Source organism: Pseudophryne corroboree, chromosome 10 (assembly GCF_028390025.1).
Source record: "Pseudophryne corroboree isolate aPseCor3 chromosome 10, aPseCor3.hap2, whole genome shotgun sequence".
NCBI lineage: Eukaryota > Metazoa > Chordata > Amphibia > Anura > Myobatrachidae > Pseudophryne > Pseudophryne corroboree.
Genome location: NC_086453.1, coordinates 9207142 through 9347537, shown reverse-complemented (window position 1 = coordinate 9347537; position 140396 = coordinate 9207142). Strand labels below are relative to the sequence as shown.

The window sequence follows — 140396 nt, the reverse complement described above, 5'->3', positions numbered from 1 at the left end:
CCCCCTGACTCACTCTCTCCTCTCTCTCTCTCCCTCTCCCTCTCTCCCTCCCTCCCCCTGACTCTCTCTCTCTCTCTCTCCCTCCCCTGACTCACTCTCTCTCTCTCACTCTCTCTCCTCCCTCCCCCTGACTCACTCTCTCTCTCTCCCTCCCCTCCTGACACTCTCTCTCTCTCTCCCTCCCCCTGACACTCTCTCTCTCCCTCCCCTGACACTCTCTCTCCCTCACCTCCCCTGACTCACTCTCTCTCTCTCTCCTCCCCTGACACTCTCTCTCTCTCCCTCCCCCTGACACTCTCTCTCTCTCCCTCCCCCTGACACTCTCTCTCCTCCCTCCCCTGACTTCTCACTCTCTCTCTCTCTCTCCCTCCCCCTGACTCACTCTCTCTCTCTCCCTCCCCCTGACTCACTCTCTCTCTCTCTCTCTCCCCCTGACTCACTCTCTCCCTCCCCCTGACTATCTCTCTCTCCCTCCCCCTGACTCACTCTCTCTCTCTCCCTCCCCCTGACTCACTCTCTCTCTCTCTCGCTCTCTCCCCCTGACTCACTCTCTCTCTCTCCCTCCCCCTGACACTCTCTCTCTCTCCCTCCCCCTGACTCTCTCTCTCTCTCCCTCCCCCTGACTCACTCTCTCTCTCTCCCTCCCCCTGACTCTCTCTCTCTCTCTCTCTCTCTCTCTCTCTCTCCCTCCCCCTGACTCTCTCTCTCTCCCTCCCCCTGACTCTCTCTCTCTCTCTCTCCCTCCCCCTGACTCTCTCTCTCTCTCTCCCTCCCCCCTGACTCTCTCTCTCTCTCTCCCTCCCCCTGACTCTCTCTCTCTCTCTCTCTCTCTCTCCCTCCCCCTGACTCTCTCTCTCTCTCTCTCTCTCTCTCTCTCCCTCCCCCTGACTCTCTCTCTCCCTCCCCCTGACTCTCTCTCTCTCTCTCTCTCTCCCTCCCCCTGACTCTCTCTCTCTCTCTCTCTCTCCCTCCCCCTGACTCTCTCTCTCTCTCTCTCTCTCCCTCCCCCTGACTCTCTCTCTCTCTCCCTCCCCCTGACTCTCTCTCTCTCTCTCCCTCCCCCTGACTCTCTCTCTCTCTCCCTCCCCCTGACTCTCTCTCTCTCTCTCCCTCCCCCTGACTCTCTCTCTCTCTCTCTCTCCCTCCCCCTGACTCTCTCTCTCTCTCCCTCCCCCTGACTCTCTCTCTCTCTCTCTCCCTCCCCCTGACTCTCTCTCTCTCTCTCTCCCTCCCCCTGACTCTCTCTCTCTCTCTCTCTCTCTCTCCCTCCCCCTGACTCTCTCTCTCTCTCTCTCCCTCCCCCTGACTCTCTCTCTCTCTCCCTCCCCCTGACTCTCTCTCTCTCTCCCTCCCCCTGACTCTCTCTCTCTCTCTCCCTCCCCCTGACTCTCTCTCTCTCCCTCCCCCTGACTCCCCTCTCTCTCTCTCTCTCTCTCTCTCCCTCCCTCCCCCTGACTGACTCTCTCTCCCTCCCCCTGACTGACTCTCTCTCCCTCCCCCTGACTCTCTCTCTCCCTCCCCCTGACTATCTCTTTCTCCCTCCCTCCCTGACTGACTCTCTCTCTCTGACACTCTCTCTCCCCCCTCTGACTGTGTGCCTCTCTCTCCCTCTTTCCCTCCCTGACTGACTCTCTCCCCGACTGACTGACTGACTGACTCTCCCTCCTTGACTGACTCTCTCTCTCCCTGACTGACTGATACCCCTTTTCCACTAGAGTAGCACGGGTCGCAGCCGTGTCGCCTGACACGGCTGCGACCCGTGCTACAGCCCCCTGCAGACAGCGCTCACCAACCCGGCAATTGCCGGGTTGGTGACGTGCTAGTGACGCTGCAGGGGCGGCGCTGGGAGATCACATGATCTCCCAGCGCCGCCCTCCCTGAGCACTGTGAATGGGAGCCGTGTCGCCTCGACACGGCTCCCGTTCACACTAGACAGCTAGCCGGGTTGAACACGTGTTCAACCAGGCTAGCTACCAGGGTAGGATTCCCGGATCACTTGATCTGGGAATTTGCCGGGGGACCCGTTTCCACTAGGGAAAAACACGGGTAAATGCGCGCCCCCGCGCATTTACCCGTGTTTTAAGGAGCTAGTGGAAAAGGGGTATGACTCACTCTCTCTTCCTCCCTTACTGACTCTCCCTCATCCATAATGACTGTCTCTCCCTCCCTCCCTGCCTGCCCACCGTCTCTCCCTGCCAGCCTGCCGACTATCTTTATACATCTTTCTGTCTTTCCCATCCGTGCTGACTGTCTCTATGCACTCTGTCACTGTCTCTCCTGCCTACTGACTGTCTCTTTCTGTGCACCTCTAGGACTGTGTACATCTAGCTGTGTGTATAGGCTGTGTGCAGGAGACAGATCACCGCCAGGACTGTGTGTACATCTAGCTGTGTGTCTATAGGCTGTGTGCAGGAGACAGATCACCGCAAGGACTGTGTATACATCTAGCTGTGTGCAGGAGACAGATCACCACCAGGACTGTGTATACATCTAGCTGTGTGTCTATACTGTGGGTTGTGTGCAGGAGACAGATCACCGCCAGGACTGTGTGTACATCTAGCTGTGTGTATAGGTTGTGTGCAGGAGACAGATCACCGCCAGGACTGTGTGTACATCTAGCTGTGTGTGTGTATAGGCTGTGTGCAGGAGACAGATCACCGCCAGGACTGTGTATACATCTAGCTGTGTGCAGGGGACAGATTACCGCCAGGACTGTGTATACATCTAGCTGTGTGCAGGAGACAGATCACCGCAAGGACTGTGTATACATCTAGCTGTGTGCAGGAGACAGATCACCACCAGGACTGTGTATACATCTAGCTGTGTGTCTATACTGTGGGTTGTGTGCAGGAGACAGATCACCGCCAGGACTGTGTGTACATCTAGCTGTGTGTGTATAGGCTGTGTGCAGGAGACAGATCACCGCCAGGACTGTGTGTACATCTAGCTGTGTGTCTATAGGCTGTGTGCAGGAGACAGATCACCGCCAGGACTGTGTGTACATCTAGCTGTGTGTGTATAGGCTGTGTGCAGGAGACAGATCACCGCCAGGACTGTGTGTACATCTAGCTGTGTGTATAGGTTGTGTGCAGGAGACAGATCACCGCCAGGACTGTGTATACATCTAGCTGTGTGCAGGAGACAGATCACCGCCAGGACTGTGTATACATCTAGCTGTGTGCAGGGGACAGATTACCGCCAGGACTGTGTATACATCTAGCTGTGTGTATAGGCTGTGTGCAGGAGACATATCACCGCCAGGACTGTGTATACATCTAGCTGTGTGCAGGAGACATATCACCGCCAGGACTGTGTGTACATCTAGCTGTGTGTGTATAGGTTGTGTGCAGGAGACAGATCACCGCCAGGACTGTGTATACATCTAGCTGTGTGCAGGAGACATATCACCGCCAGGACTGTGTATACATCTAGCTGTGTGCAGGAGACATATCACCGCCAGGACTGTGTATACATCTAGCTGTGTGCAGGAGACATATCACCGCCAGGACTGTGTATACATCTAGCTGTGTGCAGGAGACATATCACCGCCAGGACTGTGTATACATCTAGCTGTGTGCAGGAGACATATCACCACCAGGACTGTGTGTACATCTAGCTGTGTGTGTATAGGTTGTGTACAGGAGACAGATCACCGCCAGGACTGTGTATACATCTAGCTGTGTGCAGGAGACATATCACCGCCAGGACTGTGTGTACATCTAGCTGTGTGTATAGGCTGTGTGCAGGAGACAGATCACCGCCAGGACTGTGTATACATCTAGCTGTGTGCAGGAGACAGATCACCGCCAGGACTGTATATACATCTAGCTGTGTGCAGGAGACAGATCACCGCCAGGACTGTGTATACATCTAGCTGTGTGTGTATATGCTGTGTGCAGGAGACAGATCACCGCCAGGACTGTGTATACATCTAGCTGTGTGCAGGAGACAGATCACCGCCAGGACTGTGTATACATCTAGCTGTGTGCAGGAGACAGATCACCGCCAGGACTGTATATACATCTAGCTGTGTGCAGGAGACAGATCACCGCCAGGACTGTGTATACATCTAGCTGTGTGTGTATATGCTGTGTGCAGGAGACAGATCACCGCCAGGACTGTGTATACATCTAGCTGTGTGCAGGAGACAGATCACCGCCAGGACTGTATATACATCTAGCTGTGTACAGGAGACAGATCACCGCCAGGACTGTATATACATCTAGCTGTGTGCAGGAGACAGATCACCACCAGGACTGTGTATACATCTAGCTGTGTGCAGGAGACATATCACCGCCAGGACTGTATATACATCTAGCTGTGTGCAGGAGACAGATCACCGCCAGGACTGTGTGTACATCTAGCTGTGTGTCTATAGGTTGTGTGCAGGAGACAGATCACCGCCAGGACTGTGTGTACATCTAGCTGCGTGTGTATAGGCTGTGTACAGGAGACAGATCACCGCCAGGACTGTATATACATCTAGCTGTGTGCAGGAGACAGATCACCGCCAGGACTGTATATACATCTAGCTGTGTGTCTATAGGTTGTGTGCAGGAGACAGATCACCGCCAGGACTGTGTGTACATCTAGCTGCGTGTGTATAGGCTGTGTACAGGAGACAGATCACCGCCAGGACTGTGTGTACATCTAGCTGCGTGTGTATAGGCTGTGTACAGGAGACAGATCACCGCCAGGACTGTGTGTACATCTAGCTGCGTGTGTATAGGCTGTGTACAGGAGACAGATCACCGCCAGGACTGTGTATACATCTAGCTGTGTGCAGGAGACAGATCACCACCAGGACTGTATATACATCTAGCTGTGTGCAGGAGACAGATCACCGCCAGGACTGTATATACATCTAGCTGTGTGCAGGAGACAGATCACCGCCAGGACTGTGTATACATCTAGCTGTGTGTGTATATGCTGTGTGCAGGAGACAGATCACCGCCAGGACTGTGTATACATCTAGCTGTGTGCAGGAGACAGATCACCACCAGGACTGTATATACATCTAGCTGTGTGCAGGAGACAGATCACCGCCAGGACTGTGTATACATCTAGCTGTGTGCAGGAGACAGATCACCGCCAGGACTGTATATACATCTAGCTGTGTGCAGGAGACAGATCACCGCCAGGACTGTGTATACATCTAGCTGTGTGCAGGAGACAGATCACCGCCAGGACTGTATATACATCTAGCTGTGTACAGGAGACAGATCACCGCCAGGACTGTATATACATCTAGCTGTGTGCAGGAGACAGATCACCACCAGGACTGTGTATACATCTAGCTGTGTGCAGGAGACAGATCACCGCCAGGACTGTATATACATCTAGCTGTGTGCAGGAGACAGATCACCGCCAGGACTGTATATACATCTAGCTGTGTGTCTATAGGTTGTGTGCAGGAGACAGATCACCGCCAGGACTGTGTGTACATCTAGCTGCGTGTGTATAGGCTGTGTACAGGAGACAGATCACCGCCAGGACTGTGTGTACATCTAGCTGCGTGTGTATAGGCTGTGTACAGGAGACAGATCACCGCCAGGACTGTGTATACATCTAGCTGTGTGCAGGAGACAGATCACCACCAGGACTGTGTATACATCTAGCTGTGTGCAGGAGACAGATCACCACCAGGACTGTATATACATCTAGCTGTGTGCAGGAGACAGATCACCACCAGGACTGTATATACATCTAGCTGTGTGCAGGAGACAGATCACCGCCAGGACTGTGTATACATCTAGCTGCGTGTGTATACACAGTAAATACTTGGATAGAACTTGATTTTGTGCAGTTGGTGATGCAGTTAGATTTATGTGTAAAGCTGTTATATGTGATTTATCCTCTGGCAGTGGCGGTGTAACCAGTACATAATGTGTAAATGAAATAATGCATGACAGTGGGGTAGTTGGCACGTGTTATTGTAAAGTGTCAGCTTCTTGGGCCAGGGTCAGTAATTGGGGATCGGGAAAGCTGGAAGGGGCCTGTAGTTTGAGTCTTAGCACTTTGCCTCATCCCCCAATGCTGCAAACACTCTGCGCTTACTAAATGCTGCATTATTTTGCATGGATCGCTAAAGGTGTCCATCGTCATAACATAATATACAAGTGTCTGTTACGTAGATGTAATAAACGCTGGGGTGATAGCATTAAAGTAACATTCTGTCATCAGACAGTGATACATACTAATTGGTGTCAGCTAATTCCTGGCCCTATGACTTTAGTGGTCTCCAATGGCAGCCATGTTTCCAGCTACTCCCAGCTGACGTGTTTCTGTGCAGTGTTATCCTTATAATGCCTCTTGTTTTTTATTAACTTTTTATTTCTCTAACGTCCTAAGTGGATGCTGGGGACTCCGTCAGGACCATGGGGAATAGCGGCTCCGCAGGAGACAGGGCACAAAAAAGTAAGCTTTTAGGATCACATGGTGTGTACTGGCTCCTCCCCCTATGACCCTCCTCCAAGCCTCAGTTAGGTTTTTGTGCCCGTCCGAGCAGGGTGCAATCTGGGTGGCTCTCCTAAAGAGCTGCTTAGAAAAAGTTTTTTAGGTTTTTTATTTTCAGTGAGTCCTGCTGGCAACAGGCTCACTGCATCGAGGGACTTAGGGGAGAGAATTTCAACTCACCTGCGTGCAGGATGGATTGGATTCTTAGGCTACTGGACACCATTAGCTCCAGAGGGAGTCGGAACACAGGTCTCACCCTGGGGTTCGTCCCGGAGCCGCGCCGCCGACCCCCCTTACAGATGCTGAAGATTGAAGGTCCGGAAACAGGCGGCAGAAGGCTCTTCAGTCTTCATGAAGGTAGCGCACAGCACTGCAGCTGTGCGCCATTGTTGTCACACACTTCACACCAGACGGTCACGGAGGGTGCAGGGCGCTGCTGGGGGCGCCCTGGGCAGCAATATATAATACCTTTTATGGCAAAAGAATACATCACATATAGCCATTAAGGCTATATGTATGTATTTAACCCATGCCAAATGTCTAAAACTCCGGGAGAAAAGCCCGCCGGAATAGGGGGCGGGGCTTATTCTCCTCAGCACACAGCGCCATTTTCCTGCTCAGCTCCGCTGTGAGGAAGGCTCCCAGGACTCTCCCCTGCACTGCACTACAGAAACAGGGTAAAACAGAGAGGGGGGGCATATTTTGGCGATATTTTTATATATTTAAGCGGCTATAAGGAACAACACTTATATAGGGTTGTTCCCATATATATTATAGCGCTTGGGTGTGTGCTGGCAAACTCTCCCTCTGTCTCCCCAAAGGGCTAGTGGGGTCCTGTCTTCGATAAGAGCATTCCCTGTGTGTCTGCTGTGTGTCGGTACGTGTGTGTCGACATGTATGAGGACGATGTTGGCGTGGAGGCAGAGCAATTGCCGATAATGGTGATGTCACCCCCCAGGGAGTCGACACCGGAATGGATGGCTTTGTTTATGGAATTACGTGATAATGTCAGCACATTACAAAAATCAGTTGACGACATGAGACGGCCGGCAAACCAGTTAGTACCTGCCCAGGCGTCTCAGACACCGTCAGGGGCTGTAAAGCGCCCTTTACCTCAGTCGGTCGACACAGACACAGACACTGAATCTAGTGTCGACGGTGATGAAACAAACGTATTTTCAAGTAGGGCCACACGTTATATGATCACGGCAATGAAGGAGGCTTTGCATATCTCTGATACTACAAGTACCACAAAAAGGGGTATTATGTGGGGGGTGAAAAAACTACCTGTAGTTTTTTCCTGAATCAGAGGAATTAAATGATGTATGTGATGAAGCGTGGGTTAACCCAGATAGAAAAATGCTAATTTCAAAAAAGTTATTAGCATTATACCCTTTCCCGCCAGAGGTTAGGGCGCGCTGGGAAACACCCCCTAGGGTGGATAAGGCGCTCACACGCTTATCGAAACAAGTGGCGTTACCGTCTCCTGATACGGCCGCCCTCAAGGATCCAGCTGATAGGAGGCTGGAAACTACCCTGAAAAGTATATACACTCATACTGGTGTTATACTGCGACCAGCCATCGCCTCAGCCTGGATGTGCAGTGCTGGGGTCGTCTGGTTGGATTCCCTGACTGAAAATATTGATACCCTGGATAGGGACAGTATTTTATTGACTATAGAGCAATTAAAGGATGCTTTCCTTTATATGCGAGATGCGCAGAGAGATATTTGCACTCTGGCATCGAGAGTAAATGCGATGTCCATATCTGCCAGAAGGAGTTTATGGACGCGACAGTGGTCAGGTGATGCGGATTCCAAACGACATATGGAAGTATTGCCGTATAAAGGGGAGGAATTATTTGGCGTCGGTCTATCGGATCTGGTGGCTACGGCAACTGCCGGAAAATCCACTTTTTTACCTCAGACCCCCTCCCAACAGAAAAAGACACCGTCTTTTCAGCCGCAGTCCTTTCGTTCCTATAAGAACAAGCGGACAAAAGGACAGTCATATCTGCCTCGGGCAGAGGAAGGGGTAAGAGAGGGCAGCAAGCAGCCCCTGCCCAGGAACAGAAGCCCTCCCAGGGTTCTGCAAAGCCCTCAGCATGACGCTGGGGCCTTACAAGCGGACTCAGGAACGGTGGGGGGTCGACTCAAGAATTTCAGCGCACAGTGGGCTTGCTCACAGGTGGACCCCTGGATTCTACAGGTAGTATCTCAGGGTTACAGGTTGGAATTCGAGAAGTCTCCCCCTCGCCGGTTCCTAAAGTCTGCTTTGCCAACGTCTCCCTCGGACAGGGCGACGGTATTGGAAGCCATTCACAAGCTGTTTGCTCAGCAGGTGATAGTCAAGGTACCCCTCCTACAACAGGGAAAGGGGTATTACTCCACGCTATTTGTGGTACCGAAGCCGGACGGCTCGGTAAGACCTATTCTAAATCTCAAATCTTTGAACCTGTACATACAAAAATTCAAGTTCAAGATGGAGTCACTCAGAGCAGTGATAGCGAATCTGGAAGAAGGGGACTTTATGGTGTCCCTGGACATAAAGGACGCTTACCTGCATGTCCCAATTTGCCCTTCACATCAAGGGTACCTCAGGTTCGTGGTGCAAAACTGTCATTATCAGTTTCAGACGCTGCCGTTTGGATTGTCCACGGCACCTCGGGTCTTTACCAAGGTAATGGCCGAAATGATGATCCTTCTACGAAGAAGAGGCGTATTAATTATCCCTTACTTGGACGATCTCCTGATAAGGGCAAGATCCAGAGAACAGCTGGAAGACGGAGTAGCACTAACCCAACTAGTGCTGCAACAACACGGGTGGATTCTGAATTTTCCAAAATCTCAGTTGACCCCGACGACACGTCTGCTGTTCCTGGGAATGATTCTGGACACGGTTCAGAAAAAGGTGTTTCTTCCGGAGGAGAAAGCCAGGGAGTTATCCGAACTTGTCAGGAACCTCCTAAAACCAGGGACAGTGTCTGTGCATCAATGCACAAGAGTCCTGGGAAAGATGGTGGCTTCTTACGAAGCGATTCCATTCGGCAGATTCCACGCACGAACTTTTCAGTGGGATCTGCTGGACAAATGGTCCGGATCGCATCTGCAGATGCATCAGCGGATAACCTTATCGCCACGGACAAGGGTGTCTCTTCTGTGGTGGTTGCAGAGTGCTCATCTGTTAGAGGGCCGCAGATTCGGCATACAGGACTGGGTCCTGGTGACCACGGATGCCAGTCTGAGAGGCTGGGGAGCGGTCACACAAGGAAGAAACTTCCAGGGAGTATGGTCAAGCCTGGAGATGTCTCTTCACATAAATATACTGGAGCTAAGAGCGATTTACAATGCTCTAAGTCTGGCAAAACCCCTGCTTCAGGGTCAGCCGGTGTTGATCCAGTCGGACAACATCACGGCAGTCGCCCACGTAAACAGACAGGGCGGCACAAGAAGCAGGACAGCAATGGCAGAAGCTGCAAGGATTCTTCGCTGGGCGGAAGATCATGTGATAGCACTGTCAGCAGTATTCATTCCGGGAGTGGACAACTGGGAAGCAGACTTCCTCAGCAGACACGATCTACACCCGGGAGAGTGGGGACTTCATCCAGAAGTCTTCCACATGATTGTGAACCGTTGGGAAAAACCAATGGTGGATATGATGGCGTCCCGCCTCAACAAAAAACTGGACAGGTATTGCGCCAGGTCAAGAGATCCTCAGGCAATAGCTGTGGACGCTCTGGTAACACCGTGGGTGTTCCAGTCAGTGTATGTGTTCCCTCCTCTGCCTCTCATACCAAAAGTACTGAGAATTATACGGCAAAAGGGAGTAAGAACGATACTAGTGGCTCCGGATTGGCCAAGAAGTACTTGGTACCCGGAACTTCAAGAGATGCTCACGGAGGATCCGTGGCCTCTACCTCTAAGACGGGACCTGCTTCAGCAGGGACTGTGTTTATTCCAAGACTTACCGCGGCTGCGTTTGACGGCATGGCGGTTGAACGCCGAATTCTAAAGGAAAAAGGCTTTCCGGAAGAGGTCATTCCTACACTGGTAAAGGCCAGGAAGGAGGTGACTGCACAACATTATCACTGCATTTGGAGGAAATATGTTGCGTGGTGTGAGGCCAGGAAGGCCCCCACGGAGGAATTTCAACTGGGTCGATTCCTACATTTCCTGCAAACAGGATTGTCTATGGGCCTCAAATTGGGGTCCATTAAGGTTCAAATTTCGGCCCTGTCGATTTTCTTCCAGAAAGAATTGGCTTCAGTTCCTGAAGTCCAGACTTTTGTAAAAGGAGTACTACATATACAGCCCCCGGTTGTGCCCCCAGTGGCACCGTGGGATCTTAATGTAGTCTTGGATTTTCTAAAATCCCATTGGTTTGAGCCGCTCAAATCGGTGGAGATGAAGTATCTTACATGGAAAGTAACCATGCTACTGGCCCTGGCTTCAGCCAGGAGAGTATCAGAATTGGCGGCTTTATCATATAAGAGCCCATATCTGATTTTCCATACGGACAGGGCAGAACTGCGGACGCGTCCTCATTTTCTGCCTAAGGTGGTGTCAGCGTTTCACCTGAACCAGCCTATTGTGGTGCCTGCGGCTACTAGCGATTTGGAGGATTCCAAGTTGCTGGACGTTGTCAGGGCATTGAAAATATATATTTCAAGAACGGCTGGAGTCAGAAAGTCTGACTCACTGTTTATATTGTATGCACCCAACAAGATGGGTGCTCCTGCTTCTAAGCAGACTATTGCTCGTTGGATTTGTAGCACAATTCAACTTGCACATTCTGTGGCAGGCTTGACACAACCTAAATCTGTCAAGGCCCATTCCACAAGGAAAGTGGGCTCATCCTGGGCGGCTGCCCGGGGAGTCTCGGCATTACAACTCTGCCGAGCTGCTACTTGGTCAGGGGCAAACACGTTTGCAAAATTCTACAAATTTGATACCCTGGCTGAGGAGGACCTGGAGTTCTCTCATTCGGTGCTGCAGAGTCATCCGCACTCTCCCGCCCGTTTGGGAGCTTTGGTATAATCCCCATGGTCCTGACGGAGTCCCCAGCATCCACTTAGGACGTTAGAGAAAATAAGAATTTACTTACCGATAATTCTATTTCTCATAGTCCGTAGTGGATGCTGGGATTGTGCGGATTGTCTGCAATACTTGTACATAGTTATTGTTACAAAAATCGGGTTATTATTGTTGTGAGCCATCTATCCAGAGGCTCCTCTGTTATCATGCTGTTAACTGGGTTCAGATCACAAGTTGTACAGTGTGATTGGTGTGGCTGGTATGAGTCTTACCCGGGATTCAAAATCCTTCCTTATTGTGTACGCTCGTCCGGGCACAGTATCCTAACTGAGGCTTGGAGGAGGGTCATAGGGGGAGGAGCCAGTGCACACCAGATAGTCCTAAAGCTTTTACTTTTGTGCCCTGTCTCCTGCGGAGCCGCTAATCCCCATGGTCCTGACGGAGTCCCCAGCATCCACTACGGACTACGAGAAATAGAATTATCGGTAAGTAAATTCTTATTTTTATTTTATTTTAACATGTTAGTGCATTGCAGACCATTTGTAATCATCCTCATCCATCCCTTCCCCAGTGTAGCCTGGGGGTCATTTCTCTAAGGCACCCAGCAGGGGAGACCCTTACAGTCACACTCCGCAGTGCCCTGGCTGGGATAGCACCCATGTGCCATTGTTACGGAGGCTGCAGTATGCGGGTGTACAGGCTGTGCGGGCAGTAAGAGAATCACCTTGATGAGCGACATGTATACAGCAGTATCCAGTCCTGAGGAATCGCTGCCATATCCGGTATCACAGGAGGTGCTCCGTCTACCTCTGCGTGAGCTAATACAGAGGTATCTCGGTAATAACCTGCTCTGATGGGGACCTTGGGGAACTCCGGAGCAGTTTGATAATAGGCCTGGGACCTCTCCTGCAGCGTGTCTGTCTCCTCCCCGCTGGCTCTTTATGGGGGCAGAGTGAGCAGGTATTTTAGAGCTCTGAATAGAAAGATGGTGCCGGCAGCTCTGATTAAAAGAATGTAAATGTCATAAATAACATTACTTTCTAGGATATGGTCAGCTAGATGACGTATAAGAGGGACTTATCTCTATGAATGTTCTCTCAAGGATAAAGATCCTGTATTACAGTGTAGCTTGGTGCTGTGGTTGGGCCACGTCTCTTCTGTAGCTAAGAATCATGGGATACGTTCCCAGCAGTCACTGCTGTGTAGCATGGGGCTGCCACATACTGTAGCGGATGCTGCTGAGGGTTTTCTGGCAGGAATATCTGTCTCTGTTTAACCCATTCATCCCAGCTCAGCCTCTATAAGGTTACTAGTGGTGTATTTATTATAAAGCATTCCCAGATTCCGTACATTCGGGCGGCAAATATGCGCTGGCTTACTTGCAGAACATCATTGGAGACAAATGAGCAACAGCTCCTGTTCACAGGAGCTAACACTCTAATTGGTGTATCCACTATGAGAGAGAATAAGACATGCAGGATAACCGTATCATAAGGGTGCGTGACGCTGGTATAGCTGCTGACCTTTTATTCTGATATGTGCTTGTTATAGTGAGTGTCAGCCTCATGGGCCAGGACACTCCACAGTCTGTATAAACGTCTGTGGTAAATTAATTGTGACCAGCCTGTACCACGCCTCCGTCTCCTGTGCCCGTTCTGCCATTTCCCATGGAGGAAGGTTGGCGTGCCCAGGCAGATAGGAAATCTGTGCGTGCCAGGGCTCTAGGGCAGGATTAATGGTTGTGTGAGTGACAGGACAGTAACCTGTAATAATCTATATTGTATTAAGAGGCGGGGATTTTGTGAGTACCAGTAATGCAGTAAATCCAGAAGCACTTTCTCAGGCTGTCAGCATTTTGGGATCCCAGCGGGTGAGTCAGGATTGCTGGTGCCCGGAAAGACCCTCTGCTTGTTGTGCTCTTCCTGGCTGCTGGTCTCCCGTGCATCCTCTGGCAGCCATTAGGATGGGCCCCTGGAATTGTGCCCGTACAGATGTTACGCTACGTTCCGGGCACTAACACTACAGCCACCCTTCAGTGACGTAGTGTTCATTCTAGCACCCTGCACATTTCAAAACCCCTGCAATTCCTCTTTCCTGCCTGGGGTTTACCGCTCTCTGCTTTGGTGCTTCTAACACAGTCTCAGCCACTGAGATGTAGATAAGACTGTGCTAGAAGCACCACAGCAGAGAGCAACACCTCAGGCAGAAGAGAGGAACTGCACAGGTTTTGAAAGGTGCACTAGTGACATCCTAACCATGGCCTCCTAATAGAGCGAGAGCGGCTGGGGACGCAGTAGGAGCCATGCCCCAGAGGTGGCCTGTGTGATGCTGGGTGTGGGGCACGTGATGCTGTGTGGTGGTCTCTATGGCGTATTACAGGGGGCAGCACAGTGCAATGCTTCTTTTCCGGGGTGATACAGACTGGTAAAATATGTGTGTGTTTTGAAGCGATACAGCTTGGTGTATGTTGGGCACAGGGTGGCATGTAAGTGTGTTGGTTAAAGGGAAGCTAGACACTTGTGTCTGTGTAATGGGCATCTAGTTATACATGTGATGGTGTGCGGCTGCAGAGGACGGAATTGCTGTGTTCTAGTCACACAGTGTAGAGGGCACCCTGTGATGGGAGAGCCCTAGGGTAACAGGAAGTGGGGTACTTGGTTTATGGTAGATTGGTGCTCTACTATCTTGTAATACCCCTTTTCCTCCAAATTGCTGGTCCCAGCCCGTGTCAGAGGTGAGTCAGACCCGATTTACAGTGCAGGCTTTACCCCTTCCAGATTGCACCCCTGTGCAGTCTGTCTGTCCTGCTGTCGCTGGAAGATGACATCATCTCCAAGCACCCGGTCATCCAGCTCTCTCTAAACTTTAAGCGTGACCCGGTTCACGCCGCTTACACAGTAGGCTACCGGGATCTCACCCTGGTAGCCACCCGCGTCGGTTTCCCGGGTAACTTGACCTGAGTTATTTTTCAAGGACCCATTTCCACCAAGCAGCAGCCTGGGTTGTCCAAGGCAGTGACCCAGGTTATTGCGGCAGTGGAAAAGCGGTTTAAGATGGAACCATGTAGGAATGTTTTGTGGGATAATCACTTGCCTGTGACCTGTGACCTGGAGTGTGTGTCAGTAGACTATAGAGTGTAAGCTCCACAGGTGCAAGGACTGATGTGACTGCCCATATATTCTCTGTGCAGCGCTGCGGCACATGTGTGTGCTATACATTAACATGCGTGTTTCTCTCCCCTCAGCACGTGTGTGGAATGCCATGGCCTGCTCCTCCGAGAGTGAAGATGACGCATTTATGGCCGTAGACGGAGAGGACGCCACAGACGGAACAATGGAACAGGATGATGAACCGCGCACTCAGACAGCGCCTGAACCGACCAAACATAAGCGCTCCATGTTCGAGCTGCCGGAGGAGGTCCTGGAATACATCCTGTCCTTCCTGTCGCCGTATCAGGAACACAAGAGCGCGGCGGTTGTATGTAAGCAGTGGTACCGGCTCATCAAGGGTAAGTGTCGTGGAATTAGCCGCAGGTTGAGTTGCCCGGACTGTTCCCGCCGCTGAGGTGCCCAGAGCTACTCAGTTACAGACCTATGAGGCAGCAGTCCACGCTTCGTTCTACTTGCATCCTCCAAGAAGATACTGCGCAATACCACCCACGGCTTACTGAATATGCCCCTTTGACTTGTTACTGACTGTGGCTGACGGAAGGCAAAGGATAATTCCACCCACCGCTGAAACTGCTGTAAAATCCAGTCCCCACGATGGTGTTGCGTTTAGGTGTTCTATCATGACCCCCGACGGCTTACACCTCCTCTTGCCATGCACCCAGCTCCTCCAGCTGATACGTCACGGTTGTGATTGGCTGGATCGATAGAAACAAGTTTACTTGTAAAATTTTCCTTTGTTCCCAGTAGATTCTCACTGTCCCCACGAATCCCATCCCACACATGTAACATAATATTCCCGGTCTGTGGTCAGTACAAGTATTATATGGTGGATAGTTACTAAGCTTGGTGATGCTGACCCTCCGTACTCTAGAATCAGGCTCCGTCCTTGTGTAATTGTATACTCACACGTCGCTGTAATCGCTCAGTCTCTTTCCCTCAATCTGAGCATATAAACAGTTCTGGCCCATGCGCCGGCTCTTTGGCTGTTATGGTATAGTAATCCTTACATGGCGGATAGAACCGTTCCCAGTGGTCAGACAGAAATGCCGCCCTCCCTTCTATCCTGGCCCCTGGGACTGTACAGAGGTTTTATATACATTGTAATTGAATGCTGGTCTTTTAGTAAAACAATACAAGTGACTAACAAAGGAAAAAGGCAGGAAGCCGTATACAGGCATGCCGAAACAGTGTGAGAGTAATAGGGTACAGACCGTATGAAGGGTAGAGTATTCCCCGCACCGTGTGAGCCATGCCGACATTATAATGTGTGGGACTAATATAGCAGGGGCTGGGAACCTTTGGCCATCCCACTGTTGTTGAACTACACATCCCAGCATGCCCTGCAACAGTTTTAGCATGGCCGGCTGCAGGGAAGTAAAAGATAAGCCGTTAAATCCCCAGTGCTAGTTGTTGTACAAGGATCGTCGCATAAGTGCCCAGTAGCTGTGCCATGGCGGTGGCACAAAACTGGGCCGACATATGGTCAGTCGGGTGCAACTGTCTCATTAGGAGTCTCTACATTACAGATGTGTGGCGGACTCAAAAATCAGGTGCCCTTTTACCCTGTTGGGGGGGGGGGGGAGTTGTAATATGTTGTAATTGCCACTACCAGGCAGAGACCTGGACGTATGAGTGGAAGCTAGCTGGATTGGGGAAGTGCGATGTAAGTGCGTTATTGGGCAGGGTCTTGTATAGTTTCTTATCAGAGTTGTGCTGTACATTGTAAGTAGATCTGCCCACAGCTGTGATGGGAAGGGCTGTATGTATGCAGTAAGTCCATGTTAGCTGGTTGGGTCCAGATAAGTAATATCCTACATTGGAGTCTATTGAGGTTCTCAAAAGTTTCCCATAAGTTAATAAGCAGTTCTTGCAGAGCGCCCTCTGCTGGCATACGGGTGTACAGCTCTGCTGATCATCGCTTTCCATACTGACTGGTGGCGGCTCAGACCACTAAATGTCATCCTCGCATATTAGTGGGTGATGGATGCGCTTTAAAATGAATTTTCTCTAACGTCCTAGTGGATGCTGGGAACTCCGTAAGGACCATGGAGAATAGCGGGCTCCGAAGGAGGCTGGGCACTCTAGAAAGATTTATGACTACCTGGTGTGCACTGGCTCCTCCCACTATGACCCTCCTCCAAGCCTCAGTTAGATTTCGTGCCCGGCCGAGGTTGGATGCACACTAGGGGCTCTCCTGAGCCCTTAGAAAGAAAGTATAGTTTTAGGTTTTTTATTTTCAGTGAGACCTGCTGGCAACAGGCTCACTGCAGCGAGGGACTAAGGGGAGAAGAAGCGAACTCGCCTGCTTGCAGCCGGATTGGGCTTCTTAGGCTACTGGACACCATTAGCTCCAGAGGGATCGACCGCAGGCCCAGTCCTTGGTGTTCGGTACCGGAGCCGCGCCGCCGTCCCCCTTACAGAGCCAGAAGCAAGAAGAGGTCCGGAAAAACGGCGGCAGAAGACATCAGTCTTCACCAAGGTAGCGCACAGCACTGCAGCTGTGCGCCATTGCTCCTCATGCACACTTCACACTCCGGTCACTGAGGGTGCAGGGCGCTGGGGGGGGGGCGCCCTGAGCTGCAATAAAAACACCTTGGCTGGCAAAAATACCACAATATATAGCCCCAGAGGCTATATATGTGGAAAATACCCCTGCCAGAATCCAGAAAAAAGCGGGAGAATAGGCCGCGGAAAAGGGGCGGAGCTATCTCCCTCAGACACACTGGCGCCATTTCTCCTTCACAGATCCGCTGGAAGGAAGCTCCCTGGCTCTCCCCTGCAGTCTACACTACAGAACAGGGTAAAAACAGAGAGGGGGGGCACTAAATTTGGGCGCAATATATATAATATAAAAAGCAGCTATAGGGGACATAACTCAGTTAGTCCCTGCATTATATAGCGCTCTGGTGTGTGCTGGCATACTCTCACTCTGTCCCCCCAAAGGGCTTTTGTGGGTCCTGTCCTCATTCGGAGCATTCCTTGTGTGTGTGCGGTGTGTCGGTACGGCTATGTCGACATGTTTGATGAGGATAATGATGTGGAGGCGGAGCAGATGCCTTTAGAAGGGATGTCACCCCCTGCGGGGCAGACACCTGAGTGGATGGGCTTATGGAAAGTAATGAGTGCACGTATAGACTCCTTATATAAAAAAATCGACGACATGCCAAATGTGGGACAGCCGACTTCTCAGCTCGTGCCTGCCCAGGCGTCGCATGGGTCGTCAGGGGCTCTAAAACGCCCGCTACCTCTAGCAGACCCAGATGTCGGCACTGATACTGACACCAGTGTCGACGACGATGAGTCAAACCTGATGCCCACTAAGGCCATTCACTGCATGATTGAGGCAATGAAAGAGGTGTTAAACATTTCCGATATAACTACAGGTACCACTAAAAAGGGTATTATGTTTGGAGAGAAAAAACTACCCGTAGTTTTTCCCCCATCAGATGAATTAAATGAAGTGTGTGAAGAAGCGTGGGCTTTCCCTGATAAAAAATTGGTAATTCCTAAGAAGGTACTAATGGCGTTCCCTTTCCCGCCAGAGGATAGGTCACGTTGGGAAACACCCCCTAGGGTGGATAAAGCGCTCACACGTTTGTCTAAAAAGGTGGCACTACCGTCTCCGGATACGGCCGCCCTCAAGGAACCTGCTGATAGAAAGCAGGAGGCGATCCTGAAGTCTGTATATACACACACAGGCATTATACTTAGGCCAGTTATTGCGTCAGCTTGGATGTGCAGTGCTGCCGCTGCGTGGTCAGATAAACTGTCAGAAAATATTGACACATTAGACAGAGACACGATCCTGTTAACCATAGACCATATAAAAGACTCAGTCTTATATATGAGAGATGCACAGAGGGAAATCTGCCGGCTGGCATCTAAAGTAAGTGCATTGTCCATTTCTGCTAGGAGAGGCTTATGGACTCGCCAGTGGACAGGAGATGCGGATTCAAAAAAGCACATGGAAGTGTTACCATATAAGGGTGAGGAATTATTTGGGGATGGTCTCTCGGACCTAGTTTCCACAGCAACGTCTGGGAAATCAGCATTTTTACCCCATGTCCCCTCACAGCCTAAGAAGGCGCCGTTTTATCAGGTTCAGTCCTTTCGGACCCAGAAAAACAGGCGTGGAAAAGGCGGGTCTTTTCTGTCCAGAGGCAGAGGTAGGGGAAAAAGGCTGCAACAAACTGCAGGTTCCCAGGAGCAAAAGTCCTCCCCCGCTTCTTCTTCCAAGTCCGCCGCATGACGGTGGGGCTCCACAGGCGGAGCCAGGTACGGTGGGGGGTCGCCTCAAAAATTTCAGCGATCAGTGGGTTCGCTCACAGGTGGATCCCTGGATCCTGCAAATAGTATCTCAGGGGTACAAGCTGGAATTCGAGGCGTCCCCACCCCACCGGTTCCTAAAATCTGCCTTGCCGACTGCTCCCTCAGACAGGGAGGCGGTGCTAGCGGCAATTCACAAGCTGTATTCCCAGCAGGTGATAATCAAGGTACCCCTACTTCAACAAGGCCGGGGTTATTATTCAACACTATTTGTGGTACCGAAACCGGACGGTTCGGTGAGACCCATTCTAAATTTGAAATCCTTGAACACATACATAAAGAAATTCAAGTTCAAGATGGAATCGCTCAGGGCGGTTATTGCAAGCCTGGACGAGGGGGATTACATGGTATCCCTGGACATCAAGGATGCTTACTTGCATGTCCCCATTTACCATCCTCACCAGGAGTACCTCAGATTTGTGGTACAGGATTGCCATTACCAATTTCAGACGCTGCCGTTTGGACTGTCCACGGCACCGAGGGTATTTACCAAGGTTATGGCGGAAATGATGATACTCCTTCGAAGAAAGGGAGTTTTAATTATCCCGTACTTGGACGATCTCCTAATAAAAGCGAGGTCCAAGGAACAGTTGTTGGTGGGAGTAGCACTATCTCAGGAAGTGCTGCACCAGCACGGCTGGATTCTGAATATCCCAAAGTCACAGCTGGTTCCGACGACACGGATACTGTTCCTGGGTATGATTCTGGATACAGTCCAGAGAAAAGTGTTTCTCCCGGAGGTGAAAGCCAGGGAGTTGTCATCTCTAGTCAGAGACCTCCTGAAACCAAAACGGGTATCAGTGCATCACTGCACGCGGGTCCTGGGAAAGATGGTGGCTTCTTACGAAGCAATTCCCTTCGGCAGGTTCCATGCCAGAATCTTTCAGTGGGACCTGTTGGACCAGTGGTCCGGATCGCATCTTCAGATGCATCGCTTAATAACCCTGTCTCCAAGAACCAGGGTGTCTCTACTGTGGTGGCTGCAGAGTGCCCATCTTCTAGAGGGCCGCAGGTTCGGCATACAGGACTGGGTCCTGGTGACCACGGATGCCAGCCTTCGAGGCTGGGGGGCAGTCACACAGGGAAGAAACTTCCAAGGACTATGGTCGAGTCAGGAGACTTCCCTTCACATAAATATTCTGGAACTAAGGGCCATCTACAATGCCCTAAGTCAAGCAAAATCCCTGCTCCTACACCAGCCGGTGCTGATCCAGTCAGACAACATCACGGCAGTCGCCCATGTAAATCGACAGGGCGGCACAAGAAGCAGGATGGCGATGGCAGAAGCCACAAGAATTCTCCGATGGGCGGAGAATCATGTACTAGCACTGTCAGCAGTGTTCATTCCGGGAGTGGACAACTGGGAAGCAGACTTCCTCAGCAGACACGACCTCCACCCGGGAGAGTGGGGACTTCACCCAGAAGTCTTCCAGATGCTGTTAAACCGTTGGGAGAAACCACAGGTGGACATGATGGCGTCCCGTCTCAACAAAAAGTTAAAAAGATATTGCGCCAGGACAAGGGACCCTCAGGCGATAGCTGTGGACGCTCTAGTGACACCGTGGGTGTACCAGTCGGTTTATGTGTTCCCTCCTCTGCCTCTCATTCCAAAGGTATTGAGAATAATAAGAAAGCGAGGAGTAAACACGATTCTCGTGGTTCCGGATTGGCCAAGACGAGCGTGGTACCCGGAACTTCAAGAGATGCTCTCAGAGGACCCGTGGCCTCTACCGCTCAGACAGGACCTGATACAGCAGGGGCCCTGTCTGTTCCAAGACTTACCGCGGCTGCGTTTGACGGCATGGCGGCAACACCGGATCCTAAAGGAAAAGGGTATTCCGGAAGAAGTCATTCCTACGCTTATTAAGGCCAGGAAAGATGTTACGGCAACGCATTATCACCGCATATGGCGGAAATATGTTGCATGGTGCGAGGCCAATAAGGCCCCAACAGAGGAATTTCAACTAGGTCGATTTCTGCATTTCCTGCAAGCAGGAGTGGATATGGGCCTGAAACTAGGCTCCATTAAAGTACAGATCTCGGCTCTGTCAATTTTCTTTCAAAAAGAACTAGCTTCAGTACCTGAAGTTCAGACTTTTGTAAAAGGAGTGCTGCATATTCAGCCCCCGTTTGTGCCTCCAGTGGCACCTTGGGATCTCAACGTGATGTTGAGTTTCTTATGGTTTGAGCCACTTAAAACCGTGGATCTGAAATATCTCACGTGGAAAGTGGTCATGTTATTAGCCTTGGCGTCAGCTAGGCGAGTGTCAGAATTGGCGGCTTTATCATGTAAAAGCCCTTATCTGATTTTCCATATGGATAGGGCAGAATTGAGGACTCGTCCCCAATTTCTCCCTAAGGTGGTGTCAGCGTTTCACCTGAACCAGCCTATTGTGGTGCCGGCGGCTACTAGTGAATTGGAGGACTCCAAGTTGCTAGACGTTGTCAGGGCCCTGAAAATATATGTTTCCAGGACGGCTGGAGTCAGAGAATCTGACTCGCTATTTATCCTGTATGCACCCAACAAACTGGGTGCTCCTGCTTCTAAGCAGTCTATTGCTCGCTGGATTTGTAGTACAATTCAGCTTGCACATTCTGTGGCAGGCATACCACAGCCAAAATCTGTAAAGGCCCATTCCACAAGGAAGGTGGGCTCATCTTGGGCGGCTGCCCGAGGGGTCTCGGCTTTACAACTTTGCCGAGCAGCTACTTGGTCAGGGGCAAATACGTTTGCAAAATTCTACAAAATTGATACCCTGGCTGAGGAGGACCTGGAGTTCTCTCATTCGGTGCTACAGAGTCATCCGCACTCTCCCGCCCGTTTGGGAGCTTTGGTATAATCCCCATGGTCCTTACGGAGTTCCCTGCATCCACTAGGACGTTAGAGAAAATAAGAATTTACTCACCGGTAATTCTATTTCTCGTAGTCCGTAGTGGATGCTGGGCGCCCGTCCCAAGTGCGTATTGTCTGCAATACTTGTATATAGTTATTGTTAACTAAAGGGTTATTGTTGAGCTATCTGTTGAGAGGCTCAGTTGTTTTCATACTGTCAAACTGGATATAGTATCACGAGTTGTACGGTGTGATTGGTGTGGCTGGTAAGAGTCTTACCCGGGATTCTAGATCCTTCCTTATTATGTCTGCTCGTCCGGGCACGGTGTCCTAACTGAGGCTTGGAGGAGGGTCATAGTGGGAGGAGCCAGTGCACACCAGGTAGTCATAAATCTTTCTAGAGTGCCCAGCCTCCTTCGGAGCCCGCTATTCTCCATGGTCCTTACGGAGTTCCCAGCATCCACTACGGACTACGAGAAATAGAATTACCGGTGAGTAAATTCTTATTATAACTTCACAGTGATTTTATTATTATCTCAGTAATGTGTTCTTATCTTCTGCCACCAGGTGTCGCTCATCAGTGTTATCACGGATTCATTAAAGCGGTTCACGATGGCAACATCCAGTGGGAGAGCCGAACATACCCCTATCCCGGGACCCCAATTACTCAGCGCTTCTCACACAGTGAGTGTTCCTGCCCCTCGTACATGTGATAGACGGAACTCCGATCCCCCGGCCTTCGCTTTCCTCCTACCATCATGATGGCGCACGTTATCTGATTGTGTGTGTGACATGTCTGTGTTACAGGCTGTATATCCAGGCAGGGGGTGTGGTATTGAAAGTCGACAGCAACTAGGTCGACAATGTCTAGGTCGACCACTATTGGTCGACAGTAACTAGGTCGACAGGGTGTCTAGGTCGACAGGGTGTCTAGGTCGACAGGGTCTTTAGGTCGACATGTTCTAGGTCGACAGGTCAAAAGGTCGACATGAGTTTTTAATGTTATTTTGGTGTCGTTTTCTTCATAGAGTGACCGGGAACCCCAATTAGTGCACTGCGTCCCCTCGCTTCGCTCGCCATGCTTCGGGCATGGTGCCTTCGCTCCGCTACCGCTTCGCTCGGCACACTTTACCGTTCCAATCGTAGTCCACGTGGATCGTTAAGTATGAAAAGGTTAAAAAAAGAAAAAAATTGTGAAAAACTCATGTTGACCTGTCGACCTAGAACATGTCGACCTAAAGGCCCTGTCGACCTAGACACCCTGTCGACCTAGTTACTGTCGACCAATAGTGGTCGACCTAGACATTGTCGACCTAGTTACTGTCGACTTTCAGTCCGGATCCCCCAGGCAGGAGCCGCAGTGTATCTGAAATACACTTTCCAATGACTGCCCCTGGAATGAGAATTGATGAGGGATTATTATTAATGAGGGGGGTCATACCGTGCAGTGCTAGAGACCTGACTGTCCTGTGCCATCTGGGTAACGTGTAGCAGAGGAGGGGGTGATGGTGTCTGCTGCGTGTCAGGTCACAGGGCACTGAGCGTGGCAATCTACCATTGTGGTGTCAGTGCAGGGCTAGAGGCAGGGTCACAGGAGATGTGACTGTAGCTAAATAGCCAGGGCATGCAGCCTTGTATACGCATGGTGTGCCATCCTCTCCGTGTACCATATCTCTTATCTCTCCTTACCCAGGTGCGTGCTACTACGACTCTAACCAGTCCATGTACGTGTTTGGCGGGTGCACGCAGAGCAGCTGTAACGCTGCGTTTAATGACCTGTGGCGGCTGGATCTCAACAGCAAGGAGTGGATCCGACCTTTGGCCTCCGGTGAGTGGATATTAAGCACATGTTTCCTGTGCGGTTGGATTGCTGCAGATATTTTGCATTTGGATGGTTTTCAGTCTGTTATCATTATGTAATACATAGCATAGCTGCCAAGTGCATGTGTGACGTCGCTGGAGATGGTGACGTCGTCGCTGGGAAGGGGCGCTGCAGATGGTGATGAGATTGAGATCATCCATAAATGACAGTGCAGGGAAGTCGGTCCCGCAGTGCGGTGTGAGTGGCCGGTCCCGCAGTGCGGTGCTCTCATTATATAGGGTAGGCACCAGACTGCAGCACAGGCAGTGATGTATCTCTCCCTGCCCCATACATCACATGTCAGGATTGGCGGCGGGCTGGGGATGTCATCCGCATATGTATGATCTCTGCTCCTCTACAGCCACCGCTAATCAGGATGTCCTACTGTGATTACAGCTGCAGTGAAGGTGTAATTAGTGCGGCTTCCTTCTTATAGCTCATACATGAGTGGGAGGAGTCTTGTCAGCAGTAATAAGAGGTCAATGCAACAGCGCCCCCACTGGTAGACCCATAGGGGCTGATCCAGTTTGGCCGTGAGCTCTGATTGGAGACTCCCAGATATTATAGATAGATGGTAAATCATTGCTTAGAATTGCTCGCTCCTCTATGGAAGCGGCAAACGAGTAAACTCGGGTACACACTAAGCGATATGTGTCGGAGTGATATGTCGTTGCATCGTATAGTGTGCTGTACATCAGATGGGACGCTGCAGTGAGCGACGGCGTGCAGTTACATGCGTACGTACGTTGTACACCGGATCGTGCAGTGGGTGCGGCGGCGCAATATATTGTTACATTGTCGCAACGTTGCTAGGACACACATTGTTCTATTGTGTACCCCGCTCTTATAGTTCTACAACCATTAGATCCGGTACCTTGCAGATAGTTTAATCAGCCCCATTGCGTGAGAGATGCTCCCTGTTCAAAAACTCAAGAAGGTCCAGCATAATGTAGTCTACAGGTCGGCAGCTGTGGGGTAATGGCATCCTGGAACTTGTAGTTCTACGACAACGGAAGTGCCATAAGTTGCTTAAGCCTAGTGCAGTTTAATATAAACATCAACAGGACTGTGACAATTGTGAATACTGTAGTAGTGTATGGTGACATTCCCCCACAATGAGTGGAACACGTGGGGTGCACCAGGGGCCCACACCCCCTCCTGACGTCACTCCACGTGCCACGGTGATGTGCTGCAGAGATCGCTCCTGTCTCCTACAGCTCGTGGCAGAGTACACTGTCCTGAGAATGCAGAGCTGCGAGGTATCCCACGGGAGGGGCCACACCACAATCCCACCTCTCTCTCCAGGACACGGCTCGGCTGCAGGCAGGTTTGCAGCAGTGAGCTCATTCTGTCTGGAAAGCTGCCCGACGGGTGTGTGTTCTGACTTGTGCTCAGGTGACGGGTGCAACCAAACCCTGACACATCAGCTACGGGATACGTGCTGGAGTCTGGCCGGCCGGTGCTCTGAGTCCCTTTGATGGTCCGGCCCCAGACGGACAGACAGTTGGTCCCTTTGGACAGCCTATTGATTGCTTGTGTTTTTCATCATGGGGTGACCATGTTAATAGAAATCCAAGTTCAGTAGACTGCATCTGTCTGCCACTCGCGGTGCAGGTATCTCTGGCACTGTAACTGGCTTTCTGAGAGCGCTGCCAGAGAAGGAAGCTGCAGTGACAGCGCCCACTCCGAGCCTCAGGATAAGGCATTTCCCACAGGCTACATGTATGGAATAACTGGGAAATGAGAGAATAATGGCCCACCCCCATGCACCCCGTGCTGTCCTGCCGTCCCATCTTCCTTCTGCTTTGTATCCGGCCTCAGGGATCCCCGCCACGGTGTGGATGAGATATATTATGTATATTTCTAGAGCAGTAACCTCTGCATCTCAGTCCGGCTTGGGCAGCCTGTGACTCTCTCCTGGTGGGACTACAAGTCCCAGTGACAGAAACACGGGTCTGGAAATGATCTTGTTTTCCAGTTGTTTTAAATGAAAATCTGTTATTTCCCCTGGGATGACCTGTACAAGGTGCCGGGGTCTGGCCGTGTCCTGTGAGGTGTGAATGGAGTCACATGCTATATACGGCAGACGTCGCTGTGCCTGGGAGTCCCTGTCCGGAACATTTCCCACTTGTTACTGGCGTCAGTTCCTGTCTGATTTCCCCGGAGTCCCTGCCGCTATCAGAGGAATGTCTGAGGACTGATCGCTGCTCTGGGAAAACTCTCATTTCTCATCCAGAACAGGCTACGGCTATGTTTTCAGAACTCCCTGTAGGTGGAGCTGTTGCTCACATTGGAGCAGAGTCGTATATAGCCCTATGCAGTGCCATAGTCTCCTAATTGTGCCCCCTACTGGAAGTGCTGTAATTATTGCATGAGCTGTAGGTGTATTATATTATAATCATTCTGTGCATGTTTGCTGGTGTAATAGATGGAACTGTGCGACTGCTGACTGCGTCCTGTTCTGCGTTCTCTGCAGGTTCCTATCCCTCCCCCAAGGCGGGGGCCACGCTGGTGGTGTACAGAGAACTGCTGGTGCTGTTCGGAGGGTGGACTCGCCCCAGCCCGTACCCGCTACATCAACCCGAGCGCTTCTTTGATGAGATCCACACGTACTCGCCTTCTAAAAACTGGTAAGATGGGATTCCGTGTATGTGTTCTTGTTCAAGTGACCAAACACGTGTGTGAGCCATCCGTGTCCTCCATGGGGGTGGGTACGTGGGACCGACAGTCACTGTGTCGATCCTGCAATGCGGGCGCCGGTGTGTAGACAGGCTAACGTTCTTCATGGGGGGGGGGGTTCAAAGCGGCGTGGCGATGCCGGCTGCGCAGATCTTAGGCACTTGCGGTAGTTCTGACATCGAGACTCTCTTCCTCGAACCTCTATGCAGTTCCGGAATGGCACATCGCAAAGGATTGAGTTCCCGTCCTTAGAGCATGATCAGGATTATACTGTGTCTGTAAACTTGCTCGAAGTTTTACTGGCGATTAAGATGCTGTACGTAACACGGTCGCCTTGTCTACATGCCGGTGCCTGAGGATCCTGTAACTACTTACCCCTCCGGGTGCTCTGTGGTGGTCATAGCGCAGAGCGTGCAGGACGGTGGGGTAACCCCGCTAGTATCACACAGCCTGCCGCACACACATCTAGTCGGCTTGTCCGGTAACAATAGACGGTGCGCCCATCTCGTACAGCCAGAACTAGCACGCAGCCAGAATGTCACCTGTGCGTCTTGTATTGCTGTACTGTGTCTCTAACATATACACACGTGACCTCTTCTGTCATGTGATATCCAGGTGGAACTGCATAGTGACCACACACGGCCCTCCACCCATGGCTGGACATTCCTCATGTGTCATTGGGGACAAGATGATCGTCTTCGGAGGCTCACTCGGTTCCCGGCAAATGTGAGTCACCTGATGTATCTAAGACTGCACACCTTAATTCCAAACGTAATGAGAGGTGCTACCATGCTGAGACTTGTAGTTCCACACAGAAAGCCGAAAAGATTGCAGGTGCACACCCTAGGCACTGAGCACTGCTAATAACGATGATAGTAGTAAACAGAGGAATGTAACAGAGTAGACATGAGGTGCTTGGCACAATCTTTGGCCAAAAATATTTGCTAAGATGAGCTTCGCTACTGCTCTGTGTAGGGGATGGGGCAGAGAGGACACTGGGGTGTGTGTGACTGGGATGTGGGGGAGACCGGCAGTTACCCCAGGACGGGGCAGTAATACCGCTCTGTGTAGGGGATGGGGCAGATAGGACACTGGGGTGTGTGTGACTGGGTGGGGTAGACCGGCAGTAACCCCAGGACCGGGCAGTAATACCGCTCTGTGTAGGGGATGGGGCAGATAGGACACTGGGGTGTGTGTGACTGGGTGGGGGAGACCGGCAGTTACCCCAGAACGGGGCAGTAATACCGCTCTGTGTAGGGGATGGGGCAGAGAGGACACTGGGGTGTGTGTGACTAGGTGGGTGGGGGAGACCGGCAGTAACCCCAGGACGGGGCAGTAATACCGCTCTGTGTAGCGGATGGGGCAGCGGTACAGAGAGGACACTGGGGTGTGGGGGAGACCGGCAGTTACCCCAGGACGGGGCAGAAATGCCGCTTTGCCACTTACTGTGTAATAACTCTTCAATCATCTTGCAGGAGCAATGACGTCTGGGTGCTCGACTTGGAGCAGTGGTCGTGGTCCAAGCCAAATATCTGCGGGCCCAGCCCCCACCCCAGAGGAGGACAGTCCCAGGTACACCCCAGAAACTGCCCCAACCTGTCCAGCTGTAACGTGCTTTATTAAGGGCCGGTTGTAGCCAGCTATCGCCCATGTGACCCGGCGTATCAGTGCTACAGCTCTGAGCGGGCGACTGTACAGCAAGTCATCATTGTGTTTGTGCTGCACCTTAGTGACATCCAGATCACATGTCCTGACCGTAGTTCTCCTGTCTTCCTGCCTATAGATCATCATCGACAACGAGACCATTCTCATCCTGGGCGGCTGCGGAGGACCCAATGCTGTGAGTGGACTCTCTGACAATATATAGCTGCTTGTGAGGCGTGGACTTTATATAGGGGGTCGGATCACTAGAGGTGGAAAGTCCATGACCTGTTGTAATCTCAGCGTGGTCCTATAATCCCCCCCCTTCCTGCTCCATAACAGAGAGTGGGCGTCCTCCACGTCTGAGCCCCAGGCTTGTTATCTGTCCGGCATAGCCAGTGTATCTGAGCAGTGTGCCGTATCCATCCATGAACATACCGGCACCTGTATACTGCAAGCCACCGCGATAGTAATATCCTTCTGTCTGTGCTTTGCAGCTCTTTAAAGATGCCTGGTTGCTGCACATGAATACCAACCCTTGGACCTGGCAGCAGCTGAAGGTGGAGAACGAGGAGCACGGGGCGCCCGAGCTCTGGTGCCACCCAGCGTGTAGGGTAAGTCTCCTGTGCGTTATGTACCTACTTGCGCCCATCACTGTATGTGCCATTCAGTCTCGGCCCTAGATGTCACTACACGGCTGTTTGGGGGCGGGATCATTTCAGCTTTGATCACCTGACCACCCGGACCATGTAGTAAGCATTTCTGTTACCTAGGAGACTTGCTAGCCTATCGCGCAAGCTCTGGCTCTGCGATCACCACCCTCCTGAGCAATGATCCCGAGTGGTAGAAAGGCAGCGTTGTGTTCCCAGTTATATTCTTTATGTATAAGTGACCCTTTAGTGCTGTCTGTAACGTGTAGCACCAGCCCTGTATTGCGCTGTCCCGCGTCCATGTTGGTAACGCAGTGTCCTCTTCTCTCCTGCAGGTAGGCCAGTGTGTGGTAGTGTTCAGCCAGGCACCCAGTGGCCTTGCTCCTCTCAGTCCAAGCCTGAACTCCCGTCCTTCTCCAATCAGCGCCACGCCACCCTCCCTGGCTCCGGAGACTCGGGAGTACCGCTCGCAGTCCCCTGTCAGAGCGCCGGATGAAGCTCCCTGTGTGAACGGCCGCTGGGGGACACTCAGGCCTCGGGCTCCTAGGCACGCTGGCGGGGGGTCCCGTGAAGGCAGCTGGTCGCCAGCAAGAGGCGACGGCCTCTCTCCCGTCCATAATGGAGGCAGTATCTCGCCTGCTGCAGCTCTAGACAGCCCCCTGCAGGTCATGTCGCCCCCTGCAGCTGAGGGCTGTGATCACCAGGCTCCGCCCCCGCTGCCTGCACGCAGGGGATCCCTTCCAGAGCAGAAGGATTTATGTCTAGGCGCTGAAGAGTGCGCATGGAAAAGGGGCGACCTGGAGCTGGACTCTGCGAGTAGAAACCCACCAGAGCAAACCAATGGCGTGCACAGCCCACCTCACATCACTTACTCCGGAACAGTGTCTCCTGGCGCGCTCCGTCGGAGCCTAGAAGCTGTCCGAGCCCTGGCGACTTCCTCAGTGTCATCATCGTCCTCTTCTTCATCGTCACATGGGGGTGCTAAGCCAGTAAGCCCTCCCACCCTCTCCTCCCCAAGCTCACCCAACAGTGGAACTGAAGCAGCATCTGCTCGTCCAGCCTCGGCCCAAAGTGATGGCCACTCCCTGCCCCCTATCGCCCGTCGCCTAGGTCACCACCCACCCCAGTCACTCAATGTGGGGAAGCCCTTATATCAGAGCATGAACTGCAAGCCTATGCAGATGTACGCATTGGACATTCAAGGGACCCGGGAACGGGGCCGTGTAAAATGGAAGGTGTTCAGCGGCAGTTCCGTGGTGGGGCCCCCCGAGACCAGCTTACACACTGTCGTGCAGGGCCGGGGGGAGCTGATCATTTTCGGTGGGCTCATGGACAAGAAACAGAACGTCAAATATTACCCTAAAACCAACGCCTTGTATTTCGTACGAGCCAAGAGATAATGTGACCATGGACCTCAGACCTCTATTTGGAAACGGCTCCATTTTTACCTATTTTACACTACTTGGCCCTTTGTGGTTTTGTCCTTGGTTTTCAGATGAGCCGGTAAATAAAGTAGCAGCTTTGATGCTCAGGTGACGTGTTACCGTGATTTACCCCCGTCTCCGCTGTGTATCCTGCACCCTTCTCACAGCTAGGCGGCCATTTTGTGAATAGGCCAATATTCATGACGCTGCCGCCTATGTGTGTACTAGGAACCGGCGACAGCAGCGATGCATGACATTGGCGCAGGTCACAAGATCTGTAGGCAAGTTTCACACTATAAAGGGGATGAAAGGTTTATTTTATCATAGTCCTCCATTGTAATGTGGTGCTCCAGCAGCCGGGTTACCACGTAGAAGTCTCCCGACTCCACAGTCTGCAGGTGCCCTCACAGTGATGCAGAGTAATGGGGGGTACAGGCAATGTACTATCTGCCGAGAGCGTCAATCATTTCACTTTGGTTTTTATTGTAACAATATTTCTGCCGTTTTACATGGAAATTGGACACTTGGGTAAGCGGTCAGCAACCTGCGACTCTCCAACTCCCAGCATTCCCCGGGGGACATCGGATGTTACCCAGCATTCCCTGCGCTGACGGGGGCCCGCCAGATGGCCCCCTGCGCTGACGGGGGCCCGCCAGATGGCCCCCTGCGCTGACGGGGGCCCGCCAGATGGCCCCCTGCGCTGACGGGACACACAGGATAAAGAACGGGTAACAGCTTTAGGATCCTGGGCTGAGGTATGGAGATACTGTAGAACTACACACAAGGGACAGCCCTACATAAAGCAATATTTATAGTACTGCAAATCGGCTTCTCCACCATTGTAACATTATTCCCAGACGGGACGTACAGGAGAGGTCGGGCCTCTAACCTCTGCAATAACTGCTGTAAGGGGAACACTGGGGGAGCCGGGCCTCTAACCTCGGCAATAACTGCTGTAAGGGGAACACTGGGGGAGCCAGGCCTCTAACCTCTGCAATAACTGCTGTAAGGGGAACACTGGGGGAGCCGGGCCTCTAACCTCTGCAATAACTGCTGTAAGGGGAACACTGGGGGAGACGGGCCTCTAACCTCTGCAATAACTGCTGTAAGGGGAACACTGGGGGAGCCGGGCCTCTAACCTCTGCAATAACTGCTGTAAGGGGAACACTGGGGGAGCCAGGCCTCTAAACTCTGCAATAACTGCTGTAAGGGGAACACTGGGGGAGCCGGGCCTCTAACCTCTGCAATAACTGCTGTAAGGGGAACACTGGGGGAGCGGGGCCTCTAACCTCTGCAATAACTGCTGTAAGGGGAACACTGGGGGAGCGGGGCCTCTAACCTCTGCAATAACTGCTGTAAGGGGAACACTGGGGGAGCCGGGCCTCTAACCTCTGCAATAACTGCTGTAAGGGGAACACTGGGGGAGCCAGGCCTCTAAACTCTGCAATAACTGCTGTAAGGGGAACACTGGGGGAGCGGGGCCTCTAACCTCTGCAATAACTGCTGTAAGGGGAACACTGGGGGAGCCGGGCCTCTAACCTCTGCAATAACTGCTGTAAGGGGAACACTGGGGGAGCCGGGCCTCTAACCTCTGCAATAACTGCTGTAAGGGGAACACTGGGGGAGCGGGGCCTCTAACCTCTGCAATAACTGCTGTAAGGGGAACACTGGGGGAGCGGGGCCTCTAACCTCTGCAATAACTGCTGTAAGGGGAACACTGGGGGAGCGGGGCCTCTAACCTCTGCAATAACTGCTGTAAGGGGAACACTGGGGGAGCGGGGCCTCTAACCTCTGCAATAACTGCTGTAAGGGGAACACTGGCGCCCCAGAATATCAGAATTCTTTTCACGGAACCCCGAGGCCAAAAGTCTCTTGTTGAGAAATTCATTAAAAAAAATATGAAATGAAGTAAATAGTTTATATGTCATCATTGGGGTCCGTTATGTGGTGGGGACAGGAGTCACTTGTGTTTGTCACATATGTTATGATATACAGCCGCCATCGCCGGTTCTGCCTATTACATTGACCAAAAGTAATCAGAATTGGTTCTGGACCACCAAACCCGAGGCACAGGGAGCCACGACACAAAGTGTGAGAACCACTGGGCTACAGGAGCAATCCCCCCCGCGGTGCTGAGGGTTGGGGGGGGGGCTGTGTACTAAGTACTGGCACGGTTTCTCCTTGTGTATGAACATGGTGATTATTCGGATCTCTCACCCCAATGCTGACGTATAGGCGCCTCCTCTCGCGGCATCAACCTATAACGCTGTCATGGTGACGGGGAGACGCAGAACATCTCACTCCTAACATGCACTGCAGCAGCCTGGCCGGAGACCACAGGGGGGGATTCAGTGTAAGAGATGGGGAGCCCCCAAATGCCACACACAGAGGCTAAACCTAGGACAATGACCCCCCACAGGCCGCACCTTGTGCCTCCCACAGCCAGATCCGCTCCTCAGAGCGCCATCTTCCTATGGATCCCTATGTTACGGAGGGATTCGAGCAGAGCCTCTGCCATCTCCACTGTGAGTGACCTGCAGCTGTGCACATGTGTGTACTCAGGTCACGCGTGTGCACAGGGCTGGATGGGCACGGTAAGTGTCGCTGGTACTAATGGTGTCCCGCCATGTAACAATACTGAATGGCTCTGGTATATTTCCATGGCCCCCACTGCTGAATGGCCCCCTGAGAGAGGGTGGTCTGAGATTCCATGCGGCCTGTATTCCACAACTGCTGGAGCCAAACAGAACCTGCGGGCGTGGTGCCAGGTAGGACAGTGCCCCATGAGAGGGCGGCCATTACTGGTGTAGAGAGCACAGACCTGACCGGTGCAGTGTGACGGGGCGGAAATGTAACACGGAACCAGTCCCTTACCACACAGTTTTCTCTAACGTCCTAAGTGGATGCTGGGGACTCCGTAAGGACCATGGGGAATAGCGGCTCCGCAGGAGACTGGGCACATCTAAAGAAAGCTTTAGGACTATCTGGTGTGCACTGGCTCCTCCCCCCATGACCCTCCTCCAAGCCTCAGTTAGATCTCTGTGCCCGAACGAGAAGGGTGCACACTAGGGGCTCTCCTGAGCTTCTTAGTGAAAGTTTTCGTTTAGGTTTTTTATTTTCAGTGAGACCTGCTGGCAACAGGCTCACTGCATCGAGGGACTAAGGGGAGAAGAAGCGAACTCACCTGCGTGCAGAGTGGATTGGGCTTCTTAGGCTACTGGACATTAGCTCCAGAGGGACGATCACAGGCCCAGCTTGGATGGGTCCCAGAGCCGCGCCGCCGGCCCCCTTACAGAGCCAGAAGGCAGAAGAGGTCCAGAAAATCGGCGGCAGAAGACGTCCTGTCTTCAACAAGGTAGCGCACAGCACTGCAGCTGTGCGCCATTGCTCTCAGCACACTTCACACTCCGGTCACTGAGGGTGCAGGGCGCTGGGGGGGGCGCCCTGAGACGCAATAATAATAAACACCTTGGATGGCAAAAAATGCATCACATATAGCTCCTGGGCTATATGGATGCATTTAACCCCTGCCAAAATACATAAAAAAAACGGGTGATAAGGCTGCCGATAAGGGGGCGGAGCCTATCTCCTCAGCACACTGGCGCCATTTTCCCTCACAGCTCAGTTGGAGGGAAGCTCCCCTGGCTCTCACCTGCAGTCACTACACTACAGAAAGGGTTAAAAAAGAGAGGGGGGCACAAATTAGGCGCAGTATTAAAGCTATAAGGGGAAAAACACTTATATAAGGTTATCCCTGTATATATATATAGCGCTCTGGTGTGTGCTGGCAAACTCTCCCTCTGTCTCCCCAAAGGGCTAGTGGGGTCCTGTCCTCTATCAGAGCATTCCCTGTGTGTGTGCTGTATGTCGGTACTTTTGTGTCGACATGTATGAGGAGAAAAATGATGTGGAGACGGAGCAGATTGCCTGTAATAGTGATGTCACCCCCTAGGGGGTCGACACCTGAGTGGATGAACTGTTGGAAGAAATTACGTGACAGTGTCAGCTCTGTATAAAAGACAGTGGTTGACATGAGACAGCCGGCTACTCAGCTTGTGCCTGTCCAGACGTCTCATAGGCCGTCAGGGGCTCTAAAGCGCCCGTTACCTCAGATGGCAGATATAGACGCCGACACGGATACTGACTCCAGTGTCGACGGTGAAGAGACAAATGTGACTTCCAGTAGGGCCACACGTTACATGATTGAGGCAATGAAAAATGTTTTACACATTTCTGATAATACGAGTACCACCAAAAAGGGGTATTATGTTCGGTGAGGAAAAACTACCTGTAGTTTTCCTGAATCTGAGAAATTAAATGAGGTGTGTGATGATGCGTGGGTTTCCCCCGATAACAACTGATAATTTCTAAAATGTTATTGGCATTATATCCTTTCCCGCCAGAGGTTAGGGTGCGTTGGGAAACACCCCCTAGGGTGGATAAAGCGCTCACACGCTTGTAAGGGTTCTATCCTCTCCTGAGATGGCCGCCCTTAAGGATCCTGCTGATAGAAAGCAGGAGGGTATCCTAAAATGTATTTAAACACATACTGGTGTTATACTGCGACCAGCAATCGCCTCAGCCTGGATGTGCAGTGCTGGGTTGGCGTGGTCGGATTCCCTGACTGAAAATATTGATACCCTAGATAGGGACAATATATTTTTGCCTATAGAGCATTTGAAAGATGCATTTCTATATATGCGTGATGCACAGCGGAATATTTGCCGACTGGCATCAAGTCTAAGTGCGTTGTCCATTTCTACCAGTAGAGGGTTATGGACAAGTCAGTGGTCAGGTGATGCGTATTCCAAACGGCATTTGGAAGTATTGCCTTATTAAGGGGAGGAGTTATTTGGGGTCGGTCTTTCAGACCTGGTGGCCACGGCAACAGCTGGGAAATCCACGTTTGTACCCCAGGTCGCCTCTCAACATGAGAAGACACCGTATTATCAGGCGCAGTCTTTTCGTGGATAAGCGGGCAAAAGGTTCCTCATTTCTGCCCCGTGACAGAGGGAGAGGAAAAAGGCTGCAGAAATCGGCCAGTTCCCAGGAACAGAAACCCTCTCCCGCCTCTGCCAAGCCCTCAGTATACGCTGGGGCTTTACAAGCAGAATCAGACACGGTGGGGGGCCCGTCTCAATGAATTTCAGCGCGCAGTGGGCTCACTCGCAAGTAGACCCCTGGATCCTTCAGGTGATATCTCAGGGGTACAAATTAGAATTCGAGACGTCTCCCCCTCGCCGTTTCCTAAAGTCGGCTTTACCGATGTCTCCTTCTGACAGGGAGACAGTTTTGGAAGCCATTCACAAGCTGTATTCCCAGCAGGTGATAATCAAGATACCCCTCCTGCAACAGGGAACGGGGTATTATTCCACACTGTTGTGGTACCGAAGCCGAACGGCTCGGTGAGACCGATTCTAAATCTAAAATCTTTGAACACTTACATACAGAGGTTCAAATTCAAGATTGAGTCACTCAGAGCAGTGATTGCGAACCTGGAAGAAGGGGACTACATGATGTCTCGGGACATCAAGGATGCTTACCTTCATGTCAAAATTTACCCTTCTCACCAAGGGTACCTCAGGTTTATGGTACAGAACTGTCACTATCAGTTCAGACGCTGCCGTATGGATGGTCCACGGCACCCCGGGTCTTTACCAAGGTAATGGCCGAAATTATGATATTCCTTCAAAGGAAGGGAATTTTAGTTATCCCTTACTTGGACGATTCCCTGATAAGGGTAAGATCCAGGGAACAGTTGGAGGTCGGTGTAGCACTATCTCAGGTAGTGTTGCTGCAGCACGGCTGGATTCTCAATATTCCAAAATCGCAGCTGGTTCCGACGACTTGTCTTCTGTTCCTAGGGATGATCCTAGACACAGTCCAGAAAAAGGTGTTTCTCCCGGAGGAAAAAGCCAGGGAGTTATCCGAGCTAGTCAGGAACCTCCTAAAACCGAGCCAAGTCTCAGTGCATCAATGCACAAGGGTTCTGGGTAAAAATGGTGGCTTCCTAAAACGAAGCAATCCCATTCGGCAGATTCCACGCAAGACTTTCCAGTGGAACCTACTGGACAAATGGTCCGGGTCGCATCTTCAGATGCATCAGCGGATAACCCTGTCACCAGGGACAAGGGTATCCCTCCTGTGGTGGTTGCAGAGTGCTCATCTTCTAGAGGGCCGCAGATTCGGCATTCAGGACTGGATCCTGGTGACCACGGATGCCAGCCTGCGAGGCTGGGGAGCAGTCACACAGGGAAGGAATATCCAGGGCTTATGGTCAAGCCTGGAGACATCACTTCACATAAATATCCTGAAGCTAAGGGCCATTTACAATGCTCTAAGCTTAGCAAGACCTCTGCTTCAAGGTCAGCCGGTGTTGTTCCAGTCGGACAACATTACGGCAGTCACCCACGTAAACAGACAGGGTGCCACAAGAAGCAGGAGGGCAATGGCAGAAGCTGCAAGGATTCTTCGCTGGGCGAAAAACCATGTGATAGCACTGTCAGCAGTTTTCATTCCGGGAGTGGACAACTGGGAAGCAGATTTCCTCAGCACGACCTCCACCCGGGAGAGTAGGGACTTCACCCAGAAGTCTTCCACATGATTATAAACCGTTGGGAAAAACTCGACAGGTATTGCGCCAGGTCAAGGGACCCTCAGGCAATAGCTGTAGATGCTCTGGTAACACCGTGGGTGTACCAATCAGTGTATGGGTTCCCTCCTCTGCCTCTCATACCCAAGGTACTGAGATTGATAAGATGGAGAGGAGTAAGCACTATATTAGTGGCTCCGGATTGGCCAAGAAGGACTTGGTAACCGGAACTTCAAGAGATGCTCACGGAGGATCCGTGGCCTCTACCTCTAAGAAGGGACCTGCTTCAGCGGGGACCTTGTCTGTTCCAAGACTTGCCGCGGCTGCGTTGACGGCATGGCGGTTGAACGCCGGATCCTGAAGAAAAAAGGCATTCCGGATGAAGTCATCCCTATCCTGATCAAGGCCGGGAAGGATGTAACCGAAAAACATTATCACCGCATTTGGCGAAAATATGTTGCGTGGTGCGAGGCCAGTAAGGCTCGACGGAGGAAATTCAACTGGGTCGATTCCTACATTTCCTGCAAACAGGAGTATCTATGGGCCTGAAATTGGGGTCCATTAAGGTTCAAATTTCGGCTCTGTCGATTTTCTTCCAAAAAAGAACTAGCTTCAGTCCCTGAAGTTCAGACGTTTGTTAAAGGGGTACTGCATATACAGACTCCTTTTGTGCCTTCAGTGGCACTTTGGGATCTCAAGGTGGTTTTTGGGTTCCAAAAGTCACATTGGTTTGACCCACTTAAATCTGTGGAGTTAAAATATCTCACAGAAAAAGTGGTCATGCTGTTGGCTATGGCCTGGGCCAGGCGCGTGTCAGAATTGGTGGCTTTATCCTGTAAAAGCCCTTATCTGAGTTTCCATTCGGACAGGGCGGAATTGAGGACTCGTCCTCAGTTTCTCCCTAAGGTAGTTTCAGCGTTCACCTGAACCAAACCTATTGTGGTGCCTGCGGCTACTAGGGACTTGGGGGACTCCAAGTTGCTAGACGTTGTCAGGACCCGGAAAATATGTTTCCAGGACGGCTGGAGTCAGGAAATCTGACTTGCTGTTTATCCTGTATGCACCCAACTAGCTGGGTGCTCCTGCTTCTAAGTAGACTATTGCTCGTTGGATTTGTAGTACAATTCAGCTTGCACATTCTGTGGCAGGCCTGCCACAGCCAAAAATCTGTAAATGCCCACTCCACAAGGAAGGTGGGCTCATCTTGGGCAGCTGCCAAGGGGTCTCGGCTTTACAACTTTGCCGAGCAGTTACTTGGTCAGGAGCAAATACGTTTGTAAAATTCTACAAATTTGATACCCTGGCTGAGGAGGACCGGGAGTTCTCTCATTGGGTGCTGCAGAGTCATCCGCACTCTCCCGCCCGTTTTGGGAGCTTTGGTATAATCCCCATGGTCCTTACGGAGTTCCCAGCATCCACTAGGACGTCAGAGAAAATAAGAATTTACTTACCGATAATTCTATTTCTCGTAGTCCGTAGTGGATGCTGGGCGCCCATCCCAAATGCGGATTGTCTGCAATACTGGTACATAATTATTGTTACCAAAAAATTTGGGTTATTGCTGTAGTGAGCCATCTTTTCTAGAGGCTCCTCTATTATCATGCTGTTAACTGGGTTCAGATCACAAGTTGTACAGTGTGATTGGTGTGGCTGGTATGAGTCTTACCCGGGATTCAAAATCCTTCCTTATTGTGTACGCTCGTCCGGGCACAGTATCCTAACTGAGGCTTGGAGGAGGGTCATAGGGGGAGGAGCCAGTGCACACCAGGTGATCCTAAAGCTTTCTTTAGATGTGCCCAGACTCCTGCGGAGCCGCTATTCCCCATGGTCCTTACGGAGTTCCCAGCATCCACTACGGACTACGAGAAATAGAATTATCGGTAAGTAAATTCTTATTTTAAACCTTATATGGCTAAAGAAATACATCACATATAGCTCCTGGGCTATATGGATGCATTTCACCCCTGCCAGTTTTCCTAAAAAAAGCGGGAGAAAAGGCCGCTGTGAAGGGGGCGGAGCCTATCTCCTCAGCACACAAGCGCCATTTTCCCTCACAGTTCCGCTGGAAGGAAGGCTCCCAGACTCTCCCCTGCAGTCCTGCTACAGAATCAGGGTAAAACAAGAGAGGGGGGGGCACTATTGGCAGCTAATATAAAACAGCAGCTATAAAGGGAGTAACACTTACATAAGGTTATCCCTGTGTATATATATATAGCGCTCTGGTGTGTGCTGGCAAACTCTCCCTCCCCAAAGGGCTCGTGGGGTCCTGTCCTCTTTCAGAGCATTCCCTGTGTGTGTGCTGGGTGTCGGTACGATTGTGTCGACATGTATGAGGAGGAAAATGATGTGGAAGCAGAGCAATTGCCTGTGTTAGTGATGTCACCCCCTAGGGAGTCGACACCTGACTGGATGGTCGTATTTAAAGAATTACGTGACAGTGTCAGCACTTTGCAAAAAACTGTTGACGACATGAGACAGCCGGCAAATCAATTAGTGCCTGTTCAGGCGTCTCAGACACCGTCGGGGGCGCTAAAACGCCCGTTACCTCAGATGGTCGACACAGACCCAGACACGGATACTGAATCCAGTGTCGACGGTGAGGAGACAAACGTAATGTCCAGTAGGGCCACACGTTACATGATCACGGCAATGAAGGAGGCATTGAATATTTCTGACAATACAAGTACCACAAAAAAGGGTATTATGTGGGGTGTGAAAAAACTACCAGTAGTTTTTCCTGAATCAGATGAATAAAATGAGGTGTGTGATAAAGCGTGGCTTTCCCCCGATAAAAAACTGCTGATTTCTAATAAATTATTGGCACTATACCCTTTCCCGCCAGAGGTTAGGGCGCGTTGGGAAACACCCCCTAGGGTAGATAAGACGCTCACACGCTTATCAAAACAAGTGGCGTTACCGTCTCCCGATACGGCCGCCCTTAAGGAACCAGCTGATAGGAGGCTGGAAAATATCCTAAAAGGTATATACACACATACTGGTGTTATACTGCGACCAGCAATCGCCTCAGCCTGGATGTGCAGTGCTGGAGTGGCTTGGTCGGATTCCCTGACTGAAAATATTAATACCCTGGATAGGGACAGTATATTATTAACTATAGAGCATTTAAAGGATGCATTACTATATATGCGAGATGCACAGAGGGATATTTGCACCCTGGCATCTAGAGTGAGTGCGATGTCCATTTCTGCCAGAAGAGCGTTATGGACGCTACAGTGGTCAGGTGATGCGGATTCCAAACGACATATGGAAGTATTGCCGTATAAAGGGGAGGAGTTATTTGGGGTCGGTCTATCGGACCTGGTGGCCACAGCAACGGCTGGAAAATCCACCTTTTTACCCCAAGTCACCTCTCGGCAGAAAAAGACACGGTCTTTTCAAACTCAGTCCTTTCGTTCCCATAAGGGCAAGCGGGCAAAAGGCCACTCATTTCTGCCCCGGGGCAGAGGAAGGGGAAAAAGACTGCACCAGGCAGCCTCTTCACAGGAGCAGAAGCCCTCCCCCGCTTCTGCCAAGTCTTCAGCATGACGCTGGGGCCTTACAAGCGGACTCAGGCATGGTGGGGGGCCGTCTCAAGAATTTCAGCGCGCAGTGGACTCACTCGCAAGTGGACCCCTGGATCCTGCAGGTAGTATCACAGGGGTACAAATTGGAATTCGAGACGTCTCCCCCTCGCCGGTTCCTGAAGTCTGCTCTACCAACGTCTCCCTCCGACAGGGAGGCGGTAGTGGAAGCTATTCACAAGCTGTATTCACAGCAGGTGATAATCAAGGTACCCCTCCTACAACAGGGAAAGGGGTATTATTCTACGCTGTTTGTGGTACCGAAGCCGGACGGCTCGGTGAGACCAATTTTAAATCTAAAATCCTTGAACACTTACATAAAAAGGTTCAAATTCAAGATGGAGTCACTCAGAGCAGTGATAGCGAACCTGGAAGAAGGGGACTATATGGTGTCTCTGGACATCAAAGATGCTTATCTCCATGTCCCAATCTACCCTTCTCACCAAGGGTACCTCAGGTTTGTGGTACAAAACTGTCATTATCAGTTTCAGACGCTGCCGTTTGGATTGTCCACGGCACCACGGGTCTTTACCAAGGTAATGGCCGAAATGATGATTCTTCTTCGAAGAAAAGGCGTCTTAATTATCCCTTACTTGGACGATCTCCTGATAAGGGCAAGGTCCAGGGAACAGTTAGAGGTCGGAGTAGCACTATCTCAGGTAGTGCTACGTCAGCACGGGTGGATCCTAAATATCCCAAAATCACAGCTGATTCCAACAACACGTCTACTGTTCCTGGGGATGATTCTGGACACAGTCCAGAAAAAGGTGTTTCTCCCGGAGGAGAAGGCCAGGGAGTTATCCGAGCTAGTCAGGAAACTCCTAAAACCAGGCCAAGTGTCAGTGCATCAATGCACGAGAGTCCTGGGAAAAATGGTGGCTTCTTACGAAGCGATTCCATTCGGAAGATTCCATGCAAGAACTTTTCAATGGGATCTGCTGGACAAATAGTCCGGATCGCATCTTCAGATGCATCAGCGGATAACCCTATCTCCAAGGACAAGGGTGTCTCTCCTGTGGTGGTTACAGAGTGCTCATCTTCTAGAGGGCCGCAGATTCGGCATTCAGGATTGGATGCTGGTGACCACCGATGCCAGCCTGAGAGGCTGGGGAGCAGTCACACAGGGAAGAAATTTCCAGGGCTTGTGGTCAAGCATGGAAACGTCTCTTCACATAATTATCCTGGAACTAAGGGCCATTTACAATGCCCTAAGTCAAGCAAGGCCTCTGCTTCAGGGTCAGTCGGTATTGATCCAATCGGACAACATCACGGCAGTCGCCCACGTCAACAGACAGGGCGGCACAAGAAGCAGGAGGGCAATGGCAGAAGCTGCAAGGATTCTTCGCTGGGCGGAAAATCATGTGGTGGCACTGTCAGCAGTGTTCATTCTGGGAGTGGACAACTGGGAAGCAGACTTCCTCAGCAGACACGACCTCCACCCGGGGGAGTGGGGACTTCACCCAGAAGTCTTTCAAGTGATTGTAAACCGTTGGGAAAAACCAAAGGTGGACATGATGGCGTCCCGTCTCAACAAAAAACTGGACAGATATTGCGCCAGGTCAAGGGACCCTCAGGCAATAGCGGTGGACGCTCTGGTAACACCGTGGGTGTACCAGTCGGTGTATGTGTTCCCTCCTCTGCCTCTCATTCCAAAAGTACTGAGAATCATAAGAAGGAGAGGAGTGAAGACTATACTCGTGGCTCCGGATTGGCCAAGAAGAACTTGGTACCCGGAACTGCAAGAGATGCTCACGGAGGACCCGTGGCCTCTACCTCTAAGAAAGGACCTGCTCCAGCAGGGACCTTGTCTGTTCCAAGACTTACCGCGGCTGCGTTTGACGGCATGGCGGTTGAACGCCGGATCCTGATGGAAAAAGGCATTCCAGATGAAGTCATCCCTACCCTGATCAAAGCCAGGAAGGATGTAACTGCGAAACATTATCACCGCATTTGGCGAAAATATGTTTCCTGGTGTGAGGCTAAGAAGGCCCCCACAGAGGAATTTCAACTGGGTCGTTTCCTGCATTTCCTGCAAGCAGGACTGTCTATGGGCCTAAAATTAGGATCCATTAAGGTTCAAATTTCGGCCCTGTCGATCTTCTTCCAAAAAGAACTGGCTTCATTGCCTGAAGTTCAGACGTTTGTCAAGGGGGTACTGCATATACAACCTCCTTTTGTGCCACCAGTGGCACCTTGGGATCTCAATGTAGTTTTAGGGTTCCTAAAATCACATTGGTTTGAACCACTCACCACTGTGGAATTAAAATATCTCACATGGAAGGTGGTCATGCTGTTAGCTCTGGCGTCAGCCAGGCGTGTCTCAGAAATGGCGGCTTTGTCATATAAAAGCCCTTACCTAATTTTTCATTCAAACAGGGCAGAATTGAGGACTCGTCCTCAATTTCTCCCTAAGGTGGTTTCAGCGTTTCACATGATCCAACCTATTGTGGTGCCTGCGGCTACTAGGGACTTGGAGGACTCCAAGTTGTTGGACGTAGTCAGGGCCCTGAAAATATATGTTTCCAGGACGGCTGGAGTCAGAAAATCTGACTCGCTGTTTATCCTGTATGCACCCAACAAGCTGGGTGCTCCTGCTTCTAAGCAGACGATTGCTCGTTGGATTTGTAGTACAATTCAGCTTGCACATTCTGTGGCAGGACTGCCACAGCCAAAATCTGTTAAAGCCCATTCCACAAGAAAAGTGGGCTCATCTTGGGCGGCTGCCCGAGGGGTCTCGGCTTTACAACTTTGCCGAGCAGCTACTTGGTCAGGGGCAAACACGTTTGCAAAATTTTACAAATTCGATACCCTGGCTGAGGAGGACCTGGAGTTCTCTCATTCGGTGCTGCAGAGTCATCCGCACTCTCCCGCCCGTTTGGGAGCTTTGGTATAATCCCCATGGTCCTTACGGAAGTCCCAGCATCCACTAGGACGTCAGAGAAAATAAGAATTTACTTACCGATAATTCTATTTCTCATAGTCCGTAGTGGATGCTGGGCGCCCATCCCAAGTGCGGATTGTCTGCAATACTTGTATATAGTTATTGTTACAAAAAAATCGGGTTGTTTATTGTTGTGAGCCATCTTTTCAGAGGCTCCTACGTTTATCATACTGTTAACTGGGTTCAGATCACAGGTTGTACAGTGTGATTGGTGTGGCTGGTATGAGTCTTACCCGGGATTCAAAATCCTTCCTTATTATGTACGCTCGTCCGGGCACAGTATCCTAACTGAGGCTTGGAGGAGGGTCATAGGGGGAGGAGCCAGTGCACACCAGCTAGTCTAAAGCTTTTACTTTTTGTGCCCAGTCTCCTGCGGAGCCGCTATTCCCCATGGTCCTTACGGAAGTCCCAGCATCCACTACGGACTATGAGAAATAGAATTATCGGTAAGTAAATTCTTATTTTTCAGTCAGGGAATCCGACCAAGCCACTCCAGCGCTGCACATCCAGGCTGAGGCGATAGCTGGTCGCAGTATAACACCAGTATGTGTGTATATACCTTTTAGGATATTTTCCAGCCTCCTATCAGCTGGTTCCTTGAGGGCGGCCGTATCGGGAGACGGTAACGCCACTTGTTTTGATAAGCGTGTGAGCGCCTTATCTACCCTAGGAGGTGTTTCCCAACGTGCCCTAACCTCTGGCGGGAAAGGGTATAGTGCCAATAATTTATTAGAAATCAGCAGTTTTTTATCGGGGGAAAGCCACGCTTTATCACACACCTCATTTAATTCATCTGATTCAGGAAAAACTACTGGTAGTTTTTTCACACCCCACATAATACCCTTTTTTGTGGTACTTGTAGTGTCAGAAATATTCAATGCCTCCTTCATTGCCGTGATCATGTAACGTGTGGCCCTACTGGACATTACGTTTGTCTCCTCACCGTCGACACTGGATTCAGTATCCGTGTCTGGGTCTGTGTCGACCATCTGAGGTAACGGGCGTTTTAGCGCCCCTGACGGTGTCTGAGACGCCTGAACAGGCACTAATTGATTTGCCGGCTGTCTCATGTCGTCAACAGTTTTTTGCAAAGTGCTGACATTGTCACGTAATTCTTTAAATACGACCATCCAGTCAGGTGTCGACTCCCTAGGGGGTGACATCACTAACAGGCAATTGCTCTGCTTCCACATAATTTTCCTCCTCATACATGTCGACACAATCGTACCGACACCCAGCACACACACAGGGAATGCTCTGAAAGAGGACAGGACCCCACGAGCCCTTTGGGGAGACAGAGGGAGAGTTTGCCAGCACACACCAGAGCGCTATATATATACAGGGATAACCTTATGTAAGTGTTTCTCCCTTTATAGCTGCTGTTTTATATTAGCTGCCAATAGTGCCCCCCCTCTCTTGTTTTACCCTGATTCTTGTAGCAGGACTGCAGGGGAGAGTCAGGGAGCCGTCCTTCCAGCGGAGCTGTGAAAGAAAATGGCGCTTGTGTGCTGAGGAGAAAGGCTCCGCCCCCTTCACGGCGGCCTTTTCTCCCGCTTTTTTTAGGAAAACTGGCAGGGGTTAAATGCATCCATATAGCCCAGGAGCTATATGTGATGCATTTCTTTAGCCATATAAGGTTTTTATAGTGTTTTATTGCGTCTCGGGGCGCTCCCCCCCAGCGCCCTGCACCCTCAGTGACCGGAGTGTGAAGTGTGCTGAGAGCAATGGCGCACAGCTGCAGTGCTGTGCGCTACCTTATCTGAAGACAGGAACGCCTTCTGCCGCCGATTTCTCCGGACCTCTTCGCTCTTCTGGCTCTGTAAGGGGGCCGGCGGCGCGGCTCCGGGACCCATCCAGGCTGAACCTGTGATCGTCCCTCTGGAGCTAATGTCCAGTAGCCAAGAAGCCCAATCCACTCTGCATGCAGGTGAGTTCGCTTCTTCTCCCCTTAGTCCCACGATGCAGTGAGCCTGTTGCCAGCAGGACTCACTGAAAATAAAAAACCTATTTAAACTTTTACTCTAAGCAGCTCAGGAGAGCTACCTAGCATGCACCCTTCTCGGCCGGGCACAAAAATCTAACTGGGGCTTGGAGGAGGGTCATGGGGGGAGGAGCCAGTGCACACCAGCTAGTCTAAAGCTTTTACTTTTGTGCCCAGTCTCCTGCGGAGCCGCTATTCCCCATGGTCCTTACGGAAGTCCCAGCATCCACTAGGACGTCAGAGAAATATATGTTTCCAGGAGGGCTGGAGTCAGGAAATCTGACTCGCTGTTTATCCTGTATGCACCCAACAAGCTGGGTGCTCCTGTTTCTAAGCAGACTATTGCTCGTTGGATTTGTAGTACAATTCAGCTTGCACATTCTGTGGCAGGCCTGCCACAGCCAAAAAATCTGTAAATGCCCACTCCACAAGGAAGGTGGGCTCATCTTGGGCGGCTGCCCGAGGGGTCTCGGCTTTACAACTTTGCCGAGCAGCTACTTGGTCAGGGGCAAACACGTTTGCTAAATTCTACAAATTTGATACCCTGGCTGAGGAGGACCTGGAGTTCTCTCATTCGGTGCTGCAGAGTCATCCGCACTCTCCCGCCCGTTTGGGAGCTTTGGTATAATCCCCATGGTCCTTACGGAGTCCCCAGCATCCACTTAGGACGTTAGAGAAAATAAGAATTTACTTACCGATAATTCTATTTCTCATAGTCCATAGTGGATGCTGGGCGCCCATCCCAAGTGCGGATTGTCTGCAATACTTGTACATAGTTATTGTTACAAAAATCGGGTTATTATTGTTGTGAGCCATCTTTCAGAGGCTCCTCTGTTATCATGCTGTTAACTGGGTTCAGATCACAGGTTGTACGGTGTGATTGGTGTGGCTGGTATGAGTCTTACCCGGGATTCAAAATCCTTCCTTATTGTGTACGCTCGTCTGGGCACAGTATCCTAACTGAGGCTTGGAGGAGGGTCATAGGGGGAGGGGCCAGTGCACACCAGGTAGTCCTAAAGCTTTACTTTTGTGCCCAGTCTCCTGCGGAGCCGCTATTCCCCATGGTCCTTACGGAGTCCCCAGCATCCACTACGGACTATGAGAAATAGAATTATCGGTAAGTAAATTCTTATTATTACTTACATAGGAATACTGCATGTACTGGGCCTAATTCAGACCTGATCGCAGCAGCAAATTTGTTAGCAGTTGGGCAAAACCTTGTGCACTGCAGGGGGGGGGGGGGGGGCAGATGTAACGTGCAGAGAGACTTTGGGGGGCAGATGTAACGTGCAGAGAGAGATTTTGGGGGGGGGGGGGTGTTCAAACTGAAATCTAAATTGCAGTGTAAAAATACAGCAGTCCTAGAGGATGCTGGGGTTCCATTTAGTACCTTGGGGTATAGACGGGTCCTTTGGGAGCCACTGGCACTTTAAGAGTTTGAGAGCGTGGGCTGGCTCCTCCCTCTATGCTCCACCTACTAGACTCAGTTTAGAAAATGTGCCCGGAGGAGCCGGTCACAGCTAGGGGAGCTCCTAGGAGTTTTTCTAGTTTTATTGGTTTTCTAAGAGTTAGGTACAGGCGGCTGCTGGCAACATCCTCCCTGCTTTGTGGGACTAGGGGATGGGGGGGGGGGAGTAGGAACCAACTCTAGAAGTTGATGGTTCTCTGTCTCTGCTGACAGGACACTGAGCTCCTGAGGGTGCTGATCGCAAGCCCACGAGGCGACCGCTCACTCCCGCAGTACGGCCGCCACCCCCTAACAGAGCCAGAAGATAGAAGACTGGTGAGTATGACGCCAGCGGCCCGGGAAGCGGGTTGCCGACAGGAATGGCGGCACAAGGGTGGGAGTGCAGCTCTGACAGGCTGCGCTCCGGAAGGCTCAGCAACATGGTTTTAGCGATTGAGGGGCGTCCTGGGCCAGCGCACATGCCCTACACTGGTCACCGCTGCTAACAGGGGCTTGTCCCAATGTTAGCAAATAAATCCTCAGGCCTGTATAATCACACAGTGCAGGAAGCTGTGCCATTACAGGGGCCGGGGCTTCTCCTCAGAGCGGTTCCAGCTCTCACCAGCGCCATTTTCTCCCTGCAGATCTGCTGAACAGGGAGCGCTGACCCTCCACATAACTCCAGCATACCTCTGCGATACCAGGGTGTTACAGACGGGGTGGGGGGGGGCGGTGAGTTGGTACTGTTAAGTTAACCTCTTATGGTTAGATAACCGGCGCTGGGCTTTTATCATAATCACTGCCTGCAGTAGCGCTGTGTGGCTGGCTCCTTATACTCTGACTCTCTGAAGGTACTCTGGGCGAAACTGTGTCTGACATTTCCCTGTATGTGTGTAAGTGTATATATCCACATTACCATGTCTAAGGACTCTGTGTCCTGTGCTGCAGAGTGTGTATCTTCTCCTGAGGACTCTATTCCATGTACTCAGGACGGCAATGTGCTTTCCCAGCCTGCTGAATCCGAACCCCCATGGGTGGATTCTTTAAGGGGAATGATATCACAAATTTCAACAAGGATGTCACATACTGAGAAAGAGACGCAGTTTTTGAGAAAATCTGTGGAGGGTTTGACATACTCAGCCCCCACTGCTGCGTCTAAGACCTACGTACCCACAAAAACGTACACTTGCTCAGATAATGCAAGCTGACACTGATACCGACTCTGATACAGGGGACGGTGATGAAGACATGCAGGATGGGGGGGAGATGCATCACTCGCTAAGGGGTTGCAACTACTGATTGAAACCATTAGAGATATTTTACATATTACTGAGATAGTAAGAAATCCTCCCTTACTTTCCCAGCTTCTAAGGAATTAAATTCTTTATTTGAAAAATCCTGGGAAAACCCAGAGAAAAAATTCCAGATCCTTAAAAGGGTTCTCATTGCTTTCCCTTTTCCTGAGGAGGACAGGACAAAGTGGGAAAACCCACCTATAGTAGACGCTTCTGTATTCGGGTTGTCAAAGAAGGTGGTTTTACCTGTGCCTGGTTCAACCGCTTTAAAAGAGCCGGCTGACCGCAAGATTGAGACTATGCTTAAATCAATATACACCGCTACTGGCGTAGCTTTACGACCCACCATTGCTTGTGCGTGGATTTCTAAAGCCATAGTAAAGTGGTCAGGCACATTACTTGATGATGTAGATACCATGGATAGGTGTGACAATGACTTGTTTCTGCATCACATACAGGATTCTGCAGGTTTCATGGTGGAGGCCATTAAGGATATTGGCCTGCTGAATGCAAGGGCTACTTCCGTGGCAGCCTCGGCACGCAGAGGACTCTGGTTACGCCAATGGACTGCGGATGCAGGATGGAAGAAAAATGTGGAGAACCTACCTTTCACAGGTCAGACTCTGGGGATGCATTGGATGCGTGGATTTCCGCGGCTACTGCGGGTAAGTCAACCTTTCTTCCCTCAGCAGCACCACAGGCTAGGAAACCTTATCCTACGTCTATGCTGCAGTCCTTTCGGACCGCAAAGTCTAAGAAGTCCACACCCCCTTCCACTTTCTTTAGGGGAGGTCGGGGGAAATCCAGAAATCTGCACCAACAGGAACTCAGGAATAGAAACCGGGTTCTGCTTCCTCAAAATCTTCTGTATGACGGTGGACCTCCCAGCCTGGAGATCGGGCAGGTGGGAGCGAGACTAAAAGATTTCAGTCACATCTGGGCGTCATCATGCCTGGACCCCTGGGTAAGAGATATTGTTGTCCAGGGGTACAGACTGGAGTTTCAAGAACTCCCACCTCACAGATTCTTCAAATCAGGCTTACCAGCTTCACTGACAGAAAGTGCTGTCCTACAGGAAGCCATTCAAAAATTGGTTCAAACAAATGTCATTGTTCCAGTTCCACCTCAGCTACACCACAAAGGTTATTACTCAAACCTGTTTGTGGTACCGAAACCGGACTGTTCGGTAAGGCCAATATTAAACCTAAAGTCGTTGAACCCTTATTTGAGGGTCTTCAAATTCAAGATGGAGTCTCTGAGAGCGGTGATCTCAGATCTGGAGGAGAGGGATTTCCTAGTATCCCTAGATATCAAGAATGCATACCTTCACATTCCGATCTGGCTGCCTCACCAGGCTTATCTCAGATTTGTGCTGCTGGACTGTCACTATCAGTTCCAGGCACTGCCATTTGGCCTCTCCACAGCACCGAGGGTGTTCACCAAGGTCATGGCAGAGATGATGCTGCTCCTCCGCAGACAGGGAGTGAACATAATTCCATATCTGGACGATCTGCTAATAGAAGCATCTTCCAGGGAGAAGTTGTTGCAGAGTATTGCTCTATCAACTTGACTACTCCAGGATCATGGGTGGATCCTGAACCTACCAAAGTCACATTTGGAACCGACAAGGAGACTGCCCTTCCTGGGGAATGATACTCGACACAGACGTGCAGAGGGTGTTTCTACCACTGGATAAAGCGTTGGTGATCAAATCAATGGTCCAGGATGTCTTGAAGCCAGCCCGGGTATCGGTTCATCAGTGCATTCGCCTTCTGGGAAAGATGGTGGCCTCCTACGAGGCTCTACAGTACGGAAGATTCCATGCATGGTTCTTCCAGCTGGATCTCCTGGACAAGTGGTCGGGTTCACATCTTCACGTGCACCAACGGATACGCCTGTCGCCGAAAGCCCGGATCTCCCTCCTATGGTGGCTGCAGACTTCTCACTTGCTCGAGGGCCGCAGGTTCGGGATTCAGAACTGGATTCTTCTAACCACGGATGCAAGCCTCAGAGGTTGGGGAGCAGTCACCCAGGGGGAAAACTTCCAAGGAAGGTGGTCAAGTCAGGAATCTGTCCTTCCAATAAACGTGCTGGAACTAAGGGCCATATACAACGGCCTTCTACAAGCGGCACATCTTCTGCAAGATCGAGCCATTCAGGTTCAGTTGGACAATGTCGTAGCGGTGTCCTACATAAACCGACAGGGCGGAACGAAGAGCAGAGCCGCAATGTCAGAGGTAACGAGAATCCTCCTCTGGGCGGAAAGGCACGCGCTGGCACTATCGGCAATCTTCATTCCGGGAGTGGGCAACTGGGAAGCGGACTTCCTCAGCAGACACGATCTCCATCCAGGAGAATGGGGCCTCCACCCGGAGGTATTCGAAGAGGTAACAAGCCAGTGGGGTGTACTTCACATAGACATGATGACCTCTCGCCTCAACAAGAAGCTTTGAAAGTACTGTTCCAGGTCACGAGACCCACAAGCAGTGGCAGTGGACGCCCCGGTAACTCCGTGGGTGTTCCAGCCAGTGTATGTGTCCCCTCCACTTCCACTCATCCCAAGGATTCTCAAGCTAATAAAAAGAACAAGAGTTCAGGTGATCCTCATTGCTCTGGACTGGCCGCGAAGGGCTTGGTACGCGGACCTTCTGGACTTGCTGCTGGAAGATCCGAGGCCTCTTCCTCTCCGCGAGGACCTTCTTCAACAGGGGCCGTTCGCCTATCAAGACTTACCACGGCTACATTTGACGGTATAGAGGTTGAACGCCAGATCCTAGCTTGGAAGGGTATTCCGAACAAGGTCATTCCTACCCTGATACAGGCTAGGAAGGGAGTAACGTCTAAACATTACCATCGCATTTGGAAAAAATGTGTCTTGGTGTGAATCCAAGAAGTTTCCTACGGTGGAGTTTCAACTGGGACGGTTTCTCCTTTTTCTGCAAGCAGATGTGGATGTGGGCCTACTCTTGGGCTCCATAAAAGTCCAGATTTCGGCCTTGTCCATTTTCTTCCAGAAACAATTGTCTGCTCTCCCTGAGGTTCAGACTTTCTTGAAAGGTGTTCTGCACATCCAACCTCCCTATGTGCCTCCTACGGCACATTGGGATCTTAATGTGGTGTTGCACTTCCTGCAATCGGATTGGTTCGAGCCTTTACAGGAGGTGGATGTCAAGTTTCTTACTTGGAAGGTGGTTACACAGTTGGCATTGGCATCTGCTAGACGTGTGCCTGAATTGGGGGCATTGTCATGCAAGAGCCCCTACTTGGTTTTCCATGAGGATAGAGCTGAGCTCAGGACGCGTCAGCAATTTCTTCCGAAGGTTGTGTCAGCTTTTCATATCAACCAACCTATTGTGGTGCTAGTGGCTACTGACTCCTCAATTACCTCACAGTCCTTGGATGTTGTGAGGGCCTTGAAAATATATGTGAGGAGAACTTCTCATCACAGGAAGTCGGACACTCTGTTTGTCCTTTTATAATCCCAACAAGGTTGGGAGTCCTGCTTCTAAGCAGACAATTTCTCGCTGGATCAGGTTCACTATACAGCATGTGTATTCTACGGCAGGTCGGCCGTGTCCAAAATCGGTTAAGGCCCATTCTACTCGTAAGGTGGGTTCTTCCTCGGCGGCTGCCCGTGGTGTTTCGGCTTTGCAACTTTGCCGAGCAGCTACTTGGTCCGGGTTGAACACATGTTTGCTAAGTTTTACAAGTTCGATACTTTTGCCTCTGAGGACCTGAAGTTTGGTCAGTCTGTTCTGCAGGAACCTCAGAACTCTCACTCCCCGTACTGGGAGCTTTGGTACATCCCATGGTACTAAATGGACCCCATCATCCTCTAGGACGCAAGAGAAAATAGGATTTTAATTACCTACCGGTAAATCCTTTTCTCGTAGTCCGTAGAGGATGCTGGGCGCTCGCCTGGTGCTTCGTGTTCCTGCATTGTTACTTGGTTCAGTATTGTTCAGCCGTTGCTGATTTGTTTCAAGCTGGTTAGCTTGGCTTTCCTTTTGTTATGTGTGAGCTGGTATGTATCTCACCATTATCTGTATTTCCTTCTCTCGAAGTATGTCCGTCTCCTCGGGCACAGTTTCTAGACTGGTAGGAGGGGCATAGAGAGAGGCGCCAGCCCACACTGTTAAACTCTTAAAGTGCCAGTGGCTCCCAAGGGACCTGTCTATACCCCATGGTACTAAATTAAACCACCATCCTCTACGGACTATGAGAAAAGGATTTACCGGTAGGTAATTGAAATCCTATTTTACCCTGCACAGAAACAAAGTAACCCACCCAAATCTAACTCTCTCTGCACATGTTACATCTGCCACACCTGCAGTGCACCTGGTTTTGCCCAACTGCTAACAAATTTGCTGCAATCAACTCTGAATTACCCCCAAAGTCAGCTGTTCAGTGGTACCCTCATATTGTGCTACATCTGTTATATAGCACTACCTTCACATTGCTCTGTATTATATAGTATAGTGCTACCCTCGTATTGTGCTGCAGCTGTATACAGTGCTACTATCATATTGCTCTGCAGCTGTTATACAGGGCTACCCTCATTGCGCTGCAGCTGTCATACAGCACTACCCTCATATTGCTCTGCAGCTTTCATATAGGCCCTCATTCCGAGTTGATCGAAGCAGGAATTTTGTTAGCAGTTGGGCAAAACCATGTGCACTGCAGGGGAGGCAGATATAACATGTGCAGAGAGAGTTAGATTTGGGTGGGTTATTTTGTTTCTGTGCAGGGTAAATACTGGCTGCTTTATTTTTACACTTCAGTTTAGATTTCACTTTGAACACACCCCACCCAAATCTAACTCTCTCTGCACATGTTACATCTGCCCCACCTGCACACAGCACCCAAATCGAACTCTCTCTGCACATGTTATATCTGCCCCCCCCTGCAGTGCACATGCTTTTGCCCAACTGCTAACAAAATACCTGCTGCGATCAACTCGGAATTACCCCCATAGTTCTACCCTCATATTACGCTGAAGCTCTGTTGTGTAGCGCTACCCTCATATTGCTCTGCAGCTGTTATACAGGGCTACCTTCACATTGCTCTGCAGCTGTTATACAGTATAGTGCTACCCTCACATTGCTCTGCAGCTGTTATACAGTATAGTGCTACCCTCACATTGCTCTGCAGCTGTTATACAGTATAGTGCTACCCTCACATTGCTCTGCAGCTGTTATACAGGGCTACCCTCACATTGCTCTGCAGCAGTTATACACAGTAATGTTACCCTCATATTGTGCTGCAGCTGTTGTATAGTGCTACCTTCACGTTGCTCTGCAGCTGTTATACAGTGCTACTCTCATATTGCTCTGCAGCTCTGTTATACAGTGCTACCCTCACATTGCTCTGCAGCTGTTCTGTAGCGCTACCTTCATATTGCTCTGCAGCTGTTCTGTAGCGCTACCTTCATATTGCTCTGCAGCTGTCATATAGCGATACCCTCATATTGTGCTGCAGCTGTTATATAGCGCTACCCTGATATTGCTCTGCAGCTGTTATACAGCGCTACTGTCATATTGCTCTGCAGCTGCTGGACAGGGTCACCCTCATATTGCTCTGCAGCTGCTGTACAGGGCCACCCTCATATTGCTCTGCAGCTGCTGTACAGCGCCACCCTCATATTGCTCTGCAGCTGCTGTACAGGGCCACCCTCATATTGCTCTGCAGCTGCTGTACAGCGGCAGCTGCTGTACAGGGCCACCCTCATATTGCTCTGCAGCTGCTGTACAGGGCCACCCTCATATTGCTCTGCAGCTGCTGTACAGTGCCACCCTCATATTGCTCTGCAGCTGCTGTACAGGGCCACCCTCATATTGCTCTGCAGCTGCTGTACAGGGCCACCCTCATATTGCTCTGCAGCTGCTGTACAGGGTCACCCTCATATTGCTCTGCAGCTGCTGTACAGGGCCACCCTCATATTGCTCTGCAGCTGTTACATTACAGGCAGATGACTCCAGGGGTCTGGTCTCCCTAGGTACGTGACGTCAGAAGCTCCCTTCTCCCACTCCGATATAGCATCAACTGTCATAGAGGGGGTGGAAAGAAGCTGTCACGTGGAAATACACGAGACTCCACCGAGCACCTCATGAATAATGAATAGAAGGGCGTGGCCGCGTCCGCCTGTTGTCTAGGAGACGCCGGCTGCCAGATCACGTGATTCCCATTTGAAGAAGCACGTGATAATATGACGCGGCCTCAGCCGCCCAGTGTGTAGCTGTTTCCCGGGCCGTGGAACGCAATGTCCTGGGCACCTGTGCCCAAACCCGGGACCCTGATCCTCCCCGAATGGCAGCAGTCCCCGGAGGGCCGGGAGTACGTCACCTGCATCCTGCGCAAGCGGACGCGGAGAATGTTCGGTAATAATTGTGTTCCTGCAGCTCACACTGCCCTCTGCTGGTCTATCTGTGTCATTACACCTCCATATTACTGCTACATCCACACTGCCCTCTGCTGGTCCATCTGTGTCATTACACCTCTATACTGCTACACCCACACTGCCCTCTGCTGGTCTATCTGTGTCATTACACCTCCATATTACTGCTACACCCACACTGCCCTCTGCTGGTCTATCTGTGTCATTACACCTCCATATTACTGCTACATCCACACTGCCCTCTGCTGGTCCATCTGTGTCATTACATCTCTATACTGCTACATCCACACTGCCCTCTGCTGGTCCATCTGTGTCATTACACCTCTATACTGCTACATCCACACTGCTCTCTGCTGGTCTATCTGTGTCATTACACCTATATTACTGCTATACCCACACTGCCCTCTGCTGGTCTATCTGTGTCATTACACCTCTATACTGCTACATCCACACTGCCATCTGCTGGTCTATCTGTGTCATTACACCTCTATATTACTGCTACAACCACACTGCCCTCTGCTGGTCTATCTGTGTCATTACACCTCTATATTACTGCTACAACCACACTGCCATCTGCTGGTCTATCTGTGTCATTACACCTCCATACTACTACACCCACACTGTCCTCTGCTGGTCTATCTGTGTCATTACACCTATATTACTGCTATACCCACACTGCCCTTTGCTGGTCTATCTGTGTCATTACACCTATTTCTCTGACGTCCTAGTGGATGCTGGGTACTCCGTTAGGACCATGGGGAATAGACGGGCTCCGCAGGAGACTGGGCACTCTTAAAAGAAAGATTAGGTACTATATCTGGTGTGCACTGGCTCCTCCCTCTATGCCCCTCCTCCAGACCTCAGTTAGAATCTGTGCCCGGCCAGAGCTGGATGCACCTAGTGGGCTCTCCTGAGCTTACTAGAAAAGAAAGTATTTAGGTTTTTTATTTTCAGTGAGATCTGCTGGCAACAGACTCACTGCTACGAGGGACTGAGGGGAGAGAAGCAAACCTACCTGCTTGCAGCTAGCTTGTGCTTCTAAGGCTACTGGACACCATTAGCTCCAGAGGGATCGAACACAGGGCCCGACCTCGATCGTCCGTTCCCGGAGCAGCGCCGCCGTCCCCCTTGCAGAGCCAGAAGACGGAAGAACCAGGAGAAAATCGGCGGCTGAAGACTCCGGTCTTCAATAAGGTAGCGCACAGCACTGCAGCTATGCGTCATTGCTCCCACAAGCACACCACACGCTCCGGTCACTGGTGGGTGCAGGGCGCTGCGGGGGGGCGCGCCCTGGGCTGCAATATGTATACCTTTTTGGCAAATGTGCACATAATACAGTTATAAACTGTATATGTGCCTAATCCCCCGCCATTAATATTATTAAAAAAGCGGGAGAAGCCCGCCGCGGAGGGGGCGGGGCTATCTCCCTCAGCACACCGGCGCCATTTCTCTTCACAGCTCCGCTGGAAGGACGCTCCCCAGGCTCTCCCCTGCAGTATACACTACGAGAAGGGTAAAAAAGAGAGGGGGGGCACATAAATTTAGGCGCAAAAGGTGATATAAGCAGCTATTGGGGGAAAATTCACTTTGTGTTAGTGTAAATCCCTCTGTTATATAGCGCTCTGGTGTGTGCTGGCATACTCTCTCTCTGTCTCCCCAAAGGACTTTGTGGGGTCCTGTCCTCAGTCAGAGCATTCCCTGTGTGTGTGTGCGGTGTGTCGGTACGGCTGTGTCGACATGTTTGATGAGGACGCTTACGTAGAGGCGGAGCAGGAGCCGATAAGTGTGATGTCGCCCCCTGCGGGGCCGACACCAGAGTGGATGGATATGTGGAAGGTATTAACCGACAGTGTCAACTCCTTGCATAAAAGGTTCGATGACGTAACAGCTTTGGGACAGCCGGCATCTCAGCCCGCGCCTGCCCAGGCGTCTCAGAGGCCATCAGGGGCTCAAAAACGCCCGCTACCTCAGATGGCAGACACAGATGTCGACACGGAGTCTGACTCCAGTGTAGACGAGGATGAGACAAATGTATAGTCCACAAGGGCCATCCGATGCATGATTACGGCAATGAAAAATGTGTTGCACATTTCTGACATTAACCCGGTTACCACTAAAAAGGGTTCTATGTTTGGGGAGAAAAAGCAGCCAGTGACTTTTCCCCCATCTGATGAGTTAAATGAATTGTGTGAGGAAGCGTGGGGTTCCCCCGATAAGAAACTAGTAATGTCTAAGAGGTTACTAATGGCGTACCCTTTCCCGCCAACGGACAGGTTGCGTTGGGAAACATCCCCTAGGGTGGACAAGGCGCTCTCACGCTTATCAAAAAAGGTGGCACTGCCGTCTCAGGATACGGCCGCCTTAAAGGAGCCTGCATATAGAAAGCAGGAGGCTATCCTGAAGTCTGTATATACACACTCAGGTACTATACTGAGACCTGCAATTGCTTCAGCATGGATGTGTAGTGCTGCAGCTGCTTGGTCTGATACCCTGTCAGATAACATTGATTCCCTTGACAGGGATACTATTTTGCTAACCATAGAGCATATTAAAGACGTAGTCTTATATATGAGGGATGCACAGAGGGACATTTGCCGGCTGGCATCTAGAATTAATGCAATGTCCATTTCTGCCAGGAGAGTATTATGGACTCGGCAGTGGACAGGTGATGCTGATTCTAAAAGGCACATGGAGGTTTTGCCTTATAAGGGTGAGGAATTGTTTGGGGACGGTCTCTCGGACCTCGTATCCACAGCAACAGCTGGGAAGTCGACTTTTTTACCTCAGGTTCCCTCACAGCCTAAGAAAGCACCGTATTATCATGTACAGTCCTTTCGGCCTCAGAAAGGCAAGCGGGTCAGAGGCGCGTCCTTTCTGCCCAGAGGTAGAGGGAAAAAGCTGCAACATACAGCCAGTTCCCAGGAACAAAAATCACACTGCTTCCACTAAGTCCACCGCATGACGCTGGGGCTCCACAGGTGGAGCCAGGTGCGGTGGGGGCGCGTCTCCGGAACTTCAGCGACCAGTGGGTTCGCTCACAGGTGGATCTCTGGGTTCTACAAGTGGTATCTCAGGGATACAAGCTGGAGTTCGAGGCGTCTCCCCCTCGCCGCTACCTCAAATCAGCCTTGCCAGCTGCTTCCAAGGAAAGGGAGGTAGTATTGGCGGCAATTCACAAGCTGTACCTTCAGCAGGTATTAATCAAAGTTCCCCTCCTTCAACAGGGACGGGGTTACTATTCCACAATGTTTGTGGTACCGAAACCAGACGGTTCGGTGAGACCCATTCTAAATTTGAAATCCTTGAACACTTATATAAGGAAGTTCAAGTTCAAAATGGAATCGCTCAGGGCGGTTATTGCAAGCCTGGAAGAGGGGGATTTTCTGGTGTCACTGGACATCAAGGATGCTTACCTACATGTCCCCATTTACCCACCTCACCAGGAGTACCTCAGGTTTGTGGTACAGGACTGTCATTACCAATTCCAGACGTTGCCGTTTGGTCTGTCCACGGCACCGAGGGTATTTACCAAGGTAATGGCCGAAATGATGATACTCCTTCGAAAGAAGGGAGTTATAATTATCCCGTACTTGGACGATCTCCTTATAAAGGCAAGGTCCAAGGAGCAGTTTTTAGTCGGAGTAGCACTATCTCGGGAAGTGCTACAACAGCACGGCTGGATTCTGAATATCCCAAAGTCGCAGCTGATTCCTACGACACGTCTGCTGTTCTTGGGCATGATTCTGGACACAGAACAGAAGAAGGTGTTTCTCCCGGAGGAGAAGGCCCAGGAATTGTCATCTCTGGTCAGGGACCTCCTGAAACCAAAACAGGTGTCGGTGCATCACTGCACGCGAGTCCTGGGAAAGATGGTAGCTTCTTACGAAGCAATTCCCTTCGGCAGGTTCCATGCAAGGATCTTTCAGTGGGATCTGTTAGACAAGTGGTCCGGATCGCATCTTCAGATGCATCGGTTGATCACCCTGTCCCTGAGGGCCAGGGTGTCTCTGCTGTGGTAGCTGCAGAGTGCTCATCTTCTTGAGGGCCGCAGATTCGGCATTCAGGACTGGGTCCTGGTGACCACGGATGCAAGCCTACGAGGTTGGGGGGCAGTCACTCAGGGAAGAAACTTCCAAGGACAGTGGTCGAGTCAGGAGACTTCCCTACACATAAATATTCTGGAACTAAGGGCCATTTACAATGCCCTGAGTCAAGCAGAACCCCTGCTTCAAAACCAACCAGTGCTGATTCAGTCAGACAACATCACGGCGGTCGCCCATGTAAACCGGCAGGGCGGCACAAGAAGCAGGATGGCGATGGCAGAAGCCACAAGGATTCTCCGATGGGCGGAGAATCATGTGCAAGCACTGTCAGCGGTGTTCATTCCGGGAGTGGACAACTGGGAAGCAGACTTCCTCAGCAGGCACGACCTCCACCCGGGAGAGTGGGGACTTCATCCAGAAGTCTTCAAGCTGATTGTAAATCGTTGGGAAAGGCCACAGGTGGACATGATGGCGTCCCGCCTCAACAAAAAGCTAAAAAGATATTGCGCCAGGTCAAGGGACCCTCAGGCGATAGCTGTGGACGCACTAGTGACACCGTGGGTGTACCAGTCGGTTTATGTGTTCCCTCCTCTTCCTCTCATACCAAAGGTACTGAGGATAATAAGAAAGAGAGGAGTAAAAACTATACTCATCGTCCCGGATTGGCCAAGAAGAACTTGGTACCCGGAACTACAAGAAATGATCTCAGAGGACCCTTGGCCTCTGCCGCTCCGACAGGACCTGCTACAGCAGGGGCCCTGTCTGTTCCAGGACTTACCGCGGCTGCGTTTGATGGCATGGCGGTTGAACGCCGGATCCTAATGGAAAAGGGCATTCCAGTTGAAGTCATTCCTACGCTGATAAAAGCTAGGAAGGATGTGACAGCAAAACATTATCACCGCATATGGCGAAAATATGTTGCTTTTTGTGAGGCCAGGAAGGCCCCCACAGAGGAATTTCAGCTGGGTCGATTTCTGCACTTCCTACAGTCAGGAGTGACTATGGGCCTAAAATTGGGATCCATTAAAGTCCAGATTTCGGCCCTGTCTATTTTCTTTCAAAAAGAACTGGCTTCACTGCCTGAAGTTCAGACGTTTGTTAAGGGAGTGCTGCATATTCAGCCCCCTTTTGTGCCTCCAGTGGCACCTTGGGATCTTAACGTAGTGTTGGATTTCCTGAAATCCCACTGGTTTGAGCCACTTAAGACCGTGGAGCTAAAATATCTCACGTGGAAAGTGGTCATGCTATTGGCCTTAGCTTCGGCTAGGCGTGTGTCAGAATTGGCGGCTTTGTCATGTAAAAGCCCGTATCTGATCTTCCATATGGACAGGGCAGAATTGAGGACTCGTCCCCAATTTCTCCCTAAGGTGGTATCAGCGTTTCATTTGAACCAACCTATTGTGGTGCCTGCGGCTACTCGGGACTTGGAGGACTCCAAGTTACTAGATGTAGTCAGGGCTTTGAAAATCTATGTAGCCAGGACGGCTGGAGTCAGGAAAACTGACTCGCTGTTTATCCTGCATGCACCCAACAAGCTGGGTGCTCCTGCTTCAAAGCCAACTATTGCGCGCTGGATCTGTAACACGATTCAGCAAGCTCATTCTGCGGCAGGATTGCCGCATCCTAAATCAGTAAAAGCCCATTCCACAAGGAAGGTGGGCTCTTCTTGGGCGGCTGCCCGAGGGGTCTCGGCTTTACAACTTTGCCGAGCTGCTACCTGGTTGGGATCAAACACGTTTGCTAAATTCTACAAGTTTGATACCCTGGCTGAGGAGGACCTTGACTTTGCTCATTCGGTGTTGCAGAGTCATCCGCACTCTCCTGCCCGTTTGGGAGCTTTGGTATAATCCCCATGGTCCTTACGGAGTTCCCAGCATCCACTAGGACGTCAGAGAAAATAAGAATTTACTCACCGGTAATTCTATTTCTCGTAGTCCGTAGTGGATGCTGGGAGCCCGTCCCAAGTGCGGACTCTCTGCAATACTTGTATATAGTTATTGCTTAACTAAAGGGTTATTGTTATGAGCCATCTGTTACTGAGGCTCCTCTGTTATCATGCTGTTAACTGGGTTCAGATCACAAGTTGTACGGTGTGATTGGTGTGGCTGGTATGAGTCTTACCCTGGATTCCAAATCCTTTCCTTGTTGTGTCAGCTCTTCCGGGCACAGTTTCCTTAACTGAGGTCTGGAGGAGGGGCATAGAGGGAGGAGCCAGTGCACACCAGATAGTACCTAATCTTTCTTTTGGAGTGCCCAGTCTCCTGCGGAGCCCGTCTATTCCCCATGGTCCTTACGGAGTTCCCAGCATCCACTACGGACTACGAGAAATAGAATTACCGGTGAGTAAATTCTTATTTTCTCTAACGTCCTAGTGGATGCTGGGGACTCCGTAAGGACCATGGGGAATAGACGGGCTCCGCAGGAGACAGGGCACTTTAAGAAAGAATTTGGATACTGGTGTGCTCTGGCTCCTCCCTCTATGTCCCTCCTCCAGACCTCAGTTAGAATCTGTGCCCGGACGAGCTGGGTGCTGTTCAGTGAGCTCTCCTGAGCTTGCTAAAAAGAAAGTATTTTATTAGGTTTTTTTTATTTTCAGGGAGCTCTGCTGGCAACAGACTCCCTGCAGCGTGGGACTGAGGGGAGAGAAGCAGCCCTACTCTCTGAAGATAGGTCCTGCTTCTTAGGCTACTGGACACCATTAGCTCCAGAGGGATCGTACACAGGATCGCAACCTTGGTCGTCCGATCCCGGAGCCGCGCCGCCGTCCCCCTCGCAGAGCCGGAAGACAGAAGCCGGTGACAGAAGCAAGAAGACTTCGAAATCGGCGGCAGAAGACTCCAGTCTTCATATGAGGTAGCGCACAGCACTGCAGCTGTGCGCCATTGCTCCCACACTACACCCACATACTCCGGTCACTGTAAGGGTGCAGGGGGGGGGGGGGGGGGGTCCTGGGCAGCAATTAGAGACCTCTTGGCAAAAGGGGCATATATACAGTTGGGCACTGTATATATGCATGGGCCCCCGCCATATTTTTACACTAAAACGCGGGACAGAAGCCCGCCGCTGAGGGGGCGGGGCTTTGTCCTCAGCACTCACCAGCGCCATTTTCTCTCCACAGCTCCGCTGAGAGGAAGCTCCCCAGGCTCTCCCCTGCAGAATCACGGTAGAAGAGGGTAAAAAGAGAGGGGGGGGCACATAAATTTGGCGCAAAAACAGTATATACAGCAGCTACTGGGTTAACACTAAGTTACTGTGTGATTCCTGGGTCATATAGCGCTGGGGTGTGTGCTGGCATACTCTCTCTCTGTCTCTCCAAAAGGCCTTGTGGGGGAACTGTCTTCAAATAGCGTATCCCCTGTGTGTGTGTGGTGTGTCGGTACGTTTGTGTCGGCATGTTTGACTAGGAAGGCTATGTGGAAACAGAGCGGGAACAAATGAATGTGGGGTTGCCGCCGACGGCACCGACATCCGATTGGATGGATATGTGGAAGGTTTTAAATGATAATGTTACTTCCTTGCATAAAAGGTTGGATAAAGCTGAAGCTTTGGGACAGACGGGGTCTCAGCCCATGCCTGATCCTATGTCGCAGAGGCCGTCAGGGTCTCAGAAGCGCCCACTATCCCAAATTGTTGACACAGATATCGACACGGATTCTGACTCCAGTGTCGATGGCGATGATGCAAAGTTACAGCCTAAAATGGCTAAAGCCATGCGTTACATGATTATAGCAATGAAAGATGTGTTGCACATCACAGAGGAAACCCCAGTTCCTGACAAGAGGGTTTATATGAATGGGGGAAAAAGGCAAGAGGTGACCTTCCTCCCCTTTACACGAGCTAAATGAGTTATGTGAAAAGGCTTGGGAATCTCCAGATAGAAAACTGCAGATTTCCAAACGGATGCTTATGGCGTATCCTTTCCCGCCAACAGACAGGTTACGCTGGGAATCCTCCCCTAGGGTGGACAAAGCTCTCACACGCTTATCCAAGAGGGTAGCCCTGCCGTCACAGGATACGGCCACCCTAAAAGATGCTGCGGATAGAAAGCAAGAGGGTACCCTGAAGTCTATTTATACACATTAAGGTACCTTACTAAGGCCGGCGATTGCGTCGGCCTGGATGTGTAGTGCGGTAGCAGTATGGACAGATACCTTATCTGAGGAGCTTGATACCTTGGATAAGGATACTATATTAATGACCCTGGGGCATATAAAAGACGCTGTCCTATATATGAGAGATGCTCAAAGAGACATTAGCCTACTGGGCGCTAGAATAAATACAGTGTCGATTTCTGCCAGAAGGGTCCTGTGGACTCGGCAATGGACAGGTGATGCCGACTCAAAAAGGCACATGGAGGTTTTACCTTACAAGGGTGAGGAATTGTTTGGGGACGGTCTCTCGGACCTGGTCTCCACAGCTACGGCTGGAAAGTCAAATTTTTTGCCATATGTTCCCTCACAGCCTCAGAAAGCACCGTATTATCAAATGCAGTCCTTTCGATCACAAAAAGGCAAGAAAGTCCGAGGTGCGTCCTTTCTGGCCAGAGGCAGGGGTAGAGGAAAGAAGCTGCACAATACAGCTAGTTCCCAGGAACAGAAGTCCTCCCCGGCTTCCACTTAATCCACCGCATGACGCTGGGGCTCCACAGGCGGAGCTAGGCCCGGTGGGGGCGCGTCTCCGAAATTTCAGCCACAAGTGGGTTCAATCCCAGGTGGATCCCTGGTCTATAGAGATTGTGTCTCAGGGATACAAGCTGGAATTCGAGGAGATGCCCCCTCACCGATACCTCAAATCGGCCCTGCCAGCTTCCCCCTTAGAGAGGGAAATAGTGTTAGCTGCAATTCACAAATTGTATCTTTAGCAGGTGGTGGTCAAGGTTCCCCTCCTTCAACAAGGAAAGGTTTATTATTCGACCATGTTTGTGGTACCGAAACCGGACGGTTAGGTCAGACCCATATTGAATTTAAAATCCCTGAACATATACCTGAAAAGGTTCAAGTTCAAGATGGAATCGCTCAGAGCGGTCATCGCAAGCCTGGAAGGGGGGATTTTATGGTGTCTCTGGACATAAAGGATGCTTACCTTCATGTCCCCATTTATCCACCTCATCAGGCGTACCTCAGATTTGTGGTACAGGATTGTCATTACCAATTCCAGACGTTGCCGTTTGGTCTCTCCACGGCACCAAGAATATTTACCAAGGTAATGGCGGAAATGATGGTGCTCCTGCGAAAGCAGGGGGTCACAATTATCCCATACTTGGACGATCTCCTCATAAAGGCGAGGTCCAGGGAGCAGTTGCTGATCAGTGTAGCACACTCTCGGGAAGTGTTACAGCAGCACGGCTGGATTCTAAATATTCCAAAGTCGCAGCTGATTCCTATGACGTGTCTGCCCTTCCTGGGCATGATTCTGGACACAGACCAGAAGAAGGTTTTTCTCCCGACGGAGAAGGCGCAGGAACTCATGACACTGGTCAGAGACCTCTTAAAACCAAAACAGGTGTCGGTGCATCACTGCACGCGAGTCCTGGGAAAGATGGTGGCATCGTACGAGGCCATTCCCTTCGGCAGGTTCCATGCAAGGACCTTTCAATGGGATCTGTTGGACAAGTGGTCCGGATCACATCTACAGATGCATCGGCTGATCACCCTATCCCCCAGGGCCAGGGTGTCTCTTCTGTGGTGGCTGCAGAGTGCTCACCTTCTCGAGGGCCGTAGATTCGGCATTCAGGACTGGGTCCTGGTGACCACGGATGCAAGCCTCCGAGGGTGGGGGGCAGTCACGCAGGGAAGAACTTTCCAAGGTCTGTGGTCAAGTCAGGAGACTTGCCTTCACATCAATATTCTGGAACGAAGGGCCATATACAACGCCCTAAGTCAAGCGGAGACCCTGCTTCGTGACCAATCGGTGCTGATTCAGTCAGACAACATCACCACAGTGGCTCATGTAAACCGCCAAGGCGGCACAAGGAGCAGGGTGGCGATGGCGGAAGCCACCAGAATTCTTCGCTGGGCGGAGAATCACGTAAGAGCACTGTCAGCAGTGTTCATTCCGGGAGTGGACAACTGGGAAGCAGACTTCCTCAGCAGGCACGACCTCCACCCGAGAGAGTGGGGACTTCATCAGGAAGTCTTCGCACAGATTGCAAGTCGGTGGGAACTGCCACAGGTAGACATGATGGCATCCCGCCTCAACAAAAAGCTACAGAAGTATTGCGCCAGGTCAAGAGACCCTCAGGCGATAGCTGTAGACGCACTAGGGACATCGTGGGTGTTCCAGTCGGTTTATGTATTTCCTCCTCTTCCTCTCATACCCAAGGTGCTGAGAATCATAAGAAAAAGAGGAGTGAGAACAATACTCATTGTTCCGAATTGGCCAAGAAGGACTTGGTATCCAGATCTGCAAGAAATGCTCACAGAGGACCCATGGCCTCTGCCTCTAAGACAGGACCTGTTGCAACAGGGACCCTGTCTGTTCCAAGACTTACCGCGGCTGCGTTTGACGGCATGGCGGTTGAACGCCGGATCCTAGCAGAAAAAGGCATTCCGGATGAGGTTATTCCTACGCTGATAAAGGCTAGGAAGGACGTGACGGCTAAACATTATCCCCGTATATGGCGAAAATATGTTGCTTGGTGTGAGGCCAGGAATGTCCCTACGGAGGAATTCCAGCTGGGCCATTTCCTTCATTTCCACAGTCGGGAGTGACTTTGGGCCTAAAATTGGGTTCCATTAAGGTCCAGATTTCGGCCCTATCCGTTTTCTTTCAAAAAGAACTGGCTTCTCTTCCTGAAGTCCAGACGTTTGTAAAGGGAGTGCTGCATATTAAGCCTCCTTTTGTGCCTCCAGTGGCACCTTGGGATCTTAACGTGGTGTTGAGTTTCCTGAAATCACACTGGTTTGAGCCTCTCAAAATCGTGGAATTAAAATTTCTCACCTGGAAGGTGGTCATGCTATTAGCCTTGGCTTCAGCTAGGCGTGTGTCAGAATTAGTGGCTTTGTCACATAAAAGCCCCTATCTGGTTTTCCATATGGACGGGGCAGAATTGCGGACCCGTCCACAATTTCTGCCAAAAGTGGTGTCATCCTTTCATATGAACCAACCTATTGTGGTGCCTGTGGCTACTCGTGACTTGGAGGATTCCGAGTTACTTGATGTGGTCAGGGCTTTGAAGGTTTATGTAGCCAGAACGGCTAGGGTCAGGAAAACAGAATCTTTGTTTATCCTGTATGCACCCAACAAGCTGGGTGCTCCTGCTTCAAAGCAAACTATTGCTCGCTGGATCTGTAACACGATTCAGCAGGCTCATTCTGCGGCTGGATTGCCGCTGCCAAAATCAGTTAAGGCCCATTCCACAAGGAAGGTGGGCTCTTCTTGGGCGGCTGCCCGAGGGGTCTCGGCATTACAGCTTTGCCGAGCGGCTACTTGGTCAGGTTCAAACACTTTTGCAAAATTCTACAAGTTTGATACCCTGGCTGAGGAGGACCTTGTGTTTGCTCATTCGGTGCTGCAGAGTCATCCGCACTCTCCCGCCTGTTTGGGAGCTTTGGTATAATCCCCATGGTCCTTACGGAGTCCCCAGCATCCACTAGGACGTTAGAGAAAATAAGATTTTACTTACCGTTAAATCTATTTCTCGTAGTCCGTAGTGGATGCTGGGCGCCCGTCCCAAGTGCGGATTGTCTGCAATACTGGTATATAGTTATTGCTTAAATAAGGGTTATGTTGGTTGCATCAGGGTTGATCTGATGCTCCGTTGTTGTTCATACTGTTAACTGGGTAAGTTTATCACAAGTTATACGGTGTGATTGGTGTGACTGGTATGAGTCTTGCCCTGGATTCCAAAATCCTTTCCTTGTACTGTCAGCTCTTCCGGGCACAGTTTCTTTAACTGAGGTCTGGAGGAGGGACATAGAGGGAGGAGCCAGAGCACACCAGTATCCAAATTCTTTCTTAAAGTGCCCTGTCTCCTGCGGAGCCCGTCTATTCCCCATGGTCCTTACGGAGTCCCCAGCATCCACTACGGACTACGTGAAATAGATTTACCGGTAAGTAAAATCTTATTATTACTGCTATTTCCACACTGCCCCCTGCTGGTGTATCTGTGTCATTACACCTCCATACTACTACTCCCACACTGCCCTCTGCTGGTCTATCTGTGTCATTACACCTCTATATTACTGTTACACTCACACTGCCCTCTGCTGATGTATCTGTGTCATTACACCTCTATATTACTGTTACACTCACACTGCCCTCTGCTGGTGTATCTGTGTCATTACACCTCTATATTACTGCTACACTCACACTGCCCTCTGCTGGTCTATCTGTGTCATTACACCTCCATACTGCTACACTCACACTGCCCTCTGCTGGTGTATCTGTGTCATTACACCTCTATATTACTTCTACACCCACACTGCCCTCTGCTGGTGGGTGTATCTATGTCATTACACCTCTATTTCTCTTACGTCCTAGAGGATGCTGGGGACTCTGTAAGGACCATGGGGGTATAGACGGGCTCCACAGGAGATATGGGCACTATAAAGAACTTTAGAATGGGTGTGCACTGGCTCCTCCCTCTATGCCCCTCCTTCAGACCTCAGTTTACTACTGTGCCCAGAGGAGACGGTGCATTACAGGGAGCTCTCCTGAGTTTCTCTGATAAAGAATTTTGTTAGGTTTTTTATTTTCAGGGAGCACTGCTGGCAACAGACTCCCTGCATCGTGGGACTGAGGGGAGAGGAGCAGACCTACTTAAGTGATAGGCTCTGCTTCTTAGGCTACTGGACACCATTAGCTCCAGAGGGAGTCGGAACGCAGGTCTCCCCTCGCTGTTCGTCCCAGAGCCGCGCCGCCGTCCTCCTCGCAGAGCCGGAAGATAGAAGCCGGGTGAGTATAAGAAGAAAAGAAGACTTCAAGGCGGCAGAAGACTTCAGATCTTCACTGAGGTAAGCGCGCAGCGGTAACGCTGCGCGCCATTGCTCCCACACACTACACACACAAGCGGGCACTGATGGGTGCAGGGCGCAGGGGGGGCGCCCTGGGCAGCAATAAAAACCTCTGATTCTGGCATTATAAGGTTAGACACTGCGGAGGCAAGAATTCTATAAATCCCCCGCCAGTTTTGTGATATTTTGAGCGGGACCGAAGCCCGCCGCTGGAGGGGGCGGAGCTTGGTCCCTCAGCACTAACCAGCGCCATTTTCTCCACAGAGATCTGCAGAGAAGCTGGCTCCCCGGTCTCTCCCCTGCTGAACACGGTGACACAGGGCTGAAAAGAGGAGGGGGGGCACTTGTGAGGCGCAGTGAGTGTATTAACACAGTGATTAAGATAAAAGCGCTATTATCTGGGAGTTTATTTTCCAGTGTCAGTTGGCGCTGGGTGTGTGCTGACATACTCTCTCTCTGTCTCTCCAAAGGGCATTATTGGGGAACTGTCTCCTTATAACTATATCCCTGTGTGTGGGGGTGTCGGTACGAGTGTGTCGGCATGTCTGATGCGGAAGGCTCAGCTAAGGAGGAGGTGGAGCAGATGATTGTGGTGTCTCCGTCGGCAACACCGACTCGATTGGATGGACATGTGGAATGTTTTAAATGCAAATGTGACCTTATTACATAAGAGATTGGACAAAGCAGAGTCCAGGGAAAGAGCAGGGAGTCAATGCATGGCTTCGACTGGGTCACCGGGCCCTTCTGGGTCTCAAAAACGTCCCCTATCCCAAATAGCAGACACTGATACCGACACGGATTCTGACTCCAGTGTCGACTACGATGATGCAAGGGTGGCCAAAAGTATTCATTATATGATTATTGCAATAAAAGATGTATTACATATCACAGATGACCCCTCGGTCCCTGACACAAGGGTGCGCATGTATAAGGAAAAGAGACCTGAGGTAACCTTTCCCCCATTCCATGAGCTGAACGCGTTATTTGAAAAAGCTTGGGAAACTCCTGATAAAAAAACTGCAGATTCCCAAAAGGATTCTTATGGCGTATCCTTTCCCTGCACAGGACAGGGTACGTTGGGAATCCTCGCCCAGGGTGGACAAGGCTTTTACACGACTGTCCAAGAAGGTGGCGCTACCGTCTCCGGACACAGCAGCCCTCAAGGATCCTGCTGATTGCTGACAGGAAATTACTTTCTCTGACGTCCTAGTGGATGCTGGGAACTCCGTAAGGACCATGGGGAATAGACGGCTCCGCAGGAGACTGGGCACATCTAAAGAAAGGTTTAGGACTATCTGGTGTGCACTGGCTCCTCCCCCTATGACCCTCCTCCAAGCCTCAGTTAGATTTCTGTGCCCGGCCGAGCTGGATGCACACTAGGGGCTCTCCTGAGCTCCTAGAAAGAAAGTATATGTATTAGGTTTTTTATTTTACAGTGAGACCTGCTGGCAACAGACTCACTGCATCGAGGGACTAAGGGGAGAAGAAGCGAACCTACCTAAGTGGTGGTAGATTGGGCTTCTTAGGCTACTGGACACCATTAGCTCCAGAGGGATCGCACACAGGACCCGACCTCGTCGTCCGTTCCCGGAGCCACGCCGCCGTCCCCCTTACAGAGCCAGAAGCAAGAAGGTCCGGAAAATCGGCGGCTGAAGACTTCTGTCTTCTCCAAGGTAGCGCACAGCACTGCAGCTGTGCGCCATTGCTCCTCATGCACACCACACACTTCGGTCACTGATGGGTGCAGGGCGCTGGGGGGGGCGCCCTGAGCAGCAATAAATAACACCTTGGCTGGCAAACTGACACCATATATAGCCCCAGAGGCTATATAGGTGTATATTAACCCCTGCCAGAAATATTAAAATAGCGGGAGAAAGCCCGCCGAAAAAGGGGCGGAGCCATCTCCCTCAGCACACTGGCGCCATTTTCCCTCACAGCTTCGCTGGAAGGATCGCTCCCTGGCTCTCCCCTGCAGTCCTGCACTACAGAAAGGGTAAAAAAGAGAGGGGTGGCACAAATTTAGGCGCAGTATAATATATATATATGCAGCTATATGGGGAAAACACTCTTTATAGGTGATATCCCTGTGGTATATAGCGCTCTGGTGTGTGCTGGCATACTCTCCCTCTGTCTCCCCAAAGGGCTTTGTGGGGTCCTGTCCTCTGTCAGAGCATTCCCTGTGTGTGTGCTGTGTGTCGGTACCGCTGTGTCGACATGTATGATGAGGAAAATGATGTGGAGGCAGAGCAAATGCCTGTAAATGTGTTGTCACCCCCTGAGGGGTCGACACCTGTGTGGATGGACTTATGGAAGGAATTACGTGACAGTGTCAGCTCCTTACATAAAAGGTTTGACGACATAGGACAGCCGGCTACTCAGCTTGTGACTTTTTACAGCGTCTCAAATGTCATCAGGGGCTTTAAAACGCCCGCTACCTCAGATGACAGACACAGATGTCGACACTGATACCGACTCCAGTGTCGACGACGATGAGACTAGTGTACCCTCCAATAGGTCCACCCGTTACATGATTGAGGCAATGAAAAAATGTATTACACATTTCTGATAGTACCCCAGATACCACAAAAAAAAAAGGGTATTATGTTCGGTGAGAAAAAACTACCAGTAGTTTTTCCTGCATCTGAGAAACTAAATGAGGTGTGTGAGGAAGCCTGGACTTCCCCCGATAAGAAATTGATCATTTCTAAACGGTTATTGGCAACGTACCCTTTCCCGCCAGAGGATAGGTCACGTTGGGAAATCATCCCCTAGGGTAGATAAAGCGCTTACACGTTTATCAAAACAGGTGGCACTACCGTCTCTGGATACGGCCGCCCTAAAGGATCCTGCTGATAGAAGGCAGGAAGCTACCCTAAAAGCTATATATACACACACGGGCATTATATTGCGACCAGCGATTGCATCAGCATGGATGTGCAGTGCTGCTGCTGCGTGGTCAGATTCCCTGTCGGATAATATTGATACCCTGGATAGGTACAATATTTTGCTGAGGGGTGGAACTGTTGGGGATGGTCTTTCAGACCTCGTTTCCACAGCTACGGCTGGGAAATCGACATTTTGCCACAGGCTACCCCACAGCAAAAGAAAGCACCGTATTATCAAGTACAGTCCTTTCGGCCCCATAAACACAAGAGGGCTCGAGGCGCATCCTTTCTGCCGAGAGGCAAAGGTAGAGGGAAAAAACTGCAGCATACAGCCAGTTCCCAAGAGCAAAAATCCTCCCCCGCGTCCGGTAAGTCCACAGCATGACGCTGGGGCTTCACAGGCGGACCCGGGTACGGTGGGGGCCCGTCTCAGAAATTTCAGCACACAGTGGGCTCTCTCACAGATGGATCCCTGGATCCTTCAAGTAGTATCTCAGGGGTGCAGGCTGGAATTCGAGACGTCCCCCCCCCCCCCCCCCCCCCCCCCCCCCCCGCCGTTTTCTAAAATCTGCCTTACCAGCAACTCCCTCTGTCAGGGAGGCAGTGTTGGTGGCTATCCAGAAACTGTATTCACAGCAAGTGATTGTCAAGGTACCCCTCCTTCAGCAAGGAAAAAGTTACTATTCCACAATGTTTGTGGTACCGAAACCGGACGGTTCGGTGAGGCCCATCTTAAATTTAAAATCCTTGAACACTTATATCAAAAGGTTCAAGATGGAATCGCTCAGGGCGGTTATTGCAAGCCTGGACGAGGGGGATTACATGGTCTCCCTGGACATCAAGGATGCGTACCTACATGTCCCCATTTACCCCCCTCACCAGGAGTACCTCAGATTTGTGGTACAGGACTGTAACTATCAGTTCCAGACGCTGCCATTTGGGTTATCCACGGCACCGAGGGTCTTTACCAAGGTAATGGCCGAAATGATGATACTCCTTCGAAAAAAGGGAGTTTTAATTATCCCGTACTTGGACGATCTCCTGATAAAGGCGAGGTCCAAGGAACAGTTGGTAGTGGGGGTAGCACTTTCTCGGGAAGTGCTACAACAGCACGGCTGGATTCTCAATATTTCAAAGTCACAGCTGGTCCCGACGACACGTCTTCTGTTCCTGGGAATGATTCTGGACACAGACCAGAAAAAAGTGTTTCTTCCAGTGGAAAAAGCCAAGGAGTTGTCATCTCTAGTCAGAGACCTCCTAAAACCGGGACATGTGTCGGTACATCAATGCACACGAGTCCTGGGAAAAATGGTAGCTTCGTACGAAGCAATTCCATTCGGAAGGTTCCACGCAAGGACTTTCCAGTGGGACCTGTTGGACAAATGGTCCGGGTCCCATCTCCAGATGCAACAGCGGATAACCCTGTCGGCAAGGACCAGGGTGTCGCTGCTGTGGTGGCTGCAGAGGGCTCATCTACTAGAGGGCCGCAGATTCGGAATACAGGACTGGGTCCTGGTGACCACGGATGGGGGGCAGTCACACAGGGAAGAAATTTCCAAGGACTGTGGTCAAATCAGGAGATTTCGCTTCACATAAATATTCTGGAGCTAAGGGCCATTTACAATACCCTAAGCCATGCAAGGCCCCTGCTTCAGAACCAGCCGGTACTGATCCAATCAGACAACATCACGGCGGTCGCCCATGTAAACAGACAGGGCGGCACAAGAAGCAGGAGGGCAATGGCAGAAGCCACAAGGATTCTCCGATGGGCGGAAAATCATGTGTTGGCACTGACAGCAGTGTTCATTCCGAGTGTGGACAACTGGGAAGCAGGCTTCCTCAGCAGGCACGACCTCCACCCGGGAGAATGGGGACTTCATCCAGAAGTCTTCCAAATACTGGTAAACCGGTGGGAAAGACCACAGGTGGAATTGCGCCAGGTCAAGGAACCCTCAGGCGATCGCTGTGGACGCTCTAGTAACACCGTGGGTGTACCAGTCGGTTTATGTGTTTCCTCCTCTGCCTCTCATTCCCAAGGTAATACGAAGGCGAGGAGTGAAAACTATACTCGTGGTTCCGGATTGGCCAAGAAGAGCTTGGTACCCGGAACTTCAAGAGATGCTTTCAGAGGACCCTTGGCCTCTGCCGCTCAGACAGGACCTGCTGCAGCAGGGGCCCTGTCTGTTCCAAGACTTACCGCGGCTGCGTTTGACGGCATGGCGGTTGAACACCAGATCCTGAAGGAAAAGGGCATTCCGGAGGAAGTCATCCCTACCCTGATCAAAGCCAGGAAGGATGTCACCGCAAAACATTATCACCGCATTGGCGAAAATATGTTGCTTGGTGTGAGGCCAGGAAGGCCTCAACGGAGGAATTTCAACTGGGGCGATTCCTGCATTTCCTACAAGCAGGGGTGACGTTGGGCCTCAAATTGGGGTCCATTAAGGTCCAGATTTCGGCCCTGTAGATTTTCTTCCAGAAAGAACTGGCTTCCCTGCCTGAAGTTCAGACTTTTGTCAAGGGAGTTCTGCATATTCAGCCTTCTTTTGTGCCCCCAGTGGCACCTTGGGATCTCAATGTGGTTTTGGAGTTCCTGAAATCACATTAATTTGAACCACTTAAGACTGTGGATGTGAAATATCTCACGTGGAAAGTGGTCATGCTGTTGGCCCTGGCTTCGGCCAGGCGTGTGTCAGAATTGCCGGCTTTGTCCTATAAAAGCCCTTATCTGATTTTCCATATGGATAGGGCAGAATTGAGGACTCGTCCTCAGTTTCTCCCGAAGGTGGTATCAGCGTTTCACTTGAACCAGCCTATTGTGGTGCCTGCGGCTGCTGGGAACTTGGAGGATTCCAAGTTACTGGACGTAGTCAGGGCCCTGATAATTTATGTTTCCAGGACGGCTGGAGTCAGGAAAACTGACTCGCTGTTTATCCTGTATGCACCCAACAAACTGGGTGCTCCTGCTTCTAAGCAGACTATCGCGCGTTGGATTTGTAGCACTATTCAGCTGGCGCATTCTGCGGTGGGAATACCGCAGCCTAAATCTGTAAAAGCCCATTCCACAAGGAAGGTGGGCTCATCTTGGGCGGCTGCCCGAGGGGTCTCGGCTTTACAACTTTGCCGAGCTGCTACTTGGTCAGGGGCAAACACGTTTGCAAAATTCTACAAATTTGATACCCTGGCTGAGGAGGACCTGGAGTTCTCTCATTCGGTGTTGCAGAGTCGTCCGCACTCTCCCGACCGTTTGGGAGCTTTGGTATAATCCCCATGGTCCTTACGGAGTTCCCAGCATCCACTAGGACGTCAGAGAAAATAAGAATTTACTCACCGGTAATTCTATTTCTCGTAGTCCGTAGTGGATGCTCGGCGCCCATCCCAAGTGCGGATTGTCTGCAATACTTGTAAATAGTTATTGTTACACAAATCGGGTTATTATTGCGAGCCATCTGTTCAGAGGCTCCTTTTGTTATCATACTGTTAACCGGGGTTCCTATCACGAGTTATACGTGTGATTGGTGTGGCTGGTATGAGTCTTACCCGGGATTCAAAATCCTTCCTTATTGTGTCAGCTCTTCCGGGCACAGTGTCCTAACTGAGGCTTGGAGGAGGGTCATAGGGGGAGGAGCCAGTGCACACCAGATAGTCCTAAATCTTTCTTTAGATGTGCCCAGTCTCCTGCGGAGCCGTCTATTCCCCATGGTCTTTACGGAGTTCCCAGCATCCACTACGGACTACGAGAAATAGAATTACCGGTGAGTAAATTCTTATTTTTAAAGTCTATTTATGCGCATACAGGTGCTTTGCTCAGACCGGCAATAGCATCGGCATGGGTGTGTAGTGCAGTTGCAGCTTGGACAGATACCTTGTCAGCTGACCTTGATACCCTAGATAGGCCACATTAAAGACGCAGTCTTATATATGAGGGACGCTCAAAGAGACGTTGGGCTGCTGGGTTCGAGAGCCAACGCCATGGCGATTTCTGCTAGGCGAGCCCTGTGGACCCACCAATGGACGGGTGATGCCGACTCAAAGAAGCATATGGAGGTTTTGCCATACAAAGGTGAAGTTTTATTTGGGGAAGGTCTCGCGGACCTGGTTGCCACAGCTACCGCGGGTAAATCTACCTTTTTGCCTTTTGTTCCCCCACAGCAAAAGAAAACTCCACAATATCAGATGCAGTCCTTTCGGTCGCATAAGTCCAGAAGAGGTCGGGGCTCATCTTTCCTCGCCAGAGGTAAGGGTAGAGGAAAGAGAGCACCTGCTCCAGCTAGTTCCCAGGAGCAGAAGTCCTCCCCGGCTTCTACTAAATCCACCGCATGACGCTGGGGCTCCACTGAGGGAGTCCGCACCGGTGGGGGCACATCTTCGACTCTTCAGCCAGGTCTGGGTTCTGTCAGACGTGGATCTTTGGGCGATGGATATTGTATCCCAAGGCTACAAACTATAATTTGAAGAGGTGCCCCCTCGCCGATTTTTCAAGTCGGCCTTGCCAGCTTCTTCCCCAGAGCGGGAAGTAGTGTTAGCTGCAATTCGAAAGCTGTGTCAGCAGCAGGTGATTGTCAAGGTTCCCCTAGTCCAACAGGGAAAAGGGTACTATTCGACCCTGTTCGTGGTCCCGAAGCTGGATGGTTCGGTCAGACCCATTTTAAATCTAAAATCCCTAAACCTGTACTTGAAAAAGTTCAAATACAAGATGGAATCGCTCCGGGCTGTGATCTCCAGTCTGGAAGGGGGGGATTTTCTGGTGTGACTTGACATAAAGGATGCATACCTTCATGTCCCCATATATCCTCCTCATCAGGGGTACCTGAGATTCGCTGTAGAGGACTGTCATTACCAGTTTCAGACGTTGCCGTTTGGGCTTTCCACGGCCCGAGGATTTTCACCAAGGTGATGGCGGAGATGATGGTGCTCCTGTGCAGGCAGGGAGTCACAATTATCCCATACTTGGACGATCTCCTGATAAAAGCAAGATCGAGAGATCAATTGCAGAAGAGCGTGTCGCTCTCCCTGAGAGTGCTACAACAACACGGTTGGATTCTCAATCTGCCAAAGTCACAATTGATTCCAACGACTCGACTATCATTCCTAGGCATGATTCTGGACACGGAACAGAAGAGGGTTTTTCTCCCGATGGAAAAAGCCCAGGACCTCCAGAACATGGTCAGAGGCTTGCTAAAACCAAAAAGAGTGTCTGTTCATCAATGCACTCGAGTTCTCGGGAAAATGGTGGCAGCCTACGAGGCCATCCCCTTCGGCAGGTTTTATGCAAGGACGTTTCAGTGGGACCTCCTGGACAAGTGGTCAGGGTCCCATCTACTAATACATCAGAAGATAAGCCTGTCCCCCCGGTCCAGGGTGTCTCTCCTGTGGTGGCTGCAAAGTGCTCACCTTCTAGAAGGTCGCAGGTTCGGCATTCAAGACTGGGTTCTAGTGACCACGGACGCGAGCCTCCTAGGATGGGGAGCAGTCACACAAGGAAGAAATTTTCAGGGGCTATGGTCAAGCCAGGAGGCTTGTCTACACATCAACGTACTGGAATTGAGGGCCATATACAACAGCCTACGACAAGCGGAGAATCTTCTTTGCGACCTACCGGTTCTGATTCAATCAGACAACGTCACAGCCATGGCTCATGTAAACCGCCAAGGCGGGACAAGGAGCAGAGTGGCAATGGCGGAAGCCACCAGGATTCTTCGCTGGGCGGAAAATCACATAAGCGCCCTGTCAGCGGTCTTCATTCCGGGAGTGGACAACTGGGAAGCAGACTTCCTCAGCAGACACGATCTCCATCCAGGAGAGTGGGGACTTAATCAAGACGTTTTCACAGAGATAACAAGTCTTTGAGGAATTCCTCACATAGACATGATGGCATCACGCCTCAACAAGAAGCTTCTGAGGTATTGTGCCAGGTAAAGGGACCCTCAGGCAGTAGCGGTAGACGCCCTGGTGACACCTTGGGTGTTTCAGACGGTCTATGTGTTCCCTCCTCTTCCTCTCATCTCAAAAATATTGAGAATCACAAAAAATTATCACCATATCTGGAGGAAATATGTTTTTTGGTGTGAAGCCAAGAATGCTCCTACGGAAGATTTCCATCTAGGCCGTTTTCTCCACTTTCTACAGACAGGAGTGGATATGGGCCTAAAATTAGGCTCCATTAAGGTACAGATTTCGGCCCTGTCTATTTTCTTTCAGAAGGAATTGGCTTCTCTCCCAGAAGTACAGACTTTTGTAAAGGGAGTGCTGCACATCCAGCCTCCTTTTGTGCCCCCAGTGGCACCTTGGGACCTTAACGTGGTGTTGCGGTTCCTGAAGTCTCACTGGTTTGAACCTCTTCAAACGGTTGAATTGAAATTTCTCACTTGGAAGGTGGTCATGTTGTTGGCCTTGGCATCTGCAAGGCGGGTGTCCGAATTGGCGGCCTTGTCTCACAAGAGCCCCTATTTGACCTTCCATGTGGATAGAGCAGAGTTGAGGACTCGTCCTCAATTTTTGCCTAAGGTGGTTTCTTCATTTCATATGAACCAACCTATTGTGGTGCCTGTGGCTACGGGTGACTTGGAGGATTCCAAGTCCCTGGATGGAGTCAGGGCCTTAAAAATCTATGTAGCCAGGACGGCTCGGGTTAGGAAAACAGAAGCACTGTTTGTCCTGTATGCAGCCAACAAAGTTGGCGCTCCTGCTTCGAAGCAGACTATTGCTCGCTGGATCTGTAACACGATTCAGCAGGCTCATTCTACGGCGGGTTTGCCGTTAACAAATTCAGTAAAGGCCCATTCCACTAGGAAGGTGGCCTCTTCTTGGGCGGCTGCCCGAGGCGTCTCGGCTTTACAGCTTTGCCGAGCAGCTACCTGGTCAGGTTCAAACATTTTTGATACCCTGGCTGAGGAGGACCTCATGTTTGCTCAGTCGGTGCTGCAGAGTCGTCCGCACTCTCCCGCCCGGTCTGGAGCTTTGGTATAAACCCCATGGTCCTTACGGAGTCCCCAGCATCCTCTAGGACGTAAGAGAAAATAAGATTTTAAACCTACCGGTAAATCTATTTCTCCTAGTCCATAGAGGATGCTGGGCGCTCGTCCCAGTGCGGACTAAATTCTGCAAGACTTGTATATAGTTATTGCTTACATAAGGGTTATGTTACAGTTGAGATCAGTCTTTAGCTGATACTGTTTTTTGTTCATACTGTTAACTGGTTGCGTATATTCCAGGTTATACGGTGTGGATGGTGTGGGCTGGTATGTATCTTGCCTTTAGATTAACAAAATCCTTTCCTCGTATTGTTAGTCTCCTCTGGGCACAGTTTCTCTAACTGAGGTCTGGAGGAGGGGCATAGAGGGAGGAGCCAGTGCACACCCATACTAAAAGTTCTTTATAGTGCCCATATCTCCTGCGGAGCCCGTCTATACCCCATGGTCCTTACGGAGTCCCCAGCATCCTCTACGGACTAGGAGAAAAAGATTTACCGGTAGGTTTAAAATCTTATTATTACTGCTATATCCACACTGACCTCTGCTGGTCTGTGTCATTGCACCTCCATACCGCTACACCCACACTGCCCTCTGCTGGTGTATCTGTGTCATTACACCTATATTACTGCTACACCCACACTGCCCTCTGCTGGTCTGTGTCATTGCACCTCCATACTACTACACCCACACTGCCCTCTGCTGGTCTATCTGTGTCATTACACCTCTATATTACCGCTACACACACACACACTGCCCTCTTCTGGTCTATCTGTGTTATTACATCTCTATATTACTGCTACTGCCACACTGCCCTCTGCTGGTCTACCTGTGTCATTATACCTCCATACTGCTACACCCACACTGCCCTCTGCTGGATTTATTTCTGTATTACACCTCCCAGTTGCTGCCTCTTTTAGTATGAACAGTAGAGTATTTCAGACGCATTGGGGAAGCGTAATAGTGTCCTGGAACAGCAGCAGCAAATGTAGGACAAATGGCGTCTATCTTCAGTCTCTGTCCCCAGCAGTGCACTTTCTAGAGCAGGTGCACGTGGATCTTCTGGGATGGAGCTGGTGCTTATGACCAATGCCATGTTCAGTTTATAATGTTCAGTGTTTCGCCCTGTAATATTTTTATGAATGAGTTAGAATGAAGCCCGTTCCGATGTCGCCCGACCTGCCTGCATTACTGACCCATAGTGATCTGTGCGCTGTCTTCATGGCTCCTTAGACATTGAGATAATGACTTCTCGCTGGGACACAATGTTTCTCCTTTCCCGCACAGGGCTGATCGAGAGGCCGGTCCTCCCTCCGCAGCTCCCCACTGATGTGGCCGCCTACAAGATCTTTGTCTCTGGGAAAAGTGGTGTTGGGAAAACGGCTCTTATTGCCAAGCTGTGCGGGCTGGAGGTTCCCACAATGCACCACGAGACGACAGGTGAGGTATCCGGGTCACCCTCCCTCCCATGTGTGGTATATAGACAGGGCCCCTCGCATGTTGCCAGCCATTTGTTTCTCAGCTACTGGCAGTGATTATAGGGGTGATAGAGCACAGTACACAACCCCCACTGTCACTGGGATAATTATTTATATAGCACCTCCCTCAGTTCTTTGTCATTGCAGAGGGCAGGGCGGCCATATTGGGAGCACTCACCTGCTGGTATAGGTAATCATTCACCCCAATCCCTGTCCTGTTGGAGGTTGCAGTCTATATTCCCCACCACACGCACGCACGCGCGCGCGCACACAAAAACACACACACATTAGGATCCATTTGTGTCACAAGCCAGTTGGAGGAAAACGGATCTCTCAGCAGAAACTAACATACATGGGGAGAACATACAAATACCACACAGATAGGGTCCTGGTTGCAGTTGGACAAATAACCCCAGTGCTGTGAGACTGCTTTGCTAACCACTGTGCAGCTATGCTATTGTTGGAAGGAAGAACAGAGTAATTGAATCTCCTGTGTCCCGTTAGGAATCCAGACGACCTGCGTACACTGGCCGGCGCGGCCCCGAGACAGCGAACGTCCCATCATCTTTTCCTTCCAGTTCTGGGACTCCGGAGAGTCTGCACTTAGGAAGTTTGACCACATTCTGCCAGTAGGTACCCGCACCTCATAGGCTGTGCCAGTCCCTGCGCCATCCAGGGCTACATGTGCAGTAATGCCTCCTCCCGGCGCTCCGCTCTTCCTCTGTCACTTCTCGGTGACTCATCCGACACCTTATCCACAGACTCGCATCACACGGAGCAGCTCAGACTATTAATAGATATCTGCACAGTGTAACTACGCGGATCTCTGACTGAGCTACTCCTGTAACCAGGGATCGCTGTGTGTGATGAGTGCAGTGATGATGGAATGAGGGGTCGCTTTGTGTGATGATGGAATGAGGGGTCGCTGTGTGTGATGGGTACAGTAATGATGGAACCAGGGGTCGCTGTGTGTGATGAGTGCAGTGATGATGGAATGAGGGGTCGCTTTGTGTGATGAGTACAGTAATGATGGAATGAGGGGTCGCTGTGTGTGATGAGTGCAGTGATGATGGAATGAAGGGTCGCTGTGTGTGATGAGTGCAGTGATGATGGAATGAGGGGTCGCTGTGTGTGATGAGTGCAGTGATGATGGAATGAGGGGTCGCTGTGTGTGATGAGTGCAGTGATGATGGAATGAGGGATAGCTGTGTGTGATGAGTGCAGTGATGATGGAATGAGGGGTCGCTGTGTGTGATGAGTACAGTAATGATGGAACCAGGCGTCGCTGTGTGTGATGAGTACAGTGATGATGGAATGAGGGGTCGCTGTGTGTGATGAGTACAGTAATGATGGAATGAGGGGTCGCTGTGTGTGATGAGTGCAGTGATGATGGAATGAGGGGTCGCTGTGTGTGATGAGTACAGTGATGGACTGAGGGGTTGCTGTGTGTGATGGGTACAGTAATGATGGAACCAGGGGTCACTGTGTGTGATGGGTACAGTGATGATGGAATGAGGGGTCGCTGTGTATGATGAGTGCAGTGATGATGGAACCAGTGGTCGCTGTGTGTGATGAGTGCAGTGATGATGGAATGAGGGGTCGCTGTGTGTGATGGGTACAGTGAGGATGGAACCAGTGGTTACTGTGTATGATGAGTGCAGTGATGATGGAACCAGTGGTTGCTGTGTATGATGAGTGCAGTGATGATGGAATGAGGGGTCGCTGTGTGTGATGGGTACAGTGATGATGGAACCAGGGGTCGCTGTGTGTGATGGGTACAGTAATGATGGAATGAGGGGTCGCTGTGTGTGATAGGTACAGTGATGTTGGAACCAGTGGTCGCTGTGTATGATGAGTGCAGTAATGATGGAATGAGGGGTCGCCGTGTGTGATGAGTACAGTAATGATGGAACCAGGGGTCGCTGTGTGTAATGAGTGCAGTGATGATGGAATGAGGGGTTGCTGTGTGTGATAGGTACAGTGATGATGGAATAAGGGGTCGCTGTGTGTGATGAGTACAGTGATGATGGAATGAGGGGTCGCTTTGTGTGATGATGGAATGAGGGGTCGCTGTGTGTGATGAGTGAAGTGATGATGGAATGAGTGATAGCTGTGTGTGATGAGTGCAGTGATGATGGAATGAGGGGTCGCTGTGTATGATGAGTGCAGTGATGATGGAATGATGGGTCGCTGTGTATGATGGTCGCTGTTAGTGATGAGTACAGTGATGATGGAATGAGGGGTCGCTGTGTGTGATGAGTGTAGTGATGATGGAATGAGGGATAGCTGTGTGTGATGAGTGCAGTGATGATGGAATGAGGGGTTGCTGTGTGTGATGAGTACAGTGATGATGGAATGAGGGGTCGCTGTGTATGATGAGTGCAGTGATGATGGAATGAGGGGTCGCTGTGTGTGATGAGTACAGTGATGATGGAATGAGGGGTCGCTGTGTGTGATGAGTGAAGTGATGATGGAATGATGGGTCGCTGCGTATGATGGTCGCTGTTAGTGATGAGTACAGTGATGATGGAATGAGGGGTCGCTGTGTGTGATGAGTGCAGTGATGATGGAATGAGGGGTTGCTGTGTGTGATGAGTACAGTGATGATGGAATGAGGGGTCGCTGTGTGTGATGAGTGAAGTGATGATGGAATGAGTGATAGCTGTGTGTGATGAGTGCAGTGATGATGGAATGAGGGGTCGCTGTGTATGATGAGTGCAGTGATGATGGAATGATGGGTCGCTGTGTATGATGGTCGCTGTTAGTGATGAGTACAGTGATGATGGAATGAGGGGTCGCTGTGTGTGATGAGTGCAGTGATGATGGAATGAGGGGTTGCTGTGTGTGATGAGTACAGTGATGATGGAATGAGGGGTCGCTGTGTATGATGAGTGCAGTGATGATGGAATGAGGGGTCGCTGTGTGTGATGAGTACAGTGATGATGGAATGAGGGGTCGCTGTGTGTGATGGGTATAGTGATGATGGAATGAGGGGCCGCTGTGTGTGATGAGTGCAGTGATGATGGAATGATGGGTCGCTGTGTATGATGGTCGCTGTGAGTGATGAGTACAGTGATGATGGAATGAGGGGTCGCTGTGTGTGATGAGTGTAGTGATGATGGAATGAGTGATAGCTGTGTGTGATGAGTGCAGTGATGATGGAATGAGGGGTCGCTGTGTATGATGAGTGCAGTGATGATGGAATGATGGGTCGCTGTGTATGATGTCGCTGTTAGTGATGAGTGCAGTGATGATGGAATGAGGGATAGCTGTGTGTGATGAGTGCAGTGATGATGGAATGAGGGGTCGCTGTGTGTGATGAGTACAGTGATGATGGAATGAGGGGTCGCTTTGTGTAATGATGGAATGAGGGGTCGCTGTGTGTGATGGGTACAGTAATGATGGAACCAGGGCTCGCTGTGTGTGATGGGTACAGTGATGATGGAATGAGGGGTCGCTTTTTGTGATGAGTACAGTAATGATGGAATGAGGGGTCGCTGTGTGTGATGAGTACAGTGATGGTGGACTGAGGGGTTGCTGTGTGTGATGGGTACAGTAATGATGGAACCAGAGGTCGCTGTGTGTGATGGGTACAGTGATGTTGGAATGATGGGTCGCTGTGTATGATGAGTGCAGTGATGATGGAACCAGTGGTCGCTGTGTATGATGAGTGCAGTGATGATGGAATGAGGGGTCGCTGTGTGTGATGGGTACAGTGATTATGGAACCAGTGGTCGCTGTGTGTGATGAGTGCAGTGATGATGGAATGAGGGGTTGCTGTGTGTGATAGGTACAGTGATGATGGAATGAGGGGTCGCTGTGTGTGATGAGTACAGTGATGATGGAATGAGGGGTCGCTTTGTGTGATGATGGAATGAGGGGTTGCTGTGTGTGATGAGTACAGTGATGATGGAATGAGGGGTCGCTGTGTGTGATGAGTGTAGTGATGATGGAATGAGGGATAGCTGTGTGTGATGAGTGCAGTGATGATGGAATGAGGGGTTGCTGTGTATGATGAGTGCAGTGATGATGGAATGAGGGGTCGCTGTGTGTGATGAGTACAGTGATGATGGAGTGAGGGATAGCTGTGTGTGATGAGTGCAGTGATGATGGAATGAGGGGTCGCTGTGTATGATGAGTGCAGTGATGATGGAATGATGGGTCGCTGTGTATGATGGTCGCTGTTAGTGATGAGTACAGTGATGATGGAATGAGAGATAGCTGTGTGTGATGAGTGCAGTGATGATGGAATGAGGGATAGCTGTGTGTGATGAGTGCAGTGATGATGGGATGAGGGGTCGCTGTGTGTGATGAGTGCAGTGATGATGGAATGAGGGGTTGCTGTGTGATGAGTGCAGTGATGATGGAATGAGGGATAGCTGTGTGTGATGAGTGCAGTAATGATGGAATGAGGGATAGCTGTGTGATGAGTGCAGTGATGATGGAATGAGGGATAGCTGTGTATGATGAGTGCAGTGATGATGGAATGAGGGATAGCTGTGTGTGATGAGTGCAGTGATGATGGAACGAGGGGTTGCTGTGTGTGATGAGTGCAGTGATGATGGAATGAGGGATAGCTGTGTGTGATGAGTACAGTGATGATGGAATGAGGGATAGCTGTGTGTGATGAGTGCAGTGATGATGGAATGAGGGGTCGCTGTGTGTGATGAGTGCAGTGATGATGGAATGAGGGGTCGCTGTGTGTGATGAGTGCAGTGATGATGGAATGAGGGGTCGCTGTGTGTGATGAGTGCAGTGATGATGGAATGAGGGATAGCTGTGTGTGATGAGTGCAGTGATGATGGAATGAGGGGTCGCTGTGTGTGGTGAGTGCAGTGATGATGGAATGAGGGGTCGCTGTGTGTGATGAGTGCAGTGATGATGGAATGAGGGGTCGCTGTGTGTGATGAGTGCAGTGATGATGGAATGAGGGGTCGCTGTGTGTGATTGGTTTTTCAGTTTGTATCTCTGTTCTGCAGGCGTGTAAAGAGAGAGCAGATGCCGTCCTCTTCCTCTTCTCCTTCACTGACCGCTCGTCATTCGAGGACGTCCCAGCTATGATTTCCCGGACTCTGAGTCAGGAGGAGAACCTGGCCCGGGTTGTGGTTGGCACCAAGTATCCTTCCAGATTCCGGCGTCTGTATTGCCTGGCTCATGTAGCTGGTGGTTGTACACATGCCAGGTTTTCCTGTTATCACTATGGAATTAGTTATTGTGGTGGAAGCGTAAAGAGACTCTGTGCAGCCTCCACTGAGAACCAAGGCCCAAGTCTTTCGGGATAGCACTGGTTTAATCCAACCATGCAATGTTCTGTTATCTGGATCTGCCTACTGTGGGTGTACACTCTATAGGGTGTTGGTATAATTTACAGATGACCCTGCAAGGGTCCTCACCCCTTAGTTGGGGGGACATTAATGTTCTTTGCTCCTTAACTCTGCGGCAGGCTGGACCAGTTCATGCACACAGATGTCACGGAACAGGACATCAGCGACTTTCAGCAGACGTGGCAGCTGCCCGTGATGCGGGTGAGGAGCGTCAATGGACCCCGGCTCAGTGATGGGCGCAGTCTGGATGGACGGGCGGAGCTGGCGGATGCGGCTCCAGTGCTGAATGGACTGGCGGAGGTGCTCTGGCACAGGGACCAGGTGATTGCTGGACTATTGGGTACTGGAGAGTAAGTATGGACACATGGGTCAGGAGCCGCCCGGTCAGGATGAGGATGAAGGACATACAGTATATACGAGGTTATTACTCTGCTATAATGCTTCATATTTATTATGAGTTACTGGACATTATTTATTTCACTGACTGATCCCCTCTGGGGAATTTCTATTTTTGTTTTATGTCTTCAAGAAATTTAAATAAAAACAATGTGCAAAATACATAATACCTCCCCTGGGCGTGGTGGAATAATGGGCCACTCCCCTGGCTGTGGCAGGACTATGGAGCCCTCCCCCTGGCTGTGGCAGGATTATGGGGCCCTCCCCCTGGCTGTGGCAGGATTATGGGGCCCTCCCCCTGGCTGTGGCAGGATTATGGGGCCCTCCCCCTGGGTGTGGCAGGATTATGGGGCCCTCCCCTGGGTGTGGCATCATTACGGTTCCCTCCCCTTGAGTTTGGCAGGATTACTGGGCCCTCCCCCCTGCGTGTGCAGGATTATGGGGCCCTCCCCCTGAGTTTGGCAGGATTACTGGGCCCTCCTGCTGAGTGCGGTAGGATAAATGGGCTCTCCCTGGGTGCAGCAGGTTTATGGGGCCCTCCTTCTGGTGTGGCAGGATAACGGGGCCATCCCTCTGGTGTGGCAGGATAACGGGGCCCTCAATCTGGTGTGGCAGGATAACGGGGCCCTCAATCTGGTGTGGTAGGATAAAGGGGCCCTCCCTCTGGTGTGGCAGGATTACGGGGTCCTCTCCCTGGGTGCAGCAGGATTACGGGGCCCTTCCCCTAGTTTGGCAGGATTACGTGGCCCTCCCTCTGGTGTGTCAGGATAACGGGACCCTCCCTCTGGTGTGTCAGGATAACGGGACCCTCCCTCTGGTGTGTCAGGATAACGGGACCCTCCCTCTGGTGTGTCAGGATAACGGGACCCTCCCTCTGGTGTGTCAGGATAACGGGACCCTCCCTCTGGTGTGTCAGGATAACGGGACCCTCCCTCTGGTGTGTCAGGATAACGGGACCCTCCCTCTGGTGTGTCAGGATAACGGAGCCCTCCGCCTGGATACAGCAGGATTACGGGGCCCTCCGTCTGGTGTGGTAGGATTACGGGGCCCTCCCCCTGGGTGCAGCAGGATAACTGGGACAGCGTTCTACAACAAGCAGTCTCTGTGGCTGATGCATCAGAGCTCCGACCCTGACGTACACAGCGTAACAGACCCGCTGACACCATGAACATAAGACCAGGCTCACGGATCCCTACTGTCACAGCAGTGTAGGCTGCAGGCTGCTCGTACCAGCACAGGCCGCTCCCATCGTTGAGCTGGTACATACTGTAAGTGTCTGTATGTGAGTAACACAGAGCCGGGGCGGAGTAACGTTACTACACACGGCCCCTCCCTGTGATAGTACCGGCTGTATGTCAGTAACACAGAGCCGGGGCGCAGTACCGTTACTACACACGGCTCCTCCCTCTGATAGTACCGGCTGTATCTCTGCCCCGCAGCGTATATCAGACGTGACTAAGGCATAGCTGACATTACAGAGTGTGATCATCAGTAACATGACGCTGCCGCGTTCCTCTCATTACCCCCTGCTGATGTCATACTACGCTGCGGCTCACACAGTCCCTCCCAATGCGCCAAGTCCCCGGCAGCGGGCCGCGCCAAGCGTCTTCCTCACATAAATATAACAACTGGAAGTGACAGAACTGCTCTGCGGGATTACAGCGACCTGTGTGATGTGCGATACTTGTACGTCTGTGTGCGCCGCGTTCTGCGGCTGTGCGCAACGTATACAGCGACAGCGGCTGTAACACGCGGGCCCTGGAGGGAATCGGTGCAGACAGAGCGGGGACTGAGCAGGAAAATCTGCAAACGTTGTACTGGCGCTTGCTGCGGGCGCTTCTCGCTAGATCTACAGTAAAACGATAGACAGTCAGTAGGTCGAGCCAAAATGGTCGACATGAGAATGGTCGACACGTTTTGCGTGTGTGTCAATTTGTATGTTTCACCATATCTGAGCCAAATTCGTGGAAACGTTGGCTCGCCATGCTTCCGGCAGGATACTATTCTCAGTCTAGTCCGCGTGGATGGTGGATGATGAAGAAGTTGAAAAACATGAAAACAAAAAACTTGTGTCGACCATTTGGGGGTAACCTATTGACTGTCTATTTTTGTACTGTAGATCTATCAGCCGGATCCCGGTGCTCTGTATCCCTGTCTACATTCCTGACATCATACCCTGGCTCTAACCGTGCATCTACCTATACATACAGAATAACAACAGATACTGAGATTTATGTACTGTGTACAGTACATGGGAAGTGCTACTGTGCATCTACCTATACATACAGAATAACAACAGATACTGAGATTTATGTACTGTGTACAGTACATGGGAAGTGCTACTGTGCATCTACCTATACATACAGAATAACAACAGATACTGAGATTTATGTACTGTGTACAGTACATGGGAAGTGCTACCGTGTAGCTACCTATACATAACAGATACCGAGATTTATGTACTGTGTACAGTACATGGGAAGTGCTACCGTGTAGCTACCTATACATAACAGATACTGAGATTTATGTACTGTGTACAGTACATGGGAAGTGCTACCATGCAGCAACCTATACATAACAGATACTGAGATTTATGTACTGTGTACAGTACATGGGAAGTGCTACCATGCAGCTACCTATACATAACAGATACTGAGATTTATGTACTGTGTACAGTACATGGGAAGTGCTACCATGCAGCTACCTATACATAACAGATACTGAGATTTATGTACTGTGTACAGTACATGGGAAGTGCTACCGTGCAGCTACCTATACATAACAGATACTGAGATTTATGTACTGTGTACAGTACATGGGAAGTGCTACCGTGCAGCTACCTATACATAACAGATACTGAGATTTATGTACTGTGTACAGTACATGGGAAGTGCTACCGTGCAGCTACCTATACATAACAGATACTGAGATTTATGTACTGTGTACAGTACATGGGAAGTGCTACCGTGTAGCTACCTATACATAACAGATACTGAGATTTATGTACTGTGTACAGTACATGGGAAGTGCTACCGTGTAGCTACCTATACATAACAGATACTGAGATTTATGTACTGTGTACAGTACATGGGAAGTGCTACCGTGCAGCTACCTATACATAACAGATACTGAGATTCATGTACTGTGTACAGTACATGGGAAGTGCTACCGTGCAGCTACCTATACATAACAGATACTGAGATTTATGTACTGTGTACAGTACATGGGAAGTGCTACCGTGTAGCTACCTATACATAACAGATACTGAGATTTATGTACTGTGTACAGTACATGGGAAGTGCTACCGTGTAGCTACCTATACATAACAGATACTGAGATTTATGTACTGTGTACAGTACATGGGAAGTGCTACCGTCTAGCTACCTATACATAACAGATACAGAGATTCATGTACTGTGTACAGTACATGGGAAGTGCTACCGTGCAGCTACCTATACATAACAGATACTGAGATTTATGTACTGTGTACAGTACATGGGAAGTGCTACCGTGCAGCTACCTATACATAACAGATACTGAGATTTATGTACTGTGTACAGTACATGGGAAGTGCTACCGTGCAGCTACCTATACATAACAGATACTGAGATTTATGTACTGTGTACAGTACATGGGAAGTGCTACCGTGTAGCTACCTATACATAACAGATACTGAGATTTATGTACTGTGTACAGTACATGGGAAGTGCTACCGTCTAGCTACCTATACATAACAGATACAGAGATTCATGTACTGTGTACAGTACATGGGAAGTGCTACCGTGCAGCTACCTATACATAACAGATACTGAGATTCATGTACTGTGTACAGTACATGGAAAGTGCTACCGTGCAGCTACCTATACATAACAGATACTGAGATTTATGTACTGTGTACAGTACATGGGAAGTGCTTCCGTGTAGCTACCTATACATAACAGATACTGAGATTTATGTACTGTGTACAGTACATGGGAAGTGCTACCGTGTAGCTACCTATACATAACAGATACTGAGATTTATGTACTGTGTACAGTACATGGGAAGTGCTACAGTGCAGCTACCTATACATAACAGATACTGACATTCATGTACTGTGTACAGTACATGGGAAGTGCTACCGTGCAGCTACCTATACATAACAGATACTGAGATTTATGTACTGTGTACAGTACATGGGAAGTGCTACCGTGTAGCTACCTATACATAACATACTGAGATTTATGTACTGTGTACAGTACATGGGAAGTGCTACCGTGTAGCTACCTATACATGCAGAATAACAAGAGATACCGAGATTCATGTACTGTGTACAGTACATGGGAAGTGCTGCTGTGCAGCTACCTCTACATACAGAATAACAGATACCAAGATTTATGTACTGTGTACAGTACATGGGAAGTGCTACTGTTTAGCTTACTATAGATGCAGAATACTGAAAGGGTTATCCTGCACTGGATATTGACATCTATTGAACGTTTTGTATATTGAAAACCAGCTACAATTAATATTAAAGATAATCATATCTACATCATAAACAGGCTGGAGGTGCTCCTGGAATTATGAAAAAAATTCCTGATCCAAAAAATTGTGAGGACTAGCCTCAAAGAAAATTCCTTTTTTGGAGCACTCTTTTTGAAATAATATATAATATGATATATAGAGAATTAGTGATTGATATTAAAACTTAACTTTTATTTCTTACCAATCTAAAATAAAGAGGAGAATATTCACACACATTTTTTGCATATCAGACACTATCATAGGTATCATAAGTGTTCAATGATCATCCATTTCTCCCAATGTAAAATCCCAAAAATAAATAATTAGCTTATTAATGAATCACTACGTTAGTACAAATGTACAATCTCGGCGTATGAAATCAATACTTTAGAACTGATATACAATCTCGGCATATAGTTATTATATCACTAGGACCAATTGTCCTAATTCAGACGCACTCATTTTGTAGCTCTGCAGCAGAATACAATCGGCCCCACAAATTTGCAAAGGCACTTCACCCTTTGGTCTATAATTTATAACATATAACACTTAACACTGAGACATATCAACGACCCCTTAGGTTGTGCATATATCATTAAGCTCACAATTATTTATGCCTTATATAGTTACAATACGGCATCACAACCCATAAATTACCGCATATAGGATCGTGTACCTAGACTGTGTCACATACAGTATACGGTGAGGGACAAAATGTCTCCTTATCATTCACCGTTATGCTGATATGATCAGTGTATAAAGTCTTAGAAACATTGAAACCATGGGTGCACCCCTTTTTTTTTCCTTAAAACAAGTTGTTTTGAGGCCTCAAACTATAATTTCAATTATCTAATCACTCTGAAGGGTAAAAGATCATACACATGCCCTTTTCTTTCCTCCTTCCTCTGTGGTATTTCACAGATATCTCACTGGTCTCCGCGGCGCATTGCAAGTCCTGCAATGCTTAAAGCAACAGGTCTGCTCTAACACCAGAGACGGAGACATTAGGAGATATTGTTGCTATTTTTCTATCAATCTATCAGTACCCCCACTCTCACCCTTCTTCCGCTCATTCTTGATGAGGTTGGGCAGCAGATGGGGGTATCTGTATATTGGATTGTACTTGTTTCTCTTATCTTCTTTTTTTCACCTTATATATAAGGATAATGGATTTAATCTACATATTGAAATTATAGTTTGAGGCCTCAAAACAACTTGTTTTAAGGAAAAAAAAGGGGTGCACCCATGGTTTCAATGTTTCTAAGACTTTATACACTGATCATATCAGCATAACGGTGAATGATAAGGAGACATTTTGTCCCTCACCGTATACTGTATGTGACACAGTCTAGGTACACGATCCTATATGCGGTAATTTATGGGTTGTGATGCCGTATTGTAACTATATAAGGCATAAATAATTGTGAGCTTAATGATATATGCACAACCTAAGGGGTCGTTGATATGTCTCAGTGTTAAGTGTTATATGTTATAAATTATAGACCAAAGGGTGAAGTGCCTTTGCAAATTTGTGGGGCCGATTGTATTCTGCTGCAGAGCTACAAAATGAGTGCGTCTGAATTAGGACAATTGGTCCTAGTGATATAATAACTATATGCCGAGATTGTATATCAGTTCTAAAGTATTGATTTCATACGCCGAGATTGTACATTTGTACTAACGTAGTGATTCATTAATAAGCTAATTATTTATTTTTGGGATTTTACATTGGGAGAAATGGATGATCATTGAACACTTATGATACCTATGATAGTGTCTGATATGCAAAAAATGTGTGTGAATATTCTCCTCTTTATTTTAGATTGGTAAGAAATAAAAGTTAAGTTTTAATATCAATCACTAATTCTCTATATATCATATTATATATTATTTCAAAAAGAGTGCTCCAAAAAAGGAATTTTCTTTGAGGCTAGTCCTCACAATTTTTTGGATATAGATGCAGAATAACAAGATACTGATATTAATCTACTGTGTACAGTACATGGGAAGTGCTACTGTGCAGCAACCTATACGTGCAAAACAACAGATACTGAGATTTATGTACTGTGTACAGTATATGGGAAGTGCTACTGTGCAGCAACCTATACGTGCAAAACAACAGATACTGAGATTTATGTACTGTGTACAGTATATGGGAAGTGCTACTGTGCAGCAACCTATACGTGCAAAACAACAGATACTGAGATTTATGTACTGTGTACAGTATATGGGAAGTGCTACTGTGCAGCAACCTATACGTGCAAAACAACAGATACTGAGATTTATGTACTGTGTACAGTATATGGGAAGTGCTACTGTGCAGCTACCTATACATACAGAATAACAACATATACTGAGATGTATGCACTGTGTACGGTACGTGGGAAATGCTACTGTGCAGCTACCTATACATACAGAATAAAAACAGATACCAAGATTTATGTACATGGAAGTGCTACTGTGCAGCTATACATACATAAGAATAGATATTGAGGGGTATATTTACTAAAGCTTCTAATACAGAATTGATTATGTTGCCCATAGCAACCAATCAGATGAAGTCTTATCATTTTCTAAAAGGCAATAGAGAAATGATAGACAGCATCTGATTGGTTGCTATGGGCAACCTCACCAATTCTCTGTTTTAGAAGCATTAGTAAATTTACCCCTGATAATTACATGCAGTATGTGGAACATGGGAAGTGCTACTGTGCAGCTGCCAGTGCATACATAATATGAACATATACTGAGAACTGCATGCAGCACAGGACATGGAAGTGGTTCTGTGTAGCTGTTTATACATACATACAGACACATGGGGGGTGCGGGCCGCACCTAGTTGTCACCCGCGGAAGGGGTAACACCAAAATGAAGTCTCCTCTGCAGTGATAGGAGCGGCCGGATGCTACAATGTGACATTCTCCTGTCATAGAGGAGGAGCCGACAGCGCAGGAAAACTGTCCCCGAGTGTCGCATCTCCAGAGCTGCTGGACACACCCCCGGAATGATGCAGCCGGATTCCTCGCAATGCCACGCCCACTTTATGTAAGGCCACACCTGCTTTTTGGCGCACGAGGGGATTCAGAGTGCGCACCAGGTGGTACTCGACCGGGTGACGCCTCTGCATACGGAGTGACGGATACTGAGATGTAGATACTGCGTACATGGAAGTGGTACTGTGCAGCAGTCTACGTACATACTGAGATTTATATACTGTACACAGGACAAGGGAAGTGAGTGGGACATATAGCCCCCCATAGGACGTGTAGCTGGCTTCTCCGCCCCTGTAACTCACACTCTGCACCCCTTTCACTATATTAAAATATCTCACCTCGCACCTCAAAACCTCTAGTGTAACTTTAATATGTGACCCAGATGTAAATATAACTGAGTGTAACGTGTATTGTCAGTGCCAGGAGGGCGGTTTGTTGCCCTTACAGATGCACCCGGCACAGTGCCAGCTACCTAGGACAGTGGGCTAATAGTTACAGCAGTTGTTGGAAACACTGAGCCAATAGGAATCATTTGTCGGCCTCCCCCCCCACCCCAACTGTATTGTTATGCACAGTACAACCTCCACCCTACACTGCAACAGTTACCGCCCCTGTGTACATGAGCAGGCGGCTCTACCCCCACCCTAACTGTATTGTTATGCACAGTACAACCTCCACCCTACACTGCTACAGTTACCGCCCCTGTGTACATGAGCAGGCGGCTCTACCCAGATCCATGTAATCCCGTGCTGCAGCCGCGGTAATCCTGGTAATCCACCGCCAGTCGCTAAATTATAGCAATAAAAATGATAATAAGCAGAAATAAGTCGTTCTCCTATAGGTGAGCACACAGCTTCAGTTGTGATTCACTTGTGTGTGTGATCAGGATTGGGACCTCGTAATGGCCTGATCCGTGGTAGTAAGTAAAGCAAAAACAGCAAGTAACTGCCTGAAACAAACCACGCTGCCATGCAAGGTGAGCAAATGCATTTATATCATTTCTGTGCAGGGTAAATACCAGCCGCTTATGCATGTAGCCCACAGAGGGGTCTATTTACTAAGCCTTGGAAGGAGATAAAGTACCAGCCAATCAGCTCCAAGCTGCCATGCCACAGGCTGTGTTTGAAAAATGACAGGAGCCGATTGGCCGGCACTTTATCTCCATCTCCATCCAAGGCTTTAGTAAATAGACCCCAACGTTAGATAGCTTTATTTTCTCTTACGTCCCAGAGGATGCTGGGGTCCACATTAGTACCATGGGGTATAGACGGGTCCACCAGGAGCCATTGGCACTTTGAGAGTTTGAGAGTGTGGGCTGGCTCCTCCCTCTATGCCCCTCCTACCAGTCTCAGTTTAGAAAATGTGCCCGGAGGAGCCGGTCACAGCTAGGGGAGCTCTACAGGGCTTTCTTAGTAAAAGTTTATTTAGAGTTTGTTTTTTTACAGGAGGCTGCTGGCAACAGCCTCCCTGCATCGAGGGACTAAGGGGGGGGAGCAGTGTCTGCCCTGCAGGGTGTGAGCCACTGTCTCCGCTGACTGGACATTGAGCTCCAGAGGGGACAGACCGCGCCCCGCCACAGGGGAACACTCACCCCAGCAGCATGCCGCCACCCCCTTGCAGAGCTGAAATATGGCGAGTAAGTCACTGTCCCCCCTCACAAGCGGGGGGTCAGTGTGAAGATGGCGGCTTAAGGGTAGGAGCGCAGTATAAACTGCGCTCCCGGACGGCTCAGCGGTACTTTGGTGCGGCGCTGTGAGGGGCGCCCTGAGCCAGCACCTGACCCTACACTGACCAAATCCAACCTGTCGGGGTCCGCGGATCTCAGCCAGCACAAAATCCTCAGGCCAGTATAATCTCAGAAGAGCGGGAAGACAGCGCCATTAAGGGGGCGGAGCTTCTCAGAGCGGACCCAGCAGCGTTCAGCGCCATTTTCTTGCCTGCGGCTCACTGCCAGTGGATGAACAGGTCCCTCCAGAGCACCTCCAGCTATCTGTACGGTACCAGGGGGTGTAGAAGGGAGGGGAGGCTGTGTGAAGACTCTGTCACCTATTAAGGGACACAGTCAGCGCTGGTTTAGGTCTCCATATACCTCTAATAGCGCTGTATGTGGGTTGGCTCCAATCTCTGTGTCTCTCTGCCATTCTTGGGGGGGAAACTCTGCGTGTATGTGGGGTGTTTGGTGTGTATTTGCAAACATGTCTAGAGACTCTGTTTCATATGCTGCAGAGGATTTATCTTCCCAGGAAGATCCCATCCCATGTAATCAGCAGGGACGTGCAGCCAGGGGAGGCAGAGCCTCACCCGTCATACTACACAGTTTTTATTATAAAAATAATCTGGAAAATACAAAGTAATTATTTCTAACGTATAAATATAATGATATATAATCTCTGTATTCTTCAAATCATTTTCATAGTGTAACCTCACAAGTGTTGCACTGCTTCAGGAAGACACCGAGATTCGTGAGGCAGCATCCAGTGCAGCCTCCCCTGTGATAATAGGAACTGCCTGGTGCAGGGGGGCGGGGCTCCGCAGCAGCCAATAATCCCGCAGAGAAAACGGACCACTAGAGGCAGCTACTACATCTGCCTCATTGATGATCAGGTGACCTGTCCAGGAAGTAACCAGGAAGTTCAGGCAGCTCACTTGCACTTCAGAGACAGCACTGCTGCTGTGGTGATGCTGCTACGCCTCCTGTGCCCTGGCTAGGTGAGGTCCTGTAACACATTTTGTGTGCCTCAGTTCTGTATACTCACAGTTCCCCAAAGTGAGTGAGTATGCTGTGCACTGTTAGCACACAGCTGATCAATCATTCTCTCCTCTGTGACATGAGCCTGCCTGCTGCCCTACACTGGTGCAGAGGTCAAGGCTCATGGCACTGACAGCCCACCCCTGTGCACAGCATGCAGCAGTCTCTGTGTGAAGCTGCAAGCTGAGAGCTCTGCACAGGGGAACCGGAGGACTTTGGCTCTGCAGGGTAGTCAGGGCCGGTTCGAGCCCTCTCTGCGCCCCCGGGCAGGAAACGGGAGCGTGGCTTAATACAGGGGGCGTGGTCAGTTACGCCCCCTGTACAATAGTAGCGCCGCTTAAATGCTGAGCGGTGCGTGATGACGTCATCGCACACCGCACAGCAAAAGGTCCTCTCCACGAAGGGAAACTAGACGCTACGCGTCTAGTTCCCTTCACAGGAGACACAGCCGGGGGACGCAGCGGAGGGCACAGCAGTGGCGGATCTTGCCATGGTGCGGCGCCCTCCGGAAGGCGGCGCCCCGGGCAAAAGTCCTGCTTGCCCGTGGCAAGATCCACTACTGCGGGCAGTGCACCATTCATGCTGCCCTAGGTCTATTAATGTTGCACACTGCTAATCTGCAATCATGTGTAACGCTCCCATAGACATATCAGACTCACCCATCTTGTTGTTTTGATAAAAATCTGCACATCAGGAGCTGCCGTGACTGTAATCTGGTATATACAGTACTACATGTAGCATACTCTGCACATTTATACTGTATGTGATGATAAGTGGCAGTGACCAATCTGAATTGCCTAGGTGGGACATTTAGCTACAGTATGTGTATTTAATATAGAATGCAGTTAATGTGTGTATAGAACACTTTAAGGTGTTGTTTTGTAGTGTTGCCCTCTGAAACTGGAATAACATTAACTGCATTTTTTGGTATTATTTTTAGTTTTGTGTGTGCTTTTATCACATAATTGCCAACATGTGTTTTTTTTTTTTTTTTTATCTACATAGCAGTACTGGAATAAAACGTACTGTAACTTTACTTTGTATGCTCCCTCTGGTAAAAGGGATGCAGTGTGGATACTGATGGACGGTATCCCAGCGCTGGAAATACTGACGCCGGAATCCCGTCCGCAGCTGGAACACCGGCGTTGACATCCAGACAGGACTCGGGATCCCGGTATCTAAATACCGATGCCCGTAATCATGAACCTTCTTTCAGCGGGACGCGATCACGTGGGAGGGGGGGAAGGGGTGTTAGGTTTAGCCGTCAGAAGGGGGTTTAGGGTTAGGGTTCAGGGATGGGAGGGTTAGGGTTAGGCACTTAGCAGGAGGGGTTAGGCACCTAGTGGGGAGGGTTAGGGTTAGGCACCTAGTGGGGAGGGTTAGGGTTAGGCACCTAGTAGGGAGGGTTAGGGTAGGATAAAGGTGAGGGTTAGGAGGGTTAATGAGGGGCTGTCGGGATTCTGATGGACGGGATGCCGCTGTCGATATACTGACAGCCGGCATCCCGTCCAACGGCAATTCATACTGATCCCTGGTAAAATGTTGTACTATTAATCTGTGACAAATCCATGCAATATCTCTATCTTTTTATTTATAAAGTAATACATTTCATAGAACTATATATCTAGTTTATGATATGTCTTAGTTGAGTAGAATGTGACAACCGTCAAAGAGGACTAGCAGTATACTGTGATGTCAGCTTCCTGTACAATAGAAAGCTAACAAAATGTAACCTGGGTAAAGTGTGCAACAGAGCACAGTCCTCCCTGACATACAGTTCTCCTCTATTGGGTTCATATACACGTGTGTAAATCTGGCTCTGATACAAGCCAGTGCCTCCCCAGCCATTTACCTCACCGCACGTCACTGGTAATCAGGATTGCACTGTTGTAGCGCCGATCCCAGCTAGAGAACCGGAATGGTTAGCCTCTCTTAGGGGGACTATTTCTCAGATTTCAGATAGGGTTGCTAGGACTGAGCATGCCACTCAGGTACTGCAATCCTCTATGGTTGTATGGTCTGATACTGCTTGCCCGGGGTCCCCTGCGGTACATTCTCACAAACGTGCACTTGCCAAGATTATGCAGGATGACACGGACACCGATTCTGACACTGCAGACAGTGACGGGGATGTGTCGAGAGGGATGGCATCACTTGCTAGGGGGGTGCAGTTGATGATTGAAGCTGTGAGGGATGTGTTACACATTACTGACACAGCTCCTAAACAGGTGGAGGAGGCCTTTTTTACGGATAATAAGAAGCCCCCCCTCACCTTCCCAGCATCTAAAGAATTAAACGCTATCTTTGAAAAAAGCCTGGGAAAATGCGGAGAAAAAATTCCAGATCCCTTAGATGGTCTTGGTTGCTTTTCCCTTCCCAGAGGAAGATAGAAAAAAAGTGTGAGTCTCTGCCGATAGTCGACGCCTCTGTCTCCAGGCTGTCCAAATAGGTGGTATTACCAGTCCCGGTATCTACCGCGTTGAAGGACCCGGCAGATCGCAAGCTGGATGCCACGCTAAAATCCATTTACACGGCTTCAGGGGCTATACTGCGGCCTACTACTGCCTGTGCTTGGATTGCAAAAGCTATTGCCAGGTGGTCAATCACTCTGCAGGAGGAATCGACTATGATGGATAAAGGTGACGTTGATTTATTTTTACGTAATATTCAGGATTCTGCAGGGTTCCTGGTAGATTCCATGAAAGACCTGGGTTCCATGGCTGCGGGGATCTCCTCCATGTCCGTCTTGGCTCGCAGGGGTCTCTGGCTGCGCCAATGGTCTGCGGACGCGGAATCCAGGAAGAGTGTGCAGGGCCTACCATATACAGGTCAGGCTCTCTTTGGGGAGGCGCTGGATGTGTGGATTGCCACACAGCTGCACTGGCTACGAAGAAGCCTTTTACACCAGCTACGTCACAGCCCTTTCGGCCCGCGAGGCCTAGAAAGAACAAGCCTTCGAACACCTTCAGAGGTGGTCGTGCTAAAGGAAAGAAGCCTGCTCCCGCTGGCTCCCAGAACCAGAAGCCTGCTTCTGGTACCCCAAAGTCCTCCGCATGACGGTGGACAGCTAGGCCTGGAGGAAGGTCAGGTGGGGGCAAGACTCTGGCATTTCAGCCACGTCTGGGTGTCGTCTGGCCTGGACCCCTGGGTATTGGATATAGTGTCCAGAGGGTACAGGCTGGAGTTTCAAGATCTCCCACCTCACCGTTTCAAGTCAGGCTTGCCAGCTCTGCTATGGGTTAGAAAAAAGAGCGCTTGTTAAGTGTAGTACCGCACATACCTGTAAAAAAAAAAAAAAAAAAAAAAAAAAATTTTTTGAGTTAGTAAGTAATGTTTACAGCCCCTTTTAGAGGTGTTGTTTTTTTTGAGATCTGGATTGAGGATTCCGAATACTGTGGTCCGGTACCCGATGCGGGTGTTGTTTATATGATGCAGTCCCGTTCTATCTATCCCTACTGACCCTACCTTGCAAGGCGCTGGCTGCGGCTTGCTTCCGGTTTTCAGACCTGGTCTCCTCGCCGCTTGCTAGCGGTGTCCGTGCAGGTTGTATCGCCGGGCGGTCAGTGATGACGTGTACCTGCACCTCCGATCTCTGTCTCTCTCTCTCCAACGCGTTTCGGGGTGTAACCCCTTTCTCAAGGATGAGGGAGTGTGATTTCCTTTTCCTTTTTATTTGTTAATTTTTCAAAAAAAACTACAAAAAACTTTATTGTTCATTTTGTTAAAAACCGGAAGTAATCATCCCGGAAGTTATGTGTTTGGCGGCAACCATGTGCCAATTTCATTCTGTTAAAAAATTATGCTTTAAGGTATGGCGGTTTTATCAATAATTAAAAGTAATAGTAAAATAGATAAAAGTAAATTAAAATTTAGTTTGTATGAATTAATTTATGGAATTATTAATTTTTTAAAAATGCATTTATGTCTATCTCTACGTTAAGACCAGAGGGTTGTAATGTTTGCATGAAGTAAATCCATTTAGTTTCTTTTCTTCTAAGCTCCAGACATAGGTTTCCTCCTCTCCAATTTTTTTGCACTTTTTGTATACCCATGAATTTTAAGCTTGATGGTTCTTGTTGATGATGGTCCTTATAGTGTTTAGATACACTATGTGTCTCCAAGCCTCTTCGTATGTTGTAAATATGTTCCGAAATTCTGATTTTTAATTTTCTTTTTGTTTGTCCGATATACTGATATCCGCAAGGACATTCCAGGAGATAAATGACTCCTTCTGTGTCACACGTGATTCTTTCTCTGATTTTATATGATTTTCCTGTGATTTTTGATTTGAAATCTGTTATTGGTTGAATGGAGTTTTTATTTGTCGTTTTACAAGCTTTGCAATTCAAGCAGAAAAAATTGCCGTTACGTTCATTACGATCCATTCCTTCTTCATGTAAATGGCTTCGTACTAAGTTTTGTTTTAGGTTCTTCGCCTTTTTGTATATTATTTGTGGTTTTGATTTAATGTACGGGGTCAATTGTTTATCCAAAAATAAAATATGCCAATGTTTCTGTAGAATATCTTCTAGATGATGAAATTGGCTATTGTATTGGGTGATAAATGCTGTGTTGTAGTTGTTGTTGACAGTTTTGTGATTATATTGAATCATACTTTTTCTGTCAATAGTCTTTATTTTTTCTATCTCTTTGTTTAATGTTATTTCATCATAGCCTTTCTTTATGAATTGTTCTTTCATATTTGTACATTGTTGGTGGAACGTGTCTTCTTGTGTACAATTTCGTTTGAGGCGTCTAAATTGGCCTCCTGGGATGTTTTGGAGCCAATTCTTGTGATGATTACTGGAACGATTCAGCATGTTGTTACCGCTGACTTCTTTTGTATGATTCCTTGTATGTAATTGGTTATCCAGTACAAAGATTTCCAGATCTAAGTACACCACCATTTGTTTACTGATTGTAAACGTGAATTCTAGTCCATAATTATTGTTGTTTATGTATCGCAGAAAATTTGTAAGTGTTTGTGTTGATCCTTTCCAGACAATTAGTAAGTCGTCTATATATCTTTTCCAAAGGATTAGATGTTCTTTGAAGGGGTTGCTGTTCCAAATTTTCTCTTCTTCCCACCTAGCTACAAATAGATTTGCGTAGCTAGGCGCGAAAGAAGAACCCATCGCGGTTCCTTTCACCTGATTGTAAAAGACTTCATGATCCCAAAAGTAGTTTCTGTTGAGTATGTATTGTATACACTCAATAAGAAAATTTATCTGTGCGTTGGGTATTTTTGTACTGGTTGAAAGAAAAAATCTGCTCGCTTCACATCCCAGATCATGGTTAATGCATGTGTAGAGCGATCTTACGTCACAAGTACATAGGATGTATTCCTCTTGCCATTCAAAGGTATCAATTATCTGTAAGATATGTGGAGTGTCTTTGAGATAACTTTTCTGTTGTTGGACTATGTCCTTCAGGAAAGTGTCAACATATTGAGAAAGGTTTGATGAAAGTGATCCTATCCCCGATACTATGGGACGACCAGGGGGATTGGTCAAGTTTTTATGAAGTTTGGGGAGTTGATAGAAGAAAGAAAGAAAAAAATCTCTTGAATTATTGAGTGAAAAAATAAAAACAACTGAGAATAAGTTTGAACCATTGAAGAACATGCCAGATTATATTAATTTAATGAAAATGACTAATGTGAAAATGGAAAAATTAGAGGAAGACATAATTCAACAAAAACAGAGGAAATTCTACAGGGACTATCAAGAAAACCCACAATATACGAAGAATGACAGAAGAACCTCCAATCCATATACAACAACTACAAAACAGAGCAAACGAGATTCTTCACAAACACGTCCACAACAAAAGAACCATACTCCCTATAGACCACCAAAAAAAACATATCAAGGAAACACAACAAATAAAACCCTAATAAAAGAAAGACCACGAATACCATATCAGAAAAAAGAATATCTTCCATACAATCCTAGAAATTTTCACTATGACCGTAAAGAATATTCTACGACGGAATTAAAATCTTTCAATAAAGGTCGAGAAGAAGCCAAGAAAGAGGAAAGACTGGAATATCAAGCTCTTATGAAGAATGTGGAAGAGAACAAATTAGCCAATATATCAAAGAAGAGAACACTTAGACAAGAGGAAGAAGATGAAGAAGATCAAGAACAGGAACAACATTTTTTAGGGGAGTTGATGGAGGGACCACAACCTCCAATATGGAAACAGACATCAGTAGAACCAAAAACAAAACGACAGGCCCTCTCATCAGGAGAAGGGGGGTCAGGGGTGGAAAAAAGATACACAAAAAGAAACTAACAATAGAAAGAACATCTAATTTGGAGGATGAAGGGATCTACAACCTAAGCAAGAAGGAATTGTCGGTGCATCATATATCACTATTAAAGAAAGGACTCAAGTTCTCACCACATTCAAACGCAAATAGTTTTGACATATACATAGATGTCCATAAATTCATACGCAAATTATGTATTAGAAAGTTTTTCTCAGAAAAATCTACAGAACCCTTTCCGAATGAACAATCATCAGAATTTTTACACAGTCAATTAAAACCAACATCAACATTCTTCCCTGCACATGTAAAGGGTCCTCATATAGAGACCTTTCAACGGCTTGTTGAGAAAGACATTGCGAACATTTCCAAAACCACAAAGAAAAGATACAACCTGACAAAAGAAGAGAGAGACGCCCTACAAGAGCTGAAGGAAGATACATCTATAGTCTTGAAGCCCGCCGATAAGGGTGGAGGTTTAGTAATAATGGAAAAAGAGAAATACCAACAAGAAGTTCTCAATATACTATCTGATACGAATACCTACAAGACTTTAAAAGGAGATCCAACAGAATTATACCAAAAAGAACTTTTGGAACTTTTGGAAGAAGGTAGAGACATAGGAATTTTGACAGAAAAAGAAAAGGAATTCATATATATCGAACATCCTAGAATTCCCACCTTCTATCAACTCCCCAAACTTCATAAAAACTTGACCAATCCCCCTGGTCGTCCCATAGTATCGGGGATAGGATCACTTTCATCAAACCTTTCTCAATATGTTGACACTTTCCTGAAGGACATAGTCCAACAACAGAAAAGTTATCTCAAAGACACTCCACATATCTTACAGATAATTGATACCTTTGAATGGCAAGAGGAATACATCCTATGTACTTGTGACGTAAGATCGCTCTACACATGCATTAACCATGATCTGGGATGTGAAGCGAGCAGATTTTTTCTTTCAACCAGTACAAAAATACCCAACGCACAGATAAATTTTCTTATTGAGTGTATACAATACATACTCAACAGAAACTACTTTTGGGATCATGAAGTCTTTTACAATCAGGTGAAAGGAACCGCGATGGGTTCTTCTTTCGCGCCTAGCTACGCAAATCTATTTGTAGCTAGGTGGGAAGAAGAGAAAATTTGGAACAGCAACCCCTTCAAAGAACATCTAATCCTTTGGAAAAGATATATAGACGACTTACTAATTGTCTGGAAAGGATCAACACAAACACTTACAAATTTTCTGCGATACATAAACAACAATAATTATGGACTAGAATTCACGTTTACAATCAGTAAACAAATGGTGGTGTACTTAGATCTGGAAATCTTTGTACTGGATAACCAATTACATACAAGGAATCATACAAAAGAAGTCAGCGGTAACAACATGCTGAATCGTTCCAGTAATCATCACAAGAATTGGCTCCAAAACATCCCAGGAGGCCAATTTAGACGCCTCAAACGAAATTGTACACAAGAAGACACGTTCCACCAACAATGTACAAATATGAAAGAACAATTCATAAAGAAAGGCTATGATGAAATAACATTAAACAAAGAGATAGAAAAAATAAAGACTATTGACAGAAAAAGTATGATTCAATATAATCACAAAACTGTCAACAACAACTACAACACAGCATTTATCACCCAATACAATAGCCAATTTCATCATCTAGAAGATATTCTACAGAAACATTGGCATATTTTATTTTTGGATAAACAATTGACCCCGTACATTAAATCAAAACCACAAATAATATACAAAAAGGCGAAGAACCTAAAACAAAACTTAGTACGAAGCCATTTACATGAAGAAGGAATGGATCGTAATGAACGTAACGGCAATTTTTTCTGCTTGAATTGCAAAGCTTGTAAAACGACAAATAAAAACTCCATTCAACCAATAACAGATTTCAAATCAAAAATCACAGGAAAATCATATAAAATCAGAGAAAGAATCACGTGTGACACAGAAGGAGTCATTTATCTCCTGGAATGTCCTTGCGGATATCAGTATATCGGACAAACAAAAAGAAAATTAAAAATCAGAATTTCGGAACATATTTACAACATACGAAGAGGCTTGGAGACACATAGTGTATCTAAACACTATAAGGACCATCATCAACAAGAACCATCAAGCTTAAAATTCATGGGTATACAAAAAGTGCAAAAAAATTGGAGAGGAGGAAACCTATGTCTGGAGCTTAGAAGAAAAGAAACTAAATGGATTTACTTCATGCAAACATTACAACCCTCTGGTCTTAACGTAGAGATAGACATAAATGCATTTTTAAAAAATTAATAATTCCATAAATTAATTCATACAAACTAAATTTTAATTTACTTTTATCTATTTTACTATTACTTTTAATTATTGATAAAACCGCCATACCTTAAAGCATAATTTTTAACAGAATGAAATTGGCACATGGTTGCCGCCAAACACATAACTTCCGGGATGATTACTTCCGGTTTTTAACAAAATGAACAATAAAGTTTTTTGTAGTTTTTTTTGAAAAATTAACAAATAAAAAGGAAAAGGAAATCACACTCCCTCATCCTTGAGAAAGGGGTTACACCCCGAAACGCGTTGGAGAGAGAGAGACAGAGATCGGAGGTGCAGGTACACGTCATCACTGACCGCCCGGCGATACAACCTGCACGGACACCGCTAGCAAGCGGCGAGGAGACCAGGTCTGAAAACCGGAAGCAAGCCGCAGCCAGCGCCTTGCAAGGTAGGGTCAGTAGGGATAGATAGAACGGGACTGCATCATATAAACAACACCCGCATCGGGTACCGGACCACAGTATTCGGAATCCTCAATCCAGATCTCAAAAAAAACAACACCTCTAAAAGGGGCTGTAAACATTACTTACTAACTCAAAAAATTTTTTTTTTTTTTTTTTTTTTTACAGGTATGTGCGGTACTACACTTAACAAGCGCTCTTTTTTCTAACCCATATTTGTTCATATTATACGGAGCAGCTATCACACATAAGCGCAGTAACTCATATATTTAAATCATTGCCAGCTCTGCTGGCAGACAGAACAATTCTTCTGGAAGCTATCCAAAAATTGGTGGTGTCCAGGGTCATTGTTCCAGTTCCACCTCATCAGTGGAACAAAGGTTACTATTCAAACCTTTTCGTGGTACCGAAGCCGGATGGTTCGGTACGGCCAATTCTGAACTTAAAATCTTTGTACCCCTACCTCAGGGAATTCAAATTCAAGATGGAGTCTCTGAGAGCTGTCATCTCAGGTCTGACGGAAGGGGAGTTCCTGGTGTCCCTGGACATCAAGGATGCGTACCTCCACATTCCCATCTGGTCTCCGCATCAGGTATATCTTGCACTGTTGGACGATCACTATCAGTTTCAGACACTGCCGTTTGGCGTCTCCACAGCACCGAGGGTCTTCACCAAGGTGATGGCGGAGATGAGGGTTCTCCTGCTCAAGCAAGGGGTGAACATAATTCCATATCTGGACGATCTCCTGATCAAGGCGTCATCCAGGGAGAAGTTGTTGTGATCCATTGCTCTCACGACACATCTGCTCAAGGAGCACGGTTGGATCCTGGACCTTCCAAAGTCTCATCTGGAGCCGATAAGGAGGCTGTCTTTCCTGGGGATGATCCTAGACACGGAAGTGCAGAGGGTGTTTCTGCCGGTGGAGAAAGCATTGGTGATTCAATCAATGGTCCGGGATGTCTTAAAGCCTACCCGGGTCTCGGTTCATCTGTGCATCCGCCTTCTGGGGAAGATGGTTGCCTCCTACGAGGCTCTGCAATACGGAAGGTTTCATGCTCGATCCTTTCAGCTGGATCTCTTTGACCAGTGGTCGGGATCTCACCTACACATGCACCAGAGGATACGTCTGTCACCGAAAGCCAGGATTTCGCTCCTCTGGTGGCTACAACTACCACACCTTCTGGAAGGCCGAAGGTTCGGAGTTCAGGACTGGATCCTTCTGACCACAGATGCAAGTCTAAGAGGTTGGGGAGCAGTCGCTCTGGGGGAAACCTTCCAAGGAAGGTGGTCGGATCAAGAATCCCTTTTCCCGAAAAACATTCTGGAGCTAAGAGCCATGTACAACGGCCTTCTGCAAGCAGCACACCTTCTACAGGATCGGGCTGTTCAGGTGCAGTCGGACAATGTGACCACAGTGGCCTACATAAACCGACAAGGCGGAACGAAGATCAGGGCTGCCATGTCAGAGGTGTTGAGAATCCTCCTCTGGGCAGAAAGGCACGTGGTAGCGATGTCAGCAATCTTCATTCCGGGAGTAGACAACTGGGAAGCAGACTTCCTTAGCAGACACAATCTCCATCCAGGAGAGTGGGGCCTCCATCCTCCAGGTGTTCGAGGAGGTAACCGGTTGGTGGGGGGTTCCTCACATAGACATGATGGCCTCCCGCCTCAACAAGAAACTGCAAAGGTACTGTTCCAGGTCGAGAGACCCACAGGCAGTGGCGGTGGACGCACTGGTAACACCATGCGTGTTCGCGTCAGTGTATGTGTTCCCTCCACTTCCTCTGATACCAAAAGTTCTTCAACTGGTAAGAAGAACAAAGGTTCTGGCAATCCTCATTGCTCCGGACTGGCCAAGGAGGGCTTGCTACGCGGACCTACTGGATCTTCTGCTGGAAGATCCAAGGCCTTTACCTCTTCGGGAGGATCTGCTACTGCAGGGGCCATTCGCTTGCCGTGGCTACGTTTGACGGCATGGCGGGTGAATGCCAGATTTTAGCTCGGAAGGGTATCCCGAGGGAGGTCATTCCTACCCTGATACAGGCTAGGAAGGGGGTAACGTCTAAACATTACCATCGAATTTGGAAAAAATAAGTTTCTTGGTGTGAATCCAAGAAATTTCCTGCGGTGGAGTTTCAACTTGGACGTTTTCTCCTTTTCCCGCAAGCAGGTGTGGATATGGGCCTGAGATTGGGCTCCATCAAGGTCCAAATCTCTGCTTTGTCCATCTTCTTCCAGAAACAATTGGCTGTCCTCCCTGAGGTTCAAACCTTTTTGAAAGGGGTTCTGCACATCCAGCCTCCTTTTGTGGTGCCTACGGCACCCTGGGATCTTGATGTGCTGTTGCAGTTCCTGCAATCAGCTTGTTTTGAGCCTCTGCTAGAAGCTGACATCAAGTTTCTCACGTGGAAGGCGGTCACTTTGTTGGCCTTGGCTTTTGCCCGACGCGTGTCGGAATTAGGGGCTTTATCTTGTAAATGTCCCTATCTGGTCTTCCATGAAGACAGGGCGGAACTTAGGACTCATCCACAGTTCCTGCCTAAGGTTGTATCGGCTTTCCATATCAACCAACCTATTGTGGTGCTAGTGGCTACTGACTCCTCAATTGCTTCAAAGGCCTTGAATGTTGTGAGGGCTTTGAAGATTTATGTGAAGAGGAAGGCTCGTCATAGAAAAACTGACTCTCTGTTGGTCCGCTATGATCCCAAGAACTTTGGGTGTCCTGCTTCTAAGCAGTTGATTTCACGCTGGGTCAGGTTCACTATCAGGCATGCATATTCCACGGCAGGATTGCTGTGTCCAAGATCTGTAAAGGCCCACTGTACTCGTACAGTGGGCTCTTCCTGGGTGGCTGCCCGGGGTGTCTCGGCTGTGCAACTCTGCCGAGCCGCTACTTGGTGTGGGTCGAACACGTTTGCCAAGTTCGATACTTTGGCCTCTGACGACCTCAAGTTTGGTCAAGCAGTCTTGCAGGAGCCTCCGCACTCTCCCTCCTGTACTGGGAGCTTTGGTACATCCCCATGGTACTAATATGGACCCCAGCATCCTCTAGGACGTAAGAGAAAATAGGATTTTGGTTACCTACCGGTAAATCCTTTTCTCATAGTCCGTAGAGGATGCTGGGCGCCCGCCCAGCGCTGCGTTTTCCTGCTTTGGTTTTATAGTTCAGTATTGCCTGGTTCCTAGGTAAGTTCTGCGTTATTTACTGTTTCTGCTGTTGCTGAGTTGTTCCGGCGTGTTAGCCGGATTTGCCTGTTGTGTGAGTTGGTATGAATCTCGCCACTATCTGTGTAATTCCTTCTCTCGAAGTATGTCGTCTCCTTGGGCACAGTTTCTAGACTGAGTCTGGTAGGAGGGGCATAGAGGGAGGAGCCAGCCCACACTATTAAACTCTTAACGTGCCAATGGCTCCTGGTGGACGCGTCTATACCCTATGGTACTAATATGGACCCCAACATCCTCTACGGACTACGAGAAAAGGATTTACCTGTAGGTAACCAAAATCCTATTTTTACACTGCAAGTTAGATTTCAGTTTAAACACACCCCACAATTCCCAAATATTGTCCCTAATTCCCAGATAAATTGTCACGATTCCAGCCTGCCCTCAGATACCGCAGTGCATGACAGCTGGGTCATGACGTGTGCGCACTTCGGTCACTCAGGATAAATACAGTTTCACTGCCACCACGAAACATCTTAAGGGAGTCTTTACGTTCTCTGCACAAATATTAATATTTCACACTTAAGTACACATGGGGACGTAGCATTGGGCCTCACAGGCGCAAGTTCAATAAGAATCACAGAGAATACGCTAGATTAAACAGATTTTAATCTGATTTTTTTCCCAAAGCTTAATTAATAAAACACTTCATAAGAACGACATACAGGTTATGATTGCAAATAAGTTCAGAACTCAAGGTTGCAGACGTACAAGACATTTGTGGTCATTCCGAGTCGATCGCTCACTAGCAGTTTTTAGCAGCCGTGCAAACACTATGCCGCCTCCCACTGGGAGTTTATTTTAGCTTAGCAGAAGGGCGAACGAAAGAATTGCAGAGCGGCTACAAAGTTTTTTTGTGCAGTTTCAGAGTAGCTCAAAACCTACTCAGCGCTTGCGATCACTTCAGACTGTTTATTTCCTGTTTTGACGTCACAAACATACCCTGCGTTCACCCAGCCACGACTGCGTTTTTCCGAACACTCCCTGTAAACGGTCAGTTGACACCCAGAAACGCCCACTTCATGTCAATCACTCTGCGGGCAGCAGTGCGACTGAAAAGCTTCGCTAGACCCTGTGTGATACTGCATCGTTCGTTGTAATAGTACGTTGCGCGTGTGCATTGCGCCTCATACGCAGAAGTGCAGTTTTTTTGCCTCATCGCTGCACAGCGAACGAATGCAGCTAGCGATGAACTCGGAATGACCCCCCTAGTTTTCTGCCGTGGAAGAGCTCACAGAAATTGATTGTCCACACTCAGACCCACAAATTTCACTATTCACCCACCTCCGTTTTCATCATTAGCAACATCACCTTGTTCTTCCTGCAGCATCCCACTATAGCTCCTCCGTCTTATTTCCCGCACCACTTACCCTATAAGCTCCATCCTCATTGCCCAGCTCTTAGGTCTATCTCTGACCTGGTTCTTTTTCCCCCATTATTCCGATTCCGATCCCATAAACCACTTCTGTACTGCACCTAACACTGTTCTTTGTCCTCAGCTCAGTACTATTGCTCCACTCTGTAACATCAATATGGATGCTCAGTTCCGGACTTACATGAGCACAGACATCCTTCCACAAGACGATGAAACACTAAGGGGTATATCTACTAACCAGCCGGTTGTCAGCGCTGCCAGCCCTCAAACAGCAATAGGAATACACGCTAAGCAAGTCCAACTTAGCATTTATTTTTATTGTCGTGTTAAATCTATTGGTCAAAGCGACCCAACCTGCTGGTTAGTAAATATACTTAGTGAAGATCATTTTACTAAACACGCTGCCGTGTCTCAGCCTCAGTTCCAAGACAATAAGTTTAAAGTGAAATACGCCAAATATCACTCATTCCGCGTGAGCAGAATAAAAAAAACCCAGTGGGAAGCTGCTCACCTCCCTAGTGAGGGGGGACACTGTGACAGGGGATACTCACCTCCCTAGTGAGGGGGGACACTGTGACAGGGGATACTCACCTCCCTAGTGAGGGGGGACACTGTGACAGGGGATACTCTCCTCCCTAGTAAGGGGGTGGGGGGGACACTGTGACAGGGGATACTCACCTCCCTAGTGAGGGGGGACACTGTGACAGGGGATACTCACCTCCCTAGTGAGGGGGGGACACTGTGACAAGGGATACTCACCTCCCTAGTGAGGGGGGACACTGTGACAGGGGATACTCACCTCCCTAGCGAGGGGGGACACTGTGACAGGGGATACTCACCTCCCTAGTGAGGGGGAACACTGTGACAGGGGATACTCACCTCCCTAGCAAGGGGGGACACTGTGACAGGGGATACTCACCTCCCTAGTGAGGGGGGACACTGTGACAAGGGATACTCACCTCCCTAGTGAGGGGGGACACTGTGACAGGGGATACTCACCTCCTTAGTGAGGGGGACACTGTGACAGGGGATACTCACCTCCCTAGCGAGGGGGGACACTGTGACAGGGGATACTCACCTCCCTAGCGAGGGGGGACACTGTGACAAGGGATACTCACCTCCCTAGTGAGGGGGGACACTGTGACAGGGGATACTCACCTCCCTAGTGAGGGGGGACACTGTGACAGGGGATACTCACCTCCTTAGTGAGGGGGACACTGTGACAGGGGATACTCACCTCCCTAGTGAGGGGGGACACTGTGACAGGGGATACTCACCTCCCTAGTGAGGGGGGACACTGTGACAGGGGATACTCACCTCCCTAGTGAGGGGGGACACTGTGACAGGGGATACTCACCTCCCTAGTGAGGGGGACACTGTGACAGGGGATACTCACCTCCCTAGTGAGGGGGGACAATGTGACAGGGGATACTCACCTCCTTAGTGAGGGGGGACACTGTGACAGGGGATACTCACCTCCCTAGTGAGGGGGGACAATGTGACAGGGGATACTCACCTCCCTAGTGAGGGGGGACACTGTGACAGGTGATACTCACCTCCCTAGTGAGGGGGGACACTGTGACAGGGGATACTCACCTCCCTAGTGAGGGGGGACACTGTGACAGGGGATACTCACCTCCCTAGTGAGGGGGGACACTGTGACAGGGAATACTCACCTCCCTAGTGAGGGGGACACTGTGACAGGGGATACTCACCTCCCAAGTGAGGGGGGACACTGTGACAGGGGATACTCACCTCCCTAGTGAGGGGGGACACTGTGACAGGGGATACTCACCTCCCAAGTGAGGGGGGACACTGTGACAGGGGATACTCACCTCCCTAGTGAGGGGGGACACTGTGACAGGGGATACTCACCTCCCTAGTGAGGGGGGGACAATGTGACAGGGGATACTCACCTCCCTAGTGAGGGGGACACTGTGACAGGGGATACTCACCTCCCTAGTGAGGGGGACACTGTGACAGGGGATACTCACCTCCCTAGTGAGGGGGACACTGTGACAGGGGATACTCACCTCCCAAGTGAGGGGGGACACTGTGACAGGGGATACTCACCTCCCTAGTGATGGGGGACACTGTGACAAGGGATAGGCACCTCCCTAGTGAGGGGGGACACTGTGACAGGGGATACTCACCTCCCTAGTGAGGGGGGGACACTGTGACAGGGGATACTCACCTCCCTAGTGCAGGGGGGACACTGTGACAAGAGATACTCACCTCCCTAGTGAGGGGGGACAATGTGACAGAAGATACCTCCTTAGTGGGGGGACACTGTGACAGGGGATACTCACCTCCCTAGTGAGGGGGGACACTGTGGCAGGGGATACTCACCTCCCTAGTGAGGGGGGACACTGTGACAGGGGATACTCACCTCCCTAGTGAGGGGGACACTGTGACAGGGGATACTCACCTCCCTAGTGAGGGGGGACACTGTGACAAGAGATACTCACCTCCCTAGTGAGGGGGGACACTGTGACAGGGGATACTCACCTCCCTGGTGTAGGGGGTACATTGTGTGACAGGGGATACTCACCTCCCTAGTGAGGGGTGATAGTGTAGGAGCTTCCGCAGTATAGCAAATATATTTCTCTATCGTCCTAAGTGGATGCTGGGGTTCCTGAAAGGACCATGGGGAATAGCGGCTCCGCAGGAGACAGGGCACAAAAAAGTAAAGCTTTTACCAGATCAGGTGGTGTGCACTGGCTCCTCCCCCTATGACCCTCCTCCAGACTCCAGTTAGATTTTGTGCCCGAACGAGAAGGGTGCAATCTAGGTGGCTCTCCTAAAGAGCTGCTTAGAGAAAGTTTAGCTTAGGTTTTTTACTTTACAGTGAGTCCTGCTGGCAACAGGATCACTGCAACGAGGGACTTAGGGGAGAAGTAGTGAACTCACCTGCGTGCAGAGTGGATTTGCTGCTTGGCTACTGGACACTAGCTCCAGAGGGACGATCACAGGTACAGCCTGGATGGTCACCGGAGCCGCGCCGCCGGCCCCCTTGCAGACGCTGAAGAGAGAAGAGGTCCAAAATCGGCGGCTGAAGACTCCTGAGTCTTCATAAAGGTAGCGCACAGCACTGCAGCTGTGCGCCATTTTCCTCTCAGCACACTTCACACAACAGTCACTGAGGGTGCAGAGCGCTGGGGGGGGCGCTCTGAGAGGCAAATAAAAACCTTATTAGAGGCAAAAAATACCTCACATATAGCCCACAGAGGCTATATGGAGATATTTAACCCCTGCCTAACTTCAAAAATAGCGGGAGACGAGCCCGCCGTAAAAGGGGCGGGGCCTATCTCCTCAGCACACAGCGCCATTTTCTCTCACAGAAAAGCTGGAGAGAAGGCTCCCAGGCTCTCCCCTGCACTGCACTACAGAAACAGGGTTAAAACAGAGAGGGGGGGCACTGATTTTGGCGATATTGTATATATATAAAAGATGCTATAAGGGAGAAACACTTATATAAGGTTGTCCCTATATAATTATAGCGTTTTTTGGTGTGTGCTGGCAGACTCTCCCTCTGTCTCCCCAAAGGGCTAGTGGGTCCTGTCCTCTGTCAGAGCATTCCCGGTGTGTGTGCTGTGTGTCGGTACGTGTGTGTCGACATGTATGAGGACGATGTTGGTGAGGAGGCGGAGAAATTGCCTGTAATGGTGATGTCACTCTCTAGGGAGTCGACACCGGAATGGATGGCTTATTTAGAGAATTACGTGAGAATGTCAACACGCTGCAAGGTCGGTTGACGACATGAGACGGCCGACAATCTATTAGGACCGGTCCAGGCGTCTCAGAAACACCGTCAGGGGTTTTAAAAACGCCCATTTACCTCAGTCGGTCGACACAGACACAGACACGGACACTGAATACAGTGTCGACGGTGAATAAACAAACGTATTTCTCATTAGGGCCACACGTTAAGGGCAATGAAGGAGGTGTTACGTGTTTCTGATACTACAAGTACCACAAGAAAGGGTATTATGTGGGAGTGGAAAAAACTACCTGTAGTTTTTCCTGAATCAGATAAAATAAAATGAAGTGTGTGATGATGCGTAGGGTTACCCCGATAGCAAATATTGGCGTTATACCTTTTCCCGCCAGAAATTAGGGTACGTTGGGAAACACCCCTTAGGGTGATAAGGCGCTCACACGCTTATCAAGTGGCGTTACCGTCTCCAGATACGGCCGCCCTCAAGGAGCCAGCTGATAGGAAGCTGGAAAAATATCCTAAAAAGTATATACACACATACGGTGGTTATACTGCGACCAGCGATCGCCATCAGCCTGGAGATGCAGTGCTGGGTTGGCTTGGTCGGATTCCCTGACTGAAAATATTTTATTCATGTAGAGCATTTAATAGGATGCATTCTATATATATGTATGTGAGATGCACAGAGGGATATTTGCTCTCTGGCATCAAGATAAGTGCGTTGTCCATATCTCCCAGAAGATGTCAGGGACACGACAGTGGTCAGGTGATACAGATCCCATACGGCAGATGGAAGTATTGCTGTATAAAGGGAAGGAGTTATTTGGGGGTCGGTCCATCGGACCTGGGGACCACAGCAACAGCTGGGAAATCCAACCTTTTTTACCCCAAGTTACATCTCAGCTAAAAAAGACACCGTCTTTTCAGCCTCAATCTTTCCTTTCCCATGAGGGCATGCAGGCAAAAGGCCAGTCATATCTGCCCAGACATAGAGGTAAGGGAAGTAGACTGCAGCAGGCAGCCCTTTCCCAGGAAAAGAAGCCCTCCACCGCGTCTGCCAAGTCCTCAGCATGACGCTGGGGCCGTGCAAGCGGACTCAAGGTGGGGGGGTAGTCTCAAGAGTCTCAGGGCGCAGTGGGATCACTCGCAAGTTGACCCCTAGATCGTACGAGTATTATCCCAGGGGTAAAGATTGGAGAGTCGAGACATCTTCTCCTCGCAGGTTCCTGAAGTCTGCTTTACCAACGGCTCCCTCCGACAGGGAGGCAGCATTGGAAACAATTCACAAGCTGTATATCCAGCAGGTGATAATCAAAGTACCCCTCCTACGACAAGGAAAGGGGTATTATTTTTCCACACTATATTGTGGTACTGAAGCCAGACGGCTTGGTGACACATAGTCTAAATCTAAAATGTTTTGAACACTTACATAAAAGGTTCAAATCGAGATAAAGTCACTCAGAGCAGTGATAGCGAACCGGAAAAAAGGGGACTATATGGTGTCCCTGGACATCAAGGATTACCTCCATGTCCAAATTTTGTCCTTCTCATCAAGGGTACCTCTGGTTCGTGGTACAGAACTGTCAATATCAGTTTCAGACGATGCCGTTTGAATTATCCACGGCACCCCGGGCCTTTTTACCAAGGTAATGGCCGAAAAGATGTTTCTTCAAAGAAAAAAGGCATCTAAATTATCCCTTACTTGCACGACCTAAAAAGGGCAAGTTCCAGAGAACAGTTGGAGGTCGGAAGAGCACTATCTAAAGTAGTTCTTCGACGGCACGACTGGATTCTAAATATTCCAAGAATCGCAGCTGTTTTCCGACGATACGTCTGCTGTTCCTAGGGATGATTCTGGACACGGTTCAGAAAAAGGTTTTTCTTCCCGAGGAAAAAGCCAAGGAGTTATCCGACCTGTCAGGAACCTCCTAAAACCAGGAAAGGTGTCTGTACATCAATGCACAAGAGTCCTGGGAAAAATGGTGGCTTTTTACGAAGCAATTCCATTCGGCAGATTCCATGCAAGAATTTTCCAAAGGGATCTGTTGGACAAATGGTCAGGGTCGCATCCTCAGATGCACCTGCGAATAACCCTGTCGCCAAGGACAAGGGTATATCTTCTGTGGTGGTTGCAAAAGGCTCATCTATTGGAGGGCCGCAGATTCGGCATACAGGATTTGATCCTGGTGACCACGGACGCCAGCCTGAGAGGTTGGGGAGCAGTCACACAAGGAAGAAACTTCCAGGGGGTATGGACGAACCTGGAAAAGTCTCTTCACATAAACATTCTGGTACTAAGAGCAATCTAAAATGCTCTAAGCCAGGCGGAACCACTCCTGCAAGGAAAACCGGTGTTGATTCAGTCGGACAACATCACGGCGGTCGCCCATGTAAACAGACAGGGCGGCACAAGAAGCAGGAGTGCAATGGCAGAAGCTGCCAAGATTCTTCGCTGGGCGGAGAATCACGTAATAGCACTGTCAGCAGTGTTCTTCCCGGGCGTGGACAACTGGGAAGCAGACTTCCTCAGCAGACACGATATTCACCCGGGAGAGGGGGGTCTTCATCCAGAAGTCTTCCACATGCTAATAAACTGTTGGGAAAGACCAATGGTAGACATGATGGCGTCTCGCCTCAACAAGAAACTGGACAAGTATTGCGCCAGGTCAAGAGATCCACAGGCAATAGCTGTGGACGCACTGGTAACACCTTGGGTGTACAAATCAGTATATGTGTTTCCTCCTCTGCCTCTCATACCAAAGGTATTGAAGATTATACGGTGAGGAGGAGTAAGAACAATACTAGTGGCTCCGGATTGGCCAAGAAGGACTTGGTACCCGGAACTTCAAGAGTTGGTCACGGACGACCCGTGCCCTCTACTTCTGAGAAGGGACCTGCTACAACAGGGTCCCTGTCTCTTTCAAGACTTACCGCGGCTGCGTTTGACGGCATGGCGGTTGAACGCCAGATCCTAAAAGGGAAAGGCATTCCAGAAGAAGTCATTCCTACCTTGATTAAGGCAAGGAAGGAAGTCACCGCGAAACATTATCACCGCATTTGGCGAAAATATGTCGCGTGGTGCGAGGATCGGAGTGTTCCGACGGAGGAATTTCAACTGGGTCGTTTCCTACATTTCCTACAATCAGGATTGTCTATGGGTCTCAAATTGAGATCTATTAAGGTTCAAATTTCGGCCCTGTCAATATTCTTCCAAAAAGAATTGGCCTCAGTTCCTGAGGTACAGACTTTTGTTAAAGGAGTACTGCATATACAGCCTCCTGTGGTGCCTCCGGTGGCACCGTGGGATCTAAATGTAGTTTTAGATTTCCTCAAATCCCATTGGTTTGAACCATTGAAAAAGGTGGATTTTAAATATCTCACATGGAAAGTGACTATGTTACTGGCCCTGGCTTCCGCCAGGAGAGTATCTGAATTGGCGGCTTTATCTTATAAAAGCCCTTATCTAATCTTCCATTCGGATAGGGCAGAACTGAGGACTCGTCCGCATTTTCTCCCTAAGGTGGTATCAGCGTTTCACCTGAACCAACCTATTGTGGTGCCTGCGGCCACTGGCGACTTGGAGGACTCCAAGTTGTTGGACGTTGTCAGAGCCTTAAAAATATACATTTCAAGGACGGCTGAAGTCAGAAAATCTGACTCGCTGTTGATACTATATGCACCCAACAAGTTGGGTGCCCCTGCTTCTAAGCAGACGATTGCTCGTTGGATTTGTAACACAATTCAACTTGCTCATTCTGTGGCAGGCCTGCCACAGCCTAAATCTGTTAAGGCCCATTCCACAAGGAAGGTGGGCTCATCTTGGGCGGCTGCCCGAGGGGTCTCGGCATTACAATTCTGTCGAGCAGCTACGTGGTCGGGGGAAAACACGTTTGTAAAATTCTACAAATTTGATACCCTGGCAAAAGAGGACTTGGAATTCTCTCATTCGGTGCTGCAGAGTCATCCGCACTCTCCCGCCCGTTTGGGAGCTTTGGTATAATCCCCATGGTCCTTTCAGGAACCCCAGCATCCACTTAGGACGATAGAGAAAATAAGAATTTACTTACCGATAATTCTATTTCTCGGAGTCCGTAGTGGATGCTGGGCGCCCATCCCAAGTGCGGATTATCTGCAATACTGTACATAGTTATTGTTAACAAATTCGGGTTATATTGTTAAGGAGCCATCTTTAAGAGGCTCTTTCTGTTATCATACTGTTAACTGGGTTTAGATCACAAGTTGTACGGTGTGATTGGTGTGGCTGGTATGAGTCTTACCCGGGATTCAAATTGCCTCCCTTATTGTGTACGCTCGTCCGGGCACAGTACCTAACTGGAGTCTGGAGGAGGGTCATAGGGGGAGGAGCCAGTGCACACCACCTGATCTGGTAAAAGCTTTACTTTTTTGTGCCCTGTCTCCTGCGGAGCCGCTATTCCCCATGGTCCTTTCAGGAACCCCAGCATCCACTACGGACTCCGAGAAATAGAATTATCGGTAAGTAAATTCTTATTATTGATTCACGTTTTTTCGCATTTATTACGATTTCTCTATCGTCCTAGTGGATGCTGGGGTTCCTGAAAGGACCATGGGGAATAGCGGCTCCGCAGGAGACAGGGCACAAAAAGTAAAGCTTTAGGATCAGGTGGTGTGCACTGGCTCCTCCCCCTATGACCCTCCTCCAAGCCTCAGTTAGATTTTTGTGCCCGGCCGAGAAGGGTGCAATCTAGGTGGCTCTCCTAAAGAGCTGCTTAGAAAAGTTTAGCTTAGGTTTTTTATTTTACAGTGAGTCCTGCTGGCAACAGGATCACTGCAACGAGGGACTTAGGGGAGAAGAAGTGAACTCACCTGCGTGCAGGATGGATTGGCTTCTTGGCTACTGGACATTAGCTCCAGAGGGACGATCACAGGTACAGCCTGGATGGTCACCGGAGCCTCGCCGCCGGCCCCCTTGCAGATGCTGAAACGAGAAGAGGTCCAGAATCGGCGGCAGAAGACTCCTCAGTCTTCTTAAGGTAGCGCACAGCACTGCAGCTGTGCGCCATTTTCCTCTCAGCACACTTCACACGGCAGTCACTGAGGGTGCAGGGCGCTGGGAGGGGGGCGCCCTGGGAGGCAAATGAAAACCTTTTTTGGCTAAAAATACCTCACATATAGCCTCCGGGGGCTATATGGAGATATTTAACCCCTGCCAGAATCCGTTAAGAGCGGGAGACGAGGCCGCCGAAAAAGGGGCGGGGCCTATCTCCTCAGCACACAGCGCCATTTTCCCTCACAGAAAGGCTGGAGGGAAGGCTCCCAGGCTCTCCCCTGCACTGCACTACAGAAACAGGGTTAAAACAGAGAGGGGGGGCACTAATTTGGCGTTAGAAATATATAAAAAAGATGCTATAAGGGAAAACACTTATATAAGGTTGTCCCTATATAATTATAGCGTTTTTGGTGTGTGCTGGCAAACTCTCCCTCTGTCTCTCCAAAGGGCTAGTAGGTCCTGTCCTCTATCAGAGCATTCCCTGTGTGTGTGCTGTGTGTCGGTACGTGTGTGTCGACATGTATGAGGACGATGTTGGTGAGGAGGCGGAGCAATTGCCTGTAATGGTGATGTCACTCTCTAGGGAGTCGACACCGGAATGGATGGCTTATTTAGGGAATTACGTGATAATGTCAACACGCGCCAAGGTCGGTTGACGACATGAGACGGCCGACAAACAATTAGTACCGGTCCAGACGTCTCAAAAACACCGTCAGGGGTTTTAAAACGCCCGTTTACTTTAGTCGGTCGACACAGACACAGACAGGGACACTGAATCCAGTGTCGACGGTGAATAAACAAACGTATTCCTTATTAGGGCCACACGTTAAGGGCAATGAAGGAGGTGTTACATATTTCTGATACTACAAGTACCACAAAAGAGGGTATTATGTGGGATGTGAAAAAACTACCGTAGTTTTTCCTGAATCAGATAAATTAAATGAAGTGTGTGATGATGCGTGGGTTCCCCCCGATAGAAAATATGGGCGGTATACCCTTTCCCGCCAGAAGTTAGGGCGCGTTGGGAAACACCCCTTAGGGTGGATAAGGCGCTCACACGCTTATCAGAACAAGTGGCGGTACCGTCTATAGATAGGGCCGTCCTCAAGGAGCCAGCTGACAGGAGGCTGGAAAAATATCATAAAAAGTATATACACACATACTGGTGTTATACTGCGACCAGCGATCGCCTCAGCCTGGATGTGCAGAGCTGGGGTGGCTTGGTCGGATTCCCTGACTAAAAATATTGATACCCTTGACAGGGACAGTATTTTATTGACTATAGAGCATTTAAAGGATGTATTTCTATATATACGAGATGCACAGAGGGATATTTGCACTCTGGCATCAAGAGTAAGTGCGATGTCCATATCTGCCAGAAGATGTTTATGGACACGACAGTGGTCAGGTGATGCAGATTCCAAACGGCACAAAGGTGTATTGCCGTATAAAGGAAGAGGAGTTATTTGGGGTCGGTCCATCGGACCTGGTGGCCACGGCAACTGCTGGAAAATCCACCGTTTTTACCCTAAGTCACATCTCTGCAGAAAAAGACACCGTCTTTTCAGCTTCAGTCCTTTCGTCCCTATAAGAGTCATATCTGCCCAGGGATAGAGGAAAGGGAAGAAGACTGCAGCAGGCAGCCCATTCCCAGGAACAGAAGCCCTCCACCGCTTCTACCAAGTTCTCAGCATGACGCTGAGACCGTACAGGACCCCTGGATCCTACAAGTAGTATCCCAGGGGTACAGTTTGTAATGTCGAGACGTTTCCCCTGCGCAGGCTCCTGAAGTCTGCTTTACCAAGGTCTCCCTCCGACAAGGAGGCAGTATGGGAAACAATTCACGAGCTGTATTCCCAGCAGGTGATAATTAAATTACCCCTCCTACAACAAGAAAAGGGGGTACTATTCCACACTATATTGTGGTACTGAAGCCAGAAGGCTAGATGAGACCTATTCTAAATCTAAAAAAATTTGAACACTTACAAAGGTTCAAATCAAGATGGAGTCACTCAGAGCAGTGATAACGAACCGGGAAGAAGGGGACTATCTGGTGTCCCGAGACATCAGGGATGCTTACCTCCATGTCCCAAATTTGCCCTTATCACTAAGGGTACCTCAGGTTCGTGGTACAGAACTGTCACTATCAGTTTCAGACGCTGCCGTTTGGATTGTCTACGGCACCCCGGGTCTTTACCAAGGTAATGGCCGAAATGATGGTTCTTCTTCGAAGAAAAGGCGTCTTAATTATCCCTTACTTGGACGATCTCCTGATAAGGGCAAAGTCCAGGGAACAGTTGGAGGTCGGAGTAGCACTATCTCGGATACTGTTACAACAGCAGGGGTGGATTCTAAATATTCCAAAATCGCAGCTGATCCCGACAACAAGTCTCCTGTGCTTAGGGATGATTCTGGACACAGTCCAGAAAAAGGTGTTTCTCCCGGAAGAGAAAGCCAGGGAGTTATCCGAGCTAGTCAGGAACCTCCTAAAATCAGTGCATCATTGCACAAGGGCCATGGTAAAAAAATGGTGACTTCCTTCGAAGCAATTCCAGTCGGCAGATTTCATGCAAGAACTTTTCAGTGGGATCTGCTGGACAAATGGTCCGGATCGCATCTTCAGATGCATCAGCGGATAACCCTATATCCAAGGACAAGGGTGTCTCTCCTGTGGTGGTTACAGAGTGCTCATCTTCTAGAGGGCCGCAGATTCGGCATTCAGTTTTGGATGTTGGTGACCACGGAGGCCAGCCCGAGAGGCTGGGGAGCAGTCACACAAGGAAAAAATTTCCAGGGAGTGTGATCAAGTCTGGAGATTTTTCTCCACATAAATATAGCTAAGGGTAAATTTATAATGCTCTAAGCTTAGCAAGACCTCTGCTTCAAGGTCAGCCGGTATTGATCCAGTGGGATAAAACATCACGGCAGTCGCCCACGTAAATAGACAGGGCGGCACAAGAAGCAGGAGGGCAGTGGCAAAAACTGCAAGGACTTTTCGCTGGGCGGAAAATCATGTGATAGCACTGTCAGCAGTGTTTCATTCCGGGAATGGAAACTGGGAAGCAGACTTCCTCAGTAGGCACGACCTCCACCCGGCAGAGTGGGAACTTCATGGGGAAGTTTTCCACATAATTGTAAACCGTTGGGAATTACCAAAGGTGGACATGATGGCGTCCCGTCTGAACAAAAAACGGGACAGGTATTGCGCCAGGTTAAGAGACCCTCAGGCAATAGCTGTGGACGTTCTGGTAACACCGTGGGTGTACCAGTCGGTGTATGTGTTCCATCCTCTGCTTTTCATACCTAAGGTACTGAGAATTATAAGACGTAGAGGAGTAAGAACTATACTCATGGCTCCGGATTGGCCAAGAAGGACTTGGTACCCGGAACTTCAAGAGATGCTCACAGAGGACTTATGGCCTCTGCCGCTAAGAAGGGACTTGTTTCAGCAAGTACCATGTCTGTTCCAAGACGTACCGCAGCTGCGTTTGACGGCATGGCGGTGGAACGCCGGATCCTAAGGGAAAAGGCATTCAGGAAGAGGTCATTCCTACCCTGGTCAAAGCCAGAAAGGAGGTGACCGCACCACATTATCACCACATGTGGCGAAAATATGTTGCGTGGTGTGAGGCCAGGAAGGCCCCACGAAGAAATTTCAACTCGGTCGATTCCTGCATTTCTTGCAAACAGGAGTGTCTATGGGCCTCAAATTGGGGTCCATTAAGGTTCAAATTTCGGCCCTGTCGATTTTTCTTCCAGAAAGAATTGGCTTCAGTTCCTGAAGTCCAGAAGTTTGTCAAGGGAGTATTGCATATACAACCCCCTTTTGTGCCTCCAGTGGCACTGTGGGATCTCAACGTAGTTCTGGGATTCCTCAAAACACATTGGTTTAAAACCAGTCAAATCTGTGGATTTGAAGCATCTCACATGAAAAGTGAACATGCTCTTGGACCTGGCCTGGACCAGGCGAGTGTCAAATTGGTGTTTTTTTTCTCAAAAAAGCCCATATCTGTTTGTCCATTCGGACAGGGCAGAGCTGCGGACTCGTCCCCAGTTCTCTCCCTAAGGTGGTGTCAGTGTTTCACCTGAACCAGCTTATTGTGGTGTCTTGCGCCTACTAGGGACTTGGAGGACTCCAAGTTGCTAGATGTGGTCAGGGCCCTGAAAATATAGGTTCCAGGACGGCTGGAGTCAGGAAAACTGACTTGCTGTTATCCTGTATGCACCCAACAAACTGGGTGCTCTTGCTTTTAAGCAGACTTTTGCTAGTTGGATGTGTAATACAATTCAGCTTGCACATTCTGTGGCAGGCCTGCCACAGCCAAAATATGTAAATGCCCATTCCACAAGGAAGGTGGGCTCATCTTGGGCGGCTGCCCGAGGGGTCTCGGCTTTACAACTTTGCCGAGCGGCTATTTAGTCAGGGGCAAACACGTTTGTAAAATCCTACAAATTTGATACCCTGGCTAAGGAGGACCTGGAGTTCTCTCATTCGGTGCTGCAGAGTCATCCGCACTCTCCCGCCCGTTTGGGAGCTTTGGTATAATCCCCATGGTCCTTTCAGGAACCCCAGCATCCACTAGGACGATAGAGAAAATAAGAATTTACTTACCGATAATTCTATTTCTCGGAGTCCGTAGTGGATGCTGGGCGCCCATCCCAAGTGCGGATTATCTGCATTACTTGTACATAGTTACAAAAATCGGGTTATTATTGTTGTGAGCCATCTTTTCAGAGGCTCCGCTGTTATCATACTGTTAACTGGGTTCAGATCACAGGTTGTACAGTGTGATTGGTGTGGCTGGTATGAGTCTTACCCGGGATTCATAAATCCTTCCTTATTGTGTACGCTCGTCCGGGCACAGTACCTAACTGAGGCTTGGAGGAGGGTCATAGGGGGAGGAGCCAGTGCACACCACCTGATCCTAAAGCTTTACTTTTTGTGCCCTGTCTCCTGCGGAGCCGCTATTCCCCATGGTCCTTTCAGGAACCCCAGCATCCACTACGGACTCCGAGAAATAGAATTATCGGTAAGTAAATTCTTATTATTTACTGTTAATCACAAAATGAGTTGATATGTCCTTAAGAAAAATGTGCAGAGCTGGTCAGAATACTATATTTGCTGAATAATCTTGTTTTAAGGCATGACTTGTACAAGACAAATGCAACATTAAATGTATTGGAAATGTATCCAAAACGGACAAAGCAACACCAGATATATCCAAGGCTAATTGAGAAGAATAAAGAAAGAAATCTTTTGAGTTTATGTCCGAAAGACTGATAAACGAAACAATAACCATTTTCAAGGCTGTCCTAGTTGCCACTTCTAACATTGTATGACAATCGATGTATTTTCAAGACATACATGGTGTATTCTGATTGGCTAAATGTATTGGCAAGCATAAGCCCTTTCTGTTCAAGCTATAAATAATAAAGCCATGACGGCCCCCGAGCGGGTCACTTATGATTTGCTTCGGTTACACATGAATTTGTGTCATCTTATCATTCATTGACCTCCAACCGGTTGCTAAAGGGGAACAGCATTCTGACTGATGACTGAAGAGAATTTATAATCCGACCTGAATAGATTAACATACCCTAACAGGGGGGACACTGTGACAAGGGATACTCACCTCCCTAGTGAGGGGGGACACTGTGACAAGGGATACTCACCTCCCTAGTGAGGTGGGGGGCACTATGATAAGGGAAACTCACCTCCCTAGTGAGGTGGGGGGCACTGTAACATGAATACTCACCTCCCTAGTGAAGGGGGACACTGTGACAAGGGATACTCACCTCCCTAGTGAAGGGGGACACTGTGTGACAGGGTATATTCACCTCCCTAGTGCAGGGGGTACACTGTGTGACAGGGTATATTCACCTCCCTAGTGCAGGGGGTACACTGTGTGACAGGGTATATTCACCTCCTTAGTGAGGGGGGGACACTGTGACAGTGGATACTCTCCTCCCTAGTAAGGGGGTGGGGGGGACACTGTGACGGGGTATTCACATCCCTAGTGAGGGGGGGACACTGTGTGACAGGGTATATTCACCTCCCTAGTGCAGGGGGTACACTGTGTGACAGGGTATATTCACCTCCCTAGTGCAGGGGGTACACTGTGTGATAGGGGATACTCACCTCCCTAGTGCAGGGGGTACACTGCATAACAGAAGCTGAATACTATGTAATATAGTCAGTCACAATTTACTTTGTATAGTCATTAATAGTATTTTATTCAGTCGTATTTAGCTCATTGAATTACATACACAACATAGAAATAAATAACGCCATACTCTGTCAGAATAAACATCACATACACAGAAAGCTGTAATGTACTAACACAGGGAAAACATTTCCTTCACAGCTGCACAAATGTCTCCTATAGAAAACAATGGGATTTCAACTTCCAGCAGCAAGATTAATGAAAGCAGAAATATGATTGGCTGTCTCCCTTGTGAGCAAATATTAAAGTCCAAGTGATATAATAAATAATAAGTATACAGCTGTATGGTTACAGGTAATAACTATGGTACATAGCTCCCTCTATATCACTAGATCAGCAAATCTGCATGAATGATATCAGTTCTGGATCTCCGGAGTGTGGTCCTGCACCTCTATAATGATACATCTCATCTGTTACACAATGTGCTCTTTATACAGTTACTTCAATATTATAACAGGAAAATCAAATGCTACTAAAATAAAATAGCTTTTATTAGCATTACGCTTCCCGATCATTTGCGCTGTCTCCCCATTCTGTGCTGTACCGACACATAAATCATTCTGTATATGTCACATATTGCCGTCCTCCTGTCATTACTACAGCTCTTTTAGAGCCTACATCTGTGCGAGACGGCAGAAGGAGTCACTATACGCAACACATTATTACACTAAGTCCCTCATTTGTACCAATCACAATATCATATAAGATGCACAGCAAGGTCTGCAGTTGGGGTAGAGTTTATTGCAATTAATGGCTGACCAGTCCGGCACAGAAAATTGTTCCTAGTTCATTTAAATGTCTTGAATTATTCACAACCAAATAGCTTAGTGCAATGAAGTCCATTTGCAGACAGTGTTACATTCGTACAGTGGTATTCTTGGTGCACTTAGCAAGGTAGCGCCACACAGTTTGTCACCGACTTTGGGGGGCTCCGGCTGGCTTTATATGTACTGGATTCTGGGGGAACAGCTCGATCGTTCATCTGGCTGGCAGGGTTTGTAGACCATCTCTTGGTTGTGGGGTGGCTTATAGCCACAGCAACTTCCCATTCCCTTACAAGAGCAATTCCAACACAATATTATCCCTCCGATGAGGACAAACACGACGGTAGGCCAGGCCAACATGAGGGCTTCCCCCATCTGTACCCTCACCACCCCCCGGGTTAAAGAAGCATCATAGGCTTGTCGCACAATGTTGGTTGTAGCCCAGATCACTGGAATAAGTATGAGAGCGGCACTCAATAGATACAAGATGCCAGAGGTGAGGGTGAGACAATGCCTTTCACGCCGGTCTTCATCGCAACATCGGGACAACAGGATGCCAATAACGGAAAATATGAAGGCCAGGACGGTCAAGGCAATGCCAAAGCTCATGAAGACCCTTCCAGCCTTGAGGTCGGTCGTGAGGGACACCATGGAAATGTAGTTGTTGCATTCTAAAGAGTTCCTCATTTGGTTAACGCAAGTGACCCACAGGCCATCCCACCGACTGATCCATTCTCCATCAATGCGGCCACCTTCCGTCACCAGCCCGTTGTTTTCAGCCAAGACGACCAACCTCCACTGAGGCATAAGGGTCACTATCCAGGTCAGTATCATGCCGATGCCACCAGAGATAATCCCAAGGATCTGGATTAGGAAGCAGACCATGTCTTCTACTCTGTGCTCTCCTAATTAGCAGATGCTGTAATGAGCAGGTCGGGGAAGCAGCTAATGGTCCGATATGGTTTAGAGTTGACATATTTATAAGAGGAGTCACGTGTAGGACACAATAGGAGAGATGACTAAAGCCTCATTACAGAAGGAGAACAACAATTATCTCACACAATGGAAACCTATGCATACTGCTATTTACATGAAACATTAATGTCATGTTTGTACCCGTAAGCTGGGGAAATGCATCCAGGTAATGTTGATGTCCAAGTGCAGGAGCAATTCTGGCACAGAGCCTTATCTACGCCCTCTGAGCCCAAGCCAGCCTCGTGGCACAAACAATGCGCACATGTTGCCGCTTCATACGTGTATGATGACAATGTGTTCTGCAGGTGACTTACACCTGGGTCCAGACCCCGACGCATGACCGCGCTTTATGCTGCATAGCGTACAGACAGGAGAAATCTCTTTAATACTTTATTTGAATACAATGAAGCTCTGGAATTCCCTCCAGCTACAGAGGCTTCAGTAAAATCATGAATTATTCATATCGCCGAAGTCTCGTCTCTGCGTGCTCCCAGGAATATAACTAGCAAGTGCCGCAGTTACAGCCGGGGAATGAATGCAGCACTGCCAACACCGTTACAGCAAGGACCAGGTGGGCGTTTACCAAACTGGAGCCAATGAAAACATGGCGCACATCTTGGCCCCGCGCGGGCCTTCTGCAATGAAAAGAAGACTGCTGGGTGGGTTAGACGGGCGACAGTGACTAGTCTGTTCTGTGCATCTGTTTTCCCATTTCAGAAATGTCTCACATTATGTTCCAGAGGGTTAAACAGGAAAAACAAAAGAGACCTTGGTGAACCAGTTTCTTATATATCCTGTAAATTGTTGTCAGATGGCGCAGAGACAGGGAAACAATAGGGTGAGCGACAGGCCCGTGCTATAAACTGGGTGGCCGATTGTTTATCACATCCTGCGCTCGGGGAACCTGTTCTGTTGTCTCACAACACGTTGGCTTCCGTCATGTTATATTCAGAGCTTCTGACAGATTTTACATGTACGATATGTTATTGGCAGTAATTAAGAACAATACAGATATTATCATTCTTTAAAGTAATTGATTTATTGTTGCAGTGTTATCATTCAATGGAGAGATGAGTCTCCAGGATTTCAAGAACACGTGTTCATAGCAGTTATATAGACATTATGCTGAAAAAATGCCTGCTTCCGTTACCAGGTCTCTTCTTGTATACAACAGAGGTACTCCCAGGCCTGGGTTATCTGCTGTCTGTAATTTCTTGCAATAATTCTACATCTGTCCACTAGGGGAGCTCTTCCGTTGAAGTATATGGGTGCTATATTGAATTACCTATATATAAGCAATGAATGGGACTAGTCTAGAATTCCCGTATACACCCTCCAACATGACCCCTTCCACCAGGTACACAATGCTCTGCTCCTGGGCTTCCCACTTACACCCCCTCCAACATGACCCCTTCCACCAGGTACACAATGCTCTGCTCCTGGGCTTCCCACTTACACCCCCTCCAACATGACCCCTTCCACCAGGTAAACAATGCTCTGCTCCTGGGCTTCCCACTTACACTCCCTCCAACATGTCCCCTTCCACCAGGTACACAATGCTCTGCTCCTGGTCTTCCCACTTACACACCCTCCAACATGTCCCCTTCTACCAGGTACACAATGCTCCGCTCCTGGTCTTCCCACTTACACACTCTCCAGCATGACCCCTTCCACCAGGTACACAATGCTCTGCTCCTGGTCTTCCCACTTACACCCCCTCCAACATGATCCCTTCCATCAGGTACACAATGCTCTGCTCCTGGTCTTCCCACTTACACCCCCTCCAACATGATCCCTTCCACCAGGTACACAATGCTCCTCTCCTGGTCATCCCACTTACACCCCCTCCAACATGATCCCTTCCACCAGGTACACAGTGCTCCGCTCCTGGCCTTCCCACTTACACCCCCTCCAACATGATCCCTTCCACCAGGTACACAATGCTCCGCTCCTGGTCTTCCCACTTACACGCCCTCCAACATGATCCTTGCCACCAGGTACACAATGCTCTGCTCCTGGTCTTCCCACTTACACCCCCTCCAACATGACCCCTTCCACCAGGTACACAATGCTCTGCTCCTGGTCTTCCCACTTACACACCCTCCAGCATGACCCCTTCCACCAGGTACACTATGCTCCGCTCCTGGTCTTCCAACTTACACCCCCTCCAACATGACCCCTTCCATCAGGTACACAATGCTCCGCTCCTGGTCTTCCCACTTCCAACATGTCCCCTTCCACCAGGTACACAATGCTCTGCTCCTGGGCTTCCCACTTACACACCCTCCAGCATGACCCCTTCCACTATGTACACAATGCTCCGCTCCTGGTCTTCCCACTTACACGTCCTCCAACATGTCCCCTTCCACCAGGTACACAATGCTCTGCTCCTGGTCTTCCCACTTAAACCCCCCCCAACATGACCCCTTCCACCAGGTACACAATGCTCTTCTCCTGGTCTTTCCACTTACACACCCTCCAGCATGACCCCTTCCACCAGGTACACAATGCTCCGCTCCTGGTTTTCCCACTTACACATCCTCCAACATGTCCCCTTCCACCAGGTACACAATGCTCTGCTCCTGATCTTCCCACTTACACGTCCTCCAACATGTCCCCTTCCACCAGGTACACAATGCTCCGCTCCTGGTCTTCCCACTTACACCCCCTCCAACATGACCCCTTCCACCAGGTACACAATTCTCCGCTCCTGGTCTTCCCACTTACACCCCCTCCAACATGACCCCTTCCACCAGGTACACAATGCTCTGCTACTGGTCTTCCCACTTATACCCCCTCCAACATGACCCCTTCCACCAGGTACACAATGCTCTGCTCCTGGTCTTCCCACTTACACACCCTCCAACATGACCCCTTCCACCAGGTACACAATGCTCTGCTCCTGGTCTTCCAACTTACACCCCCTCCAACATGACCCCTTCCACCAGGTACACATTGCTCCGCTCCTGGTCTTCCACACACCCTCTATATTGCCTTTCACATGGCCCCAGTTATACACTATTACACCCAATCACCGCACAGGAACTCCCATCACTTTTCCACCACTGCTGATACCGTCTGTCCCGAATGGCAACAGCGCCTCTGTGTGTACACTCTGTGTAATACGCGCATTGTAGCGGTTTCTAGGAATGTTTGCACAGCGACATGACGTGGTATTGTGTGCTGTACGGGATCCGGTCTGAAGATCGACAGTGTCTAGGTCGACAATGTTTAGGTCGACCACTATAGGTCGACAGTCACTAGGTCGACATGGATGGAAGGTCGACAGGGTTTCTAGGTCGACATGTGCTAGGTCGACAGGTCTAAAGGTCGACATGAGTTTTTCACATTTTTTATTTTTTTTTTGGATTTTTTCATACTTAACGATCCACGTGGACTACGATTGGAACGGTAAAGTGTGCCGAGCGAAGCGGTAGCGGAGCGAAGGCACCATGCCCGAAGCATGGCGAGCAAAGCGAGCCATGCGAAGGGACGCGGTGCACTAATTTGGGATCCCAGTCACTCTACGAAGAAAACGACACAAAAAAAAAAAATTCCTCATGTCGACCTTTAGACCTGTCGACCTAGCACATGTCGACCTAGAAACCCTGTCGACCTTGTATCCATGTCGACCTAGTGACTGTCGACCTATAGTGGTCGACCTAAACATTGTCGACCTAGACACTGTTGATAAAATGAACCACACGCTGCTGTACATATTACTTGTATGTTATTCACAGCTTTGAAACGTACAGAAGCAGTGTGTTCTTGAGGTTTCAGCAGATGATTTCAGTCAGATATCCCATCACTCCATCAGTATAATGCGATACCCGGCACACTATACATCTATATATTAATTCTATAAGGTTTGCACTGCGACACCTGTTGCGAGAGAACGGCTGAACGTAAAAATATGTTTGAGGTAGAAATATAAAGGTCTTACCATGTAGATGTGCCAGTGGAAGAGAAAAATGAGATTGGGGCATTGGTTCGGGCGCTGCGGAGCGGCGCAGTTCCCATGTAAAGTCTATGGGAGAAGGGTGTGCGGATCATTGCCCTTCTCTACATATGGCACCCGGTTCAGGGTCAGACTTGGGGTGTGTATGGGGAAGTATTTTAATTAATTTGTGACATATTTTTGTTACTCAGAGTTTACATTTGTTGCTTTATATGAGTTAATTCTTTTCAAAAAAACAAATAGTTGTGGATTTCGGGGGCCACTAGTTTCTTTTCTTTATTTGGTAAAACAGTTTGGAGCGATTTGTCCTTTCACCTCTCTCCAGCAGGCGGCAGTCATGAGCCCACACTTCATACATAGGCCCTCATTCCGAGTTGTTCGCTCGCAAGCTGTTTTTAGCAGCATTGCACGCGCTAAGCCGCCGCCTACTGGGAGTGAATCTTAGCATAGTAAAATTGCGAACAAAAGATTCGCAATATTGCGATTACACAAGTCTTAGCAGTTTCAGAGTAGCTCCAGACTTACTCGGCATCTGCGATCAGTTCAGTGCTTGTCGTTCCCGGTTTGACGTCACAAACACACCCAGCGTTCGCCCAGACACTCCTCCGTTTCTCCAGCCACTCCCGCGTTTTTCCCAGAAACGGTAGCGTTTTTTCACACACACCCATAAAACGGCCAGTTTCCGCCCAGAAACACCCACTTCCTGTCAATCACATTACGATCGCCTTAACGAAGAAAAAGCCGTGTGTAAAATTCCTAACTTCATAGCAAATTTACTTGGCGCAGTCGCAGTGCGAACATTGCGCATGCGCACTAAGCGGAAAATCGCTGCGATGCGAAGAAATTTACCGAGCGAACAACTCGGAATGACCACCATAATCTGCAGTCTTGTAGCATAACTCTGCTGATGTAAGTGATGGGCGATTGCACCAAACATCTGTAATATTCTGTATAGCAAAGTAAATGATTGCAACATATGTTTGGGGTCACATGACATCATAGTATTACATTGTGTCAGTTTCCAGGTACTTGTAATGTTACGTTATTACACTTTCCATACATGGGGAAGAGAACGTAACACAGAGGAGAAAGGTTGGGCAGAGTGAGTGGGTCCTAGACAGTCATCATAGGCCCTAATTCAGAACTGATCGCTGTAGTGCGAATTCGCAAGGCGTCCGATTATCGATCGACCGCACAGGCGTACATATCGTAATGACAATGAGTGACAGGAAGCGGGCGTTTGTAGGTGGTAACTGCCCATTTTCTGGGAGTGTCAGGGAAAATGCAGGCGTGTCCAAGCGTTATCAGGGCAGGTGTGTGACGTCAGCTCCGGCTCAATCAGCCGGTTTGTATCGAAAATCATTCGATGGTGAGTGAGTTGCGAACGAATTTGAAGCTGACCGGCGTTTACAAAAGTACGAAGACTTGAAAAGAAGCGGACATGTCATACAGGGGTGCGGAGCGCAGGAGAGGACTGTGACATGTCATACAGGGGTGCGGAGCGCAGGAGGGGACTGTGACATGTCATACAGGGGTGCGGAGCGCAGGAGAGGACTGTGACATGTCATACAGGGGTGCGGAGCGCAGGAGTGGACTGTGACATGTCATACAGGGGTGCGGAGCGCAGGAGTGAACTGTGACATGTCATACAGGGGTGCGGAGCGCAGGAGTGAACTGTGACATGTCATACAGGGGTGCGGAGCGCAGGAGAGGACTGTGACATGTCATACAGGGGTGCGGAGCGCAGGAGAGGACTGTGACATGTCATACAGGGGTGCGGAGCACAGGAGAGGACTGTGACATGTCATACAGGGGTGCGGAGCGCAGGAGGGGACTGTGACATGTCATACAGGGGTGCGGAGGGCAGGACAGGACTGTGACATGTCATACAGGGGTGCGGAGCGCAGGAGGGGACTGTGACATGTCATACAGGGGTGCGGAGCGCAGGAGAGGACTGTGACATGTCATACAGGGGTGCGGAGCGCAGGAGGGGACTGTGACATGTCATACAGGGGTGCGGAGCGCAGGAGAGGACTGTGACATGTCATACAGGGGTGCGGAGCGCAGGAGTGGACTGTGACATGTCATACAGGGGTGCGGAGCGCAGGAGTGAACTGTGACATGTCATACAGGGGTGCGGAGCGCAGGAGTGAACTGTGACATGTCATACAGGGGTGCGGAGCGCAGGAGAGGACTGTGACATGTCATACAGGGGTGCGGAGCGCAGGAGAGGACTGTGACATGTCATACAGGGGTGCGGAGCGCAGGAGAGGACTGTGACATGTCATACAGGGGTGCGGAGCGCAGGAGGGGACTGTGACATGTCATACAGGGGTGCGGAGGGCAGGACAGGACTGTGACATGTCATACAGGGGTGCGGAGCGCAGGAGGGGACTGTGACATGTCATACAGGGGTGCGGAGCGCAGGAGAGGACTGTGACATGTCATACAGGGGTGCGGAGCGCAGGAGGGGACTGTGACATGTCATACAGGGGTGCGGAGCGTAGGAGAGGACTGTGACATGTCATACAGGGGTGCGGAGCGCAGGAGAGGACTGTGACATGTCATACAGGGGTGCGGAGCACAGGAGAGGACTGTGACATGTCATACAGGGGTGCGGAGCACAGGAGAGGACTGTGACATGTCATACAGGGGTGCGGAGCACAGGAGAGGACTGTGACATGTCATACAGGGGTGCGGAGCACAGGAGAGGACTGTGACATGTCATACAGGGGTGCGGAGCGCAGGAGGGGACTGTGACATGTCATACAGGGGTGCGGAGCGCAGGAGGGGACTGTGACATGTCATACAGGGGTGCGGAGCGCAGGAGGGGACTGTGACATGTCATACAGGGGTGCGGAGCGCAGGAGGGGACTGTGACATGTCATACAGGGGTGCGGAGCGCAGGAGGGGACTGTGACATGTCATACAGGGGTGCGGAGCACAGGAGAGGACTGTGACATGTCATACAGGGGTGCGGAGCGCAGGAGAGGACTGTGACATGTCATACAGGGGTGCGGAGCGCAGGAGGGGACTGTGACATGTCATACAGGGGTGCGGAGCACAGGAGAGGACTATGACATGTCATACAGGGGTGCGGAGCGCAGGAGAGGACTGTGACATGTCATACAGGGGTGCGGAGCGCAGGAGGGGACTGTGACATGTCATACAGGGGTGCGGAGCGCAGGAGGGTACTGTGACATGTCATACAGGGGTGCGGAGCGCAGGAGGGGACTGTGACATGTCATACAGGGGTGCGGAGTGCAGGAGGGGACTGTGACATGTCATACAGGGGTGCGGAGCGCAGGAGAGGACTGTGACATGTCATACAGGGGTGCGGAGCGCAGGAGAGGACTGTGACATGTCATACAGGGGTGCGGAGCGCAGGAGGGGACTGTGACATGTCATACAGGGGTGCGGAGCGCAGGAGGGGACTGTGACATGTCATACAGGGGTGCGGAGCGCAGGAGGGGACTGTGACATGTCATACAGGGGTGCGGAGCGCAGGAGGGGACTGTGACATGTCATACAGGGGTGCGGAGCGCAGGAGGGGACTGTGACATGTCATACAGGGGTGCGGAGCGCAGGAGGGGACTGTGACATGTCATACAGGGGTGCGGAGCGCAGGAGAGGACTGTGACATGTCATACAGGGGTGCGGAGCGCAGGAGGGGACTGTGACATGTCATACAGGGGTGCGGAGCGCAGGAGGGGACTGTGACATGTCATACAGGGGTGCGGAGCGCAGGAGGGGACTGTGACATGTCATACAGGGGTGCGGAGCGCAGGAGGGGACTGTGACATGTCATACAGGGGTGCGGAGCGCAGGAGGGGACTGTGACATGTCATACAGGGGTGCGGAGCGCAGGAGGGGACTGTGACATGTCATACAGGGGTGCGGAGCGCAGGAGTGGACTGTGACATGTCATGCAGGGGTGCGGAGCGCAGGAGGGGACTGTGACATGTCATACAGGGGTGCGGAGCGCAGGAGTGGACTGTGACATGTCATGCAGGGGTGCGGAGCGCAGGAGGGGACTGTGACATGTCATACAGGGGTGGGGAGTGCAGGAGAGGACTGTGACATGTCATACAGGGGTGCGGAGCGCAGGAGGGGACTGTGACATGTCATACAGGGGTGCAGGAGGGGACTGTGACATGTCATACAGGGGTGCGGAGCGCAGGAGGGGACTGTGACATGTCATACAGGGGTGCAGAGCGCAGGAGAGGACTGTGACATGTCATACAGGGGTGCGGAGCGCAGGAGAGGACTGTGACATGTCATACAGGGGTGCGGAGCGCAGGAGGGGACTGTGACATGTCATACAGGGGTGCGGAGCGCAGGAGGGGACTGTGACATGTCATACAGGGGTGCGGAGCACAGGAGAGGACTGTGACATGTCATACAGGGGTGCGGAGCGCAGGAGGGGACTGTGACATGTCATACAGGGGTGCGGAGCACAGGAGAGGACTGTGACATGTCATACAGGGGTGCGGAGCACAGGAGAGGACTGTGACATGTCATACAGGGGTGCGGAGCGCAGGAGAGGACTGTGACATGTCATACAGGGGTGCGGAGGGCAGGAGGGGACTGTGACATGTCATACAGGGGTGGGGAGCGCAGGAGGGGACTGTGACATGTCATACAGGGGTGCGGAGCGCAGGAGTGGACTGTGACATGTCATACAGGGGTGGGGAGCGCAGGAGGGGACTGTGACATGTCATACAGGGGTGCGGAGCGCAGGAGGGGACTGTGACATGTCATACAGGGGTGCAGGAGAGGAGTGTGACATGTCATACAGGGGTGCGAAGCGCAGGAGTGGACTGTGACATGTCATACAGGGGTGCGGAGCGCAGGAGGGGACTGTGACATGTCATACAGGGGTGCGGAGCGCAGGAGAGGACTGTGACATGTCATACAGGGGTGCGGAGCGCAGGAGAGGACTGTGACATGTCATACAGGGGTGCGGAGCGCAGGAGAGGACTGTGACATGTCATACAGGGGTGCGGAGCGCAGGAGGGGACTGTGACATGTCATACAGGGGTGGGGAGCGCAGGAGGGGACTGTGACATGTCATACAGGGGTGCGGAGCGCAGGAGTGGACTGTGACATGTCATACAGGGGTGGGGAGCGCAGGAGGGGACTGTGACATGTCATACAGGGGTGCGGAGCGCAGGAGAGGACTGTGACATGTCATACAGGGGTGCGGAGGGCAGGAGGGGACTGTGACATGTCATACAGGGGTGCGGAGCGCAGGAGAGGACTGTGACATGTCATACAGGGGTGCGGAGGGCAGGAGGGGACTGTGACATGTCATACAGGGGTGGGGAGCGCAGGAGGGGACTGTGACATGTCATACAGGGGTGCGGAGCGCAGGAGTGGACTGTGACATGTCATACAGGGGTGGGGAGCGCAGGAGGGGACTGTGACATGTCATACAGGGGTGCGGAGCGCAGGAGGGGACTGTGACATGTCATACAGGGGTGCAGGAGAGGAGTGTGACATGTCATACAGGGGTGCGAAGCGCAGGAGTGGACTGTGACATGTCATACAGGGGTGCGGAGCGCAGGAGGGGACTGTGACATGTCATACAGGGGTGCGGAGCGCAGGAGAGGACTGTGACATGTCATACAGGGGTGCGGAGCGCAGGAGAGGACTGTGACATGTCATACAGGGGTGCGGAGCGCAGGAGAGGACTGTGACATGTCATACAGGGGTGCGGAGCGCAGGAGGGGACTGTGACATGTCATACAGGGGTGCGGAGCGCAGGAGAGGACTGTGACATGTCATACAGGGGTGCGGAGCGCAGGAGAGGACTGTGACATGTCATACAGGGGTGCGGAGCGCAGGAGAGGACTGTGACATGTCATACAGGGGTGCGGAGCGCAGGAGGGGACTGTGACATGTCATACAGGGGTGCGGAGCGCAGGAGGGGACTGTGACATGTCATACAGGGGTGCGGAGCGCAGGAGGGGACTGTGACATGTCATACAGGGGTGCGGAGCGCAGGAGAGGACTGTGACATGTCATACAGGGGTGCGGAGCGCAGGAGAGGACTGTGACATGTCATACAGGGGTGCGGAGCGCAGGAGAGGACTGTGACATGTCATACAGGGGTGCGGAGCGCAGGAGGGGACTGTGACATGTCATACAGGGGTGCGGAGCGCAGGAGGGGACTGTGACATGTCATACAGGGGTGCGGAGCACAGGAGAGGACTGTGACATGTCATACAGGGGTGCGGAGCGCAGGAGGGGACTGTGACATGTCATACAGGGGTGCGGAGCACAGGAGAGGACTGTGACATGTCATACAGGGGTGCGGAGCACAGGAGAGGACTGTGACATGTCATACAGGGGTGCGGAGCGCAGGAGAGGACTGTGACATGTCATACAGGGGTGCGGAGGGCAGGAGGGGACTGTGACATGTCATACAGGGGTGGGGAGCGCAGGAGGGGACTGTGACATGTCATACAGGGGTGCGGAGCGCAGGAGTGGACTGTGACATGTCATACAGGGGTGGGGAGCGCAGGAGGGGACTGTGACATGTCATACAGGGGTGCGGAGCGCAGGAGGGGACTGTGACATGTCATACAGGGGTGCAGGAGAGGAGTGTGACATGTCATACAGGGGTGCGAAGCGCAGGAGTGGACTGTGACATGTCATACAGGGGTGCGGAGCGCAGGAGGGGACTGTGACATGTCATACAGGGGTGCGGAGCGCAGGAGAGGACTGTGACATGTCATACAGGGGTGCGGAGCGCAGGAGAGGACTGTGACATGTCATACAGGGGTGCGGAGCGCAGGAGAGGACTGTGACATGTCATACAGGGGTGCGGAGCGCAGGAGGGGACTGTGACATGTCATACAGGGGTGCGGAGCGCAGGAGAGGACTGTGACATGTCATACAGGGGTGCGGAGCGCAGGAGAGGACTGTGACATGTCATACAGGGGTGCGGAGCGCAGGAGAGGACTGTGACATGTCATACAGGGGTGCGGAGCGCAGGAGGGGACTGTGACATGTCATACAGGGGTGCGGAGCGCAGGAGGGGACTGTGACATGTCATACAGGGGTGCGGAGCGCAGGAGGGGACTGTGACATGTCATACAGGGGTGCGGAGCGCAGGAGAGGACTGTGACATGTCATACAGGGGTGCGGAGCGCAGGAGGGGACTGTGACATGTCATACAGGGGTGCGGAGCGCAGGAGAGGACTGTGACATGTCATACAGGGGTGCGGAGCGCAGGAGGGGACTGTGACATGTCATACAGGGGTGCGGAGCGCAGGAGAGGACTGTGACATGTCATACAGGGGTGCGGAGCGCAGGAGGGGACTGTGACATGTCATACAGGGGTGCGGAGCGCAGGAGAGGACTGTGACATGTCATACAGGGGTGCGGAGCGCAGGAGAGAACTGTGACATGTCATACAGGGGTGCGGAGCGCAGGAGAGGACTGTGACATGTCATACAGGGGTGCGGAGCGCAGGAGGGGACTGTGACATGTCATACAGGGGTGCGGAGCGCAGGAGAGGACTGTGACATGTCATACAGGGGTGCGGAGCGCAGGAGAGGACTGTGACATGTCATACAGGGGTGCGGAGCGCAGGAGGGGACTGTGACATGTCATACAGGGGTGCGGAGCGCAGGAGAGGACTGTGACATGTCATACAGGGGTGCGGAGCGCAGGAGGGGACTGTGACATGTCATACAGGGGTGCGGAGCGCAGGAGGGGACTGTGACATGTCATACAGGGGTGCGGAGCGCAGGAGGGGACTGTGACATGTCATACAGGGGTGCGGAGGGCAGGAGAGGACTGTGACATGTCATACAGGGGTGCGGAGGGCAGGAGGGGACTGTGACATGTCATACAGGGGTGGGGAGCGCAGGAGGGGACTGTGACATGTCATACAGGGGTGGGGAGCGCAGGAGGGGACTGTGACATGTCATACAGGGGTGCGGAGCGCAGGAGGGGACTGTGACATGTCATACAGGGGTGCGGAGCGCAGGAGGGGACTGTGACATGTCATACAGGGGTGCGGAGTGCAGGAGAGGACTGTGACATGTCATACAGGGGTGCGGAGCGCAGGAGGGGACTGTGACATGTCATACAGGGGTGCGGAGCGCAGGAGGGGACTGTGACATGTCATACAGGGGTGCAGGAGAGGAGTGTGACATGTCATACAGGGGTGCGGAGCGCAGGAGGGGACTGTGACATGTCATACAGGGGTGCAGGAGAGGAGTGTGACATGTCATACAGGGGTGCGGAGCGCAGGAGGGGACTGTGACATGTCATACAGGGGTGCAGAGCGCAGGAGGGGACTGTGACATGTCATACAGGGGTGCGGAGCGCAGGAGGGGACTGTGACATGTCATACAGGGGTGCAGAGCGCAGGAGGGGACTGTGACATGTCATACAGGGGTGCAGAGCGCAGGAGGGGACTGTGACATGTCATGCAGGGGTGCGGAGCGCAGGAGAGGACTGTGACATGTCATGCAGGGGTGCGGAGCGCAGGAGGGGACTGTGACATGTCATACAGGGGTGCAGAGCGCAGGAGGGGACTGTGACATGTCATACAGGGGTGCAGAGCGCAGGAGGGGACTGTGACATGTCATGCAGGGGTGCGGAGCGCAGGAGGGGACTGTGACATGTCATACAGGGGTGCGGAGCGCAGGAGAGGACTGTGACATGTCATGCAGGGGTGCGGAGCGCAGGAGAGGACTGTGACATGTCATGCAGGGGTGCAGAGCGCAGGAGGGGACTGTGACATGTCATACAGGGGTGCAGAGTGCAGGAGAGGACTGTGACATGTCATACAGGGGTGCGGAGCGCAGGAGAGGACTGTGACATGTCATACAGGGGTGCAGAGCGCAGGAGGGGACGGAGACATGCCATACAGGGGTGCAGAGCGCAGGAGAGGACTGTGACATGTCATGCAGGGGTGCGGAGCGCAGGAGAGGACTGTGACATGTCATACAGGGGTGCAGAGCGCAGGAGAGGACTGTGACATGTCATGCAGGGGTGCGGAGCGCAGGAGAGGACTGTGACATGTCATACAGGGGTGCAGAGCGCAGGAGGGGACGGAGACATGCCATACAGGGGTGCGGAGCACAGGAGAGGACTGTAACATGTCATACAGGGGTGCGGAGCGCAGGAGAGGACTGTGACATGTCATGCAGGGGTGCAGAGCGCAGGAGGGGACTGTGACATGTCATACAGGGGTGCAGAGTGCAGGAGAGGACTGTGACATGTCATACAGGGGTGCGGAGCGCAGGAGGGGACTGTGACATGTCATACAGGGGTGCGGAGCGCAGGAGAGGACTGTGACATGTCATACAGGGGTGCGGAGCGCAGGACGGGACTGTGACATGTCATACAGGGGTGCAGAGTGCAGGAGAGGACTGTGACATGTCATACAGGGGTGCGGAGCGCAGGAGGGGACTGTGACATGTCATACAGGGGTGCGGAGCGCAGGACGGGACTGTGACATGTCATACAGGGGTGCAGAGTGCAGGAGGGGACTGTGACATGTCATACAGGGGTGCGGAGCGCAGGAGGGGACTGTGACATGTCATGTAGGGGTGCTGAGTGCAGGAGAGGACTGTGACATGTCATACAGTGGTGCGGAGCGCAGAAGGGGACTGTGACATGTCATGCAGGTGTGCGGAGTGCAGGAGAGGACTGTGACATGTCATACAGGGGTGCGGAGCGCAGGAGGGGACTGTGACATGTCATACAGGGGTGCGAAGCGCAGGAGGGGACTGTGACATGTCATACAGGGGTGTGGAGCGCAGGACGGGACTGTGACATGTCATACAGGGGTGCGGAGCATAGGAGGGGACTGTGACATGTTATACAGTACTGCGGAGCGCAGGAGGGGACTGTGACATGTTATACAGTACTGCGGAGCGCAGGAGGGGACTGTGACATGTCATACAGGGGTGCGGAGCACAGGAGGGGACTGTGACATGTCATACAGGGGTGCAGAGTGCAGGAGAGGACTGTGACATGTCATACAGGGGTGCGGAGCGCAGGAGGGGACTGTGACATGTCATGCAGGGGTGCGGAGTGCAGGAGAGGACTGTGACATGTCATACAGGGGTGCGGAGCGCAGGAGAGGACTCTGACATGTCATACAGGGGTGCGGAGCGCAGGAGGGGACTGTGACATGTCATACAGGGGTGTGGAGCGCAGGACGGGACTGTGACATGTCATACAGGGGTGCGGAGCATAGGAGGGGACTGTGACATGTTATACAGTACTGCGGAGCGCAGGAGGGGACTGTGACATGTTATACAGTACTGCGGAGCGCAGGAGGGGACTGTGACATGTCATACAGGGGTGCGGAGCACAGGAGGGGACTGTGACATGTCATACAGGGGTGCGGAGCGCAGGAGAGGACTGTGACATGTCATACAGGGGTGCAGGAGAGGACTGTGACATGTTATACAGTACTGCGGAGCGCAGGAGGGGACTGTGACATGTCATGCAGGGGTGCGGAGTGCAGGAGGGGACTGTGACATGTCATACAGGGGTGCGGAGCGCAGGAGAGGACTGTGACATGTCATACAGGGGTGCGGAGCGCAGGAGAGGACTGTGACATGTCATACAGGGGTGCGGAGCGCAGGAGGGGACTGTGACATGTCATACAGGGGTGCGGAGCGCAGGAGAGGACTGTGACATGTCATACAGGGGTGTGGAGGGCAGGAGGGGACTGTGACATGTCATACAGGGGTGGGGAGTGCAGGAGAGGACTGTGACATGTCATACAGGGGTGCGGAGCGCAGGACGGGACTGTGACATGTCATACAGGGGTGCAGGAGGGGACTGTGACATGTCATACAGGGGTGCAGAGCGCAGGAGAGGACTGTGACATGTCATACAGGGGTGCGGAGCGCAGGAGAGGACTGTGACATGTCATACAGGGGTGCGGAGGGCAGGAGAGGAGTGTGACATGTCATACAGGGGTGCAGAGCGCAGGAGAGGACTGTGACATGTCATACAGGGGTGCAGAGCGCAGGAGAGGACTGTGACATGTCATACAGGGGTGCGGAGCGCAGGACGGGACTGTGACATGTCATACAGGGGTGCAGGAGAGGAGTGTGACATGTCATACAGGGGTACAGAGTGCAGGAGAGGACTGTGACATGTCATACAGGGGTGCGGAGCGCAGGAGGGGACTGTGACATGTCATACAGGGGTGCGGAGCGCAGGAGAGGACTGTGACATGTCATACAGGGGTGCGGAGCGCAGGACGGGACTGTGACATGTCATACAGGGGTGCAGAGTGCAGGAGGGGACTGTGACATGTCATACAGTGGTGCGGAGCGCAGGAGGGGACTGTGACATGTCATACAGGGGTGCGGAGCGCAGGAGGGGACTGTGACATGTCATACAGGGGTGCGGAGCGCAGGAGAGGACTGTGACATGTCATACAGGGGTGCGGAGGGCAGGAGGGGACTGTGACATGTCATACAGGGGTGGGGAGTGCAGGAGA

At 50.1% G+C, this 140396-nt stretch overlaps 3 protein-coding genes across 3 annotated transcripts in view; 2 read left to right on the top strand and 1 right to left on the bottom strand.

The window, feature by feature from the left end:
- Positions 1-30180, top strand: part of FBXO42 (F-box protein 42) — a 35407-nt gene extending 5227 nt beyond the window's left edge. Inside the window, exons 2-10 of the mRNA XM_063942091.1 lie at positions 14734-14997; positions 22386-22502; positions 23512-23646; positions 26156-26309; positions 26974-27084; positions 27834-27930; positions 28142-28198; positions 28497-28613; positions 28985-30180. Of these exons, the coding sequence (XP_063798161.1) occupies positions 14751-14997; positions 22386-22502; positions 23512-23646; positions 26156-26309; positions 26974-27084; positions 27834-27930; positions 28142-28198; positions 28497-28613; positions 28985-30049 (2100 nt within the window). The 5' untranslated portion in view covers positions 14734-14750 and the 3' untranslated portion in view covers positions 30050-30180. The remainder of the gene's footprint in view (positions 1-14733; positions 14998-22385; positions 22503-23511; positions 23647-26155; positions 26310-26973; positions 27085-27833; positions 27931-28141; positions 28199-28496; positions 28614-28984) is intronic.
- Positions 30181-54080: 23900 nt separating this feature from the next.
- Positions 54081-84522, top strand: CPLANE2 (ciliogenesis and planar polarity effector complex subunit 2). The gene is made up of 5 exons (XM_063943918.1): positions 54081-54287; positions 78445-78597; positions 79140-79264; positions 83615-83751; positions 84079-84522. Exons 1-5 carry the CDS (start codon positions 54170-54172, stop codon positions 84311-84313), a joined length of 768 nt encoding a protein of 255 aa, XP_063799988.1. The 5' UTR covers positions 54081-54169; the 3' UTR covers positions 84314-84522.
- A 39630-nt stretch (positions 84523-124152) lies between these two features.
- Positions 124153-124860, bottom strand: LOC134966851 (claudin-8-like). The gene has a single exon (XM_063943895.1). It carries the CDS (start codon positions 124858-124860, stop codon positions 124153-124155), a length of 708 nt encoding a protein of 235 aa, XP_063799965.1.
- Between the last annotated feature and the right edge of the window lie 15536 nt (positions 124861-140396).

What these genes read in the sequence shown, in the direction of transcription:
- CPLANE2 (XM_063943918.1), top strand. Translation starts at nt 54,170, where the DNA reads ATGTCCTGGGCACCTGTGCCCAAACCCGGGACCCTGATCCTCCCCGAA. An exon ending in AATGCACCACGAGACGACAG is followed by an intron (nt 78,598 to 79,139) that starts GTGAGGTATCCG and finishes GTGTCCCGTTAG; the next exon opens with GAATCCAGACGACCTGCGTA. An exon ending in CGGGTTGTGGTTGGCACCAA is followed by an intron (nt 83,752 to 84,078) that starts GTATCCTTCCAG and finishes ACTCTGCGGCAG; the next exon opens with GCTGGACCAGTTCATGCACA.
- LOC134966851 (XM_063943895.1), bottom strand. Translation starts at nt 124,860, where the DNA reads ATGGTCTGCTTCCTAATCCAGATCCTTGGGATTATCTCTGGTGGCATC.